This window comes from Dermacentor variabilis, chromosome 8 (assembly GCF_050947875.1).
Source record: "Dermacentor variabilis isolate Ectoservices chromosome 8, ASM5094787v1, whole genome shotgun sequence".
In the NCBI taxonomy this organism is placed as follows: Eukaryota; Metazoa; Arthropoda; class Arachnida; order Ixodida; family Ixodidae; genus Dermacentor; species Dermacentor variabilis.
Genome location: NC_134575.1, coordinates 74,440,243 through 74,562,138, shown reverse-complemented (window position 1 = coordinate 74,562,138; position 121,896 = coordinate 74,440,243). Strand labels below are relative to the sequence as shown.

The window sequence follows — 121,896 nt, the reverse complement described above, 5'->3', positions numbered from 1 at the left end:
ATTGTGTTGCGGAGAATTGGCGTCATTGGAGATCGACTTATGCCGGTTTCCGCGGAAGAGACGTTTCTTAAAGCGCATCTTTGACTTCATCATTGAATTACCGCTAAATAACCAGCACCAAAGTATAAACAAATTCGATTGTCCGCGAAAACACGCGAAGCACGAGCAAAACGCCGCGCGTTGCGAGTAATCCAGCTGCGTCTCAGGATTCGTTTGGCTAAGTGAAATATGCTAGCTAGGTTTTCACTGTTGCCAGATGAGTGATAGCTATTCCGCTAAACGTGATAAAAAATAGGCGTGCAATTTTTTTTTAGTTTAGGAGAGGCACAGCTTCCGAGCATGTGTCAAAGGGGGCGTGGCTGGATGCTGCCTAGGTTTCCAAAAATGTGGACTTTGAGGTAAATATTTAGCGTGCGCGCAAATGAAACACTCCGCCATGTCAAGGAAAGAATAGAGATTTTAAATTACACAAAAAAGAAATTGATGTTTTTCGGCAACTTTGCCTACCCTGTTTCCTTAAATATGTATGGATTGCTTCCTTTCTTCATGTTTTCCAAAGCAAATTTTAGTTGAGAGGCAGCGCCTGTGCTGTGTACATTTCTCATGCTTCGCAAAAATGTGAGTGCTTCGCAAAAATACCTGAGGAAACCCTTCCCTCGACCAACGAAACACATCGAGAGCATAGCCTATTTGGCAATTAATTTTGGCAACTGTTAAAACAGAATTCTTATGTCCACAAGGCTCTAAATGGGGTCCTAGAGATAGATGGCTTTTAGTCCAGCATCCCCAAATCTTCTAAAATGGCTTCGTAAAAACAGTTCCCCTTAGACATTTGTTAGGTATCGCCGGTGCAACACATTTATTTGCTTCAGATATTCTGCAAAACTGTGTGTTTATGCGAAAACTTATAATCAGCGTTTTTGGCTAAACACTCGTGTTTGCAGAAGGTGAATATTTTAAGGTTTTAATAATTAGATTGCAATTATCAATATATATTCTCATTGGTTCCCGTCAAACGTGCGCAAATAGGGGCTGGTCCATTCAAACCATCACACATATCACCCGTACACATAGTTAATACTGTTACAGTTCCAAGGAGCAGCTTCCAATATTCCAGGTATACCTTGCTAAAGCTTTTCTTACTTTCAGTTATTACTGTTTACTTACTGTCCCGGAGAACACGAATGTTCGCTCCGCCATGCTTAAAGGAGTTATGCTTTGGTACACCCGTTGTTCTATTCACCTAGATATTAATGGGCATCCCTGCAAACCAATTTCTATTTCGCCTTCGGTAAAACAAGGGTTTCCTATCTCCCCACTGCACTTTGCTCGTTATCTGGATTCGCTATGCTTAAGTGTAATTCAGTCTACTTGTATCCATGGCTTCAACATACTGGGTAATAAGATAATGATTTCAGCTTACGCAGATGATATACAGTGCTTCTGCACATATAAGCCCAGTGTTAAAAAGCGTGTGTCGACTGTATAGAAATTTGGCACCATATTGGGAACGCAAATTAACTCCTCAGAATGCTTGGATTTATGCTTTGGCTCAAGCTGCTATAAGCCACAATACTTTGCAGCGATAAAGTGGAATGATGTTCCGCCGAACTATCTTGGCATGTCGCTAGATGGATATAAATTAGGCACGCACTATTGGAAAGAACGGGTGCCGGCCCTGAAAAGTGAACCTCAGATATTATTTCTACGCCGGCTTTCTATTTTAGGAAGATCTGGAGCCTGGAATAGGTTTTTGGACAAAAACTTATTCCAGGCTATTGCAAATCATCCGTGGTGAAAGCTCTACATCTAACGCTTTCACCAAATTTTCGCAACTTCCGTATGGTCTTCAAATTTCGGGCCCTATAAGGCGACCCAATGTTTTTTTAAATTAGTTCGCATTAGCATTTCATAATATACTAGCCGAATCTTTACCGCACAAATGGTTTTACCAGCAAAGATAATGTATGGATGTGTTCCATTTTATTTTTAAATCGTTTTCTGGCTGATACCCGTCGGATTATTGTTTCTGGTACGAGAACAGACAATGTTAGCTGTTTCTGAGAAGTCGTGAAGACTAAACAATGCATACGTTTTCAACCATTAAGGTTGCATTCCCACTTGCGAGTCGCGGTAGTAGTGCGACCGTCAGTCGCCTGCGACCAGCCAGCGGCTCTACAACACCAATGTTCACACCTGCAAGCGCCACCTCAGTGACTTGCGGGTCGCCTTAAGTTGAAAACAATAACTCACGGGAGGGACACCAGGCGTTTGCTTGCGGGCGTTTCGTTTTTGTCGCTGGCAATGAGATCCGGATGCACAAAGTCTCGCGCGCTACTTCTGGGGTATCGCTGATTGGTTGAGCGGTTGGCGACTCGCAGTCGCAAGGCTGGATAATTTCGCAGCGTTCGACAGGCCTGCTACCGTCGCTTTTACACCAATGCTATCATCGACGAATAGAAGGGTCGCACGACCTCTGCGACTCGCAAGTATGAATGGGCCCTAAGAATTCATTTGAAACAAAATACGTATCAACCTGATAAAAACGCATCATAATTTTAATAATAATGGTCACCCATGTGCGAAGGAAAATACACGTAGGTTTTTCTAGAAAAACAAAGGTTTTAGTGAATATACCAGCGTGAACAACTATGGAGTATAAGAAAAGCAAATCTTAGTTTTTAACACCCGCAGAACATATGAAACGACGAATAATTTTTTAGAAGTATACATTGCTTAGGGATTTGCTTTTAAAAGCAAAAAAAGAAATAATGCTGTCTAGAGGTCATTTTCAACACTCACATGCAAAAACCGATGTCTGCGCAACATAGTTGACGTGCGTTCTCCTTAGACATTGCGGAATGGACTTGCTTCCACTGTGAACGTCAACACCTATGTGTGCGACCATTCGCTCCCAGCTTTTCTTTCCGTAGCGGCAAATATTCTAGGCCTAAATTAGTTTTTAGGCTAGGCCTAGAGTATGGGCGGCAAATTGTGCGTACATAAACAGAATACAGTTGCGTGTTAACTGCGAAATGTTCATTATTCAGAGCTTTAGCTTATCACCCGCTGTATAGCTCAGGATTTTAATATGTTCAGTGACATATTCCTGTTTTCTCCCCTAAGAGATGCCCCAATAACATCCAGAGCAATATGGAAGCTCCGTGTTCGCCCGTCGAACTGGGCGTTATACAAACTGCTGCAATTGGAAGCGAACCTGTTACTTGCTACTAAGACAACCTTTCTTTGTTTGCTAATAATTTACTCGTACCTGTGTTTACCCGGTGGAATACAAAATTTTTGTGGGTCAACAGATAACAAAGTTTCCGTTTTATTACAAATGTCGAGTTTATGCCCTTTCACCTACTTCGAAAACCCAGCATCGTTATTGAGTGTGTGCGGGGAAACACTTTCTCTATTCTTCCTAAACAACGTTGTTGTGACGTTGAAACGAATTATTTGTGTGGATAGTCTTAATTTCGCACCACCTGTCAACCACGGAACCCTATATAATCCATAACATGCCGAATAAAGATCCATTAGCATACTAGCTTAAAGTGGCGTTCAACCAACGTAAAGACGACATAAATGTTGAAGATCATCATTTATTATAGCAACACACCGTCCAAGCGAGTTCTGCAAGAGCCATTTGCTGCAGCGGGACTCCTTTGTAGCGCTTCGCCAGGAATACTCGGCGCCATCTAGCCTCGCAGTCACGGAGCCCGAGCGTGGCGCCCGAAGCGCATCGCACGCCGCTGTGTGACAACGCTGAGAAGCACGTCATGCGGCAACCGGGCTCCTCTCTCGCGCTTCTCCCTGGACACGTTGCCCCATCTAATGGTGGTGCCGAGAAGTCCGCACGTGGCCTCCGAGATGATAAGCGTGGCTCAGATTGTACGCTAAGATTGTTCCAGCGCTTTCCGCACACTCTGTAGGACTTAGTCAGTGACCCGAGTCACGGGAGACTCACTGAAAAGGGGCACATACCCAGTCCATTTCATGAACAGCCCGCTAATGCATCGGATTGCTCTCCTTGAGGAAAACTTGTGACTCGAATCCACTCGGCATTGGAGAAATGTAAGGAACGTTTTTTGTTAGTTGTTGCAGAGAGGCACATTTCGAGTGCTTCATAACCAGTTACCCGAGTGGCCCAAAACAGATAGGTAGGAAGGCAGACAGATAGCGAGGTAGATATATAACGCTCCCAAATGCGGGAGGTACCTTATGAGTGCTAACGCAATAAAAGAAAAGAAACGTTTGCTGCGCACCACAAGCAATGTACCACGTCTATTTCGGTGTGATTGTGCTCACGATTACGCCACCGCTGAAAATGTACTCCATCAGCGAAGTAGAGTATACTTGGTAATCTGCCGTAATAGCTGTGTTTGTCAAGCTCAGCTCTGCGCCAACAGTTGGCTGCACCGTGCAGGCTACTCATGTTTACGCCTCTACTTTCCCGATATTCCGTTAGATATGCCAGCGCTCCGTCGAACACTCGATACGCGAAAATTCTCTATAAAAATGTGCATGATCAAAAAGAACGATGTGTTCCAATCGATGCGGTGCGGGTAGTTGGCGAGATAAACTGTTGCCACCTGATGTGATATACCCAATGTAACCTAACATTTAACGTTTTCGCAATGAACTACATGGAATGATTGACAGCCAGAAAATTAAATGCAGAGTGCCAAAACTTTATTCAGACGATACTGATAACTGCTTTGTTATCGATAGGGTGAACACTGAGGTTTGCCGTTGCTACTTTAGGGCTCCATTACAACATAAACGAAATCAGTTGCTAGGCGGGTTCTTTTAAACATGAACCCGTAATGAGGGTCACTCTGTACTTTGTATGCTACACTTTCCGCTTCCCGGCAACTGCAGCTTATGAAACCGTCATCTTTACCGGGAAAGGCGAGCGGCGAACACTAGGGGCTTCGCATTGCTTGAACGCACCTTATAATGTGGTTGTGCCAATTGTTTTGTGCTTTTCATTATTGAAAGCATTACTGGAGTGTGTCCCGTAGTCCCCATGGAGGTAGGCAGTTTTCGCTTAAATTCCTGGAATTGTTTTCTTTGGTCTATTCTGGCGTCACAGATTAATAAATTCCGGGATCCGAGTCATATACATATTCGCTGTAAGACGCCCTGCTTAATTAGGACCCCTCCACTATAGTGTCTTCAATAATCAATCCACTGCACACTTTCGAGAAATTCAAGCCCGCAAGCTTTATTTGATTCCCAGCAGTCAACGCCACTGTAGTTCTTTTCTTGTTTTCTAAATAAAGACACAAACACTTTTTATTCGGCTGCTTTCAACATTTTGTGAATGGCGGTTACCCCACCTCACTCCATTGAGAGAAATTAGCATGAGAATGTTTTTTGTAATTCTGAAAATACTGCCGTCTGAGTAAATAATGGCACAGTAATTTGTCCAATTCTTCGGTAAATTCTTTTTAAAATGTATGATATGTCTCATTTTGCCATGACACAAGGGAGAAATCCCACTTGTTAAAGGCGCAGGCTTTGTGGCAGTGTTCATGATAGAGCTTCACTTCCCTGTCGAAAGTAAAAAAAAGCGGAAGGCAATTTAAGGTAATGGCAATGGTTTCGAGAGGCTCCTGGAAGACACAAACTGGAGATTACACTGCAATACACTATGGCCTGACTTTTATTTAACAAATGTTTATCACATAAATTTGGAAACTATTTTTATGAACATCTGCAGCGCATTCTCTGCAACTGCTACACGTTCAAATTCTTTTTACCTTACAAATAAAAAAAAATTGTTTTCACCTACTGAACCAACAGAAAAGTGCTCCCCGCAATGCCTTTCTTTTAGCCCTTAAAATTGCTAGGAAAAACAGTTCAAAATTAACGCTTATGAATGAAAACATTTTTATAGGTTTAATCACAGCCACATTCTTCTTTTCGTTGAGAAGAATGCTCATTCTGCAAGAAATAAAACAAATTTCAACTGCATGCCATAAAAAGCTTTTTGAAAAGGTTCCCTACACAAAGGAAACCAGATTGTTACATTCAAAATAGGCTTCGGCATTTCCATTTAATATTCGGCATTTGATTACATAAAAGGGAAAAAAGAGAGCATGAAATCTTTGATCTTGTTACAACCTGAATTCGTCGATTAGGGAGGTGCTTATCTCTCTATAACATGCCACTTGCATTGTCCTCGGATTAGGATAGCTAGAAATTGCATCCGTTCGTAAACTATAGCAAGTTTTGGGTTTGTGTCAACACATGCAGAAGTTACCTTCAGGCATGTATTAATGTAGTCTTTGGTTTGAAAGCGTTTTAACTGCTGGCCTCTTTCGCGCCGTAGTTGTAGATGGCTTATAGTCGGTAGCAAAAACCTTGAGAGCGTGCTAACACCACTGAATATCTGTGCGAGTAGCAGGTGCTTCCGCATGATAGGAGAGGTGGATCAGGTGACGCAAAGCTCAGCTCCGTGCAAAAGACCGGGTGGGGTTGCCCTCCGCACGCAAGCGATACGAAATGACTGCACCCAGAAAATCAAGACAATGTGGCGTGTTTTTTTGCTGCCACGTAGCTATGCTGAAGTATCATTTAGGAAGCAGCATCTTAAAACTCAAAAACGATAAGGTGAGCTCAAGATTGGAAGTGAAAAGTATTAACCTTCCACGCCTCCAACGCCTACATATTCGCATTACACACTCATAACCGGCGTGTGAGCTTACTGCAGTGAATATTCTCACTTTATCGTGCTTTTTCCTTTTAAATTTGCTTGCACAAAGCCATCCTAGCCTTCATCAGTTTGAAGAAAGAGCCATATTAGAAGGGCTAGCAGATACGTAAAACCTAAATACATCAAGATTACGAATCTTAAGCTTACCTTTTGCAAGCTATATATTCTCTAGGATTCTTTTGTAGAAAGAAGAAATGGAAAGCTAAGGTAATGTATTTTAACAATCCCACTTTTTTTCTAAAGTCGTGTTCAAAAGAGTTCTGTATTTACGCTTCTAATACGACAAGGCTACCTTACCTATTTCATACTTGAACAATGAAACAATGCTGAAGCTGCGGTCGTGGCGCGAAGAACGAAATAGACTCAATTCTCGTTTCCGAAAAACAAAAACTACAGCGCTTTGTCAGTCCTCTTTCTCGCCACGCAGGAAATGCACGGTCCAAGCACATACGACGGACAGTTTTTCTGTGTACATCGACAGCAATTAAATGGTTGAAGTTGTGTTTGTCTTGTATCTTGTTCATTTTCTTATAAAGCAAAGTATTCAGGTAAAATTAAAATCGCTCAGATCTGTTTGGTGGTGCAGCGTCCTCTTGGTGTGCCATGAGTTGTAGTAGAAATTGTCACTTGAGAGCTGTTCTTTTCCCAAGACAGATATTCAAACGGAGTCATTGAGACTGAAAAACATGAAGCCTTTAAAACAGCAACTGTCTGATAACGAACGGCCTAAATATGCATATACAAAAAAAACGGGAGAATGCACAAGGTGGCATCAAATTTGAAGACGAACTCAAGGATGAAAAAAAGAAAACTATGACTGTATTGGACACTGCGAACGGGAATGAACAAGATGCACTAGTATAATTTGAATGAAGGATAGATCATTTGTATAAGCCTACCAAAATATAACCATTAGCGTGTGGACAAACCCCTCCGAATACGAAGTTCTATAATGTTACGCAATTAAAATAAATAAATCTGGACAACCAACAGTGTGGGGGGATTCTAGCAGGTGCAAACGAGGGCACAATGAAACGAAACGCATAGGAAAATGCTGGATTTGCAACTGAATTTTATTGCTAAAAGATACCATGAATCTCCACCATGCATTCGTAGACAACTTAAACATACCTCTAATACACTGCGCTATTACGTGGTAAAGCCCTGTACGTGAGGGGATGCGTGGCCAACATTTTTTGCCTGTTCTTACACCATGAAGGTGTGTCACTGCTCCTGGCTGTCTACGCATGCGTGGCGGCGATTTTTCACGTGTTTTCGCCATACACTTCAGTATTAAGTCCAGCGTTGTCGTCCTATGATAAAGTACGGATTGCCTACTCGCGACCTGACACTAACTCTATGCTCTAGGCACTCATGCAGGACCTTATAAATGCATACAGAGTTCACGATGACAACATCCACAGACGCCTATAAATGATCGACTCAGACGGTAAATTCTGTCTACGCATGCGTGCCGGTGATTTTTCACGTGTTTTCGCCATACACTCCAGTATTAAGTCCAGCGTTGTCGTCCTATGATAAAGTACGGATTGCCTACTCGCGACCTGACACTAACTCTATGATCAAGGCACTCATGCAGGACCTTATAAATGCATACAGAGTTCACGATGACAACATCCACAGACGCCTATAAATGATCGACTGAGACGGTAAATTCTGTCTACGCATGCGTGCCGGTGATTTTTCACGTGTTTTCGCCATACACTTCAGTATTAAGTCCAGCGTTGTCGTCCTATGATAAAGTACGGATTGCCTACTCGCGACCTGACACTAACTCTATGATCAAGGCACTCATGCAGGACCTTATAAATGCATACAGAGCTAACGATGACAACATCCACAGACGCCTATAAATGATCTACTCAGAGGGTAAATTCTGTTTGCTCCCGAAGGTTACGTGGAGCAAAACGTCACTGCTACACAGAATTCGTCTGGGCGTTGTTTTTACCCATCGCTACGCGCACCTCATTGGCCAGTCGAACAGCCCTGATTGTGAACACTGCCAGATGCCTGAAACACTGGAACACATTGTGCGATTGCCCAGCTAATATGCTATAGTGAACGACGTTGGAAAATTTCCCAGCCAGCGTTCGCAGGCCACTGTGGGAGGAAGCTATCCTCGGCCCATGGCCTGACACTGCAATTTCAATGCGTGCAAGTAAATGGTTGTTGAACTTTCTGCAGGGCACCAAGCTCGACTACCCGGTCTAGCAGGGCAACTGTGTCATGCAGATAAGCACTCACCACTTCTCTTATCATAATCACCCTTTCTAGTGTTCTCTTCCTCTGTCCCCGTCTTTATTTACGGCCAATATGACATGATAACCATTCCAGTACTTTCACTCCTCTTCCGTCTTCCCCAGTGCCGAGTAGCAGATTAGAGCGCGCTAGCTCAGGTCAATCTTTCTATCTTTCCCGTCAAGAAATTCTATTCTACATATTCCAGCGTTGTCCTGTGCATTTATTTCCCTTGTGCTGCCGAGAATACGTGCTGTAACACTCTCTCCTCCAAAAAGCACACACTGTCATCATGCACCAACTGGCCCATCGAACTACATTACTATACAAGCCAACTAAGACCGGGTTAGCCTGAAAGGAATAAGCGTACCTAATTGCCTAGTTTGGATTCGCCAACATGCAATACAATGCCGAAAAAAGGAAGTTGTGTACATGAAAAAAATAACAACATACGTATTTATTTGACACTCCTCTTTCTTTTTGTTCAAGCAAATAAATGTAAGTTTTACATATTAGGTGCTTTTTGCTAAGCATTTGCTTGTTATATAGTTAATTATATTATTTATAATTTACCTATTTATTTATTTTAAATAATTAATTCATTAATTTCTATTTTACTTACTTATATTTTGTTTATTTTATTCAGTATGTACTAAATAAAATAAATAAAATAATTTTTATGCTTTTTTAGCGCATAGCAAGCTACAGCTTCCGCTCTAGAGTTCCCCACCTATGAATGTTTACCTTCATAGATTTGGTTTATACATAAGCAAACATTCCTCCTGGTGCAAGGAACCAGATACTAATGACCATTTCTTTCTTTTTTGCCACCGCTTCTCCTCCCTCCGCAGTATGTTCCCTGTATTTCAACCTAGTAATCTGGGTTTAGCACTTACCACACCAAACAATTTGTCATTGCTTCCTGTCAATTAGGCACAAGGTATGGTTCCATTATTACTGCTCTCCACAAATTCATTGAAGCATCCGGAAGGTTACGCTGCTATGGTACCGACCGTGGGACCAGTTATCCTATTTTTATTTTATTTAATTCCTAATTTAGTTTAAATAGAGGTCCTGTCAAAATTCGGGTTGCCAGTTTCCGAATTCTTCGTTGTGAATGTTCGCCTTTCCTCCATATGGTATGTTGTTGGGCGTACGCTTCAATCCATCGAGAGTGGCCAATACAGCTCGTGGGTAAAATCCATGTTTCGAGGCAACAGAAAACAAAAAGAACCTTTCTGTTTCACTAAGTTTTTGCTTTGTTTTCAGCAGTCATTTACTGCAGTTACGTAAAAAACCGTAAATAAGATGGTAACCGTCAATAAGATGGTAATGCTGCCTCAGGGAGAACGCTCCCGTCGCAGTAAACGACGGCATAGAAAGTGTCACTGGTGCCTGCTGCCTGTTTATTGTAGACTGTGTATGTTTTTAGAAAACGATGCTTTATATATATATATCTATATATTTATAAAAGAAACACAGGAAACACGCAAGGCAGGTGACAAGGGCGTAGCATTACTTTAAATGTAAATTGTCACTTAGGATATTCTTGTTGAACGGTAAATTCTAGCAAAGTAAAATATTGAATGCTTTCAGTGAGTCTTACTCAAAATAGTTTTACACCTACAACTATTGCATCTAGCGTGTACAACAATAGAGAAAATATTTGCATCACAATCGCGACAGTATCACACCGCTATGATTGCACATTAAATCGGAGAATAGGGTAATGTTGTACTGCACTCAGGTGCAACTAAATTAAATCAACAATATTATGCCAGAAATACATTCGGCACCTATTATCTGCAAGAAGGCACGAATTTATCTGCGACTTCATAATGAATTAATAAGATGCATGGCCTTTTTTTACAAATATTTGCAGTTGGCGTCAATTTACAAATAATTACTAGCAGCCAAAGGGTATCACTATGCGGCCTGAAATATGGCTGTGGCAAACAGCAGCTAGCGAAATGGCGCAGGGTATTTTGGGCATACTTTTCGCAGAGCCAGTGTGTGATAGCGGTTGGCAAGATTGAATTACATTCAGTCTACGCCCTTCGTAAGCCCACTGCTACGGAAACATCTGGCTGTGTCAGTGTAACTGTCTTCAAAAGCAACTAAAACAACAGAGAGAGAGAATAACGTGCAGGATGCAACGACTCTTGCCTGTGCGTGTGCCCAACAAGATTACTCAACACGCAGACAAGGTTACGTGCGTTACTCACAGCATTCGCCACACGGTACGCAGGTGCCGCTCTTATTCCTACATGCTGTCACCATGCAGGCGCAAGGGCGTTTCCGAACAGAGTCAAAGTTGTACTTATCACACCATGACCATCCAACTTTTGGGCAATAGTATTCTTTTATTCCATATATGCCGCAATCCCCCCGATATTCCAGTGGTCCTGGGCAAGGTTCTTTGCAGAAAAAGAGAAATTTGCACTTTATAGAAATGTTTGATTTCTATGGAATGCGCTATGTCGTTTCTACAAGACACTGTGAAGACAGAAAAATATTGTACATAAACACACTGACGAGAAAGATCGGGCGCAGGAGAGTGAAAATCTATGGCCTATAGGAGATGATAGAGTCAGCATTATTACCCAATATAGAGAAATAACACGCGAATATCTGCAAGTAATTTGCCGCCTCATAACGCGCATCACGTTCTATTTCGGTTCGCGACATGAAGATGACGCGTTTATATCTCTTTATATTTTATTATTTTTAGTTAAACCCTTATGAAGCGGCGCTACTGTTCGGTAACATACCGTGTTCTCGGCAGCCTCCGAGGGCCACAGGCAAGTATCCTTTTACTAACGCGTCGAGCGGCCGTTTGGCAATGTACTGATATTTTAATGTTGCCAGTACAGGCTCCAGGGCACAGTGCCTGCGAATTTTTTATAAAGGGGCTAACGCGCGTGCTCGTCGTATTCTTTCAATGTATTACCTCGTAAGTATTCTTACGTTTGTCCTAGCTGCATGAACACCAAAATGCCGTGTAAGAGGAGCAATAAACAACGGACGCGTGATCATAATTTGAATTCTTTGCCAGTCCTTATACAAGTGAATTATAAGAGTTTGTTTTAGTGACCGTATGATAACTTGGCGTTACAGTGCGCCACATGCTGCCTTCTTCTTTCAGAGATCGTATGTTTCTCATTTTTTTGTGCATTTCAGGTTATTTCTCAGCTACATGCATTCTTAGATGCTGTACAAGATCAAAGCAATGAGATATACAGACACGAATTCTTTTTATCGTAGCATCCCCAACGAAAACAAGAAACTCACATTTGTGTTTGTCACAACTTAGTAATAAGGCGCGTTAATGGTTTTAACGTTCGAACTCTTCCCGAACCAGTGCAGTCCAGATTTTAGAGTGCGTTTAGCATTCTTTGGAAATTTACCCCGATTTCGCATGACTGTCTGACCATTCCATGGGCCAACCGCGGCGAATCCCACAATACGACAGATTCTCACCACACCAGTAAGCAAGAGACAGCCGGTACTACTTCGAGCACCACTTTGTTAAGGACCAGTTCAGAAACATGGGTGGCGTCTCACTAAATGAATAAAACATTTACCTATCATAAATTAGGTACAAAACCTACACCATTGCTCATAAAATTTACGTTATGGGTGATGATACAGCTAAGTTATTTTCTCAATATGCAGGGTGCTTCAGCGAAAACTTTCGAAAATCTTTCAAAGTTGCCTGTGGCAGATATCACAATTCTAGTTCATGAGCTGGTCTACTCGAAGCGGGGGACAATACTTCCGCAAGAAACTGAGATGCAAAATGGACAAATTATTAAATATTCACAAATTACCTTTAGCACAATATCTTATAACCCACATTTCAATTTACAAGTTATAGCCGTGTAGTCCACCAGGTGGATCCACTTGGAACGAATTTTCAAGATGATACCAGTTTCGACATATAAATTCCCGAGATTTACCGAGAAATGCATTGGAGTTCCAGTTAATTTGTTAACAAAACGTCATTTATTCCACTGAAGCACACAAGTAACTGGAACGCCATTGCACTTCTCCGCAAACTTCGGAAATTTATATCTCGAAACTGGCGTCCTGAGAATTCGTTCCAACTGGATCCACCTGCTGCTAGAATTTGTAAATTGCAATATGGGGTGTAATAAAGTTAGCTAAAAGTTAACTAGTGAAGTCCTGTTAATTAGTTGATTTTGCATTTCTACTTTTTTTTCATGTAGTGCCCGCCGCTTCGAGTAGATCGGCTCATCAACTAGAATTGAGCTATCTGCCACAGGCAACCTTTAAGAAATTGTGAAAATGTTCGCTGAAACACCCTGTATAGTGCCGTATAGGGCTACTGCTGTCGTGTCATGTGGCGCAAGAGCGGTTGACCTAGAAATTAGCACTGTGCAATTCGCGCTATCTTTCATCTACAGAAAGCCGCTGAGTAGAGGCGTATAAATTGCAACTTTATGTAAGAGGATCAAATCTGTTCTGCAGGTTTGTAAATCCAGTTGCCTTCAAAATCCCTCGGTGGATCACCGGACATTATGCGACAGGTTCGGAGTGCTCGAATGTGTCACAGACATTTATGAAGTGATGTTTCCCTGAAAACTACAGTAATATGGAAGCTACAACGTTCTCACCACCAGTGACAAAGATGTCAGCGGTAACGAGTGAATTGGGCATACATATGCATCTTTTAAGGTCATTTTGCGCCAGCAATATGCTGTAATGATGAATATAAAATGCTGCGTGCAAGCGCTTCTAATATTTTGTTCCAGTTAATTTGCGGCGCAATTTCGCGTGACAATTGCAATTTTTTTTCGTTTTCTAAGCAATGGAATGGTCTCCATTCCTTGATATTTCTTTTCGCGTCATTTGCATGTATGCACATTGCTATTTTGTTCTACTTTGATTGCTTTATATACAAAGTTGCTAAGACATATTCTTATTTTGTAGTTTCTTCTAGAAAAGATTGCGCGCCTGACGCAAGTGATTGATTGATTGGAAATATATTTTATTCTACATGAAATTTGTAAAAGTCGAATGGAGGGGTCGTCTGGTCAGGTCTCCGTCTTGTTTCCTCCGCCGCAGGGCGCGGCTGACGAGCAATAGCAAGCAGTCAGAGCCAGCGCTTTGGAGGGTAACCTACCATTGCTCGAAAGGGCGATTGGGGATGGCGTCATCCTCGGGGAACTGGTCATTGCGTTAGTTGCCGTGATAAACTCTGAAGCAAATATCCTCACGGATTCGTAGCAGGCCTGCCTTTACCTAATCGGCTCCTGCTCCTCCAGCGCGTGCTTGGAAGTTAGTCTCTTGAAATCCTCAACTGGAATTAATCCCTTGACAGCGTAAACGCCATTGGTGCGATAAAAATGCATTTAGCAATTCACGCTAAGCCCAAACTAGGACTAAGAGAAACTGGGAGAAACTAGGACTGGAAACAGAACGGCACTAGCACTGCAGTTTACGTGGTGGAAGTCGCAGAAGGGCTGAATTAGATTTACTGAATGCTCGCCTTGTTGGCATTCCACACTCAAGATAGAATCGCGTGAAAACATGGGGACGAGAAACCTAAACACCCAAGAGTGCAGAATAACTACAGCACTTTATTCAAAAAAGAAAGCACATATGTTTATGCACCCTCCTCAAACATGTGTACAAGCTTAAAGATAAGTGGTTAAATAATCAATCTCTACTTCATGCCGAGTTGAATTCTCCTTTCTTTCTTCAAGTCACCGTCTCATAAGCATTCAGTTCGCATCTTTTCCATCATTATTCATAACGCTATAAAGACCGCAACCACTGCGATAGCAATTATGTGGACTATCCTAGCGAATTTTCGCCATCGTCGCCACCATAAGTGTCGTTGTCGTCATCGGCGTTGCCGTAAACCTGGGAATATATTTAGGTATATGTAAGCTACACAACGTGCCATGCTTTATAACAAACTGCATTTCTTGGTTATATTGCCGCCTCACGATATAACTAAAGGTCCTCACAGCAGTTCTTATGTTCACAACAAAATTATGCCTCACAATTTGACAACTGATAATAGCAGCCCGCAAAGCAATCTACTGAAACACAACTCTGAGAGCGTATCTCTTTCATTCGAAGCTTGCCACATTATAACATTGTAAAAGTTGGAAACAATATCAGAACTCAAACCTTCCATCATTGTTATATTACTAGTGCGGCTCTTTTGAGGCTCCACTACGTCCAAGATCAACCCACGAAGGAGATTTGAAACATACTTGGGGCAAAAAATCGCAGTAAGCCGCTAATAAAAACTTCGTATTTAACAAATAAACATAAATGAAAGTGTCCGACGCCATATTCCGAGCAGACTTCTTAACAAAAGAGATCGATACGCTAAACATTCGTCCACGGGCGCATGCCTGTGTAAATTGAATAGAACATCCTTGAAAATTTCTCGGGTGATATCCAGCGTGTTAAGACGCCTGAAGCCTTCTATGAACACTTCACACAACCTTTCCTCACCGTCAATAGTTGTAGGTAGGAATATTGATTCCCTTAATTTATTATGTTTTCTGAAGAACAGTACTCACCGTGATGATTATGGACATCCGTCACTAGTTTGTGTGTCTCAGCGCGAGAGAAGAAGCGCAAGAAACGCTAGTAGACGAAAACAAATGTTTAGCTTGCATGCGACCGACGGGCAAAGGAGAAGAAATGAAAAAAAAACACAAGAGCATCACTGATGAATCTTCACGCGCACACAGATATACGCGACTCTCAGTCGAGACAAGGACAGGGAGTTAAGAGAACCAACACTACACCAACGTTCGGTGCGTCGAGAGTTAAAAATACCATCTCACAGTTTTTGTCATGAGAACTCGCGTGTCGTTGCGCGGTATGGTCGCCGAGGTGAGCCGAGGCAGAGGTGGCACGGTTGCTGCGGCTAGAAGCGTCACCGGCCCATGGCTGCGTTACCGTATGCGGCGCCCGCCTAGGTTGAGGACAACACTGCGATGTCCAGCTGCAACTCACGAGGATCGTGACCGAGGGTAGACGCACACGGGCAGAACCTCAGTCGGCCTCGATCATGAACGATCCTCAGCAACTGCGCCCTGGCAGGAGCCGCTCAGCAGGCCACGTCCTTGGTCCCGGAACAGGCCCTCGGCCACTCGGCCGCAGCAGGAACAACTGCAGCAGGTCTTCCCGAGCGTCGCACTCGATCTGCTACCACAGTGGCCTCGCCGCTCGAGCTCCTTCACCCGTTCCTTACCTAGCACTTCTTTTCTTTCGCTTTGTTATATTTCCGTCCAGCTCCCGTGCCGCCTGTCTTCAGCTCGCCTTCTTCGCTTCGGTTTCCGATTTCTTCAACCTTCAATTCTATTGAGTCCACAAGTCGCGGCATATTCGTATAAAAAATTATAAAGAGGAATGATGTTTCCCCACACTCACATTTACTTTAGCAGTTTCCTTTGCTTCAAAAACTGAACGCCAGGTGGCGAAAGATGTCTAGGCGTGTTCGTGTTCCAATCGCAGGTACTGGTACACAGAATGATCGGGGCCATATTGAGTAGCGGTTCGGTTAGGAACCGGTTCGCTCTGGCTTTACGCCTGGGTAACGCCACCCGGAGAAAGAGTGGAACATCGTGACAATAGGGAGACAAATGGACGAGCGGCGTTCGGACGCATGGTGCCGTCGTCATTTTTGTTTGCTCTTTTGGGACCATGCAGTAAGGGAAAGATGTTGCTAGTTTCATCAAAAAAATTTGTTTGTATACAACACTCGCCTATTTAATTTACAGTGATACTGTGACTTTTCGGCACGGATAGCTGGTGGTTTAAGTTTATCGGCGTTGTTTTATATTTTGTTGTTTTTTTTTAGTGTTGCTGAGTAATGCTTCATACGTGCTCCGAGGTGTAGACCTCGGCTCTATTAGAGTTTCGTTTCGCTTTAGGGCGGACGAATGTCATTAAAGTTCCGTCCGTACATCCCACAAGTTTGACAATTTTACCGTGCTCAATGAAATGTTCTTTCCGGCGGATTACTCCGGCACCGTGGACAGTAATCTCACCTCCCCCTTTCTCTTTACCTTCAACCGCAATGGCGCTAGCGACGGTGGTAATCATGCGCCTGGTTGACGGTTGTTACAACCCAATAGTTTCTACATTCCAGACCTACTGCTGAAGCAGAAACATGGCAAGAAAAATGGTAGCCATTCCACTCTAAATGTTTACTTCTAGCGGAGCTCTAGATTAGACAAAGCACGCCACTGATTGTCTAAGTTAACTTATTTTGTGGTTTTTCCATTGCGTCTGTGTAGAATGCTCTGTAAACACACGCAATCACTACTAATATGGGCTTAACCTGTAGAGGTCTCCAAGTTGAAACGTGCCAATAGACTCAAGATGCTGCATTGCCAGCAAGAAATCCATTAGGGAGTTCTATGCCGCTTGCCGATGCATGCGTCTGTGGCGAATTATTGGGACGCTAGCCTGGCGCCAACGTCCGCATGTTGGACAGCCATACGGCATCTCCACACCATGTGCAGGACAATGAGCATGAGAACATCATATAGTACTCCAAGTTCCTTATCGATAGACAAAAACCGGATTCCTAGAGGGTGCGGCGGAAAATCCTGAAGGTCCTTTGTAGAACTTCCCACAGGAATACAGCGTCACAGCATTCTAAAAACACTTGATGAATTGTGTTCTTTCCCTGACGGCACTGCATTCCCCAAGGCACAAAAAGCGCCATTTCCACCGCCCATGTTCTTACAGGCAGTGTTCCGGTGTGTAAACAAAACAAAAAGGTTCTAACACTTGATGGTACAATCATCATCATTCAGATATGTTGAAGAACAAAATTCACAAATGCCTGTGCTAGACTGGGTGCCTAATGGAGCATTGCTTTTGAATATCAAATTTTATTAGAATTACGTTCCCCAATACAGGAGAACGTTTGAAAATTCGACTGATTTGATGTATTTCTGTTCTGTGGCCCTTGTAACTGGCAACAAAGAAAAAAAAGAAAGCGTCCGTTGCAATATTGCTTCAATGCCGGGCAGCTGCGCTGGAGGTATTTTGTTCGAATTCAGCAAGCGGATGATTTGAAGTACGATTACTTAACTATTCATTACACAGTACTTTGCTGAAATTGAACAATTTACAAACTCGAAGAAACGCTTAAAATTAGAAGGAAGCTTAGTTGAAACCATGTACTTCCCATAATTCCCATATGCTCCCTGAACTGCCCCGATAACAGCTGCCGCAGATGCAAGCGCCAGAGTTATGTTTAGTAATCGTTGCATGAAACTATGTGTTACGTCGTTCCTAACTTTCCTATAATTACGCCACTGTCACCACATAACTAACTGGTTTGCACTGCCTTCTCATCGAGACCGGAGAAAGCTTGAGGCCGGGAGAGTGAAAAATGCATGGGAGGGCAGACATATAGGCAGCCGCAGCACAAAAAAAAATTCCGCGCGCAGAGCACTTACGTCGCACTGTCAATACTACTAACTTTTGCTGTCAGAGATATTCTAGCTTGTCGCAAGTCGATTGCACTGTGTTTTTGGAGAGTCTAAAACGGCTCCGAAACTCTCCGTCGTTCACGTCGAATGTGTGCCGCCTTCCCTTACGTCGTTGTCTTTCGCCAACATCCATCAGCAACACAGCCTAAGAGGTCTCCATCGGTGTCGGTCTGCTCGAGCCGACCACCGTGACATTTCATCAAACTAGCAGGCAGCCACGGTTGTCTTAACAACCCTTGATATCATGATTGCGACTTCGAGCGATGCTCGAGCGCATCACTTCTCCGAGGCTCCCCTCGTTGCAAACGACGCGTTGGCTTTCTACATGATTGACAACTTGTTTGACGACCACAGAATTTGTAGTCATGCTCGCCGGAAATGGCGACATCGAGGCGCCGACCAATGGCGTTCGTCAGAGCTAACCTTCTCCAAAGCGAACCGTTACAGAATACGGCCCCTTCATTCTAAAGCTGAAATTGCATGACGCGTTTTCTGATCGCGAAAACGCGGCACGCAGTGAATGCCCGCCCCACGGCAGGCGCATCAGCACAGCGCGAGCATAAGGGGTGCACGCCAGCCGCGCAGCGTTTGGCGGATCTTCTGCTCATCGAGGAAGGAAAAACGAGGTAGCATAACGCAACGCCATTCAAGCCAAATGTTGAGACCCAACACGTGATCGCACGTCACAGTACGCGGCTTCTTTTAGTGTTCTTGCTCTGCTGGCAATGCCATGGCAGGGCAGCTAAACAAGCGGCACCGAATAAAAACTAACGGTATAGATACTGGGAACCAAACGTTTCAGCAAATATCAAGTCTTGCCACGTGATCTCCACGCAAGGTCACGTATTGGGCCACAACTGTGGCTTCACGGAACGTTTGGTTGCCGACGCTGGCTGCGTGACGTAATGCTCTCTCGCATATTTTCCCTCCCTCCGCACTTCTGCCGAACTGTTGCGCCGTAGAGAAAGGAAAGCGTGGGAGAGGCGCAGCCACAACGAACGTGTTGAAAAAAGTGTGACGGGAGTAGCATGCTGTTTGTCGCAGAGGGGCATTGGGACTGGCACCCGAAACGTCAGCGTTGCCATAGAAACCGTGCTCCTGATGTTCTCGCTGCTAATCTCGGCCTCTGAATAGTGAGATCAGACTTCTCGGCCCGTTTCTTTCTCTCAGCACGTTATATTCGCGACACCAGCGTACGTTGGAGCACGGTGTGTCAGCTTGAAAGTTGTGTTCAGGGTCTACGAGCGTCAGTGTCAGACAGTAACAAGGACACTCAAGTGATTAGGCACGGGTCTTGTCGCCTTTTTCAACGGGCCCCTGAGAAGCAGAGAAACGCGTGTTCTTCAGCAAAACTGCTAAACAAGTGTCATAGCCTTTCTTGCGACGCGAATCGGCAGCAAGTACCTCCGACGGCTCGTAGGAATGGAAGTTCAAAGCACGCGCTTATCTGCTCCCGCTAGCTGAATGGAGCCGCAAAGAGTGATGACACCCAACATCGCTGCATTTCCGGCTTTGGGAATGTGGCGTCAGGGCCTCTCCTATTTTGTTTCTTCCCGTCGTATGATCCGCCAAGTGTGGATGGGTGGATAGATGCGGTGAGCGTTCCCTTTGAAACGGTGTGGTGGGTTGTGCCAGCAAAACGCACAAACACAAATATGTGCGGAGTGCGGGCAACATCATCTGTCAGCATTGAGTGAACTAGGGCGACGTGCCACCCGCGCTGCACTCTCAGAGGTGGACGCGGATGAGGCACGTGGCACATTTTTAACACGATAGTGGAAAGAAGCCCCTTGTAGCCAAAAATGCGTTGTCAGCGTAGGAAGTAACTTGGCGAAAGACCATTCCGAAACACAACCACGCAGACCGCCCGCGTTTCTACGATTAATAGAGCGGCGCTGCCCACTCTGTTCCTTGCAAAACCCTCTCGCTACGTGGGAACTCAAACACAACTACATTTTCAAGTGTTATTACCATTCGTAGAGCGGCGCACTCCGCTCGATTCCTTGCAACACCCTCTCGCTACGGGGGAACTCAAACACAACCCCCTTCTGCAATGTTTCTACCATTCATAGAGCGGCGCAGCCTGCTCGATTTCTTGCAAAGCCATCTCGCTACGTGGTAACTCAAACAAAATGCCCATTTCCAGTGTTTCTACCATTCATAGAGTGGCGCAGCCCACTCGATTCCTTGCAACAGCATCTCGCTACGTGAGAACTCAAATACAACCCCCTTTTGCAGTGTTTCTATCATTCATAGAGCGACGCATCCCGCACGGTTCTTTGCAGAACCATCTCGCTATGTGGGAACTGAAACACAACGCATTTTCCAGTGTTTCTACCATTCATAGAGAGGCGCAACCCGCTCGGTTCCTTGCAACACCATCTCGCTACGTAGGAACTCAATCCTAACCCCCTTTAGCAGTGTTTCTACCATTCATGGAGCGGCCGAGCCCGCTCGGTTCCTGACAACACCATCTCGCTACCTCGAAACTCAAACACAACCCCCTTTTGCAGTGTTTCTACCGTTCAAAGAGCGGCGCAGCCCGCTCGGTTCCTTGCAGAACCATCTCGCTACGTGAGAACTCAAACACAACGCCCTTTTCCAGTGTTTTCACATTCATAGAGCGGCGCAGCCCGCTCGGTTCCTTGCGGAACCATCGCGCTACGTGCGAGCTCAAACAGAATGCCATTTTCCAGTGTTTCTGCCATTCATAGAGCGCCGCAGCCCACTCGGTTCTTTGCAACAGCATCTCGCTACGTGAGAACTCAAAGAAAACCCACGCTTGCGGTGTTTCTATCGTTCATAGACTGGCCCAGCCCGCTCAATTCCTGGCAGAAGGACCCCGCTAGGTGGGAACTCCACCACAAAGCCATTTTCCAGTGTTTCTACGATTCATAGAGCGACGCAGCCCACTCGCTTCCTCGCAACACCATCTCGCTATGTAGGAACTCACACCGCACCCCCTTTAGCAGTGTTTCTACCATTCATAGAGCGGCCGAGCCCGCTCGGTTCCTGACAACACCATCTCGCTACCTGGAAACTCAAACGCAACCCCCGTTTGCAGTGTTTCTACCTTTCAAAGAGCGGCGTAGCCCGCTCGGCTCCTTGCAGAACCATCTCATTACGTGAGAACTCAAACACAACGCCCTTTTCCAGTGTTTCCACATTCATAGAGCGGGGCAGCCTGCTCGGTTCCTTGCAGCACCATCTCGCTACGCGGGAACTCAAACCGAACCCCATTTAGCAGTGTTTCTACCATTCATAGAGCGGCACAACCAGCTCGGTTCCTTGCAGAACCATCTCGCTAGCTGGGAACTCAAACACTACGCCATTTTCCAGTGTTTCTACCAATCATAGAGAGGCGCAGCCCACTCGGTTCCTTGCAGAACCACCTCGCTACGCGGGAACTCAAACCGAACCCCATTTAGCAGTGTTTCTACCATTCATAGAGCGGCACAGCCAGCTCGGTTCATGATAACACCATCTCGCTACTTGGGAACTCAAACACAGCCCCATTTTGCAGTGTTTCTACCATACATAGAGCGGCGCAGCCCACTCGGTTCCTTGCAGCACCCTCTCGCTACGTGGTAAGTCAAAGGCAATGCCATTTTCCAGTGTTTCTACCATTCATAGAGCGGCGCAGCCCCCTCGATTCTTTGCAACAGCATCTCGCTACGTGAGAACTCAAACACAATCGCCTCTCGCAGTGTTTCTACCATTCATAGAGAGGCGCAGCCCGCTCGGTTCCTTGCACAACTATCTCGCTACGTGGGAACTCAAACACAGCGCCATTTTCCAGTGTTTCTACCATTCATGGAGAGGCGCAGCCCGCTTGGTTCCTTGCAGAGCCATCTCGCTACGTGGGAACTCAAACACAACGCCGTTTTCCAGTTTTTCTACCATTTACAGAGAGGCGCAACCCGCTCGGTTCCTTGCAACACCATCTCGCTACGTGGGAACTCAAACTGAACCCCCTTTAGCAGTGTTTCTAACATTTATAGAACGGCACAGCCAGCTCGGTTCCTGATAACACCATCTCGCTACATGGTAAATCAAACAAAATGCCCTTTTCAAGTGTTTCTGCCATTCATAGAGTGGCGCAGCCCACTCGATTCTTTGCAACAGCATCTCGCTACGTGAGAACTCAAACACAATGGCCTCTTGCAGTATTTCTACCATTCATAGAGCGACGCAGCCCGCTCGGTTCCTTGCAGAACCATCGCGCTGCGTGGGAACTCGAGCACAACGCCATTTTCTAGTGTTTCTACCATTCATAGAGGCGCAGCCCACTCGGTTCCTTGCAGAACCATCCTGCTACGTGGGAACTCAAACACAACCTCCTTTTGCAGTGTTTCTACCATTCATAGAGCGGCGCAGCCTGCTCGGTTCCTTGCAGCACCATCTGGCTATGAGGGAACTCCAACACAACGCCATTTTCCAGTGTTTCTACCATTCATAGAGCGGCGCAACCCGCTCGCTTCCTTGCAACGCCATCTCGCTACGTAGGAACTCAAACCGAACCCCCTTTAGCAGTTTTTCTACCATATATAGAGTGATTAATTCATTCATCCTGACAACACCATCTCGCTACCTGGAAACTCAAACACAATCCCCTTTTGCAGTGTTTCTACCATTCAAAGAGTGGCGCAGCCTGCTCGGTTCCTTGCAGCACCATCTCGCTACAAGGGAACTCAAACCGAACCCCATTTAGCAGTGTTTCTACCATTCATAGAACGGCACAGCCAGCTCGGTTCCTGATAACACCATCTCGCTACGTGGTGTGTCAAACACTATGCCCTTTTCCAGTGTTTCTACCATTCATAGAGCGGCGCAGCCCACTCGATTCTTTGCAACAGCATCTGGCTACGTGAGAACTCAAACACAATCGCCTCTTGCACTGTTCCTACCATTCATAGAATGGGGCAGCCCGCTAGGTTCCTTGCAGAACCATCTCGCTACGTGGGAACTCAAACAGAATAACATTTTCCAGTGTTTCTACCATGCATACAGCGGGGCAGCCCACTCGATTCTTTGCAACAGCATCTCGCTACGTGAGAACTCAAACACAACCCACTGCTGCAGTGTTTGTACCATTCACAGAGCGGCGCAGCCCACTTGGTTCTTTGCAGAACCATCTTGCTAAGTGGAACCAATCACAACGCCATTTTCCTGTGTTTCTATCATTCATAGAGAGGCGCAGCCCTCTCCGTTCCTTGCAGCACCATCTCGCTACGTGGTCACTCAAACACAATGCCCTTTTGCCGTGTTGCTACCATTCATAGAGCGGCGCAGCCCGCTCGGTTCCTTGCACCGCCATCTCGCTACGTGAGAACTCAAACACAACCCCCTCTTGCAGTGTTTCTACCATTCATAGAGCGGCGCAGTCCACTCGGTTCCTTGAAGAACCATCTCGCTAAGTGGGAACTCAAACACAATGCCATTTTCCAGTGTTTCTACCATTCATAGAGCGGCGCAGCCAGTTCAGTTCCTTGCAAAACCATCTCGCTCGCCTTCGTTGCAAGGAAGCTGCGGTTTCTGTGACGTGACAAGCAGTCAGGGATCATTGAGTGATATCGCGTTCCACTTTTAACGCCGAAAGCAATGAGCCTCCTAAACTTTTCTACTCCGAAGTATACTCCTCAGCTACGCGATTTGGGTAAGCGCGTTCGCGAAGGGACGCCCGTGCCCCTCCGCCACGTGTCAATCACGCCAAAAATCGGGCCATGCGGTTCCATCTTTAGACCTCTGGTTAGATCACTTCGCTTTGTGGAATGAAATGTAAAATTGTGTGTAGCACTTGCTTTTCATGGCACAGAGCGCTGGCCCAAATGCTTCCGCGTACGCTAATCGCACGGAAGCAAGGCGCTGCCGCATACGCACAAATTTTACATTCATATACAAGTTGTTTCTGTGTGTGCTACGGACGCTGCTGCTCAACGGTCGAGGTGACCGGCCTGGCCCTGCGGGAAGCGGAAGCAGAGGCTAAGCGACAAAGCCGACAAAATCCTACAGTTGTGAAATCGTGCCAGCCACGAGCAAGCTGCAGTATGCGAAAACATGGTCAACACAACGCGACAATGGCGACAAGACCGCTCTTTTCGCCAGTGCTACACATGGTCATCTAGTTTTGTCTGTTGATGTGTCGACATATGCCACAACATGCGTCTTACTCAACTTAGGTTTACTGCAATTAATAAGGCCACTACGCCTACAAGCTTTTCATACGTTATCATATATTGTAACATGTTGCTTTTGCATTTATTGCTTTGGCCTCATGAAGAAACTGTGGTTCTTTAGTCAAATATAATGGGTAAATAGGCTAATTCATCAGGAAAATGTGATGCCACTTATGGTAAATGCAGCTAGTCGACCTGAATGGCGTGTCGAATGCGTGCTAAATTTTAAATGGCATGTGAAAATTATACACGCTGTGCCAAGGGGTGTGATGGAAGTGGGCCGCTGTCCACCGAACGCATCGCTATTTTGCTTCAGCCTTCAGCTGAAAACAGCCGAACTCACCCGGCCAATCCAGAAGTGATGGCAACGCGTCGTCATCGGAGCTGCGGTGGAATTCATCTCGGCTCAGCGGATCAACGACGAGTACTCCGTCGCCGAGTGGGTTGATCGAAATTGACAATGGGGGCACATCACCGCTCGGAACATGGTCATGATTTCGCCCCTTCTTACGCAGGCTTTTATTCTGCTCTGCATCACGCCACCGCCTTCCTGCTTCAACTATCCTGTTGGATTCTTCGATTTCATCGACTTACCTTGGAACCCTTCCGTCACCGCCCACGAAGAACTTGAAACTTGCCCACCAGCGCCGTTCCAGCCGCTTGTGAAGTATGATGCCTGGCAACCTGGCGGAACTATCAGCGCGGGAGATTCGCATCGACTAGAAAAGACGCATCTGCTCTGGAGCCACTTGGGGCACATCAACGCTCGGAACTTGGTCATGATTTCGCCCCTTCTTACGCAGGCTTTTATTCTGCTCTGCATCACGCCACCGCCTTCCTGCTTCAACTATCCTGTTGGATTCTTCGATTTCATCGACTTACCTTGGAACCAATGTGCAGCGGTGGCGTAGAGGTAGAACACCCACCTCGCGTGCAAGAGGTCCGTGGTTCGAATGCCGGTGCCGGCAATTTTCCACCGGATTAAAAAAAAATCCGCGTGTTGATAAAATTGCACAAACAGGCCTGGAGTGTGGCCTCATCCCGGTGATCAGAACCGGTAACGCACTCCCTCACCAGAGCAGGAGTGGCCACCCTGGTGCAGTACTTGGCCCCAACCTCCTAAGAACACAACAATCAAACCCGGCCCTCAGTCCCCAGCAGCTGCAAAGCAACTGACCACTGCGGCGCTCAGACCTGCGACGCAGCAGAGGGTGCTAAGAATCACTGGCTCCGGACAGGCCGCCATTGGAATATGACCCTGGCAACGTTTAACGCTAGAACGTTATCTAGTGAGGCGAGTCTAGCAGTGCTATTGGAGGAATTAGAGGGCAGTAAATGGGATATAATAGGGCTCAGTGAAGTTAGGAGGCCAAAAGAAGCATATACAGTGCTAAATAGCGGGCACGTCCTGTGCTACCGGGGCTTAGCGGAGAGAACAGAACTAGGAGTCGGATTCCTGGTTAATAAGAATATAGCTGGTAACATACAGGAATTCTATAGCATTAACGAGAGGGTGGCAGGTCTTGTTGTGAAACTTAATAAGAGGTACAAAATGAAGATTGTACAGGTCTACGCCCCTACATCCAATCATGATGACCAGGAAGTCGAAAGCTTCTATGAAGACGTGGAATCGGCGATGGGTAGAGTGAAAACTAAATACACTATACTTATGGGCGACTTTAATGCCAAGGTAGGAAAGAAGCAGGCTGGAGACAAGGCAGTGGGGGAAGATGGCATAGGCACTAGGAATAGCACAGGAGAGTTATTAGTAGAGTTTGCGGAACAGAATATTATGAGGATAATGAATACCTTCTTCCGCAAGCGGGATAGCCGAAAGTGGATGTGGAGGAGCCCGAACGGCGAGACTAGAAATGAAATAGACTTCATACTTTGCGCTAACCCTGGCATCATACAAGATGTGGACGTGTTCGGCAAGGTGCGCTGCAGTGACCACAGGGTGGTAAGAACTCGAATTAGCCTAGACCTGAGGAGGGAACGGAAGAAACTGGTACATAAGAAGCCGATCAATGAGTTAGCGGTAAGAGGGAAAATATAGGAATTCCAGATCAAGCTACAGAACAGGTATTCAGCTTTAACTCAGGAAGAAGACCTTAGTGTTGAAGCAATGAACGACAATCTTGTGGGCATCATTAAGGAGTGTGCAATGGAAGTCGGTGGTAACTCCGTTAGGCAGGATACCAGCAAACTATCGCAGGAGACGAAAGACCTGATCAAGAAACGCCAATGTATGAAAGCATCTAACCCTACAGCTAGAATAGAACAGACAGAACTTTCGAAGTTAATCAACAAGCGTAAGACAGCTGACATAAGGAAGTATAATATGGATAGAATTGAACATGCTCTCAGGAACGGAGGATGCCTAAAAACAGTGAAGAAGAAACTAGGAATTGGCAAGAATCAGATGCATGCGTTAAGAGACAAAGCCGGCAATATCATTACTAATATGGATGAGATAGTTCAAGTGGCTGAGGAGTTCTATAGAGATTTATACAGTACCAGTGGCACCCACGCCGATAATGGAAGAGAAAATTGTCTAGAGGAATTCGAAATCCCGAAGGTAACGCCGGAAGAAGTAAAGAAAGCCTTAGGAGATATGGAAAGGGGGAAGGCAGCTGGGGAGGATCAGGTAGCAGTAGATTTGTTGACGGATGGTGGACAGATTGTTCTAGAGAAACTGGCCACCCTGTATACGCAATGCCTCATGACCTCGAGCGTGCCGGAATCTTGGAAGAACGCTAACATAATCCTAATCCATAAGAAAGGGGACGCCAAAGACTTGAAAAATTATAGACCGATCAGCTTACTGTCCGTTGCCTACAAAGTATTTACTAAGGTAATTGCAAATAGAATCAGGAACACCTTAGACTTCTGTCAAATGTGCAGAATATAACCAACCCTTATATATAGCTTTCATTGATTACGAGAAAGCGTTTGATTCAGTCGAAACCTCAGCAGTCATGGAGGCATTACGGAATCAGGGTGTAGATGAGCCATATGTAAAAATACTGGAAGATATCTATAGCGGCTCCACAGCCACCGTAGTCCTCCATAAAGCAAGCAACAAAATCCCAATAAAGAAAGGCGTCAGGCAGGGAGATACGATATCTCCAATGCTTTTCACAGCGTGTTTACAGGAGGTATTCAGAGACCTGGATTGGGAAGAATTAGGGATAAAGTTAATGGAGAATACCTTAGTAACTTGCGATTCGCTGATGATATTGCCTTGCTTAGTAACTCAGGGGACCAATTGCAATCCATGCTCACTGACCTAGAGAGCCAAAGCAGAAGAGTGGGTCTAAAATTAATCTACAGAAAACTAAAGTAATGCTTAACAGTCTCGGTAGAGAACAGCAATTTACAATAGGCAGCGAGGCACTGGAAGTCGTAAGGGAAGACATCTATTTAGGGCAGGTAGTGACGGCGGATCTGGATCATGAGACGGAAATAATCAGAAGAATAAGAATGGGCTGGGTTGCGTTTGGCAGGCATTCGCAAATCATGAACAGCAGGCTGCCATTATCCCTCAAGAGAAAACTATATAATAGCTGTGTCTTACCAGTACTCACCTACGGGGCAGAAACCTGGAGGCTTACGAAAAGGGTTCTACTCAAATTGAGGACGACACAACGAGCTATGGAAAGAAGAATGATAGGTGTAACTTCAAGGGATAAGAAAAGAGCAGATTGGGTGAGGGAACAAACGCGAGTTAATGACATCTTAGTTTCAATCAAGAAAAAGAAATGGGCATGGGCAGGACATGTAATGAGGAGGGAAGATAACCGATGGTCATTAAGGGTTACGGACTGGATCCCAAGGGAAGGGAAGCGTAGCAGGGGGCGGCAGAAAGTTTGGTGGTGGATGAGATTAAGAAGTTTGCAGGGACGGCATGGCCACAATTAGTACATGACCGGGGTTGTTGGAGAAGCATGGGAGAGGCCTTTGCCCTGCAGTGGGCGCAACCAGGCTGATGATGATGATGATGATGATGATGATGATGATGACCTTGGAACCCTTCCATCACCGCCCACGAAGAACTTGAAACTTGCCCGCCACCGCCGTTCCAGCCGCTTGTGATGTATGACGCCTGGCAACCTGGCGGAACTATCAGCGCGGGAGATTTGCACCGACTAGAAAAGACGCATCTGCTCTGGAGCCACTTGGGGCACATCACCGCTCGGAACATGGTCATGATTTCGCCCCTTCTTACGCAGCTTAGTTACCTGCCGTCCTCGGCATCGTTCCGCTCAAATGACACGTTCTTCCTCGCGGTTACGTGCCCCCCTGAAATGCTTGATTGTTGTCGCCGAATGCTTCGCCTGTCATGTTTCCACAACTTTATGGCATTCCTTATTTTTTTGATGCTCGTTCAGTCAGGTGATATTTAACTTAACCCTAGGCCCCCTGTATCATTAGAGTCTATTTCTGAAGCCTTCGCTCGTCTCGAACAATCTCATGCCACAATAATTGCCGAGTTGTCAGCTATTCGTGGTGTGCAGTCAGACAGAGAAGAAACTGTCAATCGTCTGTCGCTGCGTGTCAATGATATGGAAAGAAATATTGGGAATGTCCAATCGAGTAGCCCCTGCCCACACAATAACACAATCCAGAACAGTACTAAGCTCTCGTTTGAAATCAAACAGCTCGCCGAAAAATGTGATGACGCGGAGAACCGCCTCCGCAGGTCGAACCTTATGTTTTTTGGAATTTCGAATGTAAAAGAAGAAACGTGGGCGAGATCTGAAGAACATGTCGTTTCCTTCTGTCGCGAGAAACTTCGTGTGTCACTTGATGCTGCTGACATTGAGCGCGCGCACCGAATGGGTCGTTACACGGAAGCAAAGAAACGCCCCAATATTGTAAAATTTGAACGTTCAATACTGTTCGCGGAGATAATTGGACCCGTCTCAGATTGGCCCGGAAAAAACTTTTTGCCTATGCTCAGCAAACTAACGCTGCGTTCAAGATACGTTTCAACAAACTTGTTATTGGTAGCAAGCAATAAGCCTACAATGACACAACCGATACTGTACCCGAGCTATTGTCATCATAACCATCGCCCCCACCTGCTTTTCGCCCACTACGTGCCAAACCTCATCAAACACCTTCACTTAAACTTAGATTCTTCTTTTCAAACTGACGTCATTTACCTAGACTTCCCCAAAGCCTTCGATCGCGTTCCACATCGGCGTTTAATGGCCGAACTGTCCTGCCATGTGACATTAGAGATTCCATTTATGACTACGGCCTCGTGGTCTTTCAGAACGCATGTGGTGTAAGTGTGGACGACTTTTTAGAAATTCTTCATTTTTATCTGGCATCGACCATCGTTAATTTCGAAGGAAAGACTTTCGTCCAAAAGCGCGGAGTGTGCATTGGTTCTTGTATTGCTCCTTTATTAAGTGACATATTTTTATCACATTGCGACAAGTGAATTGCTGAACGCATCGATACAGCTTACTCGGCTAAGATATTTAGCTATGTTGACGATTATGCCATTTTTTGAAAGGGGTTGGGGAGGGAGGTGGTTCAACCGCAGTAGAGCGTGTTCTTGAAATTTTCCGAGGAAGCGCGTTTGGGTTGGGTTTCCCCTTTGAATTGCCTTCACATGGATGCCTGCAGTTCCTGGACATATTCATTATTATTGCTGGAATTCATGCGTGCTGGACGCATCAGCCTCGATCAAAAAAAGGTATTTTAAACTACCAGTCTGCTCATTCGAAGCTTGTAAAAAGGGGAATTGCAAAAAACTGCCTGCGTTGTGCTCTTGATAAGTCCTGCCAGCATGAAATGCAACATAGCGTGTTCTTACAGTTGCAAAGACTGCACAGCGCATGATTTCAGTATGATATGGTCACCTCGGTGCTAGAAACCCTTGCCAAGGAAGCTTGGGGCCCATCAGAGCTCCGCCCAAACGTAGAGCCGCAACGTCGTAGACCTGTTGCCATCCCTTATTACCACCGAATCTCCCACCACCTCAAAAGGTGGCTGAAAAATGTGAAGTACCGGTGGTTTTCACGGCACCCAAAAAAACTGGCGGGCATCTGAAACATGGTGCAGGGTAAGAAGAAAAGAAATGAATATGGTATAAAGCACGTCGAGAGGTTCGTCCCATGCAGAATAGGGGTAGTGTACCAGATACCTCTCTCTTGTGGCAATAGCTACATAGGGCAGACGGGACGGTGCCTAAACGTCAGACTGCAGGAGCACCGCGCATGAGTAGAAGGATTGGCGGGGGGTGGCAAACTGGCTGACCATTGTCGCCACTGTCGTAATTGCACGTCTAGGTTCCGCGACCCTAAAGTCTTGAAGATGTTTGCGTCACAACTGAGCCGAGAAATCTATGAAGCTTATTGTATAAAAATGCAATCTGGCAGCTGCGTAAACAACTCTTCAGTGTCATTGAGCGATAAAGAGTTCAAATATTTAGAAGCAAATTTGTGGCACTCACGCCCGCATGCCAATGTCGAGTGATGGCAGTCTGAAGATTAGCAAGTGTGATTATGTTTCTTGTATAAATGTGGGATTTCCCTGACCAAACCTTAGTTGAAGTTCCGCGCCTGTCTTGTGTGTTCCCTCTTTGTCCCTTCTTTTTGTGCGGTTACATGATGCATTCCAATATCGCCTATGCACTCAAGTGCGAAGAAGGTCTCCAGAGCCTCTGTAGCGCTCTCGTTGGTACTAGAGCAGGCGTCGTCCTCGCAAGAAATATTTTTCGAAATGTTCCCTGCTTTGAGACCACTGATAGCCTCGTTTCTTGCACTCTCTGTCTCTAAAGGTGTCGCCACCTCAACCACAACTTCAAGTGCGACCTGTAGCTCAGTCGCATCAACGGCATGCGGTTTCTGTGCATCACTCTTTGTTTCCTTCTCCCTTTCAGCAGAAATGTCGAAATGCCGGAGTAACGCACTCTTGGCTCTATTGTATTCCCTGAATTCGTCGCTTGGAAAGCAAGCTAAGCAATGGGTAACGCTGCAGGACACATGAAAACAAACCAGGAGACCTAAAGTCGGCCCACACCTTGAGAAAAAGGCCAGGAAACCTTCAATATTTTCACCGTCCCTGAAATCGCGCAACCTAAATTGAAATTGAAGATAGTTGAACTATTAGCTGCTGAGTTCTCTGTGCGCTTCCTGTTCTAGCATTCTTTCATCTTCTTTCCCGCTTTCTTTGCCATTGTTTCACGCGCTCGCGTTTCTTTGTTGCTCTTGCCTTTCGCTTACCCGTTCCACTCTCATACTCTCCCTTTAACCTATACTGCTACGTAAAGGGTTTCCGCTTCCTCTGTTACTCTTTTCTTTTTCTCTAATACCCTTCATTTTCGTCTTAACACGATATCTTGTTTTCATATGCTGTTCTTATTGATTCAAAACAACCCCTTATTCGATGACGATCAAGAGATCGTCATCTTTGTATCTTTGCCCTTGCCTCCAACACATTGATGATTTCCGCATTCTTTAAGTGCTTTCCCATCAATCCCGAATTTTCGGCATATAGCTTTTGAAAAAGTGCAACTGGGCATACACAAGAGAGAGAGAGAGAGAGAGAGAATGATGTTTTTACAGAAAGGCAAGGAAGTTGGCCTGACATAACTTACTCCTGCTACTCTACACTGGGGAAAAGGAACGGGGAGAAGAAGGGTCGATGATTGATGATGATGGTATGAGGAAGAGATGCGTATATACAAGCTCACAGCAGTGTGACATCTCTTACGCTGTGCGTCGAACCCGATAGCTTGGAGAAAGGCTATAGCGACACTTATCAGTGCTGTGCTCTTTGGATTAGGCCAAAGACCTAAAAGAAACTCGTGTGATAGCGGCCTGTTATCGACGTTGGGAGTCGTGTGCGACTACCGTACCCATTACCGCAATACGGCAGCCATTTTACCGTCGCTGCTGCTGGGGGTCCTCCTTTCTTGCTTCACTCTATCGTCTATCACAGAGGGCCGCCTCGAGTTATAATCAGCGAACTTGGAGTCAAGTTCGCCGCAGATGTATTGGAAGAGCTACAAGGCTTACACGCTTTGACTTTCCGACATTTGACGCCATACCAACCTGAAACAAATGGACTATTAGAGCGTGCCAACCGAAGGCTTACCAACATGCTTGCAATTTTTGTCGCGTCTTATCATGGGAGTTGGGATGGTATTCTACCGTTAGGGACGCGCGCTATCAAAACAGCGAGGCACGACACGACTTATTACATCCCATTCTTCCTTCCTGGTTCTACTCTACAGACTATCCTCCCTTAGTCGACTGCTGACAATCAATGTGTAGCTGAGGCAATGTCGTAGCGAAGAGGCTCGCAAGCTTCCTTGTCTGCCTTGCAGGATACACATTGAGTAGATATGACAGCCTTGACCACTCTGTTACTTACGCTGCTGGTGAATTGGTCTGGTTGTAGACTGCAGTTCTGAAGCGCGGTTGGCGCACAAGGTTTTGGGCAGTCTATCATGGCGCCATTCCGCTAGTTGACCTCGTGAGTGAAATCAACCATACCATACTGCGATTCCGCTAGTTGACCTCGTGAGTGAAATCAACCATACCATACTGCGATTCACCGCCAATGGCCGAGGTTTTGCCCGGACTCTGCCGGAACGCATGTCGTCAGGCTCAAAACCTACACCCAGCGCGACGCTACTTTACGCGCCCAGCGGGCGACGTCTCCGCGAGCAGCAGTGTAGCGCCGCATTTGCACACATAACGAAGATGTGACGAGCGCTACTACAGAAGGAAAAACGAAAACATTGCATTTCGTCTAGCGGCCCCGCGAAACCTAATGCTTTAGCACCAAGCCTTCAAAAGACACAAGACAACGTTTTCCAGATCATTTGCGACTAACCAGCACTCTGTGTCATTGAGGCAATCACCCGCAACAAGAATGACATCCCCTCTGTGGTGCTTGTAAAAGCCTCCTGTGTACCTTCCTGCTTCAGGAATAAAGAGGAAAGCTAGCCTGACCCCCGCGGCTCTCAAGCAGATGCCATTGAAACTGTTTCATTGTTCCTACGTTAACCGAATCCAAATTTACATGGCCGTTTTGGCCTGGGAAAATTCGACCGCCGTAATTGTTATACCATCTTAATCGGTCGTCATCAACTTTAAGACTTTATACCCAACGGCATCTAGAGGTTCCGAACTGGCCGCTATTCGCGCTGCTATTGAATACATTAAAGAAGAACCGTCTAGCAGATGGGCAATATTTGTGATTTCAAAGCAGCCCTCCAGAGCTTGCGAGATTTCCGACGTGGCAATTATGAACAGCTGGTGTCCAAAACCAACGAAATTTGCCATTGCGCTTGTGAACGAAGACATGCATAATCTTTCACTGGATGCAGGGACATTGTAGCATCGTTGGTAATCACCTCGCCGATGACTCTGCCCTACGTACCCAGGCTGGAGCATCGACACTTCTTATACCTTTATCGACAGTAGACGCTGCAAAAGAGCTTCGTAGTCTCGATCGCACAATCACGTTGAGTTACTGGCATACGCTACATAACTCTAACTGTCGTTTGTACAGCATCGACCCATCACCTAAAGTGAAATTACTAGCAAACCTTTCACGACGTCACGCAACACTGCTGTGCCGTCTGTGGGTAGGAATAGCATTCACTAACTCCTACAGATATGGTATTGGAATCGCGGACTCACCAATGTGCGCTAAGTGCAACTGGGAAGAGACGATCAGTCATATTCTAGGCCACTATTCTCGCTTTGATGACCAACTTCGGACTCCCCAGTGTGCCTTGAATAGACTGGACCACAGGCCATTTACAGAAGCGAAAATCTTGCGAGCCTGGCCTCATAGTTCATTAGCCCAAGAAAGAGTTCCAGCGCTTCATGACTACCTGAAAGCAACAGACTTGAGTACCCCACTATAGACATCCTGCACATAACTTAATGTGAAAGTGCGACAGGCTCATACTTTCTCTCCCTTCCACTCCCTCTCCCCCTCCCCACGTGTGCACTATTGAAGCGGTTGCACGCTTTGGTGTGTATGTTGTCCCGCAACAATATACGTCATCTGCGTTGTTTGATTTTCCTTTCTTAAAAGCTCGGCGCTCGCTACTTTCCTGTGAAGAATGCTTTGTCACACTGATAACGCCGAAGCCGTTCGTGACTGGAAAGTACCGGGCTAGCAGCGTCAAAGAAAGGAAACGCGGTCAAGACAGATGACGATTATTGTTGTGGGACAAGATAAGCGCCGAATGGTGTACTTTTTAAGAGTGTAGGGCAGCAAACTGGACTCAGTCTGGTTAACCTCCCGGCCTTTCCTTCCTCCCTTCTTTCTCTCTCTGTCTTCTTCAAAAAAAGAATGCCTGCCGCCTCCTAACAATATTACTTTACTTCGTCATTCAATGGTCAACGCGTTGGCGTCATAAAGTCGTCGTCATGCTTCCATGTTCACGGGCGACCACGGCAAGTGACTTCACGAGCAAAGTTAGACGATACACGAGTACGTGCGATATACCCGATGCAACGAAAGCCTCAGAAAACAACTACACGTGACTTCAGCATGTGACTTCAGGTATACAGTCCATCGATAAATTGCTCAAATGCTATTCTCATGAGCGTCGACAGGGATCGATAAGTGAATTCTTTGGTACACACGCTTTAATTGAGCGATGTCTCCCCGGCACTCAAGCTGCGAAATTCCTGAAGACTTGAAAAGCGGTGTTCTGGACTCAAATTGCATGTATTTATGGTCCGTTAGCGCCACCCCCTTCTTCTGTATTCTCTCCAGTTCGTTAGTATTTCATTTCGTATACACTCTGGAAACAAAGAGAGTTCCGGACACTCTCTTTGAGGGAGTTACTGCTTGTCCCTTATTTCATTCTCTTTTCGAGAGTAGATCGACCCTCTTTGAGAGAGAATAGGTCAACTCCTTCTGATAGAGTTTTGTTACTCCCCCGCAAGGGAGTGCTAGGACTCTTCCGCAGAGTGCTAATTCTCTCCCCACAGCAGTAACAGTACTCCCCCAGACCGAGTGCTCCTACTCCAAACCGAGTACTCCTACTCCCTCAAGCCGAATGTTTCTGCTCCCCCAAACAGAGTGATTGTACTCCTTCAGAACAGGGAGCTATTAGACTTCCAAATAGTGTGAAAGCACGATGTAGATATATGGTCATGTTTGAAGGGATTCGCAATACTTACATGTGGGGAGTATTTGATTCCTTCATAAGCAGCTTCTGCCTTTATGCTTTGTGAATGTGATGTAATCTCTAGTCGCTGAGTTAACAAAATGAAATATTTTCTCTCTTAAAAGGTTAAAATCTTTATTGATCAGTCACAAGACAAACTCAATAATAATTTGAGAAACGTACTGACGAACACATAAAATCGGATTACAATGATGTCCATGAAATTTGGAACACATCTTGTAATAAAACAAAAGTATATTCTCTTAAGTTTCATCAGTATTACAATGTAAAAATATCCTATAACTTTAATTGGCTCTTTTTAAAAATATACAATGGAAAGTTAAACATAGAACAAACTTCTGCAAACTCACAAAGTGTTGGGCACACTATGATCAAAGAGAAATATGCACCACATTACTGGCCAGCAAACGCATTTCTGGCACAAAACGTGTGCACTTATGTGGTAGAGGCTACCAGATGATCTGATAATCATGGAGCTGGTAATGTAGATCAATTGTGCAATTAACTTTATCGTGTGCTATATCCTAAGACAGCAGCTCAATCGATAGTGCCCTGTACAACGAACGTATAGATGTTCTTGACTGAGAGTACAGTGCATTTAGAAATGTGTTGTATATTCTCATGTGAGGTCACAGGTCTAGCTAGTTTTGCTTATATTTCACATAAAGTTAGTCATGTATGGGCTGCATCCCTTTGTTTTAAGTGTTTCTTGTCGTGGTTCTGCAGCAACATCCTGGGGGCCGGGACTGAAACCGGTAGCGGCGTATTATATTTCCTATTCGGTCGGCCCCCTCACGAAAGTAGTTTCCTGGTGCTGTTGGGATTCATGCGCTAGACTTTCTCACTAATAAATAAAATTTACACTATCTATTGTGTAGCAAATGAGTATAAAACTGCAAGGAGCATTCGAAATAAAATATCTTGCAGCAAGTTTCTTGTCGTATATGGTAGCTTTGCATTCCCATTAAGATAAGGATGCTATACTTCTGAGGAGCAGCTTGCATAATTACAAATCAATTATTGTGACTCGTGGAATATGCGATCTAGCTAAGTACAGCATCGGTTCAGATGTGAACCAAAAACCAGATTTGACGAATATGATGCATCAAAGACAGCATGAGCAAAACTACAGGCAGGTAAGTGCCCGAAAAGAAACAAAGAAGCAAAACATAAATTGAGAACGGCACCATTCTGTTTCACATATCCCTTCCATGCACGTGGATTTTGAATGCGACTATGCATATACTTGCACAATGAACCAACTACCTGAAGCCAAAGCTTTTTTCCTACTGAAGTGGTTAAGATGTGCTAACCCTATTGCAAAACCGAGTACCACTGGAACCCAGTGCGCCGGATTATGGGCCCAGCGCAGCGCGCTGGATGCTGGGAAGGCGCAGCGTACCGGGAGGCACTGGCTACTCGTGGAAAAACAGCTCTAGCGCGTTAAATATGCGGTGCCTGGACACCGCATATATTTTTTTTCTGTATACAGAAAGCAACGAACAGCGTTTTAGTGCAATAAAAGAAGAAAGAAAAACGTAAAAATAAATCTGCTGCGACCAGGATTCAACCTAGAGCCTCCAAACCCGGCACTTTACCGCTACGCCACGCCAGCAGACGCATATATGCGGATAATTTGCCATGTCAAAGCCGAGAAGTAGTTTTATTCGCAGCGCTACGCCTCGTACAGACATGGTTGATGCGCTATCGCCCAGCAACTAAAGCTCACGCATGTACCAGAAAGAAAAGTTGCTGTCCATATTCAGCAATATGCTTCGAAGTACCACAACATCAATTTTCACTTGCGATTGCTATTTTAACTTCGTAAAAAAGTCCTAAACGAACCGCCGACACGGGACGGTGTATGGGCTGTTGCTGCCGATGTCAATAGTCGTTTCCTGTTGTTCACGCAAAGGATATGCAACGTTTTCTTGGTTCAGTGATGCCTTTCAGTCAACATGCCTGTCTAGCCATAAATATCCATCAGAGAAGCGCAGGCTAGTGCTGGGAGCCTTCGGCGATAGCATATATACCTGTGTTTACGACGCGTCACATCTGCGGTTATCGCTTCTTGTCCTGGCACTGTAAACATGAAAAAATTGTTTATTTAAGAACACCGATGCGAAAGGTGAAATATAGAGTGATTTACCCTTGTTAGATTTCTTTATTCCTGAGCCTAGACGCGCTGATAGCGTGAGGACGGGCTCGACGGATACGCTAGGCCTAAACTTCGGTGGGGACAGATGTCGGCGCGGGTAGCTGGCGAAAGCTAAAATGTGTGTATTTGAGCCTCAGAACTTTTAATATTATATAGGGAACGTGGAAGCGGATTAATCACCTCAGCTTTGTTATCGGTGCGATATTATCGGTCAGCGATCGGCTTCAATCTCGGGGCCCGTTCGCACGCGTGTGAACGACTTCTGCATTTCATGTCCACTCCACAACACTGCGCCAACGGCGACAACTCCCAGTCATATGTTACGTGCGAACTACTAAAAACGCGGCGTCCTCTGCGTTTACGTGGTTTCGTTCAGGAATTTAGCTATCCGTCCAGTCAAAAGGGAAAATGAACAAAAAGCGAAAGTGATCTTCAGTTTCACAAGTCCATGAATAAACAGGGCAGCTCGCGCACCTTTATTTCAAGCTGCGACACGAAATAGGGTTTTATAACCCCAAGATATAGCGTTATTTAGGAGAAGAGACTAGTATCAAGTGATGAAATTGTATAAAGCATTTAATATTCAGCAGCGCTCGTCCTTGCGTACTGGAACCAGCGCGGCACAAACACAACCAGCGCACTTTCCAGTGCGAACCAGCGAACTGCAGCGAAAACCAGCGCCTGTGCAGCACAAACCAGTGCGTCCCAGCGTCATGGCAGTGGAACCAGTGTCTCTTTCAGTGTGACCCAGCTCTTATCCAGCGTTCTCACTGGTGTCCCAGTGAGTCCCAGCAAGTGCCAGCGAGTGCCAGCGTACCCAGTGCGACTCAGCGCCAAAAAGCGCGCTGGTTTCACACTGGAAGACGCTGGTTTTGGCAATAGGGAAAGAAAAATTATCGCACTTTACAGAATCTGCGTCTCAAAACAAGTATATATGTGTCTAGGAAGATTCATACATCGCCTCACTGCGCACTCACTGCGCACTGCGCAAGTCCAGAAGAATTATTTCTACACAAGCCATGAAACTAAGCGGCTTTTGCTTAACACTACATGTTCACATCCGCCAATTGATGAACAAGTGCTCTAATCAGATGCTCTCAGTTCTTTGCATTGAACGCACCTCCACCTCCGCTAGTATACTTGGTAGGAAAGTAGATTAGACAAACCACCATTTTGCATCTTTAAAATAATTTTCAATTCCAAGTGACTCTCCGAGTTCTAAGACACAAAGTGTGCACCACGGTGTACACAGAGGCCTTAATTACTCCTTCCTTTCGCTTCGGGAGGCACGAGCCGTTCTAATGAACTCGTTTCGTGAGCATGCGCTTAAACGACAATGACTTCTTAAACATGGGATTCTCTTCCCCCAGCGCTTCCTCTTTCTGGAGCCTAAAAGGAAGCCATAATTCTAAAACTAGGTGTCAAAGCTAGCTAAAAAGGAAGACATGAAAATCTGCCTGCTTCATGTCAGCACTCAAAATACAGAATCACAGTAACCATAATTTTCACGCGTGCATTCACATGCTGTTAAGTGAAAGCTATTAAAGCTGTTAAATATATGTAAGTACCTAACCAAGCGTGAGCTTTTGATCATTCCCAGTATGTAACATCTCACTAAGCAAATATGCAATTTGATTGTACCACTATTTTTTTATCACATGGGTAATATGGTGAGAGGCAAGACAAAATGCAGTAACTTCTCATGACTAATCAGCTTTTATTAAACACATTTCTAACTTTTCAATGACACTTGATCCTCTGTGTTTGTGTCCAGAGAGCATACTTGATTTTGACTTTCCCATAATAGACATTACATAAAGAAACCTTGTTAAGATGACTGCCTAGAGCACGTGGGCATTTTGATCTCAGTGTGACCTACTCTATTTTGATTCTGTTGACATTTAGTCAAATGGTACACTCAATATACCCACATTATAGTTTTCTTGTCCAAATTGCATGGCAATGTATTTTGGTTCTTTGGCGTTCGTTCCTTTGCATTACGCGAAGTCGCGCTGGGCTAGCGCGACTTCGCGCTAGCCCAGCGCGAAGTCCTTGTGTCCTTGTGTCCTTGCAGCTGCCTCCTTGCGTTATGCAAAGCGGATGCCTGAAAAAATATTATTTGCAAATTCAATATCAGGACATGGTGTAAAACAACATCAAGACAGTCAAGGTCATGGCACTAAAAAAGTCTTAGCTGTAACTCTTCCTACTGAAATGCATGTGAAACATCTAAATGACTGCAACAGTCAGCTGCTAAACTTACTTCAATTTTTAGATTTAAACAAAAAAGAAATAACCGACAGTTCATCCTCGGTTGGCACCAACCTTAAAATACTCCTGCTAATAGATAGAATATTGGTCATTGTCAGATGTCATAGGTCTGTCATTAGTCTGGTGTGTCTCAAACATTACTTGTGACACGCCCTAAGCAGGTGCCCAGTGTGCCCCCCGCACCATCTCTGGTTGTGCGATTGCTCAAGCCATAATTTGAGGATCATATCTGCAAATATAATGCTCAGTAGGGATGAAAATATGGGCACCAAGTTTAATCGATATGACTGGATGTGCCTATAAGAAAGGGCAACGAGGCTTGTTATGGCAAGCTTGCCCACATTTCAATAATAACAAGAAAGTTCACTGCGGCCCGGATCTAAGCTTACAAAAAGGCATGAACTTTAAGAAGTGCGCAATAGAATTCGTTTTTGACTGACTCGATTACTGCTGCAGTTTGAAATCTAGCATTTTACATACTTGAAGGCATATAAAACTTGCAGTTAGACCGCAGTTATTAGTTTATTAGACCAACTCTTTGCTTTGTTTACGACAGACGACTGGTAACACGGAATAAAAGCAAAGTTTTATTTTGATACTTTATTTCTCTACTCAAATATTAAAGCGATAACCACATTTTGATCTACCATGCAATAGCAAGATGTACACAGTACGCTTCTAACTCCCAGAGGAAGGGTGATTTAGCTGATCATATGACATAACTCTGAAGCGCCAACTCGTATTAGCAAATGCACAGACATGTCCAAAATAATAAGCCTATGCAAAGCGCCCCTGCAATTGTAATTCCACACACCAGCCGTTATATTCGATGAGTATGCATAACTCGGTGCTGGACAATTCGCCGAGTTTGTAGACATCAGCACCATTTCAGATTCGACCGTGCTGGAAAGCCGCAACAGGAGACATAAAATCAGGCATATAATCGCCTCATTTCAATACACGAGCAAAAACAGTTCAGTGAGAGAGAGAGCGAACCCGATGAGAGCGATTTAGGGCGCGACGACAACGAGCGACGGCATCGAGCGATAAAACAGGCCGTTGCTTGAACAGATCGCTCGGTTCTGGAAATGTATAAACCGTCACTCGTCTTCCAGAGTTACTATCAGCGACTAGCCAATAGCGCGAAGCCGGAACTGGATGTACATCGCTCAAATACTACCGACTGTCGCGCGGAACGAGCAAACAATTGAATTTTTATACGTGCATGGATATGAACTTACTGCAAGACCTTCGGAAATATTTATTCTACTTTCGACAGCAAAATATATCAACTTAAATTACTAAAGCACGCGTCATGCTAGTTTTGACGCGTGCTTGCTGCCCTCATACTGGCAACACCAGGGAGGCATCGCTCAAAATTGTCGCTCGCATGGAGTACGACTTGCAGGTGACGAGCGAACGCTGTCGCGCGTCACATCGCTTATATGGGAATTATACTTTATTCAGCATCAAACATGTATTCCTCATGCGTTTTCAGTAAGTCAAGATAACGCGCCCAATTGACCCCTTGAAGCATGCAGCTGAATGCCTGCTGCAAAGTTTCTAACAAGCACTGGTGCTGCAGGTAACTTCAGTGGTCGCAGATTACCCATAGGCGAGACATCCTCAAGCGTGCGGCTTATTTATAGCGAAAGCATGCCGCCAGCAAAATTACCCCTTCTGTTATGTGAATCCTTAATTCAACAGCGTTCCGTACACAGTAGACTGTGAAACTTAATAAATTCACACACACAAAACGCACGCTAAGCACGCTCCGCATAGGCTCGGAATCATGGGCTGTCGAACAAACAATTCTAAGCGTTATCTCGCCTCACGTCTTATTGAACATACCATAGTTCTGGCAGCGTTTATGATTTTCAAAACTAATATGGATAGTGGCAAGCGATAAAATCACATGCAGGTATCGCGACGACTGATTTACATCGAGAGACACAGTGCGTTTGCCTAGTCCGTTTTCAATCGCGTCGGCTAAGCGCTGCAACGACTTCCTGGCGATAGCATGTCATATACTCAGAATGTGCACCTAAGGTAGAATTCACTTACCGTGGATGATCTGTTGTTACATCCAATGAATGGAGAACGATGGTCTTGTTTTCGCGGCGACGCGAGATGGCTGACACACGACCTCTCTTTGATGGCCCTCGCTGCTCGCTGGACGGATCACCTTTCTCCGGTGATGTGCTGTACCGCGATGTTGAGCGCGCGCGCGGTGGAGCAACTCCGAGTGAAAAAGTAGAGCGCTCGCTCCGCGTTCCTTTGAACTGTGGCTGTCTGTTCTCTTACAAGCAGAACTGTGTCTTCTTTGCTCAGCGTGAGTGAGTAATGCATCGCCATGTTCGGGGCCAGCCTCCTACAGTTGAAGCAGGAGATTACGCTACGTTTTGTTCTTTATTGCCGCAAGAGTAGAACGGGCATTCTACTCTGTCTCTCTGTCTCTGGAGGGCAGAGTGAAAAGCACATTTCACTCTCTCCTTGGTGACGCAGTGAAAAATGCGCTTAACTCCACTCGATATTTTGCGAGAATAAACCACGGTTTAAAAAGTAAATCCGCCGCTTCACTCCTTCGATACCCTGCCTAGTTTTTAGAGTGTACGGATACCATATATATATATATATATATATATATATATATATATATATATATATATAGCACGATAAGTACCTATATAAATGGGTACATATGGCGCTCCACTGAAAGCAGTACTGCCACGTCTACTCGGTATTGATCGATGACCACCTCTTCTTTAGTAGTTATTAAAAGCAGCGCGGTTTTACTAGCACTGATGCAGCACTTCAAGACGGCCAAAGGTGCCATAAATACTTTAGTGAATTACAAATCACCTAAATGCAAAACTTACTGAACTGCAGTTCATTTCAGGATACGGTGAAATTCCCTTTCCACCCACCTCTTGCAACATGGAGGTCAGTTAAAATCTCATGCGCACTCCAGCGAAACCGAAGGCGCTGTTGCGAGCATGGTTTCTTGTACACTCCTCACTGCATCAGACGCCTGCGAACTTGTAAAATTACTGTTACATTGCTGAATTTAGTGTCTATGCAGTGAGGAAAAAAAAACACAGTTACAATATTTTCTGAATTTCCTTCTCCTACCATAGGGGTGGGTGCTTCCTCTGCACCAGGCCGCGTCAGATTTTTCCTCAAACGCTAATCATGCGTGGTAATTTTACCTCTCATATTGTTCATCTTCATATCATATTATATTGTCAATCTCCTGTGTGCGTCTTCTGGGCATTGCAGAGATGCTGTCGACTGGTAGTCACAACAACTGAAGCGGAATCCTCGCTACCTTATGACAATGGCTATCTGGTCACGTGGCGCACTGCGCACTAATCAGCATGCGTGGACAGAGCTTGGCAAGTCGGCGCAACTTGCGACCAAAGGTGAGGCTGGGGCGGGCCATCGCAGCAAACGCGTGGCTGTCATACATGTGCAGCGCGGACGTTGAGATAGCTGCCGATTTGCTTGGACGTTTGCTCTAAACCATTTGCTTGTTATTTTTGAGCTTTAATAATGTGTATCATTTCGAGGTGCCATGGCGCTCGTTGCTGTCTTTTCAAGTGGCGACGTACTGCCCCGGCACCCCGAGAAGAAAACACGACGCTACATAGGGCGCTACGTGTTCTTCCCGCAGTGCAGCGTTCATTGGCGGAAATTTTCAAAAGGAAGAAACTTTCCCCTTCAGTACCATGGGAAATGGTACTTGGTGCAAAAGAAGACGGAAGTGGCCGCGGGACCGGGTAAAATTCTGGTTGCACTGGAGCGTATGCACAATGCGCAGGACAAGTATTTGGAAAGAGGTGATTTGGAACAACGAACTGTGGACAAAGTTCCAGAGTGGCTTGGTGCTCTTGAGGAGGCAGCGTGCTTGCAGAGCAGAAGCGACTGGGGAGGATAGGGCGAAAATTAGGGGAGCATATGTTCGCGAGAACAAAACAGAAGTATTAGTGACCATGCCTAACCGCCCCATACGGGGCAGATGGTACTCGCAGTCAGTGCTAGTACTCGCACATTGAGTGGCTCATTATGTTAAGACATACCCAGAATGTTACCGACGCACAACACCCGTGACAAGGCCAGCGGGATTAATACAGGCTATTTAACTGTCTTACTGACCGTTCCAGCCCATCCGAATGAACATACAGAAACACTTTCCGACTACGACGTCTAAATAATTGGATTGTTTTGGCCTCAGCCTGAGTAACAGCTCGGCCTATGAAAGTAGTACACCTGAACTACAGAATTGCTTCGTATATCAGGCTACAACATGGTGCCAAGAAATTATCATCACCAACAGATGAACGGTTTCTGCATCAGAGCTTGTTCAAACGTTATTGCAATACAGCCAGACAAGTTACTGCAGGTCGGTCGCCCACCATGTTCGCAGAAAGCGTGTTGCAAAGCTTTGGAATGAACTAACCGATGACATAGTAGCAATGTACGCCAGTGTCAAACACAAGACGTGGCTTGCCGTGTCTTTTGGTTAAAACACGGCCATGCAAGAAACAATGCAGACAAGGCGGTTTAAACAAATCAAAGGAACCTGGCGACAATGCTAGAAGCCCAGCTATCGATCGTCAACGATGAAGACAAGGCCTAACTCTAATGGACCGATGAAGCTCGGCAACTAATCCGTCACCGTAGCATGAACCACAAAATGGACGATGATGACGATACAATTACCAACCCCTCTGACCGTGTTTGGGTTAAAACATCAGTACGCCTCGTGGATTTAGTGAAAATTACAAGAAATTCATTCTGTATCATGCAAAATGCCTCAAGGTTAGCGCATCTGACTATGAGTTACTGTCCCACGGTGTTACACAATTACTACGAGGTAAGGCACGACGTCTAGCCGTCCATGTAATATGGAATTTCTTGCTTGCTCTGTTATTTTTTCTTTTTTGAAGCATATTTTTTCTTGCGCTTTCATACTATTTTCGAAGCATCGAGGCGATGTTTTTTTCTAATAACGGGCATTGACTCGTGTCTACTGTTCATTTTCCTGCACTGATCGATTTTCAAGAGCTATGAATTGCAAAAAATTAATCAAGCGGTGTAAGACGTGCCTTCGTCCTTCGCCATTTGCTCGAATGCTGTTGGCCTTTCTATAGCGAAAGAATCTTGTGCAGTCAGAATTTGTGTGTCATGCAAATTATGTTGCACTTTCTGAACCACACGCAAGCACCAGAAACGGTAATTTACGTATGAATAGCCAAGCGACTTGACTTGTTGCTCGCAATTTGACAGCTGACGACAATTCATATGCATTGAATGCCGGTTTTCTTGTGCACAACACCTTCAAATAAAGAAAAACAATTTCCAACAGGACTGTTTTGGCAATTGTATTATTCCACATCACTAGTTGTCAGTACTGTCACATAAAACAAAGCGACGATTGAACTCAAAACTAAGAGGACGAAATTCGAAGCGAGTCATTTTATGTAAGGATTAGGTAGAAACGTCGTAACAGGACCTGTGTCTGCTATTCTTTTCCTATAGAGGATTCAGTTCACAGAAGGTATACAAACATGGTGAATTGCACTAATCACACGAAACACGGAGTTTCATCGTGCGGAAAGTTACATACCCCATGGGTTCTCAGGAGGAGACGCTCCACAGATTGTCAGAAATGTAAGCAGAACACACATAGATATCTTCATTTTCTGCTGCAAAGAAAGCGATCGACTGTAACATGTTTGAAGATGTCAGGGAAATTTCCTGTTTTGGATAAGGCTAATTCTAATAAACACATCTGTGGCAATTACTGTATCGGAAGTTTCCTTCCAAGCAAGCGAAATCGACGGAGCGCCGCTCGCGATGAAGTTGCCTAAAAAGAGTTCGCGCAGCCGTGTCGACAGTAATATGTCTTGTGATAGTTTTGTTTTCTGACACGACGGAGCCATTTATGTGGTGTTAGTGTGGAATATATAAGCAGCGCTGGGCGACAGTGTCTCAAAAATAAAATTCTGTCATACACTCTAAGAAAAAAGAGAGTAAAAAGTGAGACATGACAACTTGACTCTCCTTTTTCTTGCGAACACCCATTTTCGCGCGGGTATAGTCCCAAAACAAGAGTTAACATTTGTGTATGCGTAGTTTGACTCTTAATAGCACGCGAAGAGTCGTCGTGGAAGATTGCGACTCCTCTGATATTCGAGATGAGTCTGGTGAGAGGAAGACTCAAATGCAGGAGAAGAAATACCAGATAACGTCTTCTGTTTTAGGCAGGCCCTTGGGTTCATGTCGTGTTTGTAATGCGGTGTATCATTCTTTCGTCCTTGTCATGTTCTGCTATTACATCGAACTCTAAATATCAATTTTCCTTGAACAGGTTTGTTAATATCTCACACGCTTAAGCGATAGCTGGCTGCCTGTGCTAAGGAAGATCCGGATTTGTCACGCTGGATTCTGAACATAAGTAAATCTAAAAAAAGCATTGGCTATTAAAAAAAAGCGGAGTAACGAGATAATAAGTTCAGTAGACGCACTCAACAGTGTCGAATGCAAATGCAATTGCGCTACGTAAAATTAAATTTTGAGGTTTTACATTCCAAAACCAAGATCTTCTTATGAGGCGCTCGGTAATGGAAAACTGCAGATTTATTTTCAGCAGCTCGGGTTACTTAACGTGCACGGAATGCACAGTATACGCGTGTTTTCGCATTATGCCCCCATTGGAATGCGGCTGCCGTGGTTGTGATTGGACCTGTGACCACAGCAGCGCAACACCAAAGCCACTGGGCTACCGCAGTGCGTTGCGTTCCGCGACCAGAAAGAAACATTAGCGTACGCAGCACTGCTTTTGAACCCCCTAGAAATGTAAAAACAAAAATGTAGCAGTTTCCCCCCCAATGCTGCATGAACCACTGCACGAACAACTCCACGAACAAGGCTCGTAGTTTCATCGCCTGAATAAACTGCAGTAAACAATCGCTTACTCCGTAATTTAGCAAGCACAGGGTCACGCGCGCGCGTGCAAACATGAACAGATCTTACTCAATGACCGCGAACACTCGCTGTCACAGCGTCGGCGTGATGAAGGGCGCGAACAGAGCGGACAGTTTAAATTATTAAATTATGGGGTTTTCCGTGCCAAAACTACTTTCTCATTATGAGGCACACCGTAGTGGAGGACTCCGGAAATTTCGACCACCTGTGGTTCTTTAACGTGCACCTAAATCTAAGTACACGGGGAGAGCGGACATGACGCTTCTGCTGCCTCGTCCTTCAAAGAGTCTCCGAAACTTGAAATGACACTATAAAAGCGCCCTTCTCCGGACCCCCCCCCCCCACTTTGCACCCATCGGAAATTATCTCCAACAGAGAGCGAGAGTGGCGACAGACCGGGCTAGAGCAACGGCCAGAGGAGAAGCGTGCTAAACCAGCGCCTCCTTTCCCCGGCTTGCGTGCGTTTTATCATGTGACCACCTATAGATACTTGGGGCACCCATCCAGGCACTATACATCTCGGCTCACCCTCGTACACTTCCTTTAACGCGCACAGCCAACGGCGCATAATAGGATCTTATCGCACTTGACTTTATACGTAAGCTCACGGCAACACTGACAGATATATTTCGGCGGTTGTGTCCATATAATTGCTATCGCCAAACTTGCAATAAATAGAGAATTTTACTAAAGACCAACCACGCTGCTTCTCCATGTCGGTATAGAGCGGGGAAGGATGGTTCTAGAAAATATGTTGCTAAATCTCCACCAAATGACTACGCTCGTATTTGGTGACAGCGGCGCACAGTCGCAAGAATTTGTGGAGAAAATACCGGAGTTCTGGCAGCTTCAGGTGCACTAGATCATTCAGTAACACGGGCGGCTTTGTAGTTCTACCTTACATCAGAGCAAACTGCACTGGACAGAAATCAAGGGCAGCCGCACCGTTATAGCTAAGCAAATTAAGGACAATTACGCCGCGTCTTCACACTTCGAGCACGCTCGAACAGCCCAGCGATAGATATTTCGAACGCAACCACACTCGGACGAGCAAATTTCGATTCTGCCAAGTGAACGTAGCGGGTATTTTAAGACGCGTGTTAAATTCATGGCTGTTTCATTCGTGAACATTACTTAAGTGACGTAAATTATCAGCGAGCAAAACAGTTCGTATTTCAACGCGAGGAAACAAAACCGAAACTAGCGCAACTGTTTTGCTTAGTTGTGCGGATACAAGTGATCCAAAGCCGAAGCCGTCAATAGCATGACGCCATTTTGCAGTTGCGCTGCATCATGCGCGAGTACGTTGTCGTAGAGTGGTTCTGAAATCGCTGCGCTAGTGGCGACTGCAACCAGGCGTTGCGGCAAGTTACGGTGAGAGCTTCTGTCCGTGCTGTGTGATTGCGACGAAGGGGACCGCCGCCAGCAGCGGCGTGTCGCCGATTTCGTCTTTGCCGACATCGAGCAAGTGCAGCTCCCCCGACCGTCACAAGCGCCCGAAGTGCTGCGGTTTCCACTGCATCTTTCATTGTGATACGGGAGATCGCAACGGACAGAGACGACCAGATGCATACGAACGACTACCAGCGCCTGTGCCATATTTCCCTTAACGTCTCAGGTAAGCATATCAGCTTTTGTTCCGAGTTTATAAACGGTGCGTACTCGGCCCTTCCGGTTTGGCTACATTTTGCACCACGTTTCTATTGGCAGTTCACAGAGGTTTCTTAGGCATGCGTGCGCGTATGTATGCGAAAATACTACGGACAGACGGAAGCCTCAGGAGAGCATGTGAAATTATTGCAAAGCGGTACTGCCAGGAGACACCGTTATTAACGACACTAGTGACGAGTGGCCTGTCGCATCGAAAATCCGTAGAATATCAAGCACTGCATAACTTGAAGTGTAGATACCATACTAGCACCAGTGTGACTTTCGCTGGCGAACACAGGTAGTCGGAAAGACAGCTTTTGTATTCTGAAGATTTACTGATTTCTGAAGATTCCGAATATACCTAAAGCGCTACTAGCGCTTTAGGTATATTACCGCGAATAATAAGAGCGCTACAACGCTGTATGGCAGTGTCAGGCGATGTGGCAGCACATATATTTTACGAGCGGTAAAGCGGCTGCATGCACAAGCGAAGAGACACAGCGCTTTAAAAGCGCTGAAACCGAACAAATTTTATGTGCATTTGGCTGTAAGTAGAAAACACACGAGCTCACAATCTAAGCCTATATATAATGCATTATTTTTACGTAATCTTTATTTTTACTGTTGTAAGTATTTAAAAGCATGAATTTGCTGCAACATGTATATAGTAAATCCTACTAGGCTGACAAAACCTGGCTGTGTTATGTGGCGAAATTGTAACATTGCTACTGTATTTTTTATAGTGAGTCCGGTGTGTAATGAAAAAAGGGTCCTTTTATTTGTAGTTTTATGTTAGTGCGTATATTTACCAAGCAGAAATGAGTTGATTGCAAAGTTGTACCTTCCAGTGAGCTGCATATGAACCCAAGTTTATCCTGTATTGGCTATTTTAATGCGAATACAATTTTAAGTATATACAGCTGTAGTTGGCTTAGTCGCTGCAGCATATTTTGTAAAAGTAGAAAGCCATTTATTATTTTGCTGCTTCCATGCATAAATACCTTTTTTCTTGTACCAAGAAACGCTGACAGTATTCAGTGAAGTGTGGTGTATTATTCTACTAACTTAATAAAAAGAATTTAGTCTGCCGTGTATCAGAGATTAGTTTACCTTCTTGTACTAAACAATGCGGTATGTCCTCGGCTACTGCTGTTATCCTGTGAATTTTTATAATTTTGAAATGTATTTTATTTTAGGTATTCAAGAAATGGCAACAGCCAGAAGTCGCCATCTTATCCAGCGCGTTATGGGTGCGACAAATTGTAGCAGGCACTTTTGCATATCTCATTAGCATATCATGCTATCAGTTGTAATATCTGTGTCCACTTTCCTGTCTTTATGCATTTTAGTATTATTGTGCAAAGGGTAATAGTTTTACATTGAGACAGAGTAATCGCCCAAACGGGAGACATGGCTGCAGAAGACAACAAACACAAGCCTCCTTTGTCCGTATCTCTATGTTGCGCTGTTACTCTGTCGTTATCTACCAACAAGCCTAAGTTCCTCATCGGCTACATTTACTAATGATCTGTTATTATGATTTCATTGACATGACATTGAAAGTACAGAGGTACACAGGAAGACGGAGACTTGACATGATGAAGAGCGGTAGAACAAGGAGCATCGCTGGAGCCAATGTTTCGACAAAGGAGATCTTTCTCAAAACGTTGGCTCCAGTGAATTTTCTTGTTCTATCACTATTTACGGTTAAAAGAAAGCAGTATTGCGCTTGCTCAAGTATTATGCATTATGGAATAAAAATTAACAGGGTGAAATATTAGCAATGTCAAAATTCTTGTATGTTCCAACGCTAGAGCGAAAGCCAGAAAAACAAGATGTAGAGAACCACAATGTTATTTTTCACTGCCCAGTTTGGCCAGCTTCATTCCGAGCTTGCACTTTGTTGCATTAACGACCACTGGAATTCGTTAACTTAATTAGCTTGGTGATGTACTTACGTTAAGAGATTTTGAACATGTATTAATGCAGCCTAAATAATGCATGTAAAGAAATTTACACTGTCATTTTAAGGTGGCAGGCTTGCAGTTGACTAGCAGATCACTTGATGGCAGGGGCTCAGGTTTCAACCGAGCTTCCATGCACTAATCGGTTGCACATTTTCTTTAATTGTTTTGGATTTTCATTAACCTAAAAGGACACTAAAGCGAAAAATGATTTCGTCTGCATAAGTAAATTACCTTTCTACAACACCAAAAACACCACTCTTACAATGATAAGACGTTTGGTAAGCCATAAACAGCGCAAGAACGAAATACGGGTGGCGACGCCTACTTTAGTTCCCGCACCTGGGGGTTGTGATGTCTTGAATTTTTATGGCATCTTCTAGGGCCTACTAATTATATACAGCGGTACAAAGTGAGTACATTGTGTTCTAAAGGAACCAAATAATAAACATGGGAAGTTTTGCAAACCTTTATTTAGCCGACACAGCCCAAATGCGAAAACATACTTTGGAATTGATAACGTGACGCTGACGTACCGGCGCGAGATTCAAATACTGGTACTTGGACCTTCATTTTCTCTGCTAATAATCAAACAATTTTTTTTTTTGAAATGACTGCCTGCAGGGTTCTCAAACAATGCTTCATTAGTCTAAAGTGATTTATTGTTTCACTTTAGTGTACCTTCAAGTACCGTTTCTTTTTTGTCGGGGTTCTAGTTGTGTTGTAGGACCGAAGTGTTTGCCTTTATATGTATTGGTAGCCATCTTACACTGACAGCTAAATTTTTATTGTAAATCGAGACATGGTGGACTAAGAACATTTGTGCAAATTTGTTGCAGGTACACTCTATCGGCTTCTACCCATGCGTCCTACCACCACCCTGCCCTGACTACGTCCACTAGGGAGTTGGGAGCGTTTGGCGGCTTCTGCCACTGCGTCCTGCCGCCACCATGTCCCGACTACGTCCACTAGAGAGTTGGCAGCCTTAGTGATGGTGCCAAGCAGGCTGCCAGCCGACAGAATGATTCCGGTAAATACCTGTAATTAAGCGGCGTCTTTTTGACTGAAGTGGCTTGTAGCCACTCAGCAATGAAAGAAGTAACTTCGAAGCAGTTTAGACTCGCTGCTATCTGTGCAGGAATGCTCCAGTCCATGCATTTTGCCTCAGCCGACAAGAGTCTATGTGTATTGGACGAAAAGCGATGTAAATTTTGAAAGTACAAGAGAACACTTGTACATATTTTTTCTTGCTTAACACAAAAACTACTCTTATAAAGCTTTACCAATTTAAAAACAATACAGTGTGCTCTTATACATGGTATTTGGCATAAGTTTACTAGGGCTGCCTCAATGGTAAGTAGGCCGATAAACGCACACCAGAACTGACTTCTTTTCCAAGTTCCTCCTCCTCTCTTTGCACTGCTATGTAATGTATCTTCATGAAACAAGATCTTGCACACAGCACAAGTCCTAAACACGTGGATTACATAAATTTACAGCTTTTGCAGTAGGTCACTTCTGTGAAAATAAAGTTATTAAGCCATTTTGTCCATTTTTATTCAGCCATAATAAACTGAGCAGTGGCTAATAAGCAGTTGAGTCTTTGGTGTAAGGCCTCTCTTCATTCTCGTTAAAAATTTGGTCCTGTTAATGAAGGAACCAATTTTTTGGCTATACCATTTTATGATGCTTAGTTTGGTGCGTTACACAAAATGTGACATAGTGTTTACGGCAGTAAATTTTTTTGCTTTAAGTATTGCGTGAAATTGAGATTTGTTCTATATTGAAGGGCCCCTAGTTTTCAAGAAGAAATTCCAAGTGGTCATGTGCCAGGTTGCAACAGCTGGCATGGAATAGCCTACTTACGCAAATAGGGAGGGTCATGTAGACTTGACTTTATGTTAAGAAACTATTATTGATCCACAATAGATAAAATAAAAGATTCCATCCTGTGAGCAGCTCTTCCCATTCATTAACACTTTTGCACATTTATATACCTTGAGTCTGGTGACTTTTGTCTGTTTTCATCATCTGCTATGTGCAGATGGTAAACTTCAGATTTGCCCTATAGTACAGAATATTTTGGTGCTTATATATATGGATCTGTGTTTTTCAGGTTGCCTCGAAATTTTACCCAAGCCATGCCGCGCATTCGGGCCGAGCTTCTTGCGAATGACGTATAACCAGGCTCAACGCACCAGTGTCGAGTGAGTCCGGAGATCAAGGCAACCTGCTGTGCAACCAGCACGCAACACTTGGTGACCCCTCTACGTGTTCCATCTATTTCACAGTGTAGCTCAGCTACCATCCAAACAGCATCACCAGCTGTGGTCACTTATAGAACCATGGATGAATGTTGGCGGGGAGTGATTTGAACAGACATCCTATTTGTCTCTTCAAATTCTTTGCAAATACTTCCGTTATTATAATCCATATGTGTCTTTAGTACCTAGTTTTTAATAGTACCTTTCTCTTAGAATTCTCACCATCAACTCCTGCTATTATAATGTATACCTGTCTTTATGCCCCGTTTCTCGTAGTTCTTTTGCACTTGTGGATGTAATTGATAGGTTCTTAATTCTTGTTGTACAGAAGGCTAAAATGTGAACTTACGGCATGTTTTCTTCCTTTGATAATCTACAATCTGTTCAAGTAACGTAACATGGGCTCTGGTGCAGGATAAATTGAAGAGCAATATAGAGTACTTATTTCAAGCACCCGTTATTTTTGAAAAACTTAAGTATATAGGAGCACAAGAGAGAAAATATTAAATTAGAGAAACATGGGTTTCCCTCATAAGTCTGGTAATAATATGACTTTTTTCACTGCAAGGATACCAGTGCTACTCACATACAAGGTTTGAGACATGAAAGCTATGATACCCTTGGCATTTCTCAGTGCTTATTTGCCACACTGACGAATGTCAAAGGCAGCATAGGTTTCATGCACACATTGGTTGTATTACAATTTTTGAATATTGCATTTCTCAAACACACAGGTTTACAGCAGTGCTTTAAATAGCAGATGTATTTCCTATTTTCAGAATTTGTTAATGCAAGGTTAACGCCACAGATCATGTATAAATAATTTTACCGACTATATGTCCATGGATGCATGCTACTTCTGATGACGTAGCAGTGTCATGTGGTCGGGGGATAAATGTCTTTATTTCAGATTTAAACATTGGCTTCTAGGTCTAGGTTAGTCTCCTACACTTATTTTTCTAGGTCAGAGCCCATTTGCTAGAGGAAAGTGAATTAAACTAGGAATTATAAACATCAAAAGATCCAGTTCAGGACACTAATGTGACAATCAGCAAGGATCTTTGTGCATTCATTTCCAAATTTGTGAGATTATATTTTTACTAGTTTCACTAATGCGAGAACAAATATTTGTTTATTCTCACACTAGAGTTGACTAACCCCACTGGCACACAATCCCTTTACAGGCTACAAATTCAGTGTATTATTAGGCTGTTTTTTTTGCACACTCAGCGTTAAGCGATCCAAACCGTGACATACAACAGAAGGCAGAAAAATGACTGAGGAATACAAGCAGGGTGTGGGGCTTTTTAGGCAGACGCCTGCATGTGCTATTTATAAAAATCCCTATGGTATGCCTGAAGGCATTTTTAACACTTTTGTAGAAAGACTGACACTTACTTATGAAGCCTAAATGCTTCTCGAAAAAACTTTTATTATTATTTGTACTAGAGATTTGAATATACTGCCATTAATAGGGAGTTTTATGTAGATTTAAATTGTCATTGGTTTGGTTTTTGTATAGCTGGTCCTCTGTAGTTGTATCCTACATAGTGGCAAAATATTTTTATGCGCACTTTCTTGTGTATAAAAGTTTCGCAAATAGTTTCACGCTGAATATATTTAGCTACTTGTATACCGCAAAGAGGCGATACCTATCCAAACAGCTTGTACAATTACTGAAACTATGCAAAAAATATTAGGCCTCTTTAAATAATTTTTATATATGGCAATTTCAATTAGATATCGGTATTCTACATATCTTGAAGAGTATGTATGCCAAATTTCATTTGTATAGGGCAATTATAAGTGCGCAAGCTCCTTCTCATGCTATTGTGAGAAAAAATTATTGAAGTATTCTCAATAATTTTTTTTCAGAGTACATGAGAGGTATGCAAGATTAGTAGGCAGGCCTGCCTGCCTACTAATCTTGCATACCTCTCATGGACTCTGAAAAATATTTATTGAGAATACTTCAATAATCTTTGCGGTATGCAACAAGCTAAATAAGATACAGCATGAAACTATTTACGAAACTTTTATACATAAAAAGTGCGCATAAAAATATTTTGCCACTATGTAGTACATAACTAAAGAACACCAGCTATACAAAAACCAATGACAATTCAAATCTACACAAAACCCCCTATGGATGGCAGTATATTCAAATCTCTAGTACAAGTAATTAAAAAAAGTTGTTTCGAGAAGCATTTCCCCTTAATAAATGGGTGTCATTGATTCTACAGAAGGGTTAGAAAATGCCTTCCGGCAAGCCATAGAGAGTTTTATAAATAGCACAGTCACGTATCTGCCTAAAAAGCCCCACGCTCTGCTTGTATTCCTTAGTCATTTTCTGAATTCTGTTGTATGTCACCGTTTGGATCCCTTAACACTGAGTGCGCAAAAACAAAAAAAACAAACAGCCTATTATTACACTGAATTTTAGCCTGTAAAGGGGTTGTATGCCAATGGGGGAAACCAGCTTTAGTGTGAGAATAAACAAATATTTGTTCTCGCATTAGTGAAACCAGTCAAAATATAATCTCACAAGTTTGGAAATGAATGCACAAAGAACGTTGCTGATTGTCACATTAGTGTCCTGAACAAGATCTTTTGATGTTTATAATTCCTAATTTAATTCACTTTCCCCTAGTAAATGTGCTCTGACCTAGAATACTCAGTGTAGGAGATAACACAGACCCGGAAGCCAATATTTAAACCTTGCATATTTCTAGTAACTTGACATGCTGTTCGAATAGCTATCGGCACCTTGCGGTCTACAGGGAGCTGAGTTAGCTGCAGCACACTGCTTTTTGTGAAAATTTAATACACACAAGTATTTTGCCGTTGTGTAGGACATAACTCAAGAACCAGCTAAACAAAAACTAATGGAATATATGAAATCCACATAAAGAACTCTTCAACTGGCTCTCTTTTCAAACATCGAGTACAAAAAATAAAAAATATTTCGATTAATATTCAATCGGCACAACGCTCCCCTTGCTACAGTGACCTACAACATAGCGACGCAAAGTTTAAGGCAAGTCCTCTTGTCGAAGTAACTCTGGGCTGTCTTCCCAAGGGCTTCTGTTAAAGATAGTGACTTTTCCTGCATTTGCCAGAAGTGCAATACTAAAATGTTTGTGAATGTGCAATTGGTATTGGCACAGTAACAGAAAAATACAGTTCTGTGAAATGTAGACTTGATTAAAACTTTGTTCGACATTTACATTTTTACTCTATATATTTACTTTGTGTTTTGTACTGAGTGTTTCAGCGGTGACTGCCACTAATTATTGAACATAGCTGCTGTATGACAGTGCGACAATTTTCACTAACAGAAATTTATAGCAGTGATAGGCATTAGAATTACATTACTCAATAACGTCTACTTTGTAAGAACTCAGACTAGCACCAGTTCTGAGATACACATACGCAAAAAGTCATGATCAAGTAGATTTCTCTTCCACACAAAACTGCCCCACAAGGCTTACAGAAGGCATTTTGGCCAAGTAATATCTGAAAGAGCAAAGCATGTTCCACCAAGTATGGTGACAAATATTTCAGAGCTGCCAGTCTGAGGGCTCCCACAAACTAACAATACCTTCAACATGGACTAGCTTCAATAATGGGATGTCAGCATTTTGTTGAAATTAATGAAACTTCAATTATTGTCATCTTGTTTAAGACATTTGAAATTAACATGCAGTTCTTATCTCTATCACTTTTGTAAATATTTACCAATTATTTTTTCAGGCTACAATTTTTGGTAATAGTGGTATTCATTGCACAAAGAGCTAGTACCTGGCATTTAATAAGAAAGGTACTGGTCATTGTAGATTTTCTGTCTTCAGCATTTGTTCTGTTCCACAGCTGTTTCTGTAATTCTGAAAATATGTACCCATCTCTTTGTTAGCGATAAACAGGGAAATCTGTCAGTATGTTTTGTTTAAGATGGAGCTGATCAACGTAATAGTTAGGCTATTTGCTAATTATAAATTACAACGATAATAGTACAGGACCCTAAAAATAAATTGATGCTGAATAACAGCTGTGCCAAGCTACATGTGTGCATGTGTTCTGAGCTACATGTGCATATGTTCAAAAGAGCCAAATGCCCCAGAGAGAAAGCAACAGTAACTTATTGTTCGTCATCTTGTAAAAGCAGATATGCGCCAGATGCAATTTATGCTCAGTAAATACATAAATCAGTCATGTGAGGTGTCTCACTTTAGGTTGCAATACAAAGTTCTTGTAACCTTGCTTGTTTTTATTTTGTTTCCTTTGTGAGCAAGAGTGACTTAGTTGCCTTGGCACATATTGTCAAAACTGTTTCTTCATCACTGGGAATCGCAAAATTGCAATTACACATAAAATTCCCAGTTACTGATATGGTAGCCTTCTAGCTTAATTCGCTTATCTTTCATATGTTTGTCTACCAAGCAGTTTTATCATTCACTGAAACATATCCATGCAATGCACAGTGGGAACCCAAATTATAAATATATGTTCTTGCTTTCTACCCTGCTCTAAAACATAATGAAGATACAAAGCAAAACTATAAGTTTGCAATTGTCCCCCATAACCAGAGTTTCGCTTAGAATTTGAAAAAAAAACTAAATTGACAACCTGCTATGGTGCGAGAGTTGCTTTGGGCACCAAGTGAACTGCGTAGCACCCGTGCTAGAGTACACGACAAAGCAGAAAATCACAACAGATTGGAATGGCAGCGGTAAGTTAAGAACAGAGGTTTTACTTCACGCACCATTAATGCGGCTTATCGTCTGCTCCTGTTTTGCTTTGTGGGAACGTATACAATGGGAAGACAATTTCTTGCATCGACCTTACCTTAGCCGGACACCAGAGAAAGGTAGAAATCAAGAACAGGTATTCACACTTTGTTGCCCACAGTGTATTATCTGGATATGTTTCACTCTACAAAAGACTACTGTCGTAGATAATGATAAAGACAAAGACAAAAGAATTAAAAGAGATATGTGTCAGTCATCCTTCCATGACCTCCAGTGTTTATAGAAACACTTCTTTCTGCATATGTGCCTAGCCGTAGGGAGGCTTTACGTAACCCAGTCATGCTTTTCAAGTTAAAAATCGGAATAAGGACAATCACAAGAACATCGTATGAATGATTTGTAAATGTGGCACCTAATGTAACTTATTTACATATGTGCTGAGGGTAGATTACAGACAGTGCATAATCTGCTCTTGCCGGATAACTTGTGATGAATAAAAAAAGCCTTCCTCACATCTTACTTTTTGTTTGTTTTGGATCTTCGTGCACCATGTGTATTGTTACAGCTGCGTGCATGCAGCTGGGTATAGTTTGTTTATGTGTTCTGCTTCCTCCCTTGTACTCATTATTCATGTGCTATCTTTGCCGTAACAAAATACAGCTACCTGTGCTACATATTTTGTCAGCGTGTTTGCATTATGGCAAGTTTTGTATTAATGGTTATTGCAATCTGGGAAATTGTCTGTGTCAGCTATTATACTTCGTCTTGGAAAAGTGTGTTTGTCAACATAAATAAACAATAAGTCTAAATGTTGCTGCATTTATTTTTGTAATATTATCTGCTGGTGAAGCTTTTATACACAGTAGCATGCTGTATGGCAGAATAAAATTGATTCACAACATTTAATGTGGTATTTTTCAGATCTATTTGCGACTGACACTAACACGCACAAGTAGTATGGGAAAAGTGCCAACAAGTGTACCATCGAACAAGAAAGCTGTTTTTACTGTTAGATTGGATTATCAATTGCCAATCAGTTGTTTTCAGCAAGCATAGTATAACGCAAAGATTATGTAATCTAAGTTGGAATATCGCACTTGATTATCTTGGTTTCCTTTGTACATAAGTGCAGCCTTTTTTATTTGCTATGTGTAGCTTATTGCTTAAAATGTTAAATCGTAAGTTCTAAATAAAAACACGTCTCGAAGAACGGTGAAATAGGTCTAACTTATAAATGTTGTGACACTAGATACCTGTGAAGTGCTGAATTGAACTTCTGCATGAGTTACATAATATTTCGGAGTCTCATTATGGTTCTGAGTTGCATTGCAGTGTCATGCATATGCACCTGCAGGCTGCATATTGGATGTTTATTTAAGACTGTTTTGCTTGGTTGGCTATTGATTCCAGTTTAATAGTAATCAGAACTGTCTTGCTTTCATGGCGATTCTGTGCTGACTAATACATTTGAATTTCCCAGAAGACAGCAAAGGGTGCGGAAATGTTAACCTTTTGTTCCTAACGTTCCATATCCTTTTTGGCAAGTTTGCTATGGGTTCTTTCTTATATGTTGTCTTTTTACAGTAGTCATATTGTGAACTAGCCGTAGTCGTGTGTACTTACAGCAAAAGTTGGTGACACATTTTGAAAAGCGGCTCGACACTGCCATCCGTGAGTCAAACGACTTACATGGATTAGTTATTTTACTCTATTTGCAAGAGTCCTGCACCACGCAGTAAGGGTAACTTAACACACACTGCTGGAGTCATCAGAGTCATCAAGAATAGTTACCCGAATCCTTCAGCAGTGGTCATGTGACCCTTTTTCTTGAGTCGTCTGACTCATGCAGAATAGTTAACGGACTCACTCAGCACTAGTCGTGTAACCCTTTTGAGAGGGTTAGGAGACTACTACAAGAGAGTGTGCATGACTATTGTGTGTGGAGTCACGTAACTACCTTGTATCGAGCACAGATAGTCTCGGGACTCTCTGCCGAAAGAGAGTTCGGGTGTCTCCCACAAAGTGTGTCGTATACGTGGCGAGTCCAGACTCTCGGAAAAGCGTAAGATGTACTCTTTTTTTTTCTTAGCGTGTAGTTTGAGACATTCCTTCACAATTTATCTCAAAAGTGTTGAAAGAAATGGGTTGACAGAGATGTAAAGTCTGCGTACTGCGCAAGATGTTTTGGGTAAATTTTAACAGCCAGAAAATGATGAAAATCTCACGAAATGGGGGAAATGTTACGCACATGCACATTACGACGAAAAAGGCGCTGCAGATTTTATTGAAAAACGCATTCGTGCACCACCGCGGAGCACACTGCAGTGTACGTGGGCGTTCATTCAAAATAGAAAGCTGCTTGGGCCATCGATATGGCGTGCCAAAGTTTTTAGAATTGTACCGCAGCGTCATGTTATAGAGGGCAGGCACGCAGCGAATTTCTGCTATGGATGTATCTCAGTATTTCTCTCTTCATCGTCATCTAGGGCATAAGAGCGTTTTTCTTTATTGCAATAGACTCAAATGGCTCATTCAGTGAAAATGCGGATGTCTGGTGTCTGTACCGTCGAAGTGGCACGTAAATTTCTATTGGCTGCAAGGCCACGTCACGAGCGCGCCTTGATATAGTTCTCATTGTCTACTACTCAATGGCATGCGCCCTCTTCGAAGCAGCAGAGCGGGCGAAATGGAACACTTGCTGCCACAATGGAGCGCCATATCTTGCGTGCAGGGAGAGGGCATCGCCACGATGGCAAATAACCCTCGCTGTGAGGAGCCTGTATTCTCCGCAGGTGGCGCCTGCGTTCAAGCTGCGCCTAGGTAAGGCCAAATCAAAAGGCGCCAAGCCTCTCAACGCAATTGTTATCCGTGAGTAGTCCATATCTTGAAGGACCGCTCAGCGGCCTTCACTTGCACAATAAATATTTCGCATTCACAGAACATAAGAAGTGCTCAGGTGCCCTTGGATTATTATTGGGTATGCTATTTCTATTTTTCGAGGGCGTGCATCTACGGCGCGATGGTCAGAGCATCAGGCTTCTGTACTGGGGGAATTGGGTTCGGAACAACCCATCGAAGATTTTTCATGCGAAAGCATCAAATGGCTTTTTCTGCGGAAGAGCCTGCGTCTGTAGCAGTGAAATGACAACCTAAATACCCATTAAATGTGACTACCTCACGTGCGTGCCTCCACAAGCAGAGCAGGCTGAAGGAAGCACCTGCTGCCGCGCTGGCGCACAAGGGGTTATGTGAGGAGAGAGGACATCACCGTGACTCCACGTCACCTTCGCTTTCGCTCTCAGAAGCCTACGCTATCCACGCTTTTTTGTCCGTGCACACTCTGAAGTGCGTTTTACCTTGCCCTCGGTAATTACCTTAAAGGAATTGATGTACAAAAAACAGAACAAATTGGAAGGAAAAATCTTTGGCTATTTGGTTTCGAGTCTAAGGCCCCAAGCTCAGAGGCCGAGTGTCTTATCCACTGGGCTAAACGAGCCCCTCCTAGATGGCAGACTTTGCTCTCTTCTTGATGTCATCGTGCTACTGACACCGCGCTACTGAGGTTAGAGGGGCGCGCTCGACCGCCAGAGAGGGAAAAGGGACGCGCAGTGGCAAACAAATACTGTCGTCGGGTGCAGAAGCCAGAAGATATAGGGCAGGCGGATGCACCAGGCAGCAGTAAGGGCAAAAGAGAAGAGCCACCGCGCGGCCCCTTTGTTACAGGAAGAAGGTTTACATCTAGCCTTAGCAAATTCCCGTACACATACACATGCGCGCACTGCGCTGGAGTAGTATGGGGCATGTCGCGTCTCCCGTCGGGTGCGACGACGCCCTATCCACCCGCAGGCACTCGGCGCACGACACCGCCGTGTCCCACATGGAAACAGAACACGTTTCCGAAAGGTGTGTACCAGCACGCTTTGTGCATATTACTCTCGAGGCGTCCTATTTGTGGGGGCAGGCGCGTTTAGAGTGTTCATATGTGGAGCAATATGTGCAGGTTTGGGTTTGTACATCCTCCCGCACCACCACTGAAGTCCAGCCAATCATTAACCTTCCAAGGGCGATGATGGATCGGAAATTCGCCGCATCGACCGCAAGTACAGGAGTAAAGTTGTCGGATCGTTGCTGAAAGATACCTCTACATTGCACGACGCGGTACTGAGCTGTATTGCCAGATTACGGACAATAATAGCCATAATCAGGTCATGCGGGGCCACATGAGACCCTGCCCTTGATATCCTAATATGAGGATGCCTTTTATTGTAACATTTATTGAGATCAGTGAATGGGTTATCGAATTGCTCTCTATCGGTTCCTTAAGGCGTTCAAAATATTGTTTCTCATATGTAAATACAGTCACGCACTGGCATCGCCTATCCCCTTAGTGGCAGGGTTGATGGCATCTTTTAAAGCACCGTGACGTTAGGCGCCGGCACGGCGGATTGAGCAATTGGTCTCAGAAACACTGTAAACTCATGCTCTCGCCTGAGTACGCTGTGTCGTGGCAATGGTACAGCCAAATCCGGATCAGTGCGTAGAACTTCCTCGTGAGCCCTCACTGCTGTCGCCCGGTTCGTCGTCGATGGCACTTGCACTTCGATGTGTGCAGCAGTAGCGTAAGTCTTGGTTGGGCAGGGAGTTTCCACAATGGCCGCCAGCGCATCATCAGCCGGGCACTTTGCCTGCCGGAGCGGGTCCCGAAATCCGTCGACACGACCCGACTGATGCGCAGCAATCGCGCCCTCATCAGAACACTCCTGCGCAACGTCTGCCAACCATTTGAGTATTTGCAATCGGTAGCTATTCGGCACCTTGGAGGACAGATGAAAGAGCAGGTATGTTATTTGTTGTTGCTTCTCAACGTTCTATGCATAAAGGCAGTTATCTACTGGTCAGAATCAGGTTGTACTGTGAGAACATAGGTTCGACAAATTGAATGCCGGGAACTGCGGACAGCATTATTAGGTGGTAAAAGGTCACTAGTGGGGATAGTAGTAGTGGAGCAGCAGTAAAATGTCAGTAGTAATGGAGTAGCAGGCAGCTCGGTGTCACGAAAAAACACAGAAGTGTTCGAACAGTCCGAGCAGTGCGACTTGTCCCCATCAGGGGAATCGCGCCCGGGTGGTGGTATATCCTGCGTAGTCTTTGTATTAGACATGGCTGCGTCCGGAGGCGGCGGCCGTGACCATCAGCTGAGCGCCAGCCGGAGGCAAGCCGCTGTTGAAAAATGCGAAAAAATCGCGCAAAGAACTCCAATTTCGTGTTGCATAGACTCGCGATGCGTTAAGAAAGAGCCCCGCTACAAAATTTAGCTTTATAAATAGAACAAACCTCACTTTTTTCAAAGGAAACCAAGAGCCCAACCAGCCAGTGGTCCGAACCGCAACACGAGTGCTCATGTTGAGTTCCAATCCAAAAATCTGCAAATATGTGGCCATCCAAACATGACTCCTCACGCAGAATAGACAACGACCGCTTTTCCTAGTAGACCTCTGCTTCGGCTTTGGGTCAGTAAACTGTTACATGCGTCGAGAAAAATTTTCTCGCTATCCTTCTGTCATATTTATTGAAGTGGGTAAATGTACGTATGGCGTGTATGCTGTTGACGATGGGCTAAACATAGCAAGTGTGCATCAAAAGAAACTTCCACAAAGTGACATATCGCAAACATACAAACAGGACTTTTGAGTACATTGCCTAGGATACGTATAAAGCTCTCCATTCCACAGGCACACCTTGCAGTTATCAGATGTGCTTGGTGGGATTCTATGAAAATGTTTTAATCGAGTCCAGCTCAAATGACAGCTCGCTTCTCTAACGATAAAGGCGGCCAGATGGTGCTGTAGACTTTAAATATGTACTAAATAAAAGGGTAGATTAGAATTTATGTATAGTGCACAAACTGGCCTTCAAAATTCCAAAGTCAACTCAAATGATGCTGCAGGGCCCTTTAAGTTTTCCAATCGGCTCGTAATACTCCGTGCGCAATAATCCTTGAGCGTATTTCGCTCTCAGCTTTGCGGTACAATGATCGGCTGATACGTTTCGATAACAGGCTTCGAAACCACATCACAGCTTTTTCGCAATGCTTTCAAGTAAAACTTTCGTGGTTCTCGTTTATCATCAAGAGCCGGTGGCGACTCAGGCCCGACTGACTATGTAGGAGGAGAAAGGAGGTTAACTGAGGAGCGCGAATTTTATTATTCGTATCATAAGAAGCCAACAAACACTGACACCAAGGACAACATAAAGGAAATTAGTTGCGCTTAAGAAATGAAATGAAACGAGAAAAGAAATATAATGGCAATCAAAGTGGATGAAAAGACAAGTAGCCGCCGGTGGGGAACGATTCCATAACCTTCGCATTACGCGTGCGATGCTCTACCTATTGAGCTACTGCGGCGTCGTTACACCGTTCACTTTCTAGGCTATTTATGTCTCGAGGTAGAACCATGGGAGGGTTAGCCAGCGCCACCACTTACAAATGTTAGCGGCGGATGTGGAATATTATTTCTTATTTTTAATTAATTTTTTTGCAGCAGCGGCAGCGAATGCAGACGGCCATCTAACGCGGCTCTGCAACCTTTTACAGATTTTTCTCTGCTTTGTGCCCACCGGCTTAAGGTCATATTTTCGATCTGAAGACAGGACAGCCGGACCCCTTGGATAGAAGGAGCATGCGCACGATAATCTGCTACTCCTCGTGCCTTAAGACTGCTTCATCTATCTGGCGCCTGGCTTATCCTTCACCGTGAATCACGTATATCCTGCAAACGCATCACAAGGGTCTCTTTCTGCTGCTAATTATATGGGTTGGGCTGTGGCTTCCTGTTCTTTTGGCTGTAGCGCAACGGAATACAGACGGCCATCTAACGTGGATCTGCAACCTTTTACAAATTTGTGATTTATGCAAACGGTTTTGTTAATTGTGTACACCTTCGGTCGTACTTTTCTTGTTGCGGCTGCTGCTGCCATTGAACAATCTCTCTGATTGAAACTTTTCTTACTTGTATAACCGCTGATTGCTATCCGTCGTCATGGGTCCTTCAACTGAATCAGAGCGTGGAAAGTGTTGCTGCGCCTTTAATGACGATGACCAATTTATGGAATGCTCTGAGTGTTGAGCTTATTATCTTACTGGGACTGCATGCTCCGACGTTTCCGAGAGCACGTACTGAACTAAAGGAGAAAACTATAGGAAGTCCTGGCGATGCTCGTCAAATCGTAGGGCAAAGCGGGTCAGAGCTCGTCTGTACCAAAGGAAACTGATGTCAAATGGCCACGTTGCTGGTCGAGATAAGCAGGCAACTTGATGAATTACTGCCCCTCGAGCAAACGGTAAACGATATTCAGGAATCGGTGAGTCTGTTATCAACCAAGTATGACAATATTTTTGAGACCGCTGCAACTCATGACAACTAATGGCAGTTTCCGAACTAGAGGAGCAAACTATGAGCGCTGAATTGCTTTCAGTGCGCTGCTCGGTAAATGAACTTGAGTACCACAGCAGACAAACAAATATTGAGGTTCACGGTGTTAAAGAAGACAACGAGTGTCTTATACATAATATGAATGTCATTGAATCAAAACTGCAACTTGCCCCTTTGACTGAGCAAACTGTTACCTCAATACACCGGCTTCAGACCAGAGGCGACAGGCCTCCAGGCATTATCATACCCTTTTCGAGCCAGTCAACAAGGAAACAATGGCTGAATAAAAAGAGGGTTTTGTTAGTTGCTCAGCAGGGAATACTTATTACGGAAAACCTGACTGCGTAGAATCGCATGCTCCTACGAGCTCAGAAATAGTGGGTTTGCGTAAATAATTTTCGGTTTGCATGGCACCGTGCTGAAAAAGGGATTATAAGAAAGAATGAGGGTGATCGCGCACACTTGATAACGTCGCCGGCAGATCTCGATAAGAACGCTTTCAAGCTTAGGAGAAAAATAAGTTATAGGTAAAATTATGATGTCGGTGCACTCAAACAAAATGTTTTCGTCGGATCTTCATGATAATGTAAGCTCACAACACGGTGGGTCGATTTGTTGGATACATATCAACTGCCAGTCGGTGAAAAATAAAAAGGATGAACTTGACATTCTTTTGAGCAGCCTAAGGTTTTCTTTTCTTTTCATAAATCTTTCTGAAACGTGCGACAGTGATTGTACGGCCCCCTGGTGCCTGCCAAAGTACGAGTGCTTAACATGATCAAGAACGAATTCGCGCGGTGGCGGGGTTAGCCTAATTATGTGCGATTCACTTAATGTCAGCTGCGTTCAAGAATGTTCTTGTGTTAACAATGACTACGAGGCATCGTCTGTGTTACATGCACGCACTCTTTATTCTGTTGTCTACAGACCACCGCGGGCAATCTCTAAGGCTTTTGTCTCTTTTTCGAGAAATGCTTGATATACAATGTTGATTTACAGTATAAATTGATTTGTGGTAGCGATTTGAATATAAACATGCTGTTTGACTAAAATATCACATGTGACTTTGAATTGCTTTTAAAAACGTAAATGTGTTTCAATGTTATCAATACTCTTATCAGAATTACCTGCGATACGTCCACCTGCCTCGACTAGTTTAATACTAACTACGGATTAGACAATGTTAAATGTGGCACTATTTCATAAAGCTTGTGTGATCACATGCCGGTATTCCTCACTGTCAAACGGAAAGATAAAAGAAATCCAGAACGAGTTTGCATCTTGCAAATTATAACTGAAGAATGGCTAGTGCGTTTTCGTGATGACTAACGTCACGTAGTCTGGGACAGTGTTATTGATCCTACAAGTGCTGATCGTGCTTACGGTGCTTTTCTGGAAACGTTCATCCCTTGTTATGATAAACATTTTCCTGCCTGTCCGAAAGTATCCACTCCATCAAGGACACATTAATCCTGGTTAACTATACAATTATTTAAATAAATAAAAGTGAACGCAAGGGTATTTATTATGTTCATAACATCTCGGGATCCTGATGATTGAAGTGTTTAAATGATTGCGCAGTGGCTTAACTGAGGAATTAAGTGCTGCGAAAACTATATTTTATAAGCAATATTTCGCATCGTGCAGCCATGATTGCAATTAGATATGGCACTAGTTTAATTCTTTGCTGAATAGAGTGCCGAATTCAGCGGCGTTGCGTATAATAGCTGATGGAGTGGATATACGTGACGGACAGTTGGCCGACTGTTTTAATAAAGGTTTTACTACTCCACCTAAATGCAATGTGAATGATAACGCATGCCGTTTCATTACAACGAACTTTGTGCATTCAATTTTTTTGCATCCCACAAACATATTAGAAGTAATCTCACTGTTCTACGCGCTAAATAATAGCTACTCCGGCGATGCTGATAATATTAAAATCAAGCCTGTTAAATTTGTAATTGGTAATCGCTCTAGTACTAGCCTATATTTTTAATATCTGCCTTTCTCCCAGTGTGTTCCCGTATAAAATGCAGATCGCAAAAGCAGTCACACTGTTCAGGAAAGGTGACAAAACTTCCTTATCTAAATATAGAGCTGCGTCTATTCTCCCTATCTTTTCTAAGTGTTCGAAAAAAATATTTTTGCGAAATATCGGACTGTCTGGACAAGCAAAACTTGATAACTAAGCATCAGTACGCTTTCCGCAAAAATATGTCAACACAGCTAGCTTTGCTTGAATAGAAAGAACTAATTCTAAATAGTTTTAAGGAACGTTTGCTAACATTGGGAGTATCTGTCGACTTTTCAAAGGCCTTTAATTCAATAAATCATGATCTCTTGCTTAGTAAGTTAAACCACTATGGTATACGCGGCATTGCACTTGACTTGATTAGGTCGTATGTTGGTCATAGACAGCAGTGTGTACAATAGCTTTAAATCTGAAGTTCGGTCGGTTAAGGCAGCTGTACCCCAGGGCAGTGTTACAAGGCCGCTCCTCTTAAGTATCTTTATTAACAATTTAGAAAACAATGACATTGATACGCGTTACGTAATCTATACTGATGTCACTACGTTATTCTTTTCATCTAACCGCTCTGCCGAATTCACTACAAGATCCATTGCAGTTTTGAATAAATTGTACACATTGTTATTTGACAACAGTTTGACTATTAATTCGCAATACACCAAGGCGGCGTTATTTCGCGCTAAGAACACGCAAATTACTCTAGAGGAAAATCTGATAATGAAAAATTCTAAAACTGAACTTGTGAATTCGGTAAAATCACTAGGTGTATTTTTTGATCATACTATGACCTGGCGTAGCTTTATAGATTTTCTTGCTAGTAAGCTTTCACAGATCACTGGAATTATTTATTCCTTGAACTTTCTTCCTCGCTCTATTAAATGCTTGATAAATAATTCCCTTTTTCTCAGCCATTTAAATTATTGTTGTCTTGTCTGGGGGTACGACTTCTGAAACACATGTCAACAGGCTGTACATACTGCAAAAGAAGGCTCTTCGCGCTATCTCTAATAAACCATACGATATCCTTTCAGCTTATTTATTTCATAAACTTAAGACACCAAAAGCACAGGCCCTTTTAAAGTATTGTTTAGTGCTTGCGTATAAGAAGGAACAGAAAAAGAACATAAACTACATTACTTTTATGGCTTAACCTAAAACTACACGAAACTCCATACAGTACAAGAAAGTCAAAGTACTGGCACGTGCCAAAATCGCGCACAAACTAATGATCACAGATGCTGCGCCCCAGGTTTACTCGGTTATTAAATGATCTTATTGTTAATAAAATTGATATAGTGATTTGTACTCCTCCTGATATTTTTTTTAGTTTATTTCTCATATGTGAGGTGTACACACTCTATACGCTTATCCAGTGCAGTGAGATTTTGTGCGTTTTTTGCTCACTTGCGCACATCTTGCTTTTGTTCTTTTTTCTTTTCGTTTTTTTCCTCACCCGATTCGCGATGCACCCGCCGTGGTTGCTCAGTGGCTATGGTGTTTGGCTGCTGAGCACGAGGTCGCGGGATCTAATCCCGACAACGGCGCCCACATATCGATGGAGGTGAAAACACCCGTGTACTTAGACTTAGGTGCACGTTAAAGAACCCCAGGTGGTCGAAATTTCCGGAGTCCTCCACTACGGCGTGCCTCATAATCAGAAAGTGATTTTGGCCCCTAAAACTCAATAATTTCATTCTTTTTATTTGCGATGCGTATGCATGACGTGTTGTGCTGGAATTTGTAAGTACTTGGGGAAAGTGTATTTCCGCCCTGCTGCTCGCTTTGTTTTGTATTAAGGGTATTTGGGCCTGGTCATGCTCCTACGAGTAGCTTTTTTCCCACTTAACCCCCGCAAGGCTGTATTTAGTTTTTGTGGAAATAAAGTATGCATACAAGGCATATATATATACAAATCGAAATCACTTTATTTCAGGGCATTTCCCGCGGAGACAGGGACTAAAGGCTGAAACAGCCTGACGGGGCCCCTGCCCCCGTTTAGTTCATCAACATTTATGCGTACAATAACGTATACAATAAGGTGCACATTATATGAAAATTGCAGTTGCATTCAATGTACAGCTGAAGAAGAAAAACAAAGTCACATCTAATAGATGAGATAAGGAGTATGAGATGCATACAAATGCACACAGATCACGTAGATAGATATACATACACAAAAATGTCACGCAGGATTCATGGCTTAGAAAGCTAGTAGGCCTTTATAATGTTACAGGTATATAAAGAACGATTATGCACCAGCATACTGTGCGTACAAACCAGAAAAAAACAATAAGAAATTCAGAAATGCTTTTAATAAAGCAGGAAATAATGTAAAACAGTCTACAATACGTATGCTGTTGTGGCAAGAAACATTTTGTACATTACTTTAAGCTTACCAGGGCAATCTGTCCAATTTATTATGTCTTTATGTTTATTTAGAATCTGTATAGCTTGATATGTTAAAGATTGCTTCCCGAAATTTGTCTGATTCTTCGGAAGCATCCTCTTATGCTCCCTAAATCCGTACTGATCTTCAACTACCATATCAATGTCTTTGTACATGTTTGTGGTGTGTATATGATGCTTTAATTTTAGAGATAATCTTGATTGGCCATAAGCATGTCCGACGCTTGCGGCATGCTTTCTGCCATAGCCGTCATGAGAACGTCATCGATTTTGCGTCAAGGCAACTGGTCAATCTCCTTCCCTTCGGCAGCAACGTTCCTAAGCGCCAACGCGCTGCCTCCCGCGACCTCGCCATAAGCAAGGTAGTTACGCCAAGCTGCGCTCCGTTTGCTGTGGCTGGTGCGAAATGTTTCGCACTCGATGGATTGTCCGAGGCTCACAGACGGTTTGTCTTATGAGATAATCCGTCTGCCTCTATAAATAGTTTTTTCTCGGCCAGTTCTTTCTCATCCATGACTGAGGCAACCGGTGGATGCACATGGTCTGCCTCTGCTGCTAAATGAACTGCGCGAGCAGAGGCCCAGCGCATGCCCCTCCAGAATCCAGAGGTGCGCTACGCCGAACCAGGCGTTGGTGCAGCAAATCGAGCATATATCCATCTATTTATCCGAACACAGAGCTTCCTTCAGGAGAGTCAAGAAGTGGGAGTGGAGTGTTTCTTGAAGAAGGAATATTTGTGAAAAAGAAGAAGTCTTTAACTGTACATGCGCATGTTCCTTGAAGTCTTTGACTCAATATATCGAAACAGGCGAAGACCTGCGCCTAAATTTCGCATTAGGAAGTAACCTTATTGTCGACAATCTTTATATGCGTACACCAAAACTTTTTGAATTGCACTACAACGCTGTCGAGCCCTTTCGGCACGCATGCGAGATCGCTTTCTCAACTGTTCTTTACCGAGGATTCGTTCTAGCGCCAACATAAGCTTGCATTGCACGGAAGTGCTAATTTCTACCCGCTATCGCAAGTAAGGAGAAGCCGAGGTGTTGCTTACGCTGGCACAACCCTCCTCATGCGGTTGTTTCTCTTCCTTGTGCTGACTTGCCCCATCGAAACCCTTCCCCATTGAGCATTGCCCGCGCCTCGCGTCCGTCAATAAATACAAAAAACTGTTCAATGCGGGCAATGCTATTCGCTTTGATAACAAAAAGAGTCACCTGCTATAAACGAGGACCGCGTTTGACTGGGCTTTTCAAACAACGCTGTGGTTTACTGCTGTAATATATCGACGAGGCTGCCGGAAGCGGGACCTACGGCATGAGGCCTAACGACCGTGGAGCGATAAGCCGCTGAAGTAGGAGCTTTTGCGGCGGACGCCAATCGAAGACTGAGTTTCTTCCAGCATACGGAAAGTGAACATGGCGGGGTCGACTGACAACGTTTCGAAAAAACAATTCGAAACCGAAACCGATGATATGACAGTTACCGCCAGATTCTTGCATCGGTTCTTACGTAAATTGTAGGATATGTACCAGTAGGGTAGTGCCGCTCTTCAATGAACGTATGTTACGCCATCGTGGGCACCTACGTATGCGAGAGTATGAATGCGCCTTCCTACATCGACGAAAACGATCTCTTAAATTTTGCCGATGCTGAGCGGACTTGAACCCACGTCACATGCGTTTTACAAGGAAAGCAACCAGACTCATTGGCAAGCTGCGCCTCAAATGCACTGCGGCTCTTCCACTTCCAATGAACCGTTTCACACCAATGCTTTATTGAGTACTACCACGAATGCAAGGCATATGTGCCGCTCTTCAATGAACCTCTCCCCAACCTGGGTCACTGAGTATTCAACACTGCGTGCGCGGCAAGCAAGGGAGCAATTCTCAGCGTTTGCAAGCACCGGCACACTCAATTCTTTTTCAGAGTGGACACGCAGACTTTTCTTCAGTGCCACTTTATGGCGCACCTTGTCCAGAGCGAACTGCGAGAGAGGAGCTCTGTTGCCGCATGACGCCTTTCTCTGCGCTGGCAGGCACCAGCCTGCCATGAATTTCGGAGGTCACGTGCAGGCTCTCCGACAGCGAGGCCTGATTTCACCGTGTGTTCTCACGGAAACGCGACAGAGGAGTCCCTCTGCAGTGCGCGCCTCATACATGACTTGTTTCGAGAGTGACAATACTATATTATTTCAATTCTGACGCATTACCATGGACATACATTATGAGAAGGTTCCACCGCGTTCTTTGTGCGCTAGTATCATCAGGAGTGTCAAGGTGCAAAAATATTATGTGTGCGCCGTATGTATATATATATATATATATATATATATATATATATATATATATATATATATATATATATATATATATATATATATATATATATATACATATTGCATTTGTGTGAATGACGGCGGCTTGCTGCGGACAACCGTCAGATGCACTGCGGTTCTCGATGTGGCCGGACAATTGCAGAGTGAGCTCTGCAACATCATTTTGTAATGTGAGGAACGTGTTTCAAAGCATGAATGCGAGACCACAGAGATGAGCGGTGTAATTCTCACGCATATCTTTAACACTTACCTCTTAACTGGCAGATAATGTTTTTTTTTTCGCGGGACCTTCGCCTACACTTTCCGACGCAACCTACATTCTGTGAGTAATGTATCAAGAGGTATCCGACCATTTTGCAAGCAGATAATAGTTTTACCCTAATGCATACAGCTCAGAGAAGAGCTTGAAAGGAAGACCTAATCAGGAAAGCGGATGCTCTTACTCTATGCGGGAGCTATTGGGTACGTTATCTACATGGGCGAGCGACAGCAAAATATCAGCCTGGCTGCACTACTGAGTCGATTGAGCCTAGCGTAAAACTATTCGCGGTGCGTCCATTTTGTTTCATTGATTTTACAGCCAAATGGACTCTGTGCCTCGAGAGACCCTCCAACTCTCTGCCGCGCAGGCGCTGTGAGCAGGACAGCTCGCAAACGGTGCCGTCGGCACCGCTTATTCAACTACACTTCGATCATGAGCATTATTCTCACAACTAATTGAAGAACAATGCATGAGCTAGCACTCAAGACCGGCAAGTCACTCTTTGTTAGCACATCAATATCCAACAAATATGAAGACCACTGGCTCAGCTAAATAGTTCTGCATAGTGTGACAAAAATTATATACGAACTTTCATGTCACAAGCAAGAAAAAAAAGCGCATCTATATAACATGCTTACATTCCTGAACGTCTAGGGTCATTTCGCATGCTTTTTTTAGAAACATATTCAGTCTGAGTACAACGTGGGCTTGGTACTGGTACTTGCATGAGCTTTACTCATGGAGAGTGTACGCGCCAAATATTTCTGATTTGTGGGACCATAATAATACTGCACAAATGAGGATGCTTTCGGTTATCATATTGAGGGCGCATATTTTCGGGCAAATAAAAAATTTAATTACCGCCCAATGCCTACTCACTGATAGTCACAAACACTCCTCAGCGATCGGCCCAGCTGCTATAATAGTCTTGCTTTTCAACGCTTAAGCAACACTGCAGTAGGAGGAGAAAAAGACGGATAGACAGGGAGCTCTGCATTACCCTATATTTATTGTTATCCAACTGAAAATGTCAGGCTCTCGTCTTTTACATGCACCACTGACGTTAATGACAAGAAATGTTTGTGCGCTTTACGGACTGTATTGGAATTCATATGGGGAGTTGTGTGGAATATATTAGCGACAAATTTAAAAGTTAATCTTGATGTTCTGCGCGATGGCATCTAGTACTGCGGACGATATTTGTAATGATAACAATGAAGAGTAATAGATTCCTGTTCAGATGAAAATGTCAAAATCAAAATACCAAGCCCTGAGGTTTGCCTTGAAGTGAGTTCAGAAACCTTACGGTGTTCAAGGTGTTAGGAAAACCGACGGTGTTTCGAAAGGCCAAGCCTTTAGCACTTGATGTACATTTTACTTCTACTTCTTAAATTAATAACTTTAACCTTTCATCTAGAACACATTTGACGTCTACAGTACCGTCTAGACGAAGGCTGCTATAAAAAAAATCGGTGACGTTTCTGAAGTAGTGACGAGTGACAACGACCGCAGGATGACTACTTTATCGGCCTTGAGGAAATCTCCAAATGTGTTACTCACAATCGGGAGGCTTGAAAAATATAGAAAACAGCTGCAAAGTTGACGGAATAAGCACTTTTCACTAAAAAACTGGCAATGTTTATTCAACAAGTATTCGGTCAAAAACACGAGTTCCTCCTCTAATCAGAGTTTTCAATTAGAGAACAACAATAAGTTTTAAAGGATTGGAGTATGTCCTATCAACGTGGCCTACACAACAAGGTTCGTGATAAAAGAAGACTTTCGTGGACTGCTGTGGGGCGTTACACTGCAAAATTGTGCAAATATCGGATTGTCTAAATATGACTCATAAGGCAGCATTGACTACGATTACTTTTCCTAGTAGAGCTTTCCTTCGTGTTTGGGTTAGCAGTGTGTTACATGCATCTAGAAATATGTTCTCTGTATCATTTTTTCATCTTTATGGAAGCGGCTCAAGTATGTCCGCAGTATACTGATGATTGTGGGTTAAAGGTACCATGTATTCATACGGAGAAACTTCCATGAAGCAGTATGCCGCAAACATAGAAAGAGGTTGCTTGAGCACAATGATCCTTATATGTACAGGGCTCTCCATTACACAGGCATACCTTGCAATTATCAGAAGTGGTCGGTGGGATTGCATGAAAACCTGGTAATCCATACCAGAGCAAATGATAGCTCGCTTGTCTAAAGATAGAGGCGTCCAGAAGGTGTTGTAGACGTTAAACATTGTGATGGCGTAGGATAGCGTAGGACTTAAGTGAAGGTTCTAATTTTCATCTGGCACGCACCTTCGTAGAATCTACGATAATGAAGGCTTATTTTTCGAGCCTCGCAACCTTCTCTCAGTTTCAGCAAAACTTTGCATATCAATGAAACCAAGACAGGTATGATAAGTCTCGAGCAAGCATTTGCGAATTTTGGTGAGGTGCGACTACATGTGCGTTCATCCACATCCTCAGACTTTCGACTTCATTAGCTTTCTTGATATTGACGACTGGCTGCGATCTGGACACGACACTTGCAAACATTCTGCGCTACGCAAGAATTCTTTAATACTGAGAGCTTTCGACGGTGAAATTTCATGTTCAACGTCGGCATCGCTGAAAGACAATGAGGCATCAGTGGTGCACTGTTGTAGTTATCGGGCATGGGAAGGGGCATGTGATACAAATTACTTTTTGGAAACTAAACGAGACAGGTGCTTCAGAGCGTAAGAGTTGGGAAAGCACGATACACAGGAATTTAACAACAATGTTCTACTGTTAAATGCCGGCTTCATTTCTTCTCTATCTTTACTTTTGTATAGATTTCCCCACGTTTTGTTTATTTTCAAGGGCTACGTCCACGCGTTTGTGGGACTGTTCCAACACACCATCCTGACCTGGGCCTTTCTCGGAAAAATGCCCCACATAGTTGGCATCGTCCTCTTCATGTACTGATCTCGCAGCGCCTGCTTCGCCATGATTACACGTTTGCACAGAGGGCACACTGCGTCGAATGCGTTGCCACGAGCTTATAAAAAAGTGACTCACCTGCTGACATCGCACTGTTGCAAAAGCAACCTTTAAATGGAAGTGATGCCTTAGAGCCTGCTGACGTACTAGAGGGTTTGGTTACTTGGCAGGAAGTGACTAGCTGTTTCACTGTTTTCATACTTTCATCGATCATATATAGCCGCTTCCACTGTTCGCGCTCAGGTGAAATTATTGCTGCTTTGACAGTGATTATTTCTGTAGTTTACAAATTAACAGTACTTTTTGTACTACACTATACACCCAGTTATAGCACATTGGTGTTTTTGAAGACAGAAATAGAGAATGGTGAGTCATTTTTAGCCATGTTTCGACGTCCGGTACGTCAGTAATAGGGTGGTATGAAGCCCCTTGTATTGTGTTGGCATCATCACCAGTGCTTTACTCTTTAAGGAATTCGCTCACGCTCCGTTCAGCAGCCAAATAAGAGCAACGTATGTTTTCTAATGCACAATGCATGGATATTGAATTGATGAAACATTTGAAACAAGGGACTACTGCTAAAATATTAGTATTATTTGTGACGACGTTGGCAGCACCACAAACACTAGCAAATGGTTCTTATTTGTTTTTAAGAGGGTGATGTTACAAGTTTGACCTATAGCTTCAAGTGTTTTAAAGCAGTTCTTTTTGATATAAGGGCCACATTGAAGAATGTTGTTTATACTATGCACCATATAGACCTTATTCTTACAATGAAAGATGTGAATAGACCATCTTCAACTGGTATTAGAACATTGATTTTAAAACAGCCAGTGCAAAACTCTGCCAAAATAGCCATTGTCCCAGGATATCTGATATTTGTTGGCACAGCAGAGTATCTTTTTTCAAGTTTGTGTCGTATTTGTTGGTCTGGGGCGCCTTCTTTATTTAGCCATTAGATTTGAGCGGCTATCACTGAGAGAAGTGGTGACATGGCGTACGTTATGGAGAAAGCTAATGGCCAGTGGAATGCGCTTCGTCTGTTACTAATGCATGAACGTTTTATTTCTGTGGCCAGATCACGAGTACTAAGGCTTAGAATGGATTCCTTTGGCTATAATCTTGCATGTAGGGGTTTGGGTTTCTTGCACTAATTTCTCAGGATGTGCTGCATGAGGTAGTTTTGATGAAGTGTTACTGCTATTGAGTAAGTATTCTATCTGACATGGCTGATGTCAGGCAGAATAATTTTGCCTGTGGCTTTGTGACCCAATCATGTTTGTAGGTAAAAGGCCGCGCTATATAAAGTAGATGGACAACTTCCCGAAATATCGTCTAGGTGCGAAGGAACATGCTCAAGCGACACAGGTATCATGAAGCGTTGAAATAAAAATTTAAGTCACGGTAAACACATACAAATCTTGGCGATTTATTGTACACAAGTATTATGTGTGGAGGTCAGCACATGAAGTTTCTCACACTTCGTACCTTGGCCAAGGTCTTTACTGTTGCATCGTTACGCAGCAATCATTATTGCTGCGACCCTGGGATGTGCCAGCGTTGGCGTGTGCTGTCATGCACATGCTACAAGTATTGATGCTATCGCTAAAATTGCCTATATCATTCTGCAAAGCACAATTCATTTATCTTCGGCAGCGTTCATGCCATCGCATTACAATGTTTGCCCTCTACAGATAATTTGTGGGGAAATTTCTCCTTCTCGTTTCTTCACTGCGTTTGAATGGCTCTTTTTAAGAGAGTGCCGACGCATCCGGTAGACAGTATCGTAGCATTCGGTAGAGTTTCTGTGGAAACTCCGCCACATGCTTCACGCGCATAGAAAGACGCAATGATGTATTCATCTCCTGGCTACAGAAAATAAAACTGGTTCGTAGAAGAAAATATTACATTATTCTGCTTCTTGCCATGCAATTATCGTGAATTCTACCAAAAATGGTCCAGTTTATATAAGCGAAATCCTTTAAAATAAATAGCCCAGGCAATATTTTAAGCGGTTGTTTGCGTAGTGTGTCAACCATTTATTGCAAATTCAACTTTATATGCACTATACGAGAAAACAAAGCATATAAATGAAGAGAAAAATAAATATTTGAAGAAAATAAAACAGTGTGTTCGACAAGCTATGCTTTTCCTTGGCCATATTTACCAGAAATGCACGAATGAAGCCTGATCCCTTATGACACAGAAGCATTCCAAGTAGAAAGGGAGCTCAAGTGATCTTTAGTAATTTTTGCTAGCGTTTAGAGGTATTGAACCTTCATTTAATGCAAAAGAATGTGAACATTGTGAGGTCGGAATCCTTGCCTGAGATTTTCGTCTACGTTTTCACTCCGCCGTCAATGCTCTTGTATAACATTTACCCCTCACGATCGTTTGCATTTCATTTTCATGATTATCGGTTTATTTGGTATTTGCTCATTGTACTACTGGTCCTTAAGGTCCAGTAGCACAATGTAGGAGCCCAGTTCTCTATGTACCAAGTCGGTCTGAATGTTAGTTTCTTCCCCTATGCACGAAATCAAATTATGGCTGACAGGAAGGGACGATGGGGCGTTAGTTCTTGCGTTATAGTGCAACACATATATTGGCAACATTTTTTTTCCTTTTACCATTGCTGAAACTAGTGATAAATGCTTCGTTTCACTCACGAGTATGTTAAATTCCTTATAATCTTTCTTGAAGCAACGAAAGCATTCGAATGAGTTTGCAACAGTCTATATTGCCATTTATCTAGTCAGTATGGCGGCACATTCACCATTGTGAATAAGAATGAGGCACCATCTATTTTTAGCACAGAAAAGCAGCTTTCAATCCTTTCGAGTTGCAAGCTTGTCAGCTCGTAATTAAAATACAATTTCTCGTCAACAAAATTCGACGCTGAGCCAGACATTGTTAAAATATAAAATGAAATGTAACTTCTGTTGTAACTTCTGGGAATTGGGCGCAGTTGCATGCTTTCGACTACCATGATGTTTGCTATATGTACATGTATATTCTTTCTTTTCTAGGTGTTCCGATAGTAACCAGTAAATATAATGCAAAGAAGTCCGACACAGCTGTGGACGACACAAACCACGCCGACAACAAGACACAACAGCGTAGGCTTAGCCATTCACACCAGGAACAGCGTCTAGCCCACGCCCAACTTCAGTAGCGCTGGCGTCCCGGCTGTGGCAAACTTTTTCCTTACAACTTCACCCCTCGCTGAAGACGGAGCCGCACAGGAGGCCTAAGGTGTCGTGAGGACGAAGGACTCGTGATACGGCTTGAGCTGATCTACGTGCACAGTTGCACCGCCTCGTCGACGCAGGTCCGTAGAGGGCGTCAGAGGTTCGATGACGTAGTTCACCGGATAAGTTTGCTGTAGAACCCGGTACGGCCCATGGTATCGGGATGCAAGCTTGGAGGAGACACCTGGTGTTGAAGTAGCAGGCACCCACAACCAAACGAGAGTGTCAGGCGAAAACTGGTGGTGGGAGCACCCGTCGTCATGACGAAATATTTGTAGCGCTTGTTCTTGCGTTGTAAGGGAGCGAGCTAGTTGCCGACATTCTTCTGCGTACTGGGCGGCTTGGGAAACCGGTGTACCCTTTGACAAGTCGGGACGGTAAAGAAGAATAGTGTCAATGGGAAATGATGGTTCGCTCCCATATAGAAGAAAGAAGGGAGAAAAGCCCGTCGTTGACTGGGGCTTCGTATTGTAGGCGTACTTGAGCTAGGAAAAGGTGATGTCCCAGTTGTGTGGTAGGAGGCGATATACATCGAAAGCATGTCGCAGGTAGCTCGGTTAGAGCGCTCTGTGAATCCGTTTCCGGGTGATATGCGGTTGTACAGCAATGAATAATGCGACATTCAGCGCGAAGTTCATGAATGACATCGGCGAGAAAGACGCGGCCTCGGTGGTTACGGTGTTCGTGGGGAGCGCTGTAGAACGAAGCGTTGAAGCGGGAAGGTGGCAACGTCACTAGTCGTCGCGGTTGGTAGAGCGGCCGTTTCTGCATACCTCATGAGGTGGTCTATAGCTACAATGACCCAGCTATTACCAGCAGCTGTCTACGGCAGAGGTCCGTATAGGTCTATGCCAACCCGGTCAAAGGGTCGCGAAGGACACGGCAAAGTTTGCATTTGTCCAAAGAGCGGCAAGGATCAGAGTCACGGCGTTGACATTCTGTGCAAGAGCGTAAGTTCTTTTATCCAAATATGTACAATAACAGGCGAAAAAACCTATGATGTAGTCTGGTGAAGGTCTTGAAGAGACGAGTGTGTCTGCACTGAGGGTCGGCGTGGAAAGCAGCGCATACATCAAAGCGGAGCTACCGGGACATTAGAAGCAGCCATTTCCGGCCGTTCGAACTTTAGTTATGGCGATAGACGATTCCGTGGCGGATGGCGAAGTGCGAAGCTCATCGGCGTAACGCTCTGGATGGTGGGCGTGCAGGTGAATCAGAGATGTAATCTGTCAAAGACGAAATCCAGGAGACCTTGCGCTGCTCCAAAGCCCTGTCGACATAAGCGAATGGGAGAAGTGGGTCGTCTAGGACAGAGACACTGATATGTCGGCGTGGACAGGCGAGCGCGAAAGAGCCTCGGCATCGGCGTGCTTCTTGCCTGAGCGGTAAACAACCCTGATATCTTACTCTTGGAGCCTCTGTCGCCACCGGGCTGGAAGGCCGCAGGGATCCTTGAGAGATGACAACTAGCAAAGTGCGTGATGATCGGTAACGCCATCGAAGGACCCACCGTACAGGTATGGACGAAAATTTGTGATGGCCCAGATGATCACTAGACATTCGTTTTCCGTGAATGAATAGTTCGCTTCAGCTTTCGTGAGAGTGCGGCTCGCGTAAGCAACAACATATTCTTGGCAGTCGGGCTTAGGCTGGGCGAGCACAGCGCCAAGACCAACACCGCTAGCATTGGTATGGATTTTTGTGGGAACAGTTGGATCGTAATGGCGCAGTATCGGTGGTGTTGCAAGCAGACGACGTAGCGTCGCGAAGGACTCCAAGAATGAACTCTGTCAGAGGTGCCATGGTCCAAGCAAAATTTCGAATAAAGCGTCGGAAGAACGAGGCGAGGCCAGTGAAACTGCGGATCTCTTTTAGAAACGTTACCCTTGGGGATTCTCTAACATCACGCAGCTTAGCGGCATCAGGGAGGACGCTGTCCTTCGACACGACATGTGCGAGAATCGTCAGCTTGCGTGCCCCAAAGTGACATTTTTTCAGGTTTATTTGGAGGCCAGCGTCACTGAGACATCGTAAAATCTGCTTCAAGCGAATAAAGTGAGGAGGAAAACCTGGCGCAAATACTAGTACATCATCCAAATAACACAAGCACGTGTCCCATTTGAGGCCTCGAAGTATAGTGTCCATCATCCGCACGGAAGTCGCGGGCGCGTTGCAAAGTCCGAACGGCCTGACACGAAATTTGTATAAGCCATCTGGTGTGATGAAAGCAGTTTTAGGTTTACCGTCTGCACCCATAGGCACCTGCCAATAACCACAGCGTAGATCGAGGGAGGAAAAGAACTCTGCACCTTGTAAGCTGTCGAGGGCGTCATCGATCCGCGGCAATGGGTAAACATCCTTTCGGGTTATTCTGTTTAGGCGATGGTAATCCACGCAAAAGCGGATCGAGGCATCCTTCTTTTTAACTAAAACAACTAGCGATGCCCAAGCGCTGTCGGACGGTTCAATGACACCAGTTACACTAAGAACAGCGTCTAGCCCGAGCCCCACTTCAGTAGCGCTGGCTATCCGGCTGCGGTGCTCTGTGCGGCGCACTTATTCCTTACAATATAAATATTTTATTGATGTGAATTGTAGTTACTGTTCCTCTCCTACATATCCAGGCATGAACAAGCAGTGAAAGATACTCAACCTGAATGTATTGACACTTTCTGAGTTATACGACTTCATTACTCAGGGCATATGCTGAAGCTTGCTTGCAATTCAACAAATGATTTGCTCCTGAGAATGCGGAAATACATTGTGGTTTTGTAGGAAGACTTAACAACCAAACAATGCCAAGTGTTCTAAAAACATGAACTGGCTTTGGTGAATCCTTTAAGCCGATGCTTCCTGATGTTGCTTATATGACACGTTGTGTGTGATTATTGTCCACTAGGTGGTGATAACAACTTTATTGAGATTATGCTCAGTTATAATCTGGCACGCCCAAGTCCTAGGATGGCCCCTCACGAGGAGTGACCCTTTCGGCCCAGGCAATGAGGGCTTTTTGTAGTTTTTAATCCTACGTTTTGAGCAGTGCCTCCCACGCCTGTTGTAAGGGAGGTGGCTGGAGCGGCCTGGGAGGGGGTAAGCCCTCGCACCCCCAAAGAATGTGATTTTGAGTAGCCAATGTTTGATTTGTGCTGCTTTGACATATAGGGTTCCATTGCCCGTTGACAATTATGGCCAGCCAATGTGGGCTGGAGAACGACTTAGTTTCCATTCGACGCAGGATCGAGGCTAGCGCTCGCGCGAGGCTTGTGTTTGGAGGCGTGTAGGTTCGCCTTTTTTGCTTGTAGTAGTTCGTTATGTCGTGGTATGTCGTCGGTGCCTCATCCATGGGATCCGTGTCTGAGGGGCACACCTCCCGGTGATTAGGTGTTGGGCTACCGAGTGCGCCTCCTCATTCCCTTGATTCCCCAATGGGCAACGACCCATACGAGTTCAACAGTATTTTAATTTGTAACGACTCGTAGGACTCGCGCTGTAGAGACGCCTATGCTGCCTCTCGAAAAGTTGACGATTGCCCTTTTGGAGTCCGTTATGTTAGTTTGCACAGAAGGATTCATGATGGTCAAAGCAATGGCAGTCTCTTCCGCTTTCAACAATGTCTGTTCTGCCCACTACTATGGAACAGGGAATTAATAGTCTGCACAGATGTCATGGCTGGTGTGATTGCAGATATTCTCCTAATCTCGGAGGACTAGCTGCATGTCAGCCACAAACTTGCCAACTAGATAAATATATAGGCCACCCTTTGTATCAGGGTGTTTACGACTTTCACCTTGCCGTGAAGAAAGGCTAATTTGGCCTTGGCTTTCTTGATACCTGTGCGATGGGGCCAAAGTGCCACCTAAAAGGAGACAGCAGGAATGCATTCTTTGGCAAATCTTGTCGAGACCATGCTGCATGCTGTTTTTTGCAGCGCCCCTTTTTAAACTTGCAATGGGCCAAGGACTGGTTTTTCGGACTGCGGATGGTATTTTCAGCACACCTGACTTATACAAAATGCTACTGATGTCGGAAAACTGTAGGCTTCCGTCCTCAGGTAACTCAAAGGTGAATTTGAGCCCTTTGCCAGTAGAATCAAAGACAGCAAGTACTTCTTTCAGAGGCTCTTCAAAATGTTGATTCCGCACACACTATAGGACAACTCATTATTGATAAACATATCCTAAAATACACGTTTATACAGACTACGACCTGTGGCAAGTCCATCCTGTACGTCTTGTGGCTGCTGCCAGATCCGTCAGCCCCTTATATTTGAATGTGCCGAATTCAGTGCACAGCGCTAGGCGCTAGTGAGAGACTGGCATCTCCTTGGCCTGCGATGTACGACACTCGACGAATGTTTCCACCACATTGTTTGTGCATGAAAACATGATTAGGCTCATCGCGCTCTACCTACTTTTCTAGAGTTAACTAACTTAGGTTCACGTTCGTAGCGTCGATACTATTCTATTCAACATTTTATAGTAGCGCGACCTTCAGTGATCGGATCGGCCCCATTGTGTATGATCTGTAATGTGTTGTACTTCATTCTTTAGATTTGGCCTGTGGTTCTTCCTTTCCACTTTCCTACCCTCCATCCTATCCTCCATTTCAGTGTTGCTGTCACCTCCCTTCTGAAGAGTCGGCAGGCGTTCCGCCCGTTCGGGTGGCAGTTGCCAGCCGGCTTCTCGCTGTCCATGTCCTGTTGAATGTATATATGTGTTCAAAACAACCAACTAATAATGATAGTAATAAATTTCTTAAAATGTGTAAAAGTTTTTTTTTGAATCTGTTGTGTCTAGGCATGGGGAAATGCGTTAGTCACGAAAGTATAAAACGTTGCTAAAAACTGGAGGGATTCACAATTCAATACAAAACTCCTCCTTTGAAAGTACAGGGGTGTGATTAAAAGCAATTTCTGTAGAGCATAGGTAAAATCCTAAAAATTCAATACAGTTGACCATGTTCAAACCAGTAGGAATTTGAAAGGCAACATAATCAAAGTAATCGATCCTTTGAAGGACATCACAAGAAAGTTGGCTTTGCGGAATAGAATCGACTACATATATTGAAAAGGTGTGTAGTCGCTGCAGAGGGTACTCATATTTGGAAAGATAACCTAAGCATCTCTCCGAATTGGGCACGAGGTAAGAGTCATAATTTAAGGAATTTGACATGGTTTCTCAAGAACCTAGAGAAGGCGCGTTACCAGGAATCTTTCTCACTCACAAGCAGATCCGAATGGCACCCCTTGACATGTGCTTTTACGAAAAAAAACACACCCGCGAAGTTGTTTTTTTCCCTCAAGATGATCACCTACGGTTTTTTTAAGGCTTTGCAAGTTCATCGCATCCCAAGTAGCCAAATATTTGATCCCTAATTATTTCCGTGAGCAATTCATGGGCATGAAATTCTTGAATACTGCGTGTTGAGCTTTTTCCGAGAGGACTACCTTAGCAAGTGCAATTAATCCACCCTCTTTATTAGACACCAGTAGCGCTAAGTTTCCTTCTTCAAAAATATAATGTTGTCCCAAACCTGAAAGCTACTGCTGCTATGCAGTGATCAAGACATAAAACAGTCAACGCGGGCTGAAAAAGACACTTCGTTCGTCATCCCTCTCTTTTGAGAAAAACTAACTTAGTGCTACTGGTGTCTCATAAAGAGGGAGGATTTGTTGTGCGCCCGAAGGTTGCCTTCTCGGAAACCGCTCAAAAAGCAGTATCAAAGAATTTCCAGCCCGTCAAGTGCTCGCGGAAATAGTAAAAGAAGAAAGCTTTGGGGCTCTATGTGATGAGGTGAAGTTGCAAAGCCTCAGCAAGACATCTGGTGGTGCAAGAACGGATGTCCTGGATATGTGTTTCTGGAAGAGCGCACAAAGAGGGGATGCCATTCAGGGCAATTGTGACTGAAAAGGATTCATTGCAGCAACGCTCTGGCCCTTGATTTTTCCAAAAGCATCTAAAATTGCTTCGTGTATGACCCTTACATCATTTCCAATTGGGAGAATGCCTTAGATTATGTTTCTCTCAAAGAGCACCAACCGCAGTCACTATGCACCTTTTTTACTGATGTCGTAGACATTTCTTATCCTATTAGGCGAAGCCAACATTTTTGTGCTCACCATGAAAACATCGATGGCATTGATCATATTCCCATTCAAAATCGCGCTGGTTTGAACATTGATAATTTTATAGATTTTTAAAAGTTTTTACCTAAGCTCTACAGCAGTCGCTTTTAATCAAACCCAATCCTTTAAAAAGAAGGGATTTGTATTGCATCACGTATTGCTCCTGTATAAATAATTTTTCTTATTCTTTTGTGACAAGCATTCCACATGCTTTGACACAGCATGCGCAGATAAGATTTGGCACATTTTAAGATATGTTTATGATTATTGAGTTACCTTAAAGGGTGTGCGGCCTGGGCCATCTCAAGAGCTTGTGAACGAAGTGCTTGGTGGTTTTGATTCTTGTGGCAAAAAGATGAAATTCAAGCTTTCGTAAACTGAAGAGGGGTGCGTTCAGTTTCTTAATATTGCTACAATTTTGCATGACTCTGACATGTGTTAATGATGCCATCCATGGTCCCAAAGCCAGTACTTACCTACAATTTGACCCATCCAAGATAGTGAAAAGGCGCATTGGAAAAAAAAACTACACGCACACCACTCTCAAAAAGACTGGCGACCATCTGGTTGCGTGCAGCCTTCAGCTGCAAATATTACGCCTGTGCCATTGTGGCTTTCCTGCAGAATTGTTTGTTTTATCGAAGGAAGCCTGATTAAAGAAATGAATTGAGGGTGCCAGGCATGCCAGAATCAGTTTCAAACCACAAGGCGCGGCTTGTGTTGGTGCCATACATTCTTGAACTGGCCTAACTACTCAAGAATGTGGCTGGGAAATACGACATCCTGGCTCTTTCTTGGACGCCTGGCAAGCTTGGACGTATATGCATATAATAAATAGTGATGCCAAAGCCTGCTGCGCAAAAACCACACTACCCGTTTCAATGAGTGCAGAGTGCGTGTGTTGCACAGGATTTCACTTTCATACGGAAAATAAGAAGTCACCCAGGCCGGCCAATGCGACAATGAAATGTTGAGAGAGCATCGTGCCGCTGTAATTCAATGTCGGCGGCAGGCGTCTGGCAGATCACTGCAGGCGGTGGGCTTGCAAGCCTCACTGTCACGGCACCCACGTTTAGCGCAACTATGCCAAGCCCGCCAGAAAAAATCTCCGAGGCTTCGTGTATTAGCAACGAAACTGATTATTGCCTGAGAACTCCTTTCCTAGCCTTGCATGACGAGGAAAAAAGCATATAAAGTGACACTGGAATTATGTCGAGGGACAACGGCGCCTTCTCCTTCTTTTTGTAGGTTTCCGCACAATGTATGCATAGCCCTTTTTGTCTATAAATCCTTCAGTCGATATCTAGTTCCCGTGAAGCATGGTCCGTGCAGCCGTGTTGTGATTGTCATGATACAAGTTTATCATTGTCATAATGCCCAAGTTCGGTTATCACTAATTTGCCCTAACTTCTGCATTGAGCAGAAGTACATATTAACATGCTTTGTAATGAGTCAGATGAGTATTGCTATACTGAACGGGATCAACATAAATGGTGAAAAAGTTCTGCGTCATAAGAACATTTCGAGTTTATCAACCCTGACTTACATGTAACTGAGAATGTTGGTGCCCGTTCATGTTCGAATTTTACGTGCAACGCGAGAGACAGAAGGGAGATCACAGGACACAAAAGCTATTAATTAAACATTTATTTGGATGCAAGGACTACAGAGAATATTCACACTGCATGTGCACCTGTACTGCACAAACCTTCTTTTAGAAAAAAGGGCAGAAGTTGCAATAAATATGTCCGAAAACATGATAAATAGCACTTGCATAAAAAATAAACTAAATCAGCATGGAGCGATTGCTATTTCATGTCACATAGAGAGTATTCCTCTCTGTTATAGAATCATAATGCGCGATGGCTGACACATGTCCCATTTTTTTCGGTTAGTTGTTCTTTTTCATCGAATTTCATTTCCAATTATCTATTGTTTCTTTATTTCACTTATTAAGCACAATTAATTTTTCCTGTGTTGTCTTTGATGTCAGTGTTTATTGGCTTCGTATGATATGACTAATAAAATTAGACCTCGTGGTTAAAACCCTTTGCTCTCGTTTACCCAGTGTTATGGTTATGTTTAATTCTTCCATCAACATAGTCAGTGATTACCACCAGTCATGCTCAGCGGTCTCCCTCCCCTCCCTGTGGAAATAGTGTCCTCATATGTTGTGCGAATTCACTGGCAAACTCAAAACTTCACTACAGATTTCACCTGGCGGATACAGCTCGTTCTCGGAAAATGCACAAATACGGAGAGGGGTGTCTGTTGGCATACTGTAGCAATAGTGGGTGCATAGCTTCAACACTGCTGCAATACTTCAGCTGTCCCGGGGCTACAATGCTTAAGATGCTATAGAAGTAAAGGGCACAATAAAAACAAGCATGTGCATTAATCATAATTTTGACTTCAGTCACAACATTGGCTGCTTCATTTAGCTAAAACACTAGCGAGTATATGGAATGTATAGGCACAAGCATGCTCGTTTACAGTTACATACAAAACATATGCAGTGCATATGGTGCGTGTACAAGACTAGTTATATTGTGAAACAAGCCTTTTGGATTACATACAATGCTTTCAATTCATTTTCCATGGAATGGAAGTCTTATTGATAGCAATATATTTGGGCTTGCTGTTTGAATATATTGTGACCTGAGCAGCCCCCAGCAGAATAAATAGGAGACTACCCATTGTGCTGACCAAATACATGGAAAAGGTACCCAAACTAATGGAAATAGTTCTTGATAGCTGTAGAACTTCAGCTGGTTGGTCTATTATTCCAAGTAAAATTACACCAGTGCCAAGCAGATGTTCTGTGAGGTGCTGTTCAAATCAAATTAATTTGATGAGACACTCCGCAATAACAAGCAAATGCTATAGCAAGAGCAAGTGCACGATTTCGCACGAGGTGTGAAATTGCGTGCTTCTTTAATGAGAGGGCATCAATAGACTAAACTATCTACCAGATAACTTTGCGGTCTATGCTGTATAAAGTAAAAAATAATGCAATTGCACATTGACTCCCAACTGCTGCATTGTCTCTTTGCCTGAATGTGGATAGCTCAAGAAAAATATTAAGAAGCAGAGAGAGAAAAAGCAAGCTCACAGAAAACTCCTCACTACTGCAGTGAGTTCAGCCCAGTGAATACTGGCCATCATCCATATATTAAGGAAATTCAAGCTGCTAAAATGCGTGACGAGCTCGCGTCTCGTAGTTGTTCTAGGAACATGAAAGAAAAACTGTGAAATCAATGCAGAGAGTAGGGTAGATGGCGTAGATTAAGTTGTTGTGACATAGTTACTAGCGCGAACAACAGTAATGTAAGAAAAGTGGGACAGGAGGGAGCGCTAGACATGAACTGACAAGCTTTGATCAAAAAAACATGCAATGATGCCACCATGTACTCAAATAAATACGCGAACTAAAGAATAAACGAATGTGCCACGTAGGACACACCCAAATGCGCAACGAAGCCAATAAGCGCCCCGAACAAGCCATTATAAAACATTCACCAGGTTCTTCTCAACGTACAACGCTTCTTTATCAACGAGTACCAGTGATAGAGCGCTTACACATTCATGGGCAGGTTTTGAAATAAGAGCGCCTCAAATATTTCCCTACCTAATTGCCTCACGTACCGTCTTAATGCTTGCATGCTATGAAAACTCGGGGAGCATTTACGAGTACATCTAAGCAGTGGTCGGCCAAGTTACCAGCACCTGCTAGAACATTTACAGCGTTCCGGTGTTCCTTAAAGGGAAGCTGAAGAGTCTGTCGAATTCAATAAGACGCTCATATACGGATGCGGGAACCTTATAAACCATGCAGGTAAAATTTGGGTTTTTTTTTCAATTAGGAGCGACGTAATCATCGGTTGAAATTGCGCTGTAGCTCCGCCCCCCTTTGAGTGAGCGAGCGGAGCGGAGACCGGAAACCGCGGTGTTGTGACGTCAACTCTGCTTCGTTCCTTCGCAGCGTCCGCGACCGTGCCTGACCGCGCTTGTTTCTGCGTGCGTGCCATCGTAATCTGCTTCGATCGACCCTGCATTCCTTTGTTGGTACGTCTGCGTGTATGTAGAGTGGTAGTCAACGTGCGTGGTAGTCAACGTGAGTGGTAATTAACGTGAGTTGTAGTCAACGTGAGTGGTAGTCAACAGATGAAGGTCACTACAGGTACTGCATGAACCGGGAAGCTTTTCACGCGTTTAAACCGTCTTTGTAGATTGCCGACAGCTTTGGACAGCGCACAAATGCCGACGATCGCATCCCCGCTTACGTTCCACGAGGAGGCATGCAGGAACACAACACTACAGTTATTTGACCGGAAACGAGCTCACTAGATCGGCGAAAGATCGGCGAGATCACTAGATCGCTTTGCAAAAAAACACACTCACCAAAGAGCATTTCCAACACGAGGAGATCCCAAGACTTTGCTTTCGTTCGCGTCGAAAGCAGTGGTATGGTATGGTATGGTATTCCTTATGCGATGGCGCACACCCACTGTGGGGGATTGGCCAAGATTTGGATGAAATTAGGCTATCTTTATTAAAAAACTGAAAATGGTGAAGCTAACTGGAGGAAATGAACAAAAATAAAATGTTTAAGAATTCAAGACAATCTCTTTGTAGCAATTATGAAATCCTCCACGGTTGAGCAAATATCCCTGTGGCACTGTCCAAGAGAGGAGGCTCCTAGAGAAAGGATATTTAGCAGTGCTCGTACCAGCATCGTTTTCTTCTTCGAGAGGCCGGCTCTTCGCAATCGGCTCGTACATGTAGGGAGTAACGCCGAACTTCTCAGCAAAACGCAGTCTCTCTAAATTTTCCATTACCGTCTCAGAAAAACAGCCCCAAACTACCTGGCACCGCGCTTCATGTGTAGCGGCAGCGGTCGGCAGCGGCAGAGTTGACGTCACGAGGCGCACCGACCAATCACAGGCGGAAACGAGACGCGCGAGCTGGGCGTGTCCGCTGCTGCACTTTTCGTCGAAATAAAATATATTTGCGCTTTCTTTCGCTCAATTTCGATACGATATTCGAATTCGGAGGGTAGAAAACCATTATGTACAGATGTTCACTCATTTTTTCTGGAAAACCTTTCAGCTTCCCTTTAAGTTGGTCACTCACCCACCTGCTTGTTTGTCCAATATAGCACTTTTCACAGGGAAGTGAAATTTTGCGTACCGCCCCCACAGCGGAACGTACCAACCAGGTACGTTCCGGTGTTTACAATGTGCGGCAAGCTAACGAGAATAATCTGACGAATTAAAAGGCAGAAGTGAGCGCTCGTTCGTCTCAAGTGCCGGGCTGAAGCGACTCGTAGCTTCGCTGATTGCGTCGGCAAGTAGGTCCGGATTCGGTGTTCAGCAGTGAGCCACGACAGACCGCTTGCAACTACTTCAACACAACAACATCTATGGTTTAGCCCCTTGACAGACGATGACGAAGCACGCAGAAGGTTCGGACACCGTGGTGTCTGGCAGAGACTTTCAATCGCGATCGTGCCCGACGAGACCAAATTTCTCAATTAAGATTAAGCGTGGTCACCGCTACACAGTCCAACAATTCGAATCGAGTTAGTTTAGCTCAGTCGGCATGACGGTGCTGGCGGCAGCCTGCGGTCGCGATCGTGAACCACGAACTCGATGTGCCGATTGTAATCGACTTAACACATATAGACAAAATCGTGGTCCAGAGTGACCATGCAGCTGTACCCATTCTAGATGAACCTTTATGGCGATTTAAAGTAACAATGTAACATGGGCATCAAATGACACGCTGCGGCTTGCAACGCGTCGGAGCGAAATGAAGCATGCATTGCGAACAGCGAAGTGCCGATTAAAAACAGGTCAACCTACTAGAAGCGAAACGTTTTCAGGGTGTCAGTTTCGACGTTATAATACAATGGTTGTGCCACAGTGGGCTTTACTTAGGTGCCGAACGGCTTCGTGCAGTTGTTTCCCCTGCTGTTAACGGCACTTCGCGTGAATGTCCAGGCCAGCCGCTTCTTTCGCTGAAAGAATATGTGAAGTAGCGTACATCTTGTCTCCGCTTGTTAACACAGCAGCATGAAAGTACTCTCCTGTTCCTTCTATATGCCTAAACACGCAAAAACTATTTGGTACATAACTGAGGACCACGCTTACACCTTAATGTATACAAAAAACGGAGAATCACGGATATTCATGCGTGTTTCGGTGACATGTGATAAAATTTCAAATTTGCAGTATTCCCTCCTTGTCAGTGTCGCGCCGCTTGCCACAGGCAACGCTGAGCAGCGCGGCACCACTGCTTCTCAGTGGCGCTGCCTCCTCGCTCGATGTAGCTTCCACCACCGTCTTCTCTAGGCGAGCCGACTAAGGAATCTGAAGACTTACCAGCAGCAAATCACAATCATCGAATCTGTTCCGATACGACCTCCAGGCTCGCAAGACTCCGCAGTAAGTCCGCCTCCGAAGCCCGATGATGTGGATATGCGGCAGGATCGCCAACTGCGAATCCTGGGTCGCTGTAGTTTTTGCTAGCATTGGATTCTCCCTCCCCCCCCCCCGCTTTCTTCCTTAGTTCGGGCTGTCAGGCAATGGAGGAGTTCGTGGCCTGGAAGGAAGACGAAAGCGGCTAACGGGTAATGAACTTGGGTTTCCTGAATCCGTTCCCATTTACGTCAATAAGCACCTGTGTCCTGGACGGAAGCGCCTCCTTGCCCCGGCTATTGCCAAAAAGCGTGAAACGAACTGGAAGTTTGTTTGGGTGCGTAATGCGCACATTTATGCCCGCAAATCTGAAAACAGTGCCAGACTAGCTCGAGTGATTTGAATAAAATATGGATGGCCCCATGAGAGGCCTCGAACTTCCTTCTATCGCAGATCTAGATAGCGTTTACTGTGAAAATAGCGTTGCTGTTTTTCATATGAACGTTCGTTCTCTGTGCAACAACACTGATGAAATACATAGCCTGTTTACTTCCCTAATTTTTCGTTCCACGCAATAATGTCTATTGAAACCTGGTACTACGATAATTCCACATGCTTTGTGCTAGACAATTATACTCAGTTTGCTAATAACAGGGAAACTCGAAGAGGTGGTGGTGTATCCCTGCAAATTGTGAACTCGCTTCCTGCAACAATACTTGAGAAATTCATGTTCTGCACTCCGGACTGTGAAGTGTTAAGAGATCAGAGTTACAAAAATATATTTTGTGTTGTGTAGCGCCCTCCAGACGGAAAACTTGAAATTTTTTTTTCATCGTTAGAAGCACTTTTTGATTATGTGTCTATAAATGAGCACGTGCTACCTCTCCGGTGATATGAATATTGATATGCGAACCGAGTCACCAGAGCAGAGAGAATTTGCTTGTTTATTTGATTCTTACGCTCTTGTGAATGTAATTACTGTACCAACGCGCGTAACTTGTTCCACTTCAACTACTTTAGATTTAATTATCACTAACAACGATAAAAGAACTATAACTTCCGTAACTTTGATAACTGACATCACGGATCATTTTCCAGTATTTGCCTTTACTGCTAATACCAACCCTAAGTGTGCTTCTAAATCACCGGTGTCTTATTATCGGTGCATTGATTCAAAATCCCTTGGCACCCTTCGTAATGAATTATGTACAGCCAACTTCTCCCAAATATTGTCGCTACCTGACGCAGCTGTTGCGTGCAATGCACTAATGATCCTGTTAAACCAAATATCAAAAATGCTTTCTTTTAAAATGCTGTCACAAACGAAAATCGAGGAAACCTTGGATTACGAATGCCTTATTGAAAAAATAGAAAGAAGAACGAAACTATACGCGCAATTCATTAAATTCAAGGATCCCATGAAATTGTCTCAATATAAGAAATATCGCAATAATTTGAACAAAGAACTATGTCAAGCCAAGTACGAATACTTCAGCTATTTGTTCTTAGATAATTCTAGCACAAACCCTCAGCATCGATGGCATCAACTAGGTAACATGCTTGGACGTCTTACAACAGTGGTCCAAACTGCATTATGCGCGATAGTGCTGTGCTGACAAGGCAGGATCTCTCAAATGCTTTTAACGATTTCTTTGTGAATATCACAAATACAGCAAGCTCTCCTATTAATTCAACAAACTCGTCAATTCACCAAGCACCAGGAGTCTCGATGTCAATGTTTTTGTCCCCTACAACCGAAAATGAATTAATTTCTGTATTCAGAAATTATAAAAACAGTAGGACTTTAGATATTAATGGTTTTCAAATAAAACCTCTAAAGTATGTAATTGATTTGTTAGCCCCAATATTAACATACATATTCAACCTTTGACTCAGTAGTGGAGTATTTCCTAAAAAGATGCAGATTGCAAAAGTTATCGTGATACACAAAGGAGGCGATACCTCTGAATTGTCAAATTATAGGCCAATTTCTATTCTACCAGTAATTTCTAAAGGCATAGAAAAAATATTCACATGAGAATAACTAATTTTTAGATAAGCATTCCGTTGTGTCGAATGATCAGTTCGGGTTCAGACCAAAAAGATTCACTGAGTTGGCACTGCTCAAGCAAAAGGAACTCATCATAAATGCGTTTGAAGACAAGCTACTTGTCCTCGGAATTTATATTGACTTTTCCAAAGCCTTTGACTTAATCAATCATTACTTGTTAGTAAATAAAATAAAGCACTATGGTATAAGAGGCATTCCTAATTCTTCGATAACCTCGTACCTTCAACATCGTAAACAAATTGTAGCACACAATGATGCTCTGTCTGATGGCCAATACATAAAATCGGGCGTGCCGCAAGGCAGCATCTTAAACCCTTTGTGGTTTTTAGTTTACTTAAATGATATATTTTACACTAAGCTACCTGTGAACCTTACTGCCTACGCTGATGACCTTACGGTGTTCATGACGGGTAGTAGAGAAAATGACTTATCCTCTAGAGTTAATGAGATTTTGCAGTACGTGTGTCAGTGGTCACAGGAAAATTACCTAAAGGTGAACACAAGGAAAACTAAAGCCATAGTATTTCGACCGAAAAACAAAGTGGTAAAAGATATTATGCTTAAGTTTGGGAACAACTATATTGAAATCGTGCGTACTATCAAATTTCTGGGAGTAATCTTCTCGGAATCGCTTAATTGGCATGCGCAAATTGATAACATACGATGAAAAATGAACAAAGTGAATGGGGTGCTATGTCGTCAACGGTATGTGCAATTAACAAGAATTAAACTATTAACCTACGACGCTTTTTTAGTTCCAATACTTAGCTATTGCCACACTGACTGGGACACAAGTGCGAAGCATAATTTATCCAAGAATATTGTTACTCAGAAGCGTGCGATAAGATTAATGACTAACATACCATGGTATGCCCTCACAGAACGCTATTATTCCGAGTTTACCATCATTCAAGTGCCCAATCTTTATGCCTTCAAATTAATTCTTATGTACAAGAATGCTATCAGAACAAACAACGCAGATATGTTGACACTATTCAAACTTCAAAGCCATGCGCCCATGTAAAATGTACGCAGTTGCACCGCTTGGTCTACACCGTTTTGTCCGACTGTGTACCGATTTCAATCAAGCGCCTATAAACTTCCCTGTTACCGTTACACACTTGAACGTAATAACATTTCACTGGAAGAAATATCGAAAAATAAGTTAATTAGTGTTTTGCCGCTCCTCCACTAATGTAGGGTGTTGCATTCTGTTTTTGTATGTCGCGCTATTGTTTCTAAGATCACACAATGTTAACAAATGCACTAAGGCTGTTGCCAATTTTGTACGTATATTTTCTTACTGATTCCTAATGTATTTTTGCCCTTGTACGTTCACAAATTTCCCAACGTATTCCAATGTTTCTAGTGTTTCTCTGCGTTTGTCATGACTAAGCTGTTCCCTCATCATACTGTCACATGGGGCGTAATGGGGTTTTTTGTCAAGCCGCTGCATGCGGCTTTTGCCCTTACGTCCGCTCACATAGTGTATTCTGTGGAAAGAGAGAAATAAGGATTTTTATTATATGAAAAACAACTTCAAATTGACGCCTTGGTAGTGTTGACTGGCAAACACCGTGTGTATTACAGCATTCTGACGTTTGCCCCCCTCCGTCCCGGTATTTATTATGCCGAACTGCTACCTTACGGTGTTGAAGTTCTATGAAAGCTGGTATCCCGCTCCGATTCGTCTGTTTGTGTGCTTGTGGACCAAAGTTGAAGGATTTGTATATTCGGTGCTGGTACATGGTTCCTCAGGGTCTCCACTCAAGCCACTTTACAGCAAATTATGGGCACGATTTAAATGGCTTGAAATGGCAAAGCAGTCTTGTAGATTTTGATGATGTGGTTATTTTCTCTAAGAGTATCGAAAAGCATCTAAAGCATTTAAGGCTTGCCTTCGAAGCTATCTGCTCAGCGGACCTAATGCAGAAACCTGAAAAGTGTAATTTGAGCTGTGAAGAGCTGAAGCTTCTTGAAGACATTGAGAGTGCTGATAGAGCTGCTGCTAATGCCTACAAAACAATTCTCATCCCCTAAAGCAGCAGTGTGACGTTTCCTCGTGTTATGCATGTATTATCGTCGATTCATTGCAAACACCTTTCAGAAAGTCAAAACACATTATGCCTATACCTGAGATGCCGGCTGCAGCGCAAATATCAGACTATTTTTATACAGTTATGGTACCAGCAGTAGAAAGCAGCTCTTCTGGCCTACACCGATGAGGAAGCAGCTAGAAAGGTCGACAAAGACGCTAGCAACGTCGATATGTCAACACAGCGGCGCAAAGAGCATCACAGTCTACGCCAGTCGTCATTTGTCGCTTTGCGACTATAAAAGCTCTGCATCAGACAAACAGTGCATCGAAGCCGTGAAGGCGACAAATTAATTGCGGCCTCATTGCTAAAGGCTCATCTTGAAAGTGCTGACTGGTTACCAATCGCTGTGCAGGGTAGTCAATCTCAGATATATATGTGACCGTATAACTCGTTGTGCTCTCCACTTACACGAATTTAACATTACCATTGTTTAAACTAATTGGTACAAGCACGACGACGCCAAAGTGGTTTCGCGCGCAGCCGTACATCCCACGCTGTGGATTTTGCGGTAGACGTCGCTTTTGCAGAGCCCTAACTGGTTCGGATTTTATTTCACGAAAGCGAGCATAGAAAACATTAGCGCCACTTATTGGTCATACATCAAACTACCAATACAACGTCATTTGACCCATTACTCGCGAACTCTCTTCCTTTTGTCTGAGGAGTATCGTATACAGAGAACAACAAACAAAAACACTCGTAACAGCTACAAAGCCTTCCTTTTTGTCGTACCGAATGACCTTCTCGATTACATCTATTTTGCTTGTCACTACGAGCCTATGACGAGGCTCGGGTTCCCCGACAGTGTCCACGCTATCGACTATTGGTAACTTCAGAATCCGTTACTAGTGCTGGCAACGTTGTCCAAATAAACAAAGACCTCTACGCAACCAGGCACCCTGTAACGTAAAACTATTGCTGTGTGTTGTTATTCCACTGTCCTCATATCAAATTTACTTAGCCACCAACGCAAGCATCAGGCGGTAACCCGCAGTATCGCTTGAAAAGTCCAATGAAAGGCGCTCCTCGTTTATAGACCTTTTCATCGGGCGAGGAGGAAAGGGTGCGCGGCGAGCCTTTCCTCCTCTCTGGCTTGTGCGATCCGGCGCAGCGGCTGCTAGAAAGCATTGCTGTCGCGTGCTGCGGAAAAATTTCGAGATCTTTTAGATCTTACTTTGTGAAATTTATGCATGTCCGTTCATAAAAGATCGTCAGGCAAGCGTTTCGGTGATTCGGTAACTGGAGTATGCGGAAATATCTCTAGGCGGCGCAAACATGCAACGTGCATTATGAGCCGCGATGTGTGTACGTGTTGTGAGCTATTTTCCGCATATCAGTCTTAATTCAACAAACAGAACCGGTGTCTCTGTATCACGAGCATGAAGTGGTAAATCTGACCACTATCTGCTAGCTTGGCGTAGGGACTAAAACATAAAACATAAGAGCGCATCCTCGTGTACGGCCAACCAAGGCAACCACGAAACATCTAAGCGGCAGGCGCTATCAAATTATACTGATAGACCGGCATCGTTCTCACGCATTTCAAGTCTAGCTGGCTTGAAATCACTATATGCTATGCTATGCTGTATATGCTATATATATATATATATATATATATATATATATATATATATATATATATATATATACATATGCTATATATGCTAAGTCATGCTATAATCTATGTGGGTCCGCATAACCCACATAACCTAAATGAGTCGCCATTGCCTTTTTGCCCTGTAAAACCATTATATACGAGAGGGTTCGCCTAATAATAAAGCGATGGCTAGTTTTGAGGACCAAATTTCCGTAGTACGTGTGAGTGCGTCGTAGAGAACGGAACCAACGCAACCGAAAAAAAAAATGCGGTTATCATCCTTTTTCTCGAAGAAAGAAAACCAGGCTAACGCCACAGTACGAGCTCGCACAGTAACGCCGCACAACGTTAGTGTTACGGCCTCTATAATAGATCTAGAAACATTGATGCCGCATGCAGGTTACATACGCTAAATACTACAGGGATATCTGTAATCCAGCACCTACCACTGCGTAGGATGCTCGCACGGTTCGTAAGCGGTTGCTCAGCTGGACCAGTATAGTTCACACTAAGGCATGCGGTTATTTCTAACCAAAACTATTTTATTCATGGGTGGAAACCTCATGCACAGAACCAAGTAGTCACGCAATGTAATCTGCAGCTAACAGCTTGAATGCTTGTCAAAGTATAACAGCACAGCTCAGGACTATCGTAGCACAACGGTTCCCACGCGGTTACAATCATCACATATGTTTCATTGCTCCTAAACCACAGCTTAAAACTAGAGGATAATACTGCAGTGAAGTCAAATTATCAATGCACGATTGATCTCTCCGGCTGATTGTAGGCTCAAATATGAGCGCAAATATCGCGCTGCGTACTTCGTCCGCCTCAACGCAAACAAAAATTCAGGCGTTGCCGAGTTAAACCAGTTCAGTACGCCTCACAGAACCGTTTGTCAAGTAGAAGACGCCACGTCATACTAAATATACCGTAGGAGCGCGAAAACAAACGCTGTAATTTACCGCCGAGGCTATACCTGCCATGCAAAATGGAGCGCGCTCGCCCAAGCCAGCATACCGCCTGCTCATAGATTGCGCCACTGCGTAACATTATAGTGGCCCCCGTGGAAAAATGGTCTATAATAGGCCACGTTCTTGATATGAAAGCCAGTAGCATTGCCTGTATTGAGCAGATTTCCTTACCAAATTGGCTGACAAGGGGCGTGAAGCACGGTAAAGTGGAGAAGGATTCGACTGGGCAGAACCAGAACAGCGAAATTATATAACCGGCTGAAGAGGATAGTTCCGGTGTCTGTTATTGATCCGCTTTCCCTTACTTAGCTTGTGTTGGATGGTTAAAAATCGCGGCGGTGAGCAGAGGAGTGTTAAAAATGCCGCCACAGTAGATCCTCAGCAAAGGATAGTTGGCTAAGTGAGGTCGCTGCCGAAAGGGCTCAATCACTTTATGTCACGGAAAAGTCTTTATTGTACGCCAGAAAAATCTTTGCTCTGCGGCCGCTTTCAGAAGCTAGTGTCAAAGCAATCGGTGGGCAGCCATATTCTATTTCTTTCGCAACGGGACAGCCTCCGATTATTAAGAAAAAAATCAGTCTAATACGCTCAAAACACTATGGGGTCCCAGTCGCGTCAATCTTATTACTTCATGGGAACTAGTAAAAAATAATTCTACAAATTTCATTCTAATTATAGCTGTATTGCGGAATTTAACCTCAATGAAAACTAACCTAGAGCTTATTCCAGGAGCCAACGGTCGTAAAGTCACCTGCCTTTTGCTATATCGCAAACATTTTCCATAACATGACACTTCTGGTCGACCACAGACTGCGGTCTCAGTGCTATTGAAGCCGAGTTGACCATCACAGTAATGTGCAAATCGATCCATGCTACACGAAGTCTTTCTTTCAATTTTTCACTTCCCGCACATCTCCCAGGAATGTAACTACCTTCCCTCAAGAATCGTAGCCGTCACCGATAACAAACATTGTGCAAAGCTGTAGCTAACATTGTATAATCAGCATAACTATTATATTACCAAAATTTATTGCACTTGCTTGTTTGCTTTACTCGAGTTCTTCGTAATCACTCCCCTCTTTTGTGCCATATGTCGAAGGGACTACCTTAAATAAAAGATAATATTGAGCAGTGACTGCGAGAGTTTGGATTTGATCTTTTGCCAGGTGCATTTGATCCTTTATATTTCTTTGCATTTTCACGTAACAAATTGTTGGGAGTGGGTATGTGATACAGGGTGGGAGTGCTCGTCAAGCAGATTTGCAAAGAGCAGTGGATTAGTAAGTTTGGTAATTGTTTGTGTTCTCATCGTCACGGCTATAACGAATTGAAAAGAAACAACTTGGCACTAAACATCAGAAGCCCACAAACACTGACACCAAGGACAACATGGGGGAAGGCACGTGGGGAGGATCAGGTAACAGCAGATTTGTTGAAGGATGGTGGGCAGATTGTTCTGGAGAAACTGGCCACCCTGTATACGCAATGCTTCATGACTTCGAGCGTACCGGAATCTTGTAAAAACGCTAACATAATCCTAATCCATAAGAAAGGGGATGCCAAAGACTGGAAAAGTTATAGACCAATCAGTTTACTGTCCGTTACCTACAGAGTATTTACTAAGGTAATTGCAAATACAATGAGGAACACCTTAGACTTCCGTGAACCAAAGGACAAGGCAGGATTCGGTAAAGGCTGCTCAACAATAGACCATATTCACACTATCAATCAGGTGATAGAAAAATGTGCGCGATATAACCAACCTTTATATACAGGTTTCATTGATTACGAGAAAGCGTTTGATTCAGTCGAATCCTCAGCAGTCATGGAGGCATTGCGGAATCAGGGTGTAGAGGAGCAGTATGTAAAAATACTGAAAGATATCCATAGCGGCTCCAGAGCCACCGTAGTCCTCCATAAAGAAAGCAACAAAACACCAATAAAGAAAGGCGTCAGGCAGGGAGATACGATCTCCCCAATGCTATTCACAGCGTGTTTGCAGGAGGCATTCAGAGACCTGCATTGGGAAGAATTGGGGATAAGCGTTATAGGAGAATACCTTAGTAACTTGCGATTCGCTGATGACATTGCCTTGCTTAGTAACTCAGTGGACCAACTGCAATGCATGCTCACTGACCTGGAGACGCAAACCCCAAGGGTGGGCTAAAAATTTATCTGCAGAAAACTCAAGTAATGTTTAGCAGACTCGGAAGAGAACAGCAGTTTACGATAGGTAGTGAGGCACTGGAAGTGGTATGAGAATACATCTACTTAGTACTGACTTCGGATCCGGATGATGAGACTGAAATATTCAGAAGAATAAGAATGGGCTGGTGTGCGTTTGGCAGGCATTCTGAGACCATGAACAGCAGGTTGCCATTATCCCTCTAGCGAAAAGTTTATAAGGAGCTGTGCCTTACCAGTACTCACGTACGGGGCAGAAACCTGGAGGCTTACGAAAACGGTTCTACTTAAATTGAGGACGACGCAACGAGCTATGGAAAGAAGAATGATAGGTGTTACGTTAAGGGATAAGAAAAGAGCCGCTTGGGTGAGGAAACAAACGCGAGTTAATGATATCTTAGTTGAAATCAAGAAAGAAAAATGGGGGGGGGGGGCATGGGAAGGACATGTAATGAGGAGAGAAGGTTGTGTATCTTTTTTGTGTGTCTTCCTTAAAAGAGAAATGATAAGGCCATGAAAAATGTTAAAGCAATAAATTTTGGAAGCAAAAGTTAGTCAAAAAAATCAGCAAATTATAGTTGTCGTTGAAGTGTTCAGAAGCATACCTTGTGAGGACTTTGGCTCCTTGTCGTTACTTCCAGTGGCCACACATTCACTGCGGCCTTGTATGACCACAGAGAATAGAGTCCAAAGAGATCAGAAATATCAGCAGCGTCTTGGAGGGTGGAGTCCAATGAAAAAGAGAGCGTCAATTACTACCCTGTGAGTGTGAGTGAGTTTGTGATCCTTGTATGACTAAGAACAGTGCACCGAGCACTCCATGACAGAAAAGCACACGCACATGCACACACGCACAACACTGTTTTTCGTGTGCATTTCTTTCAATGGCGTCCGTGTGGACTGTGCGTCGGGGTGCCTCAATTAGATGAAATTTTTTCTGCCAAATACTTGACAATTTGGCAGAAATACTAGGTCATGGTCATTGTGTTACGTCTCAACTGCAATAATCTAACTGCATCAATGGAAATATCACCGGAAGCACATGTGCAGTGAATTTATAGCAGTGTATTCTTTGTTCAGAAACAGGCAAAACTATTAATTATTTACACTGTACTCCATGTTAGGAATTTGAGCAAAGTGGAATATTAACAAGAGCCTCGTTTGAAGTGCCCCTAAAGAGCGATAACCTATTATTTCCACTTTTAGGAAATGTCTACCGGATTCTGTTTTATTGACTTGGCATGCAAAGAAATTCATAGTTGACAATGTGAAGCAGTGCTTTCTTACTCACAGGTGTACACGCTCTAAGGCAGAAAGTTTAATGTGCTTTCGTCAGTTGCCACCAAACAGACCGCGCTCAGTTCCAGCGATGAATTTCCAGGCTAGCTGGTCCATTTTTTCCAAGTGGCACGTCATTCTGCTGCCAGGTGCGGGAGATCACTAACGATGGAAGCCGTGGAGCCGTTATGCCACTGAAACGCCAACACCCCCCCCACCTCTAGCTGATGAAAATCCCCGTCTTTAAACACGTTCCTTGATGGTGGCTATAGAATGTTGGACGCATAAACAGGCTTACATGTTATGGCTTTCCTAATAAAACGAACCTACCTGATGCTTCTCAACGGAAACGACTACTCCTTAGCAATATTACCACCCTACAATTCGAATCGATAAACGGCACAGACTGCAATCGATACCAGTGGGCTGCTGCATATCAAACTTCAGTGAGATCTGAAAACCTATATTGAAGTAATAAGGCACATAAGTTAATAACATTAATCCAATCGAACAATGGTCTGCTCAGTTGCGAACACTGACATGTTAACTACACTTCTCCGTTATTATGTGTACATTAATAAACCGAGTATTTAGTCGCGTTGAGTGCCCCTAGCAGAAAAATTACGAAATAAAAGGTTTGACCAAATTACAGTAGCTCCACTTGCGCACTTCATGCTTGAACGCGCCCCCGCAGGGGTATCTGCATAAGCAGGCGTTTGGTGTGTTGCGACACCACGTACCCGAGCACACGAGGGTTGGACCCTCCCGTGTGTAGCCGTGCGCGGCTTAGCCGTGTCTGGGGAACAGGGGATCCTGGAGGTTGAGCCGATCCTGTGAGTTTGGACGGTTAAGGCCCCCCGGCGGAGGCGACACACCTCCTCGGCCTCGGCTTCACATACACGGCACCTCCAAACTGATCCACCTAGAAGAAATCGGCAGTCGCCTTTTCCTGTCCTCCTCTGCATTCTTCATCATCCTATCCCACTTTTCTATCTTTCCTGTCTTCTCTTCTCTTCTTATTACTTCTGTATTTCCTGGTGGCAATGGTTAACCATGTGTGATATATCCAATCTTGGGTATATATATTCTGTTATAGCGGCAATGCATGGCTGGCGTCTGCAGGTATTCTTCCAACATTCCAGCATAATGGTCCAGTTTGCACTCCGAAGGAAATGAAATGCTGTGCTGGAGAAAGGAAGACGAAAGCGGCTAACGGCTAATAAACTTGGGTTTCCTGAATCTGTTCCCATTTACGTCAATGAGCACCTGTGTCCTGGACGGAAGCGCCTCCTTGCGCCGGCTGTTGCCAAAAAGCGTGAAACGAACTGGAAGTTTGTTTGGGTGCGTGATGGGCACATTTATGCCCGCAAATCTGAAAACAGTTACAGACTAAGAATGACTAGCTCGCGTGATTTGAATAAAATAAGCTAAAGACATGGATGACCCCATGAGATGCCTCGAACTTCCTTTTATCGCAGATCTAGATAGCGTTTACTGTGAAAATAGCGTTGCTGTTTTTCATATGAACGGTCGTTCTCTGTGCAACAAGACTGATGAAATACATAGCCTGTTTACTTCCCTAATTTTTTGTTCCACGCAATAATGTCTACTGAAACCTGGTACTACGATAATTCCACATACTTTGTGCTAGGCAATTATACTCACTATGCTAATAACAGGGACACTAGAAGAGGTGGTGGTGTATCCCTGCAAATTGTGAACTCGCTTCCTGCAACAATACTTGAGAAATTCATGTTCTGCACTCCGGACTGTGAAGTGTTAAGAGATCAGAGTTACAAAAATATATTTTGTGTTGTGTAGCGCCCTCCAGACGGAAAACTTGAAATTTTTCTTTCATCGTTAGAAGCACTTTTTGATTATGTGTCTATAAATGAGCACGTGCTATACCTCTCCGGTGATATGAATATTGATATGCGAACCGAGTCACCAGAGCAGAGAGAATTTGCTTGTTTATTTGATTCTTACGCTCTTGTGAATGTAATTACTGTACCAACGCGCGTAACTTGTTCCACTTCAACTACTTTAGATTTAATTATCACTAACAACGATAAAAGAACTATAACTTCCGTAACTTTGATAACTGACATCACTGATCATTTTCCAGTATTTGCCTTTACTGCTAATACCAACCCTAAGTGTGCTTCTAAATCACCGGTGTCTTATTATCGGTGCATTGATTCAAAATCCCTTGGCACCCTTCGTAATGAATTATGTACAGCCAACTTCTCCCAAATATTGTCGCTACCTGACGCAGCTGTTGCGTGCAATGCACTAATGATCCTGTTAAACCAAATATCAAAAATGCTTTCTTTTAAAATGCTGTCGCAAACGAAAATCGAGGAAACCTTGGATTACGAATGCCTTATTGAAAAAATAGAAAGAAGAACGAAACTATACGCGCAATTCATTAAATTCAAGGATCCCATGAAATTGTCTCAATATAAGAAATATCGCAATAATTTGAACAAAGAACTATGTCAAGCCAAGTACGAATACTTCAGCTATTTGTTCTTAGATAATTCTAGCACAAACCCTTAGCATCGATGGCATCAACTAGGTAACATGCTTGGACGTCTTACAACAGTGGTCCAAACTGCAATATGCGCGATAGTGCTGTGCTGACAAGGCAGGATCTCTCAAATGCTTTTAACGATTTCTTTGTGAATTTCACAAGTACAGCAAGCTCTCCTATTAATTCAACAAACACGTCAATTCACCAAGCACCAGGAGTCTCGATGTCAATGTTTTTGTCCCCTACAACCGAAAATGAAATAATTTCTGCATTCAGAAATCATAAAAACAGTAGGGCTTTAGATATTAACGGTTTTCAAATAAAACCTCTAAAGTATGTAATTGATTTGTTAGCCCCAATATTAACATACATATTCAACCTTTGTCTCAGTAGTGGAGTATTTCCTAAGAAGATGTAGATTGCAAAAGTTATCGTGATACCCAAAGGAGGCGATACCTCTGAATTGTCAAATTATAGGCCAATTTCTATTCTACCGGTAATTTCTAAAGGCATAGAAAAAATATTCACATGAGAATAACTAATTTTTTTTTAAGCATTCCGTTGTGTCGAATGATCAGTTCGGGTTAAGACCAAAAAGATCCACTGAGTTGGCACTGCTCAAGCAAAAGGAACTCATCATAAATGCGTTTGAAGACAAGCTACTTGTCCTCGGAATTTCTATTGACTTTTCCAAAGCCTTTGACTTAATCAATCATTACTTGTTAGTAAATAAAATAAAGCACTATGGTATAAGAGGCATTCCTAATTCTTCGATAACCTCGTACCTTCAACATCGTAAACAAATTGTAGCACACAATGATGCTCTGTCTGATGGCCAATACATAAAATCGGGCGTGCCGCAAGGCAGCATCTTAAACCCTTTGTGGTTTTTAGTTTACTTAAATGATATATTTTACACTAAGCTACCTGTGAACCTTACTGCCTACGCTGATGACCTTACGGTGTTCATGACGGGTAGTAGAGAAAATGACTTATCCTCTAGAGTTAATGAGATTTTGCAGTACGTGTGTCAGTGGTCACAGGAAAATTACCTAAAGGTGAACACAAGGAAAACTAAAGCCATAGTATTTCGACCGAAAAACAAAGTGGTAAAAGATATTATGCTTAAGTTTGGGAACAACTATATTGAAATCGTGCGTACTATCAAATTTCTGGGAGTAATCTTCTCGGAATCGCTTAATTGGCATGCGCAAATTGTTAACATACGATGAAAAATGAACAAAGTGAATGGGGTGCTATGTCGTCAATGGTATGCTTCTATCAACAAGAATTAAACTATTAACCTACGGCGCTTTTTTAGTTCCAATACGTAGCTATTGCCACACTGACTGGGGCACAAGTACGAAGCATAATTTATCCAAGATTATTGTTACTCAGAAGCGTGCGATAAGATTAATAACTAACATACCATGGTATGCCCACACAGAACGCTATTATTCCGAGTTTAACATCATTCAAGTGCCCAATCTTTATGCCTTCAAATTAATTCTTATGTACAAGAATGCTATCAGAACAAACAACGCAGATATGTTGACACTATTCAAACTTCAAAGCCATGCGCCCATGTACAATGTACGCAGTTGCACCGCTTGGTCTACACCGTTTTGTCCGACTGTGTACCGATTTCAATCAAGCGCCTATAAACTTCCCTGTTACCGTTACACACTTGAACGTAATAACATTTCACTGGAAGAAATATCGAAAAATAAGTTAATTAGTGTTTTGCCGCTCCTCCACTAATGTAGGGTGTTGCATTCTGTTTTTGTATGTCGCGCTATTGTTTCTAAGATCACACAATGTTAACAAATGCACTAAGGCTGTTGCCAATTTTGTACGTATATTTTCTTACTGATTCCTAATGTATTTTTGCCCTTGTACGTTCACAAATTTCCCAACGTATTCCAATGTTTCTAGTGTTTCTCTGCGTTTGTCATGACTAAGCTGTTCCCTCATCATACTGTCACATGGGGCGTAATGGGGTTTTTTGTCAAGCCGCTGCATGCGGCTTTTGCCCTTACGTCCGCTCACATAGTGTATTCTGTGGAAAGAGAGAAATAAGGATTTTTATTATATGAAAAACAACTTCAAATTGACGCCTTGGTAGTGTTGAGTGGCAAACACCGTGTGTATTACAGCATTCTGACGTTTGCCCCCCTCCGTCCCCGTATTTATAATGGCGAACTGCTACCTTACGGTGTTGAAGCTCTATGAAAGCTGGTATCCCGCTCCGATGCGTCTGTTTGAGTGCTTGTGGCCCAAAGTTGAAGGATTTGTATATTCGTTGCTGCTACATGGTTCCTCAGGGTCGCCACTCAAGCCACTTTACAGCAAATTATGGGCACGATTTCAAATGGCTTGAAATGGCAAAGCAGTCTTGTAGACTTTCATGATGTGGTTATTTTCTCTAAGAGTATCGAAAAGCATCTAAAGCATTTAAGGCTTGCCTTCGAAGCCATCTGCTCAGCGGACCTAATGCTGAAACCTGGAAAGTGTCATTTGAGCTATGAAGAGATGAAGCTTCTTGGAGACATTGAGAGTGCTGATAGAGCTGCTGCTAATGCCTACAAAACAATTCTCATCCCCTAAAGCAGCAGTGTGACGTTTCCTCGTGTTATGCATGTATTATCGTCGATTCATTGCAAACACCTTTCAGAAAGTCAAAACACATTATGCCTATACCTGAGATGCCGGCTGCAGCGCAAATATCAGACTATTTTTATACAGCTATGGTACCGGCAGCAGAAAGCAGCTCTTCTGGCCTACACCGATGAGGAAGCAGCTAGAAAGGTCGACAAAGACGCTTTGCAACGTCGATATGTCAACATGGCGGCGCAAAGAGCATCACAGTCTACGCCAGGCGTCATTTGTCGCTTTGCGACTCTAAAAGCTCTGCATCAGACAAACAGTGCATCGAAGCCGTGAAGGCGACAAATTAATTGCGGCCTCATTGCTAAAGGCGCATCTTGAAAGTGCTGACTGGTTACCAATCGCTGTGCAGGGTAGTCAATCTCAGATATATATGTGACCGTATAATTCGTTGTGCTCTCCACTTACACGAATTTAACATTACCATTGTTTAAACTAATTGGTACAAGCACGATGACGCCAAAGTGGTTTCGCGCGCTGCCATACATGCCACCCTGTGGATTTTGCGGTAGACGTCGCTTTTGCAAAGCCCTAACTGATTCGGATTTTATTTCACGAAAGCGAGCATAGAAAACATTAGCGCCACTTATTGGTCATACATAAAACTACCAATACAACGTCATTTGACCCATTACTTGCGAACTATCTTCCTTTTGTCTGAGGAGTATCGTATACAGAGAACAACAAAAAAAAAAAACACTCGTAACAGCGACAAAGCCTTCCTTTTTGTCGTACCGAATGACCTTCACGATTACATCCATTTTGCTTGTCACTACGAGCCTATGTCGAGGCTCGGGTTCCCCGACAGTGTCCACGCTATCGACTATTTGTAACTTCAGAATCCGTTACTTGAGCTGGCAACGTTGCCCAAATAAACAAAGACCTCTACGCGACCAGGCGCCCTGTAACGTAAAGCTATTACTGTGTGTTGTTATTCCACTTTCCTGACATCAAATTTACTTAGCCACCAACGCTAGCATCAGGCGGTAACCCGCAGCATCTCTTGAAAAGCCCTATGAAAGGCGCTCCTCGTTTATAGACCTTTTCATCCGGCGAAGAGGAAAGGGTGCCCGGCGAGCCTTTCCTCCTCTCTGGCTTGTGCGATCCGGCCCAGCTGCTGCTAGAAAGTATTGCTGTCGTGTACTGCGGAAAAATTTTGAGATATTTTAGATCTTTGTGAAATTTATGCATGTCCGTTCATAAAAGATCGTCAGGCAAGCGTTTCGGTGAGTCGGTAACTGGAGTATGCGGAAATATCTCTAGGCGGCGCTAACATGCAAAGTGCATTATGAGCCGCGATGTGTGTACGCGTTGTGAACTATTTTCCGCAAATCAGTCTTAATTCAAAAAACAGAACCGGTGTCTCTGTATCACGAGCGTGAAGTGGTAAATCTGACCACTATCTGCTCGCTTGGCTTAGGGACTAAAACATAAAACATAAGAGCGCATCCTAGTGTACGGCCAACCAAGGCAACCACGAAACATCTAAGCGGCAGGCGCTATCAAATTATACTTATAGACCGGCATCGTTCTCACGCATTTCAAGTCTAGCAGGCTTGAAATCACTATATGCTATATATATATATATATATATATATATATATATATATATATATATATATATATATATATATATATATATATATATATATATGCTATATATGCTAAGTCATGCTATAATCTATGTGGGTCCACATAACCCACATAAGCTAAATGGGTCGCCATTGCCTTTTTGCCCTGTAAAGCCATTATATACGAGAGGGATCGCCTAATAAGAAAGCGATGACTAGTTTTGAGGACCAAATTTCCGTAGTACGTGTGAGTGCGTCGTAGAGAACGGAACCAACACAACCGAAAAAAAAATCGATTATCATCCTTTTTCTCGAAGAAAGAAAAACAGGCTAACGCCACAGTACGAGCTCGCACAGTAACGCCGCACAACGTTACTGTTGCGGCCTCTATAATAGTTCTAGAAACATTGATGCCGCATGCATGTTACATACGCTAAATACTACAGGGATATCTGCAATCCAGCACCTAGCACTGCTTAGGATGCTCGCACTGTTCGTAAGCGGTTGCTCAGCTGGACCAGTATAGTTCACACTGTAAGGTATCCGGTTATTGCAAACCAAAACTATTTTATTCATGGATGGAAACCTCACACACAGAACCAAGTAGTCACGCAATGTAATCTGCAGATAACAGCTTGAATGCTTGTCAAAGTATAATAGCACAGCTCAGGACTATCGTATCACAACGGTTCCTACGCTGTTACAATCATCACATATGTTTCATTGCTCTTAAACCACAGCTTAAAAGTAGAGGATAATACTACAGTAAAGTCAAATTATCAATGCACGATTGATCTCTGAGGCTGATTGTAGGCTCAAATATGAGCGCACATATCGCGCTGCGTACTTCGTCCGCCTCAACGCAAACAAAAATTCAGGCGTTGCCGAGTTAAACCAGTTCAGTACGCCTCACAGAACCGTTTGTCAAGTAGAAGACGCCACGTCATACTAAATATACCGTAGGAGCGCGAAAAGAAACGCTGTAAATTACCGCCGAGGCTATACCTGCCATGCAAAATGGAGCGCGCTCGCCCAAGCCAGCATACCGCCTGCTCATAGATTGCGCCACTGTGTATCATTATTGTGGCCCCCGTGGAAAAATGGTGTATAATAGGCCACGTTCTTGCTATGAAAGCCAGTAGCATTGCCTATATTGAGCAGATTTCCTTATCAAATTGGCTGACAAGGGGCGTGAAACACGGTAAAGGGGAGAAGGATTCGACTGGGCAGAACCAGAACAGCGAAATTATATAACCGGCTGAAGAGGATGGTTCCGGTGTCTGTTATTGTTCCGCTTTCCCTTACTTAGCTTGTGGTGGATGGTTAAAAATCGCGGCGGTGAGCAGAGGAGTGTTAAAAATGCCGCCACAGTAGATCCTCAGCAAAGGATAGTTGGCTAAGTGAGGTCGCTGCCGAAAGGGCTCAATCACTTTATGTCACGGAAAAGTCTTTATTGTACGCCAGAAAAATCTTTGCTCTGCGGCCGCTTTCAGAAGCGTGTCATAGCAATCGGTGGGCAGCCATATTCTATTTCTTTCGCAACGGGACAGCCTCCGATTATTAAGAAAAAAATCAGTCTAATACGATCAAAACACTATGGGGTCCCAGTCGTGTTAATCTTATTACTTCATGTGAACTAGTAAAAAATAATTCTACAAATTTCATTCTAATTATAGCTGTATTGCGAATTTAACCTCAATGAAAACTAACCTAGAGCTTATTCCAGGAGCCAACGGTCGTAAAGTCACCTGCCTTTCGCTATATCGCAAACATTTTCCATAACATGACACTTCTGGTCGACCACAGACTGCGGTCTCAGTACTACTGAAGCCGAGTTGACCATCACAGTAATGTGCGAATTGATCCATGCTACACGAAGTCTTTCTTTGAACTTATCACTTCCCGCACATCTCCCAAGAATGTAACTACCTTCCCTCAAGAATCGCAGCCGTCACCGATAACAAATATTGTGCAAAGCTGTAGCTAACATTGTATAATCAGCATAACTAGTATGTTACCAAAATTTATTGCACTTGCTTGTTTGCTTTACTCGAGTTCTTCGTAATCACTCCGCTCTTTTGTGCCATATGTCGAAGGGACTACCTTAAATAAAAGATAATATTGAGCAGTAACTGCGAGAGTTTTGATTTCATCTTTGCCAGGTGCATTTGATCCTTTATATTCCGTTGCATTTTCATGTAACAAATTGTTGGGAGTGGGTATATGATACCGGGTGGGAGTGCTCGTCAAGCTGATTTGCAAAGAGTAGATGACAGAGTTAGTGGATTAGTAAGTTTGGTAATTGCTTGTGTTCTCATCGTCATGCTATAACGAATTGAAAAGAAACAACTTGGCACTAAACATCAGAAGCCCACAAACACTGACACCAAGGACAACATGGGGGAAGGCACGTGGGAATGATCAGGTAACAGCAGATTTGTTGAAGGATGGTGGGCAGATTGTTCTGGAGAAACTGGCCACCCTGTATACGCAATGCCTCATGACTTCGAGCGTACCGGAATCTTGGAAAAACGCTAACATAATCCTAATCCATAAGAAAGGGGATTCCAAAGACTGGAAAAATTATAGACCGATCAGCTTACTGTCCGTTACCTAAAGAGTATTTACTAAGGTAATTGCAAATACAATGAGGAACACCTTAGACTTCCGTGAACCAAAGGACCAGGCAGGATTCCGTAAAGGCTGCTCAACAATAGACCATATTCACGCTATCAATCAGGTGATAGGAAAATGTGCGGGATATAACCAACCTTTATATACAGGTTTCATTGATTACGAGAAAGCGTTTGATTCAGTCGAAACCTCAGCAGTCATGGAGGCATTGCGGAATCAGGGTGTAGAGGAGCAGTATGTAAAAATACTGAAAGATATCTATAGCGGCTCCAGAGCCACCGTAGTCCTCCACAAAGAAAGCAACAAAACTCCTATAAAGAAAGGCGTCAGGCAGGGAGATACGATCTCCCCAATGCTATTCACAGCGTGTTTACAGGAGGCATTCAGAGACCTGGACTGGGAAGAACTGGAGATAAGTGTTATAGGAGAATACCTTAGTAACTTGCGATTCGCTGATGACATTGCCTTGCTTGGTAACTCAGTGTACCAACGGCAATGCATGCTCACTGACCTGGAGACGCAAACCCCAAGGGTGGGCTGAAAATTAATCTGCAGAAAACTCAAGTAATGTTTAACAGTCTCGGAAGAGAACAGCAGTTTACGATAGGTAGTGAGGCACTGGAAGTGGTATGAGAATACAGTTACTTAGTACTGAATTCGGATCCGCATGATGAGACTGAAATAATCACAAGAGTAAGAATGGGCTGTTGTGCCTTTGGCAGGCATTCTCAAATCATGAACTGCAGGTTGCCATTATCCCTCAAGAGAAAAGTTTATAAGGAGCTGTGTCTTACCAGTACTCACGGACGGGGCAGAAACCTGGAGGCTTACGAAAACCGTTCTACTTAAATTGAGTACGACGCAACGAGCTATGGAAAGAAGAATGATAGGTTTTACGTTAAGGGATAAGAAAAGAGCCGATTGGGTGAAGGAACAAACGCGAGTTAATGATATCTTAGTTGAAATCAAGAAAAAGAAATGGGGGGCATGGGCAGGACATGTCATGAGGAGGGAAGGTTGTGTGTCTGTTTTGTGTGTCTTCTTGAAAAGAGAAATGATAAGGCCATGAAGAACGATAAAGCAATAAATTTTGGAAGCAAACGTTAGTCAAAAAAATCAGCAAATTATAGTTGTCGTTGAAGTGTTCAGAAGCATACCTTGTGAGGACTTTGGCCCCTTGTCGTTACTTCCAGTGGCCATACATTCACTGCGGCCTTGTATGACCACAGAGAATAAAGTCCAAAGCAGCGTCTTGGAGGGTGGAGTCCAATGAAAAAGAGAGCGTCAATTACTACCGTGTGAGTGTGAGTGAGTTTGTGATCCTTGTATGACTAAGAACAGTGCACCGAGCACTCCATGACAGAAAAGCACACGCACATGCACACACGCACACTGTTTTTCGTGTGCATTTCTTTCAATGGCGTCCGTGTGGACTGTGCGTCGGGGTGCCTCAATTAGATGAAATTTTTTCTGCCAAATACTTGACAATTTAGCAGAAATACTAGGTCATGGTCATTGTGTTACATCTCAACTGCAATAATTTAACTGCATCAATGGAAATATCACCGGAAGCACATGTGCAGTGAATTTATAGCAGTGTATCCTTTGTTCAGAAACTGGCAAACCTATTTATTATTTACACTGTACTCCATGTTAGGAATTTGAACAAAGTGGAATATTAACTAGAGCCTCGTTTGAAGTGCCCGTAAAGAGCGATAACCTATTATTATTTCCACTTTTAGGAAATGTCTACCGGATTCTGTTTTATTGACTTGGCATGCAAAGAAATTCATAGCTGACAATGTGAAGCAGTGCTTTTTACTCACAGGTGTACACGCCCAAAGGCAGCAAGTTTAATGCGCTTTCGTCAGTTGCCACCAAACAGACTGTGCTCAGTTCCAGCGATAAATTTCCAGGCTAGCTGGTCCATTTTTTTCCAAGCGACACGTCATTAGGCTACCAGGTGTGGCAGATCACTAACGATGGAAGCCGTGGAGCCGTTATGCCACTGAAACGCTAACCCCCCCCCCCCCCAACTGATGAAACTCCCCGTCTTTAAACACGTTCCTTGATGGTGGCTATAGAATGTTGGACGCATAAACACGCTTAGATATTATTGCTTTCATAATAAAACGAACCTACCTGATGCTTCTCAACGGAAACGACTACTCCTTCGCAATATTACCACCCTACAATTCGAATCGATAAACGGCACAGACTGCAATCGATACCAGTGGGCTGCTGCATATCAAACTTCAGTGAGATCTGAAAACCTACATTGAAGTAATAAGGCACATAAGTTAATAACATTAATCCAATCGAACAATGGTCTGCTCAGTTGTGAACACTGACATGTTAACTACACTTCTCCGTTATCATGTGTACATTTATAAACCAAGCATTTAGTCGCGTTGAGTGCCCCTAGCAGAAAAATTACGAAATAAAAGGTTTGACCAAATTACAGTAGCTCCACTTGCGCACTTCATGCTTGAACGCGCCCCCGCAGGGGTATCTGCATCAGCAGGCGTTTGCTGTGTTGCGACACCACGTACCCGAGCACACGAGGGTTGGACCCCCCCGCGTGCAGCCGTGTGCGGCTTAGCCGTGTCTGGGGAAAAGGGGATCCTGGAGGTTGAGCCGATCCTGTGAGTTTGGACCGTTAAGGCCCCCCGGCGGAGGCGACACACCTCCTCGGCCTCGGCTTCACATACACGGCACCTCCAAACTGATCCACCTAGAAGAAATCGGCAGTCGCCTTTTCCTGTCCTCCTCTGCATTCTTCATTATTCTATCCCACTTTTCTATCTTTCCTGTCTTCTCTTCACTTCTTATTACTTCAGTATTTCCTGGTGGCAAGGGTTAACCATGTGTAATATATCCAATCTTGGGTATATATATTAGGTTATAGCGGCAATGCATGGCTGGCGTCTGCAGGTATTCTTCCAACCTTGTAGCGTGCCCTTGTTGGGCTCGGTGGTGGGTGGCCACCATCACCGCCGAATTTTCCTGCTCTATATGGCAAATAACTTTCCGCCCCTACTTGATCGCTCCCTGAAAAGGGGGCGCACCGATGAAACATTCACTTTCTTCATGCAGCCAAAACAATCTTTTCCAAAGTACCACGTTGTATATAGTCAGAATGATAAGAAAACTGTCAGAATGATCTCACCATTTGTTGTAGCGAAATCTCTCACTGAAGTAATTGACCTAGGCTATAAAGTAATGGAAATGGGAAGTGGCGATCTTCTTCTCGAACTCCGCGACAAAGTGCAGTATGACAAACTCTCGAAAGTTGTAGCATTTGGGGAATTTTCCGTCTCCGTGGGCCCACACAGATCAATGAACACAGTGCGCGGGGTCGTCTCAGAAGATGACCTCCTCGAACTGAGCGAAAGCGAACTGCTTGAAGGATGGCAAGACCAGAACGTAGTGAAAGGACAAAGAATAACATTGAGGCGAGATTACAAGCAAAAACCTACCAAACACATAATCATTACTTTCGGAACTTTTAACATACTTGAAACCATAGAAACCGGTTACTGTAAGCTTCGCTTCAGGCCGTATATCCCAACGCGTCGATGCTTCAAGTGTCGGCGCTTTGGGCATGGGTCGCTGAATTACAGAGGACGTGCTACTTGTGCCAAGTGTAGTTCTTCTGAACACGCTTCTGACATCTGTACATCAACGAACCACTGTGCCAACTGTGACGGAGACCACCCCCCCTTCTCGAGATCGTGCCATACTTGGAAAAAAGTAAAACTCAACCTATCTTTTCCAGAGTCACGTAAGCGTTTCTTACTCCAAAATCAGTCGAGTCCTTCCTACACCGATGTCCCGGGCCGGGGGGCAGTGCTACATCTTCTGGTGGCCCCGCACATCACACGGAGTGTGACGGCGGTTACGCCATCAGCCTCCCTGGCGGGTGCAGCCACGGCTCTTCCGCCCCCTACCACGAAGGGCCAGCAGTCCTCCGAGCCTGGCGGTCCCAGGGCCACTGCTCGTGCAGACAGGCCCGAAAAACCCCGTGCGTGCCCGCTGAGCGGGGTTCATCCAGCGCCTCTGACGAGGCGATGCATGTAACAAAAACTTCTCCGGCGTCTCAGACGCCAAAGGAACGGCGTTGCTCCCTGGAGCACGCCAAAAAAAAAGGAAATACCCCGCATCAAGGGGCCTTCAAAAGTCTCTTGAGGCAACCTAATTGATCACATGACACACACCATAAAACACTTCCAATATGGACACAGAGATGATCCATTTGAATGTGAGAGGTTTAATATACAATCTTGGTGATATTAAGGAACTACATCGCAAGTTTAACCCAAGAGTCCTGTGTGTGCAAGAGACAAACCTCAATCTTTCACATACTAACTTTGTCAAACAATATGCCATTTACCGCAAAGATCGCAGTGACGCTCTCGCCTCGTCAGGTGGTGTTGCAATTATAGTTGATAAGGGTATCGCCCGCCAACATTTACATCTGCAAACGCCCCTTGAGGCAGTGGCAATCAAATCAGTGCTATTTGATAAGTTAGTCACAGTTAGCTCTCTGTACAACCGTCCGTGCCATCAACTTTCCACAACCGAATTCCAGAGCTTTATCGCCGAACTCCCCGAACCATACATTGTTGTAGGTGATTTAAACGCACATAACACCCTCTGGGGAGATTTTCGTTGTGATACGAGAGGGCGCTTATTAGAAAAGTTTCTTTTACCGTCCAATGCATGATTACTAAACAAGAAAGAACCACAATCTACAGCGTGGTGAGAAAAACGTTCTCATCTATTGACTTAAGTATAACATCAAGCACACTAGCTCCATACCTGGAGTGGGACATGATCAAACATCCATATGAAAGTGACCATTTCCCAATTGTCTTAAAATTAACAAAAATGATAAGTTTCCCCCACATCTGCCCCGTTGGAAGGTCGACTGTGCTGACTGGAAACGATACAGAGAGCAGACAGATTTGACCTGGGATGACATCTGTACTCTCTCAATCGATGATAGAGTGTCATATTTGACGGCCTTTATAACTGATGCTGCATCAATATGTATCCCTCAAACGAATGGATCACCCTCTAAACGTTGTATTCCTTGGTGGAATGAGCAGTGTAAGGAAGCGCGCAAAAATCAAAATAAGGCGTGGAGTCGCCTTCGCGACTGCCCAACTACCGAGTACTTGATCAGCTTCAATAAAATAATATCAGAAGGTAGAAGAACGCGCCGCCTTGCCAAAAGGGAAAGTTGGGAAAAATACATCTTTAGTATTAATTTATATACAGACGAAAGAAAAGCCTGTAAACAAAATCAAAGGCCGCGAAACTCATCCTCTACCATTAGTTAACACGCAAACAGATACTCTTGAGGACCAGGCTGACTGTCTAGGAGCACATTTCGAGCACATTTCCAGTACATCTCAATACACAGATACATTCCTAAAATTCCGACGACGAGCAGAACAGAACTCTGGGTGGGAAAGGCACATCCAATGAAGTACACAATCGTTCATTTGGAATGGCTGAGTTCCAAGTCTCACTGATCTCTTGCAACAAGTCCGCTCCAGGAAGTGACAGAATAATGTATGAGATCGTCAGACACTTTCCCGCTGAAACCTAAAAAACACTACTGTCACTCTTTAATTCCATGCCCTCTGGCGGCTACATTCCTTCTGTCTGGAAAGAAGCAATCGTAATCCCTATTCTCAAAAAGGGGCAAGGACCCTTCTTCACCCAACAGTTATCCACTCGAAAGAGCGAGTGTCCAGCGCCCCGGAAGAGGCAACGGATACGTCTTCCAGCCAGACGGCGCTGCAAGCACTTAAGTAGCGGTGGGGTGTATCTCGACAGCTCTAGGAAAGAGAAAATCCGCATCACAGCACCGAAAAGGGCTTTCTAAGTTAAGTTGTATTTCCTACGTGACGCACAGATCCCACTTTTACAATATGGACACAAAGATATTGTAGTGGAATATATAGGGACTTCTACGCCATCTGAACGATGCTAAAGAACTCCTTAACAAGCTAAGCCCAAAAATTCTTTGTGATGAGGAAAAAGACCTAAAATCCACACTGACAGCCGTTATTAGGCACTATGCCATTTTTCTGAAACACCGTGATAGTAATCTCGCCTCGTATGGAGGTGTGGCTGTATTAGTAGATAAAAGTGTTGCCCTCAAGCAACTACAACTGCGAATGTTCCTTCAAGCAACTGCCATCTGAGCACTGCTGCTCAATAAGCTGGTAACTCCTACATCCCTTCACATTCCTCCTAGCTATCAACTTCACAGCAGAAAATTTCAGGATCTCATCAACGAACTTCGTTAAACTTACATACTAGCATGAAATCTAAATACCCTAGCACCCTGTGGAGAGACACCTATGTGCGACGGGTAGCCGAATAGGAAATTTCCTTTTTTTGAGAAGTGCATTCCTTCTTAATAAAAAAGACCAGCATTCTATAGCGTCAACACAAGACACTCTCCTCGATAAACAATCATACTGCCAGTTACTCATGCCATACCTCAAGCGAAGCGTCATATAGAACCCTTACGGAAGTGAACACTTTCCTGTTGTTCTAATGCTAACAGAACCAGATGAATGCTGCCCTAAAGTTTCGAGATGGAAAGTCAATTCAGGCACTGTACGAAGTTTCCCGAACTTCCGCAGTTTACTTGAGGTCATGTCCATGCACTCCGTAATAATGATGCACTGACATACCTAACAGCGTTTATCATTGATGCGGCAACAATATTGTCACGTAGTTGGGACAGCGAGGAATGCAGCAATACTGGGAATGACGAAACTAGCGTATCATTGGGCGAGCTTGTGCCCTAACAAAAAACACGCTATATTCAAAGAACGGCGACAGCGGCGAACACAGTCGGCGATCGCAGAAATCTGATCAGCGGGTCAAGCGCGTGAGCTTTTATACATCAGTCGTCGAATGTTCCAGAGTAATCGCTGGGGCGAGCGTGTCCTCCACAAAGCTCTACATTATTTGCATCGTCCATGCATGCAATCAGATTACACAAGGTTCGGTCACAGACAGCCGATGCAATCATCAATAACATCCCAGAAACTTTCTATACATGCAGGCGCATCCTCCGCTGTGCGGCAAAACATGGTCGCCCGATAAAGATAAAAGAAGTACACGTATCAATATATATCAAATAAATAAAATCCTTGTCTTTTAAACGACGCATTCTCTGCTGGAATGAGGAATGTAGGGGTGCATATAAGAAAGAAAATACACTATGATGTCTCCTTCGTAGCTCCCCAACAGCAGAAAAGCTCAACAACTTCTAAGACATTAGATTGCAATGAATACATACGCGACGGTTCGCTAAGAGCGATGGCTGGTAATATATATCTTCAACATTAACTCCTGCAATAAAGAATGAAAACATGGAACAGGGTAACGAAATACTGAGGAGAGCCGTCTTATCGTTTGCCGTTCTAGATGATCAGTGTAACAGCCCTGAAGACCAAACCAACGCTTATGGCAAACAATTCGAGCATGCGTCTAGTTCGTATAACTATTGAGCATCATTTCTCAAGCACAAAGTAAGGAACTGCACCGGAAATGTAGTAAAAACGAACCGTACAGCTTCTTTGAACAGTTGTGTGGAGACTGCTTCAGCAGCTGACTTAGATGTGCATGCAGTGATAAAACACCTTCGCTCTCACACATAACTGGACAATATGTCTCTTTGGAAGCATATCTTGGCAGCAGGATACCATCCATTTGCATGGGAAGAGGCTAATGTAGTGCCTGTCTTGAAACAGGGAAAGGACCCATCCTTAGTGAAATTCTACCGTCCCATTGAAACTACGAGTTGCCTCTGTAAATTATTCCAAGAGAAGATAAATCGCTGACTGTCACACTTTCTTGAAACAAACGCATTGCTCGACCCTTATCAGTGTGGTTTCAACAACCGATCATCTCGTAAGGAATGAGGCACACATTCGTGAGGCCTTCACTCACAGACAATTTTTTTCTGTCCCTCTTTCTTGTTACAGAAAAGGCATACAACACTACTTGGCGGTTTGGAATTTGAAAATACTTTTCAGAAATCGGTATACGTGGCAAAGTGTAATGGTGCCAGCGAAGCCACTGCCGCCTTGGCAGTGTCAGCTCATCGATTGCGTCACATCGTTCGCAGAGGTTGGAAAACGCCCACCAGAGGCACATAGTACCATGGATTTCCTAGAACTTCACGCCATGTACTCCTGCGCAGAATTTTACACTAATGATCTAAAGTCGCATGCCGGCATTACTTATACTGCAGTCTGCCCATCCTTCTCAGAATCCGGCCGTTTGCAGCTGGAAGAACCATCTTTACGGTGGAGACCTGCACTCTCTTGTCAGCTGTACGACACATCAAGGACATAAAACTAGCAAAAGGAATAATATTTACAGATTCATTGGGTGTCATGAAAGTCTCAATCTCCCTACAAAAGAATAAAAGTTCTGTCTTTACTTGAATTTATGAAATAATCGGCGTTTTGCACGCATCTCATCAACATATAATATGCTAGGCACCTGGCCACAGAGGTATCCAGGGTAATATGCTTGCCGACCATATAGCCGCATTAGTAACCATAATCTCAAGTATTTCTTCTATAACTGTGCCGGTCGTAGATTTAAAGGCCTTCCTTCAGAATTCACTGCGGCGCAATTGGCAACATAAGTAGAATGGTGAAACGCCTGATAAACTTCACGTTATTTAACCAAACGGAGGAAACTGGCTTCCAATAAAAAATACGAGAAGCTGAGGTTATTTGTTACTCTTTCAGAATAGGTTATACGTAGGGCACTCACTCGTAATTATTACCCGTGATGATCCTCCTGTGTGCGATAAATGGGGCAAGACGTTAACGACTCTTGTCTTATTAGAGTGTTGGGAAGAAGAAACTCGATAAAGGCAGTACTTAGCCGCTGCCTATAGACAACATATATTCTCCTCTACTGGATTACGTGAACGCTTGTGGCAGTGGAGATTCCTCTGCGAGTGACTGTGAATGAGTGACTAATATCTTTTTCTTTTCTCTCCTTATGTGCTCTTCCCATTTCTGTCCACCCCCCCCCCCAACTGCTCGGAGCCAACCGGACACGTCCATGATTAACCTCCCCACCTGTCTTTCTTCATCTCTCTCTCTCCTCCAACAGCAATGTCTCTAGGTATTGATTCATTATTAGGCAATAAGTGAGTTTCAGTGCTTTTACCTGATGTAGGAACATTGCTTGCTATCAGCCCAAGGTATATGTAGCACTTCCTCCCGTTAGATGATGCTACTGCTATAACATTTTTGCAAAGCGCAAACCTCCCAACCACTATATTCAAACGCTCATTGTTGAGGTACTAGCGCGACTACTGCCCAAATGCTTATTAGATAATTGTTTTTAGCAATAGAACTTCATGCAACACTACACATTGTCATTATTTTAATACCGGTACATATTATGCCCTTTACCAATATTAAGACATAGGCCATTTATTGTAAAGTAACGTTTGCCATCGCAATTACCTTGTCGATCTCTTTCATAAACCACTGTCACGAGATCCCCACCTTCATGGCACTTTAAGCCCACATCTCATCTTTTCATCAATGACATCACAAATCAGCGTCATCATAAACCATACAATAGAACATGCCCACAGTGGGGGATTTTCATTGAAGCTGGCGGTACATATTGTGTCTGTAACTAGATTTTTCACATTATCGCCACCTATTGATCATTATTATGATTTTCATAATATGGAACATGCCCGAAACGGAGGATGAGCCTAGAGGCAAAAGGTACGTATTGTGCCCCGACTAGCTCTTGCTGTTATTTCCAGGTGTTGATGATGATTACGATTTTCGTACAATGAAACAATCCCGCAACGTTGATCGGCCTTGAAGCTGGCTTTAGGTATTGTGCCCCCAACTGCTCTTTCAGATAATCACCACGTGTTGATGATGAATGTGATTTCCATATAATGGAACATGCCCACAGCGGGGATCGGGCACGCCGCCTATCCTCATGTAGATGATGATGGTGGGCATTTCAATACTATGGCACATACAGTGGGTCACCGGCCAAGAAGTATCTGGTTCATAAAAACCGCAGCCATGCATAGCCATGAAAGCCACAATGATAACGTGACTGAGGTCACGTGACCCCGAGCAGTTTAGGTGCAAATTGGCTCTCCAGCATGCTACGCAGATGATGGACCCTGCTGTTATGACGCGGTGTGGCCAATCATTTCCATGTAATTTTTGCTAAAGTAAAGAAAAGAAACACGTAATTTTTCAAAATGCAGGCCTTATAGTGAAAATAGAGTGTAAGCAAATAGAAATTATATAGCTAATATGTATTATTGGCCCAATCGGCAAGCGTACTGCGCCCACGAATTTGCTGTAATTCTGGTCCTCACTTTCCGAAACTCTCGAGAGAAACAGTAGAATCATACATAAAGTTCATGTGGCGTAAGTCACCGCATCGACAAAGATTATGATAGAACGCCTTTAGAAGTCAACACTATTCTTAAAAGGTTTAGGAACTAGATATGTTATCGCTCCAAATGTTGAGTTGTTCATGTATTCCTATGCGTACCCTAAATTTTCTTCGGAGCATTAAGCAGCCTGGGTGTGAGTGTTTGCAGACATGATATTTCCCGTAAAACTTCTTATACACATCTAAAAAGGTTTAAACACGCTGGCACATCTTGCCTGAATTGATGTATAGTTGAGCCTGTCCAACGCTTATTCAAGCAGAATAAGAACTCGCCCGTATCCTTGACTTTGCTTTTTCGAGATGTCTTGCATGTTTTCAAACAAAAATAATAATTATAAAATCTAAATAACCTCCTCCCAAGGTTATCATGCGTTGTCTTAAGGCGTGTCTACGTTAAATCATTGCATCGTTCTTTGGCGGAAACAAAATCTCGTAAATTAGATCTCGTAAATCGTAAATCTCATAAATCTCTTACGTTTCGGAAAAATCTATTGCCTTAGAATTTTCTTTTCGCGAAAGGCCCTCATAATGAGGCAACGAAATCGACACCCAGGAAACTGTAGACTATAAGCAGTACATTTCCGTGTTGGTTAAGAAAAAAAATCTAAGAATGACCCTTATTTCTAGGGTTTCATAGTAAACTTATGTGCACTTAGGCC

The 121,896-nt window shown here is 43.9% G+C and overlaps 1 long non-coding RNA gene across 2 annotated transcripts; it reads right to left on the bottom strand.

The window, feature by feature from the left end:
- Nucleotides 1-5,226: 5,226 nt before the first annotated feature.
- LOC142591106 (uncharacterized) lies at nucleotides 5,227-73,327 on the bottom strand. 2 transcript variants are annotated; one of them, XR_012830341.1, is made up of 4 exons: nucleotides 73,237-73,327; nucleotides 45,900-45,975; nucleotides 11,209-11,400; nucleotides 5,227-5,559 (listed from the first exon to the last, which is right to left on the bottom strand). It is a non-coding gene; the product is annotated as an uncharacterized LOC142591106 (long non-coding RNA). The 2 variants fall into 2 exon arrangements; XR_012830340.1 differs by having other exon boundaries at nucleotides 45,900-45,978; nucleotides 73,237-73,326.
- Nucleotides 73,328-121,896: the final 48,569 nt, after the last annotated feature.